The sequence below is a fragment of the Schistocerca cancellata genome, chromosome 4 (genome assembly GCF_023864275.1).
Source record: "Schistocerca cancellata isolate TAMUIC-IGC-003103 chromosome 4, iqSchCanc2.1, whole genome shotgun sequence".
NCBI classification, from domain to species: Eukaryota; Metazoa; Arthropoda; class Insecta; order Orthoptera; family Acrididae; genus Schistocerca; species Schistocerca cancellata.
Window position 1 is genome coordinate 147,239,760 of NC_064629.1, and position 144,179 is coordinate 147,383,938.

Consider the following 144,179-nt stretch of genomic DNA (forward strand, 5'->3'; position numbering starts at 1 on the left):
TGCATTTGCACCGGCAACATTCGCATTTTGAAAAGCAGAAAATGTGTCTTGACTTAACTGAGAAAAAGGTGAGGACGCAAAACCTGAATCTACGGTATTTGCAAGATCGTGTCCTGTCATTTCGGATTCCTGAGGTGAGCTGTTGCCGACCGATCGATCGACAATACTAGCTGTTTCACTGTCTACACGATTATTTATTGCCTGGTCCATTCCCCTATGCACAATTACCAAATTACTATGTTGAAAATTAGTTAATTCTTTACACGGGGTGGCGCTAACACAATACTGTCGTCTTCACTGTCATTTCTCAGTTTACTTTGGAGCCTAGTATTACGTTTTTCACACGGCATAATTGTAACAATATTTCACACGGTAACACAGAAAAGAACAATTTGACGAGTAAAATAAGAAAATACATTAAAATAGCACTGAAAGTAATATCTAATTAATTGCAAGCACAGCTGCGAAATACTTGGTGCAAATCTACATGCATGCCACAACTGTTTTACTGTACAACAATGAAAAACTACAACCACAAACGAAATTCTCTCTACAGTTACGCGCTAGCAATAAACAATAGCTACACTAATTACACAAACTACTAGAAAAAAATCAGAAGATTCCAGTGAGGTATCCTCGGCTAAAGGTCGACATATGTAACGTCCCCTTAGAAAAATTTATAAATGACTGTGCTGGTAAATCTCTACGTTATTTGATTTTCAAAAAGCTGAGCAAAACTGAACGTTGTCAGACATTTCTCTCTTTACGCATTCTGATCAACAGTAAACTGACACACAATAATTTTTTTAGCTCAACGCAATCTGACTTTCAATAATCCCCACAAAAGAATGGCCCTCACTAACAATAACCTATACCTTACATGAATCACTTACCTCACAAAAATCTTCGTTACTCGAACTACTGCAATACAGCGAGCTTCAATATTGCCAGCTAAATAAAAGATTCTAACTACTGAAGGCACTAACTACTGATACGCATAGTTAGCAAATGAAAGATTTTGATAGAGAACAAACAATGTATTTACCTTAATAGCGTTCAAAAGTCATAATATATATATCAGTTCATGACATCCAGTCTTACTAATTTCCTTTTTCTAATGGACACACGTCCAGATCGTCCGCTCTCAAAACTCTGCCATCTCCCTCCCCACATCCACCACCGCTGGCGGCTCACGTCCAACTGAGCAACGCTACGCGCTGTTCACATCCAGCTGCCCAACACAACACTAGCAAATATTCCAACAATGCAAACCAGCCACAGACTGCACACAGCACAGTGATTTTCATACAGAGCGCTACGTGGCGTTACCAACATAAAAACCTAAACAGCCTACTTGCAACCCAAATATCAGATTTGATGTGAAATGAGAGATCAAATAATTTCGCTTACTATGTGGGTTATTCCAGTGACCGGTGTAAAGACTATAGCACTGCTCACGAGCATTACTGTTTTTTAATTACGCTGTTTCCTTCTATTACTATGCCTATCAAGTACTGGACTCGCCGGTTCGACTTTGTTTGAAACACAGACCTTTCAGTAAGAGATCTTCTTTCCTGTGATCTGAAGTAGTCCAGTTACTGAATCGGACACCTGTTGCCCCGTCTCCATCAATAGGGCAGGAGTGTAGCGTTCGTCGTCACGACAGAACATGTGCGTCGTTGGCAGACACGTAAATGTTTTATTCCAAGTTTCACCGCACTTCTCCACAGTTTCCTGTATGGTTACATGTGAGCTACCATCTGCGTCTAAATATACGGCATACATCAAGATAGCTGTGTTCCGTTTCTCGACAGAACATTGCGGAAGAAACGAACTGCGCGCAATTTTAAACCTTTCTTTTCTCCCTTGAGCCTTTCGAGCGTTCGTTATTTTTATATCTCGGATCTTTGGGAACAACAATAAACGATTAAGTAACATTTATGAGTGTGGAATTCCATCGATAACGTCAGCTCCCGAATGAGCTTTAGAAGTTTTCATAGATTTCTTTAATTCTGTGGTTGGATCAAGTAATTACCCCACACGACGCGCGTCTCCTATTACTCTCTCTCTCTCTCTCTCTCTCTCTCTCTGTCTCTCTCTCTCTCTCTTTCTCTCTGTCACACACACACACACACCAGGTATCTCTCCTGAGAGTCGTCTCTTGTATTTGGGCAGATATTTGTAATCTCACGTCTTCAGGGTAACCTCAAGATGGAGAACCGAATCGAAATTTTTCGTTTGCACTGGACGTCGCTTGAAACATGTTATGCATGAAATTAGATGTATCTGTTTATGCTCATATACAGGGTGTCACAGAAAAACACCAAAAAGCCTTAGGGACAGGTTCCTTACACCAAAAAAACAAAGAAACGTCAGTAAAACATGGGTTCTAAAATGATAAATGAAAAGCACCAGTTTGCTTTTGTTCTACAATATTACTTTTATTGTTAACCGGTTTTCGGCTTACTAGGCCATCTTCAGACATTTACTAAATGTCTGAACATGGCCTAGTAAGCCGAAAACCGGTTAACAATAAAAGTAATATTGTAGAACAAAAGCAAACTGGTGCTTTTCATTTATTATAATGTTGTTCTACCAACAACCGACGGACGATTCTGTTAATATGCTTTTAAAATGCATATCTTAAGAGCTATGATCACTTGTTCACCTTCGATACTACGAAATATACCTTCTCCACTTTAATGTCTTTGCTTGCCACTCAATCGGAACGCCTACAAGAGAATTGAAATTTCTTATCTATTGAAAATGAAGCTTATGAAGGTTAGTCAACTCTGATTCAATTTTTGTTGGCAAAAAACCGCCTAAAACAAAGAATTTCATGACGTAACGGAATTTCATGACGTAACTGAATTTCAGTTATTGATCTTCACGAATCACTTGCAACAAGTGTGCTTTAAAATACCGAGTAAATAAAAGAGTTGTGTTCGTCAGATTGCCAAATTGACACCAGTCATTTTACATAACAATCACCGACGTGTCAAAAACAAAATTTTATGGTTTTCAACGCCACCTCTGTGCAATACCGAGACATATCTGCCTCGCCATCATGCAACCGCGCCCGAGATGGGGCTCGAACCCGCGACCTCTGCTTTGAGAATCATCGATACTGCTCCTAACGAGGCAGCCCCGGATGTTAGCGGCTTACTACCTCGGAGAAGTGTCGAGAACTGCCTGCCTCTGTGTTAGCCGAGAGCGAGATGGGCCACCGGTTACTTCACGGGTGGGCAGCCGTGCGAAAACAAAGGGAATCGACTTCCCAAAAACGAGACAGGCCGTCTCAGAAATCTGCTGCAAATTTACATGTGATACGTCAGAAAAACGAGGAGCCTCTATAAGTCTCTATAGCGACAGTCGTAATTAGGGAGGATCCTGGACATACGTCGTTAGGGCGGGGCAAGCTAATAATAGAACCGAGCTCCCACCCTCGCGTGTACCGGGGGCTGCAGCTAGTTTCAATCAATAACTGCGACCCCGGCAGCGCAGATCAATCTGATGAACGTTCTCGACTGCCATTCGTCGTGAGCACCTGAAACTCGCTCGCGATTGATTCGGCACCTGGCGCGCATCGCTGCTATTCGGCGGGACCGGATCGACGCGGAGGTGCGCGAGTGCGCATGCGCGGCGACCGCTGGCCCGGGGGCGGCGCGCCCGGGCCGCCCGGGGTAGCGGAGCGTGGGCGGTGGCTGCCGGCCTATATAAGTCCGACGCCGGCGCCGGGTCGGCCGCAGTCGCCAGACGCCCTCCACCGGCTCGCCACCGCAGCGCCCGCTGCCCTCTTCCCTGAGCAGCGCCAGCTGCCTCTTCCCTGAGCAGCGCCAGCTGCCCTCTTCCCTGCACAGGTAGGTCATACAACAGAGCACCTAACTTGTAAATCCGACAGCTTCCACCTTTCAGTTGCCACGTGCAACAGTCCACTACATTTGCATTCTTAGCTCGCACGCCACCTTTCAGATGGTGGACGGTTTCAATTACTACTGCTCTTATCAAAAACGGGTACAAAAGAGAGAGAACAGTCATTTTGCTTGCATTCACTGGTTATCCGTCCTTTTTCTGCAAAAATACTTTTCTGAAATAACAGAATTATTTGTAATTTGTTTGAAACAGTAGCTTTCAGAATTTAACGCCTCACATTTCTAGAGAAGAATATCAACTCTCGTTTCAAGTTTTAAGTAATGTGCTTCGAAATAGTAACTATTCCTGAACGTTATAGAATCATTGCATATTTTATCTTAATAACGAAGATTTTACCAGATACTTCTTGTGACGTGAATCTCTCTCTTCCTGCACCCGTAGTAGATAATCTAACTGGTGACAAATCAGGAAGCGCGTCTCGAATATTTTCTGTCATAGTAACTTGATATAGCTGTCAATAAGATATCACACTAGTGACATACGATCTGCTTCACAGATCTTATAAACTTTCGCATAATTCTTCTTACAGTGCATTTAAAAGAGCATACAACGATTAAAATCTGAATGCACAGAAAAAATTGTTATTTCCATCTGACAAAGTGTATGTTCTTTTGTTTAACTTCAAAGTCTTGCATTTCAGCACCAGATATATTTTTCCTCTAGTTTACGCTGGTTTCGAGGCGACACAAGGTAAGTTCTTAGAATAAGCCGCAGAGAAATCAGTATATTCACGAGGATGAACGCAACAATCAGAACAATGTCTTAGCAGATTCTAAAAATATGAAAAAAATTGAAATATGAATGAGGTAAATGTGGCTGGCTGGTAAACTGAAAAACATTGTATGAGCCAGCTACTGTACCAATTCAATATAATCTCAAACTCAAGTAAAAACTCAAAATTCTTGTTAAAATGTGAAAGTGATTACTAGTAATATTAGCTTAGTATCTCACAGGATACAAATGTGTTTTTAAGAAACCTTTCATAAATGGCTGTATTAACACTAACATGATCTCTTAACTTTCATCTCTCCGAAACTTGATTTTCAATGCAATAGTAAAGTTAAAGTAACTGAAATGAGAATCACCATATATTTTCCATAGCAGTCTTTATGTTGACTCATTAATTAATAACATGCCAGAAAAATAAAGTGCATATCAACCAACTGGAAGTTGTTTTTCAATGTTTCAATTGCAGCTTCTTCGGACATCGACGCAGAATGCAGAGGTCTACAATGATGGGTTTGATCAATGCTAGGTCTACAAGGCAACCTCGTTGTTCTAGCAATAAGCAGAAATGTTTTTTATAACACAGTAACAGAATTTTTTAAACACAATTCGAATCGCATAGGACTTATCGCAATTTCAGCTTACAGCAAGCGGCAATATAAACAGGTCTCATCTGTACTGTAAAACAGAGCTATCTGTTGTGTCTGCGCTAAATTCCATGAGAGCACAAGACGGGCATCTGTTAATAAAAAATAAAGACAGCCTAAACTAATTTTATGCTAGTTTAATCTTGTAACTCACACTGGAATGTACAGAATTCTTGAAGAGATTCGACTCGAAGAGAGAAGCAATGAAAACAAATTTCCACGTTTCTTTGCACATTTTAGCCAATTGGAGGCTCTGACAAGGAGTTTGATACCAATGTTTCATTTGCTTGTAAATTTCTTAGCTCTACGCAGATGCATTTCTTTCAAATTCGTTTAATTCCCCATCTCATGCGCCATTTCGTTTCCAAGTGTCCTGTCTCTACATTTCTTTTCTTTTCTACTCTCCCTTCGGTAAAAATCTTAGATACACTTAGATACATTGGTGAAAAAATTCACACATTTTTCTCTTTGAACCAACGTCTGAGCCTGAACGTCTACTTGAGACGTTATCTCTTTCTCTCTCTCTCTCTCTCTCTCTCTCTCTCTCTCTCTGTCTCTGAGCGTCCCTCCCTAGTTTTGCTTAAGGTATTCGCCGCTATATATCTCTTCAGAAGAGTAATGTTTCCAACGGTGAGAGAGGCGATGACACAATGAAACTTGTAGTTGGCAAGGAAGACTTTTTGTGATTGCTCAGATAGTTCAGCACATTTCATCAAACGTCAAAATACCAGTTTCAAACCTGGTTTCACTCACAGTCAAGGGCCCTTCTCCTCAATCAAAAAGAGATTTTTTGCGATTTTTGGAAAAAAAATATTGACGAAATTAACTTAAATCTGTTTGCAGATTATTTATTGATTTTTGGGCGCCATTTTCTGATTTTTGTTAAGAAATTCAGTCATCACTAAGCCAACCATCAGAGACGGTAAAGCTGCTCTGACAAAAACGAAGTGCTGCCAGTGCAGTCTCCGAATCAAATCTGAAATAAAAATAAATAAACAAATAAGAAACAGTTTTCTTAATCTATAGGATATTCTGCGTGGAGTAGTAGCACGGTTTATTGAAATTTCACAAAATAATAACATGACGGACGTTTCGACAGAGATGTTGCCTTGTCGCGTGTTTTTGGTCACGTATGTTGCAGTAATTGATTAATAAATTCAAATAAAAAATTAGTCTGTTATTCTTTGCGGTCACACCCGACGAATAATTAAGCCAAATTTCTGAAAGATATCTTATTAGTGTGCTCGCCATCCATTTCGTCAGCTTGAAATACGCTGTATCTCAGGCTGACGGAGTGGATTCCAAACACACAAATAAAGACATCTTTTTGAAATTTGGCTGAATTATTTCTCGGACATGACTTCAAGGAGTAATGGGCTATTTTTTATTTTAGTTTATTCATTAGTTATTACAAAAACCGTTACCAAAAATACATGACAATACTACATCTTTGCTTCGGACATCCGTCATTTTATTATTTCGTCAAATTTCAAAGAACTGTGTTATTACTACGTGCGAAATATCATATAGATTAAGAAAATTGTTTGATTATTGATTTCAGATATGAGTTGCAGACTGCAGGACGTTAGCTCGTGGACACGCCTCGTTTTTGACAGATCAAATTTAACTCTTCGGATGAGGTGCTTAATGAAGACTGAATTTCTTAAGAAAGGAAACAGAAAATGTTGTCCAAGAACCAGTATATAATGAGCAGAAAGATTATATTGATTGCTTCAGTAGTTTATCCAAAGAAATTGTAAAATTCGCTTATATTATAAACTGGCTGAGGAGAATGGGTCCTTTATCCACCAAAATCGATCCCTTCAGTTCACATTTCGAGGCAGAATGAGAGACTGGCTACAAAATTGTAAATATTCGACAGAATGAAAGGTCCCTTTTTTACGATCTGTGCATAAGAAATATATACATTGCGCAACACAATTACGGGATCAGTTTCTCGAAAAGCCGTAATTGCCTCCCATTCAGCGCATAAGTTTAAAATTTGCCTCAAATGTGCCTGTAACATTTCTCTTTAATGGCACAAAAGCGTAGCATCCTGCGACGACATCTTCGGGCTCTGCGACGTTTCCAACAGCAAGGCACCGACACAAGCGGGAAATAAACCGACAGCTCAAAAGTTCATGTGAGCAGTAAGGTGACTAATAATGTCACACTGACATCAAATTTCTTCACAATTGCGCTCAACGTGACCGCTGACGTGTCACACGATGAGAAGATCGTCACAGTCTCTCCTACTCACATTTCATCCCCTCTTTTGACGTCTCAGCGATGGAGATCAGAACCGCGACACCCAGCGTTGAAATGACGCGGTTGTCTTATGGGTGTCGGAGGGAAACATTTGAGAAACAGCGCCGGTCAGAATCTTCACGAAAAGCCTCAGGGTGTGGCACAAAGGGAGACAATGAAACCACTCCTTCCTCAGGGGTGTTGATTCCCACACATTTCACGGTTAAAAAGACCGTTCGCAGTGTGATGAGGATCAGCAATATGTTCTTGACAAACTTTGACACAACTGATACCCCCTTACGTTTTCACCTTTCTCCAAGGACATTGTGGGGCTGCATCCCCACTGTACGTTATCGCACCCCTTCGGAGTGCAGCACGACTGCAGTTATTGCTTTCTTGTGCAGTTTGGAACCAGTACGGACCGTTCGAAACCATTCGACGAAATCTGAACGTAATTCGAAGCAGTAAGGGTACTTACCTTTTACAACCATCCTGTTTTCCGCCCTTCTGTGGCGTGATCAGGCCAGATTGAAACATTAACATGCGCCTGAATAGATCGGCAAAGGTCTCTCTAAGAACCACCCAGTTCGGCACCCACACACCTGTGTTGACCATGTTACAAATATACATGCCGGAAAATTTGACATCAGTTCAGCGTGGTAGCTGCTCTAGCGCCTGAAAACGCGCAAATCCCACCCAAAGGGTAGAGATGGGATTGCGTAACCCTCAGGCACTAGAACAGCCGCCAGGCTGACTGTGTCGAAATTTCTGAAAGTATGTTTCTAACATGCTTAACTGAGGTGCGTGGATGACATCGAAAGTGTTACCGAACTGGAAGTCCTCAGAGAGACCCTCTGCGGATCTATTCACGCATGTGTTAATGTTACACAACAGCTTGGTCACAACACAGGAGGACGGAAAGCGGAAGTGTTGAAAAAGTGCAAGTAGCCTTTGTTGCTTCGGATCACGTTCAAATTCGTCGAATGGTTTTGAACTGTTCCTAACGGCTCCAACCTGTAAACGAAGGCAAAAATTGCGATCGCACTGCACACCAGAGGGGTAAGACAACGTTCAATGCGGATGCACGCCCACGATATCCTTATAGAATGGTTGAAACGTCCGAGGGTGTCAGTAGTGTCAAAGGTTGTCGAGAACATCTTCCTGTTACTCAGCGCACTGCGATCGGTCTTTTTTAAGCTTGTAATGTGTGGGGACCAACGCCCCAGAGAAAGAGGAGGTTCCATTGACGACCTTTACGCCACCTCCTGAGACCTTTTCGTCGATTCTGAATGCCAGCGTTTCTGAAATGTTTTCCTCTGGCACCCATAAGAAAACTATGTGATTTCAACCCTGAGTGTCGCGGTTCTGACCTCCATCGTAGTGACGTCAAAGGAAGGGGTGAAATGTAGGTAAGAGAGGCCGTGATGGCCTTCTCATAGTGTGACACCCCCACAGTGGTGTTGGGCAGAATTATGATGAAATTTGATGTCAATGTGGCATCATTAACCCACCTTACGACTCACATGAACTTCCGAGTTGTGGCCTTTTTTTTCGCATGTGTTGACGCCTTGTTGTCTGAAGCATCGCCGAGCTCGAGGGTGACGTCACAGGGGGCCACGCTTTTACGCCATTACAGAGGAATCTTTTAGGCACCTTTGAGATAAATTTCATACTTATGCATCGGAATGGAAGTCAGTTACGACGTTTGAAAAAAGTGACCCTCTAATTATTTTGCGCAGTGTATATGTTTCTCAAGCAACAATCTGAAAAGGTACTCAAAAGGAGATATTACATTTCTTCATAAATCCTTTATTCGTTCGATTGACTGTGTATTTACAGCCAGTTTCTCACTCTGCCGCAAAGTACCAACTGAAACGATCGTTTTCAACCAATTAAGGGCCCATTTTCCTCAGCCAGCCTATAATATAAGCGATTTTTGGGATTTTTTTGAAAAACTAATGAAGCAATCAACGTAAACCTTTTTCCACAATATTCATTCATTCTGGGAAAAGAATTTCTGATATTTTGAAGAAATTCAGTCATCATTGAGATCCCGTGCGAGGAGTTGAATTTTCTCTGTCCAAAATGAGAATGACAGAAGTCCTGCATTTGCAAATGTTACCTAAAACCAAACAATCTTCTAAATGCATACAATATTGCACAAGGAGTAACAGCAGAGTATTTTGTAATTTGACGAAACAATAAAATGGTGGACGTCTGAAACAAAGATTTAGTTTTGTCATGAGTTTTTGACCACGTTTTTTGTAATAACCAATGAACAAAGTAAAATAAAAAATTAGCCTATAACTCATTGCGGACATGTCCGAGGACTAAAGCAGCCAAATCTTAAAAAAATCTATGTTTATTAGTGAGCCCGCAATCGATTCCGTCTGCTTGAGGTACAGTGTACATCAAGCCGACGAACTGGATTACGGACATACTAATAAAGATATCTCTCTAAAATTTGGTTGAATTACTCCTCGTGTATGTCTTCAAAGAGCGATAGGCTAATTGTTATTTTAATTTATTCAGTAGTTATTGCAAAAAAGAGCCAAAAACACATGAAAAAACTACAACAGCGTTTGAAACGTCTACCATTCTACTACTTCGACAGATTTCAAAAAATCTGTGCTATTACTCCATGAGCAGTATTCTATGGGTATAAAAAAATTCCTTCTTTTTTATCTCAGATAAAATTTGCAGATTCCATGACTTCTGTCATGGACACATCTCATTTTGGGCACAGCAATATTAACTCCTCAGGTGGTGGGGAGGGGGGGGTGGCTTCCAGATGAGTGAATTTTTCCAAAAAATCTGATAATGTTGTCCAAGTATCAATAAACAGTATGAAAAAAGATTTACGTTGATTGCTTCATTAGTTTCTGGAAAAAAGGTTGTAAAATTTGCTTCTATTGTAGGCTAGCTGAGGAGAACGAATCCTTAACCCGTCGTCAACAATCGTTTCAGTTCACACTTCGGGGCGAAGCGAGAGGCTATAAAATTACAAACAATGGGCCGAATCAAAGACTTATGACGATATGTAAGGTCTCTTTTTTAAGAACTCTTCAGATTCTTGAAAAGAAGCATACACACTACGCTACATAATCAAAGGATCACTTTCTCCAAACGCCTTAATTACCTCCCATTCTAGCGCATATGTTTGAAATTTGGATCAAAGGTTCCTACTGTAATGGTACAAAGAGTAGGACCCATCGACGTTATCTTCGCGATCGGCAACGCTTCAGACAGCAAGGTGTCGACAAATTCGAGAAAAAAGCCCTATCACGGGAGTTCATGTAAGCTGTAAAGTGGGTTAAGTATGTCACATTGGCATCAAATTTCATCATAATTCTGCTCTACGCCACCGTGGGCGTATCACACGATAAGAAGGTCGTCACAGATCCTCTTACTCACATTTCCTCTCTTCTCTTGACGTCTCTGTGATGGACGTCAGAACTGTGACTCCCAGCGTTGAAGAAACGCTATTTTCTTATGAGTGGCCGAGGAAAACATTTCAGCCACACCGCCACTCAGAGTCGCCACAAAAAGGCCTCAGGACGTAGCATAAAGGGCGTCAAAGAAACCACACTTTTCTCTGGTGCGTTACTTCCCACACAATCCACGGTTAAAAAACGGTGTTCGCAGTGTGATGAGCAACAGAATGATGTTCTTGACAACCTTTGACACTCTTGACACCCTCGGACGTTTCAATCTGTCTGTAAGGGAAGTTTGGAGCTGCATCCACAATGACTGTGTTCGCACCCCTTTGGAGTGCAGCGAAGCGCAATTATTGCTCTCGTGTTCATACTGGAACCACTACGGACCGTTCAAAATGATTCGACGAAATCTGAACGGGAACTGAAGCAGTAAGGGTACTGACACTTTTCAGTCTTGATGTTTTCCACCCACTCATGGCGAAATCACGCGGGAGTGCAACATTAACATGTGCGTGAATAAAATGGCAAGGGTCCCTATAAGACCCCTCAGTTTGACACTATTTTCGGTGCCACCCACACAACATTTTTGAGCCTGTTACATGTGTACCTGCAATAACCTTTGACACCAATTCAGCCTGGTGGCTGCTCTAACGTCTGAAAGTATGCAAACCCCACCCAAAGGGTGTAGAAGGGTTTGCCTAGCCCTCAGGCACTAGAGCAGGCACAAGGCTGAATCGGCGTCGAAATTTCTAAAGGTACATTACTAAGATGCTCAAAAAAGGTGTGTGAGTGACACCGATGGTGTTGCTGAACAGTGGGATAATGGAAGGATCCTTCGCCGATCTATTCACGCACTTATTAATGTTGCACTCTCGTGTGAGCACGCGGCAGGAGGATGGAAAACAGCTGTGTGGAGGAAGTGTAAGTACCCTTTGCTGCTTCGGATCACGTTCCAATTTCGTCGAATGATTCTGAACGGTCCCTAGTCGTTCTACTTTGTACACGGGAGCAAAACTTGCAATCGCTCTTCACTCCAAAGGGGTCGGAACCACGTTCGATTTGGATGCAGCCTAACACTGCCCTTAGAGAAGAGTTGAAACGTCGGAGGATGTCAGCAGTGTAAAAGGTTGTCAAGAATGTCTTCCTGTTCCTCACCGCACTGCGATCGGTCTTTTTTAACCTTGTAATGTGATGGGACCAACCTCCCAGAGAAAAAGGTGGTTTGATTAACGCCCCTTATGCCACCTCCTGAGGTCTTCTCGTCGATTCTGAGCGGCAAAGTTTCTGAAATGTTTTCCTCGGACACCTATAAGAAAACCGCGTGATTATTAGCGATGGGTGTCGCGGTTTTGACAGCCATCGGAAAGACGTCAAAAGAAGGAGTGAAGTAAGAGGGGCTGTGACGACCTTTTCATCATGTGACACGTTCACGTTGCGCAGAATTTTGATGAAATTTGGTGCCAATATGAAATCATTAACCCAATTTACAGCTCACATGAACTTCGGAGCAGTGCCTATTTTTTTCGCATGTGTCGACAACTTAGTGTTTGAAACGTCGCCGGGCCTGATGATGAAGTCGCAGGGCGCCACACTTCTGCACCGTCGCAGAGGAATGTTGGAGGCAACTTTGAGCGAAGTTTCAAACTTATTCATCGCAATTTGAAACAGTTACGGGGCTTCGAAAAAGTGATCCTTAGTTTAGAATGAAATTTTCACTCTACAGCGGAGTGAGCGCTGATATGAAACTTCCTGGCAGATTAAAACTGTGTGACGGACCGAAACTCGAACTCAGGATCTTTGCCTTTCGCGGGCAAATGCTCTACCGACTGAGCTACCCAAGCACGACTCACGCCCCATCCTTACAGCTTTAATTCCGCCCGTACCTCGTCTCCTACCTTCCATACTTCACAGAAGCTCTCCTGCGAACCAGGAGAGCTTCTGTAAAGTTTGGAAGGTAGGAGACGAGGTACTGGCGGAGTTAAAGCTGTGAGGACGGGGCGTGAGTCGTGCTTGGGTAGCTCAGTCGGTAGAGCACTTGCCCGCAAAAGGCAAAGGTCCCTATTTCGAGTCTCGGTCCGGCACACAGCTTTAATCTGCCAGGAAATGACCCTTAATTGTTGCGCAGTGTACATGGAGCTCTGCCTCTAAATTTCCAGTGATTCAATACAATGCCGTCGAAGTCCATACGTTGCCAATCAGTATGTCATAATTTAGGTACTTAAATAATTTATGGTGTCTACCAAGATGTTTTTCAAACAGGTGACAGCGTTCAAATTTCAAGAGCCATTTAGCAACAACGGTAAGTATATCACATAAAATTATCAGGTAGATACATCTTGAGGCCACTACGCATCACAGAATTCAACCTTTTGCAGCGTTTGTCATCTCAGCAGGGAAGCATCATTGGCTTATGTGCGAATTCACAGGTTATTAATGGCATGATGATACCTATCTCATTTTCGATATGTTCAAAGAGCTCCACACCTTGCAGCATTAGTAATAAATAATTTCGGAAAAAACGTCGGAATCAACGAGAGTAGTGCAAGAAATTGATCATGGCCTTTCCGGGGGAACCAACTAGGAATTCAGCAGAAGTAGTTTTAGAAACCTACAGAAAACGTAAACCTGGATGGCCGGACGAGGATAACTGCAGAATCCATCGGAAGCTACCCCAAGTTTTTACAACAGCGTAATATCTGATCGCTGCAGAACGTTAAGTCATTTCACCATTCTGAGAATATACTTGAACTAACTTCAAGTGACCGATCCCGGCGCTACAGCAATGATCGGCACGTCCCGCCTTCCCACCACCCTTTGGATGGTGCAGTCGTTCCACCCGACAACATGGCCGCCACCCGAGCTCCGGCGACGGACGCCACAGAGACGAGTACCTCTCTAAACCACCCACTTCGCCGACTGAGATCTTCGAATAGGTCCACGCTTCCACTAGCCGTTGTCTGACAGTGAAGAACACGTGCTCAAACAAAGCTCGCCCTGTCGGCGCAAACGTCGTCGCTGCTGGCTCACGAATCCTCAAGACACTCTTATCCGAGTCATTATGGACGCCGTCCAACCAGCCGACGGTCCAACGCCGATCTCGCCGCACGGTACTAGCGATGACCAACACGTTTTGCCGGATGTGCAACCAGCTCAGGCCTCCAAGAACATAGTACCCACCTGTCTTCCTGCGGACACCTGATGATCTCTCTCACCAAGACGATGCTGACATGGGCATTGGACAGAACCTCAGTACAGGGGCGTCGCATGGGATGACGATATGGAAGATGAAATGCCTCCTTCACAGGACTGTCTACGCCTCCAACGAGGTTGCTCGTTAATATCGGAAACGACGCATGGCGGCCAGTGGGACGGGCCCTCCTTAGGGACCCTATTCTACATCACCCCAACACTGGTAGACGCGAGTCCACCACTGCTACCACAGACGTACCGATTCGCGACGTCGAGAATAAACGTGACTCACGCAGCAAGAAAGCTGCAGCTCTTCTGCAGTGTGCTTCGTGCTTCTGGCGTCGACGTCACCCTTCTTCAGGAAGTTGGTGTTGCCACGCTACCACCAGTTTACAGCTATGACTCATATAGGTCTGTAAGCGGGGTGCGGAGTGGCCTTTTAGATATGCGTATGCATCCTGGTCACAGATACGATAGTCCTCCTGTCCAGCTGAGGCATATCTGTAACCATTTTTTACATGCGTTTTATCAATATCTATGCCCTGTCTGGCTCCACGGGTCGTCGGCAGCGGTCCACGTTCGTAGCAGACGACGTGGCTCCCCTGTTTTCCAGACACTATGATCACTTCGTTGAGGACGGCAATTTCAGCTGCGTCTTCCACTCAAAGGACCCGACACCGGACGCTACATACCTTGGTCAAAGACTTTCATCTCACTGACGTTTGGGAGAAGATTCACAGTGACACCCCTGATTACACCCATTGTACAGCACATTCTGCGAGCAGAATCGACCGTTTTGTGTCTCCGTCCACGTTGGAAACGAAGTCTCCCAAGTAGAGAAATGGTCCCTTGCTGCGGTTTAGAACGATTGTACCACCTCATTCGGCCTGGTGCAGCAAATGGTCCTAAGAGCTTAACACTTCCCTGTTTGGAGACCAGCACTGCCGACAATGAATAGTCACTTCATGGGACTCATGCAAAAACCTTCTCCCATGATAGATATCAACATTACACTGGTGACTTAAGTGTGCAAAACCTGCAATCACAAAGGTCTCCGTGCAATGTGACAAGAAAGCAGCAGCATGGCACTGGGACATCACCAATCTTCACTACACCGACCTTCGCGAGCCCGATGTGGTCTTCCCATCAGGTGATGTCCATGGGGAACGCCAGCATGCTAAAGCCTGTATTCTCATTCTTCAGCGCGAGAAACTGCACAGTGTCGACGTGCGTTCGCGACAACAGATCCTTCTACACTTCCACAGTCAACGTTACATCTGACCATCGTCGTCGACGTCGACTCTTCGTCTCTACCCTCACCACCTCCGATAGTACTCACCACACAACGCAGGCGGCGGTGTTGTCTGCTTTTGGGGGTGACTACCACAACTTTTACGACGACGATCCGATGGTGGGGCCACTTCCTGACGACTTCCAGCCCGCTTCTGAATGGACCCTCGCCATTGCAGAGTAGACACCAATGATGTCTGCGGTAACAGCAGACGAGGGGGCAAAGGGGCGAAGACCAAGTCGCCAGGACCAGATTGTCTGCCGGTGGAGTTCTACCGAGCATTCACCACCTTAACGCTCCCTCGCTGGAGGGAGATGCTTCGGGAACTCTTTACTCCGTTCTTCTGGAAACCAGCCGAGTTTGTCATTGGCGTTCTTTTACCGGTGCCTGAGCCATCGCATACCGCCCTCTGAACTTATGAATGGAGATTATAAAGTCTAGACGTGTCTCTTAGTGGCGCGCATAAGCACTGTCTTACCTGTGGTCCCTTCATCAGAACAGACTACTCGTGATTGTGGGGCTACCCTTCAATCTGCCTTGGGGGAATGCCGTGACCTCATTGCGAAAGCCGCAGGTGTCACCATTTTAGAGAGGGCATGTAGTAGCGCTCAAAGATGCCTGTTGGAGTAATCGGCGATACGCTCGACATTTGAATTGGAGCGATGCCAGAATTAGACGATGTCGGCAGGAATGGCCGAACACAGCGTCAGGAAGGAAGCGGTCGATCTAGAGAGACGACAGAACGTGAAGACGGAGCAATTGTCAGATAGTCCGGAATTCATCATTATCATCGATCCAACTTACAACTGGCGTTCAGTGACCACAAGGACCGTTAATGGTTGGATCACAGAAAGGGTACTGAGCTGATGGCGCCCCTTGAGCCAACTACCACTGTACACCAACAAGTACGTTGTCCGTGGTGCGGATGAGATCTCATTGACTGGAGTGGAACTGTTTTCAGTGATGAGTCCCACTTCGAATTGAGCCCGGATGACCAGCGAAGACGTATCTGAAGACGCCTCAGTCTATTGAGGAATACCAACCTGACTGTCACCTTTGATTGTCATCCATGGCACCTTTATAGCACAGCGGTACGTCGGCGATATTCTATGTACCGTTTTGTTGTCCTTCATGACAAGCCATCCTGAGTTTACATTTCAGCAAGGTAATGCCCACCAGCATGCAGAAAGATTTTCTTATGCTTGTCTGTATGCTTTCCAGAGTCCAACTTGGATAGCAATGTTGCCGGATCTCTCCCCAATTGACAACGTTTCGATGGCAGGGCCCTCCAATCAGCTCGGGCTTTTTGGCGATGTAACGCGCCAATTGGACGGAATTTGGCAGGGCCTTCCAATCAGCTCGGCCTTTTTGGCGATGTAACTCGCCAATTGGACGGAATTTGGCACAATATTCTTCAGGAGGACATCCAGCAACTCCGTCACCCAATGCCAAGCTGAATAACTGCTTACATAAGGACCAGAAGTATACCAGGGCGCTATTGACTTGCTCAATTTGTGAAACTGTTTGTCTTGAATAAATCATTCAATTCTTTCTGAAATAGTAATAATTCTTCTATACATGTAAATCACATCTACTGATTTCCGTTCCACTCGCATAATTCCTTTGTGGTTCGTCGTTTATATGCCTAAGGGTTTATTATTATGGAAAGGACGAGGTCTTTACCATTGAAGAAAAAGTAAAATACTAACTTGAGTAATATTTAAGTACGTGAGTTCAGAGTTGCTGCGGCACAAGAGCGCTTTTTCAGCACATCGAATTTCTCATTTCGTCCTGCAGGCGTCTTACTCAGTGCTTTTATATGTAAATATCTAGATCAGTTCATTCGCCTACCAGCAATAATGAATTACAGAAGTACTACCTAAATTATAAGTAATGGATTTTTACAATCAAAGGGATGCGATGGGCAGATTCTGATCATACATGTGGTAATGGCCAGTACGTATCAGTTAATTCTCAAAAGTATGAGGACAAGCCTGGCACTGGACGAAGTGGCACAGTGTTCAAGAGCACAGTTCAAATCCGCATCCGATGATACAGGTTTGAGTTTCCCATGGGTTTCCCAAACGGCATCACATTCCATTCAAAAGGACATATCCAACTTCCTACTCTTCTTAGGTGTGTTCCGTGTCTAACGACCTCATCATGGATGATACGTTCAATTCTATCCTTATTTGATTTCTACCACGGCAGACAAATTTTTGTACTGCTTCTTATTCCAAAAACGTAAAGAAGGATATCGGGGTATTCATTGTGCCCAACATGGGTGTTTGCCTTTTCGTGTTACGACAATACCTCAATCCACTGAGCTGGGTCCCTAGCGAATGACTTTTACACGCTTAGGTCTATGAGCTTAGGCTGCATTTGTACTGATGTGCCAAATCATTCCGATCACCTGCTGAGTAGCTCACCTTTGGAACGAAGTAAAGCAGCAATTCTGCGTAACATGGATTCGGAAAGTAAATGATATCTTTCCGCAGATATGTGTGACCAGATGTCTACACACAGATCAAGCAATTCCCATAAATTTCCGATTGGCGGTTTCTGGGAACGGAGCTGGTGCCCTATAGTGTCAGCTCAGATCAGGTGATATTAGAGCCCAAAACATCTTCGTGAGTTCACTATCATGCTCCTAAAACCACTGTAGCACAATTCTGGCCTTGTAACACGAACTGTTTTCCTACTGGAAGATGCTATCCCCGTCGGAGAAGACATCAATCATGAAGGGGAGCAGCGGTTCGCAACAATTTTCACGTAGCCCACAGCTGCCATAGTGCCTTCGATTAGTACCACGAATCCCCTGAAAACCCAGGTAAATGTCACCCACAGCATAATACTACCCACACAGGCCTGGGTCCGTGGCGCAGTTCATGTTTCGAGCACCCATTCGCCAGGATGACAGGGTATTTGGGCAAGAGCATCCACCTGGTGTAACGAGAAATGTTACTCATTCGACCAGGTGACAAGTTTCCACTGATCCGCTTTCAAATCTCGATGTTCCCGTGCCCACTGTAGTCGCAAATGACGATGTCGTGGGTCAACATGGGTACAGTAGATGTCGATTATTGAGGAACCCCAGGTTCTACAATGCATGCTGCATGATGTGCTCAGAAACACTTGCGCTGGCACCAACACTGTACTCTGTCGTCATATCTACCATTGATCTCCCACATCCTACTTTGCAGAGTGGGCAAGCCCCCGTTTTCCCTCTTCCATGATGAGGCGTTGGGGTCCAACAACTTATCGCCTGCTTTTGGTTTTACTGTCCTCCAAAAACTTTCCGTAGATGCTGACGACAGTAGTGTGCAAACAGCCGACCGACTTCACTGTTTGCGAGATGCTCGTTCCAAGACTACAGGTTATAGCAATCTGCCCTTTGTCAAAACAGCTTATTTTGGTGGATTTCCCCATTTGCGGCCCGTATTCGCACTGCTCCATCCGAACTCCATCCGAACAGGCCTTGGAAGGCCCAACGGTACCGACCGGCCGCCGTGTCATCCTATCAGCGCAAGGGCGTCACTGGATGCTGATACGGAGAGGCACGTGGTCAGTACACCGCTCTCCCGGCCGTTGTCAGTTTTGATGATCGGAGCCGCTACTTCTCTACCAAGTAGCTCCTCAGTTTGCCTCACAAGGGCTGAGTGCACCCCGCTTGCCAACAGCGCTAGGCAGGCCGGACGGTCACCCATCCAAGTGCTAGCCCAGCCCGACAACGCTTATCTTCGGCGATCTGAAGGGAACCGGTGTTACCACTGCGGTAAGGCCGTTGGCGTATTCCCTCTAGAATGTCCCTAATTCGTGTCACGTGCTCCCAGCCCAACCAGGCGGTACTGAATCCCACGATTGGCGGTGGTCGTAATGTTATCAGTGAATTTCCATATTACAGTACATGAATGAAATGTACTGCACCCAGGGCATTTAAAGAAACGTGCAGTGGTCCTTTGGTCAAGACACACATTAACCCCAACCTCCGCCGTTCCGCCGATTTTGTGCCTATCAAGACATGAGATTTGCCAACATTGGATGGCGTCTGGTTTGTTAAGACCATAGGCTGGTCAGAGTCTGCCGCCGGCAGTGCTACAGTCAAGCGCCAGAGAACCAATAGTGGGACACACGAGCGTGTTGTGTTTATTTCGGCCGCTGCTAAGTGCCGTCTTCCTTATAGATCAACCTTGCTCACAGCTATCTCAAAACGACTTTACGTTCCACCTTTTGTTCAGACTTCGCCCGTCACATCTTCGCGACGACGTGAAAATACTACCACAGGATCCCATTGGCATTCTCCTGTTCACAGTAGTATACGATTAACAAACCAGCGTGCGACCGGGTGCCACAGGAGGCCTAACATGGACTACGTTTCTGTCATTACCGTAGATCACGCCGGTTTTGGTCTACCAACGATACAGATAATCGAAATGCCGTTCGAACTACCAAAGGACGCCATCATTACGGCGCTCCGACCCTACAGCAACGTCGTGGAACGTGTCGTCTAATACGGATACAATTCGCAACTTACACAGTACCGACCTGTGTGCAGGTTGGCATACGTGACTCCCTGCTGATGCTTCATAATCTCTCTCAACAACACGACATTCAGAAGGACACTGGACTCTCCCTCGTCACAGGAGCGTGGGGTGATGACGTGGAGGACGAAATGCCTCCTCCACAGGATTGTCTAATCCCCCCAACGAGATTGCTCATTAATTTCAGACTCGACGCATGGCGGCCATCGAGATGGGATCACCTTGCGGTCCCCATCCCACACCGTCCCCAGCGATGGTAGACGCCCGTCCACCACTGCTAAAACAGACATACTGGTTCGCCACATTGAGCATCAACATGACGAGCTCCGCAGCAAAACTGCAGCTCTTCTGCGGTATGCTATAGGCCTCTGGTGTCGTGTCGCAATTCTTCTAGAAGCTGGTGTTGCCACGTTACCCCCCAGTTTATGGCTATGACTCATATACGTCTGTAGGAACCTCTGTTTTCCAGACACTATGATCTCTTCGCTGTGGCTGGCGATTTCAACTGCATCTTCCACCCCAAGGACCAGAAGCCTGATTATACCCATTACACAGCACATTCTGCGAGCAGAGTCGAGCGCATTTATGTCTATATCTACCATAGAAACGAACTCTTCAAAGCAGAAATATGGTCCCTCACGTTTTATGACCATTGTGCCATCGTCAGTCGGTCTGGCTCATCAAAGGGTTCTGGAAGCTTAACACTTCCCTACTTGGAAACCCACACTGCGAACAACGTATCGCCAGTACATGAGCATCTGGTGAAAATCATCTCTCACAGTACACGCCCACGTTGCACTGGTGGCTCAAGTGTGAAAAACCTGCAGTCACAAAGGTATGTGGTCAGACAGCAGCGGTGTGGCATCGGGACACTATAAATTTTCACGACACCGTTCTTCGCGAGCTAGACGTGCTCTCCCCAACATCTGATGTCCACAGGAACTCGCAGCGCACTAAAGCCTGCCTCCTCACTCTCCAACTCGATAAACTGTACGTCGTCATGGTGAGTTCTCCATGACAGAACGTTTAATATGAGGAATCGCCGCCCACGGTCCACACTGCATTTGACTATCGTCGTCAACGTCGACTCTTTGTCTCCACACTCACCACCTCCGTTGGTACTCGCCAGACAACGCAGGCGACGGTGTCCTCTGCGTTCGTCGATCACTACCACCAATTTAACGACGACGATCCAATGGCAGCGCTCCGCTCCTGAACGAACGCTCACCATTGCAGAGTCGACTCTAGTGAACGAGGTGGTGGATATGATGGACAATATCTGACTGGTGTTCTTTTACCGGTGCTTAACGATCGGTAGTTAAAGGTCTCTGCATACCGCCCCCTTACATTAATGAACACAGAATATAAAATCTATGTGCGCCCCTTTGTGCCTTTGCGGTACACATACGCACGATCTTACCTATGGTCCTTTCACCAGAAGAGACTTCACGTAGTTGTGGAGCTACCCTTCAAATGGCTTTGGAGGAATGCCATGACCTCATCGCGATAGCCACGGTCAGTCGGCTATGTGTGGCGCTGGTCTTCATTGCTTTTACAAGAGGCTTTGACCGCTTTCGATACCCATTCCTCCTTATGATCGCGACTCGCATCTAGTTCCCGCCACTCTTTGTGGACGCCATTCGCCGGTTATGCTTCCTGCTGTCTCCAAGGTCCAGGTCAACTGGAGACTTGTTAGACCGATTTCTACACTCTGCTCTGTGCGTCAAGGATGCCCCATGTCCATGCAACTGTATGTCATCGCACTAGAGTCCCTCACTGCTGGTATTACAACTCGACTACTGGGTCTCCCTTCGCGTGGTACTACCTATCGCTGGACGGCCTATGCAGATTATTTCCTACTTCTCACCCACTCCACAATGAAACTCAGTGATACCATTCACTGCATCCAACAGTACGGACATATTTCTGGTAGTATCTTTAACGTGCGCAAGTCGATGAAGATGCATATCAGGAACATATCTCCCTGTTTTTATACCATATCGCAACTTAGTTCGTCGAACTCAGCTATATTCGGAACGATATACTGGTCACTCAACTTCTCCCTGCAATGGACTTTCATCTTTTGTTTATATCGTCCACCCCTTGCATCCCGATGCAGGTACAGCACACAGATGTTAACTAAATTGCCTAGACCAATCACGAACTGTTGTGATGTGGTAACATGGAGCACTGCTATTCATAAAAATTGCATAGTTGTTTGGGAACATGAAGTCCATGAATGGCTACAAATGATCTCCTGGTTTCCAAGTAGCTGACATAACCATTTCCAGTTAATGATACGTTCTCACCTCAGCATACCATTATGGAGCCGGCAACAACTTGCACAGTTGACAACTTGGCTCCATGGTTTCGTGGGATCTGCGTCACACACCAGCAATTGAAATCGAGACTCATCTGACCATACGACGGTTTTCCAGCCGTCTAGGGTCCAACCGATACGGTCACGAGCTTAGGAATGGGGGACTTTTGTACTTTCTCAGTTACTCCTCAGTGCTTTGTATTTTTGAGATCTTATTCAGCTTTATGCACAGTACGATATGGATAGCTACTGTGCTTGCTGTGACAGGCACAAGGACAATTGGTTGTTGACTGTAAACAGCTGGAAGCTGTGTTGGCCACAGGAGACAGGCTTCTGGCCACATCTCAAAGCTACAGCGATGTCAGGGCGCTGGTGATGAGACTTCCGACAACCTTGGTGTCGTTGGAATCTTCTGGTAATCAGGATGTCCCCGCATCTCCTGATAAGCAACAGCTGACTGGTTCGTGTTGACTCGAGAGTGAGAGTCAGACAGTGGTGGGTTCACGTGTCACCGGGCAGATTGCGGGGAGGAACGAGCCACACGGCTGACTCAATACGCCTTAGCATCAGGTACAATGTGCTACACAGTGTTAATAATACTTCTGAGCCGGCACGGGATGTCTATTATGTTGGACCAGCGGCCGATTTTCCTGCCGAGTTTGGATAAGTGTAGAGGACAGATATGCTAATCAAATGGTTCAAATGGCTCTGAGCACTATGGGACTTAACATCTATGGTCATCAGCCCCCTATAACTTAGAACTACTTAAACCTAACTAGCCTAAGGACATCACACAACACCCAGTCATCACGAGACAGAGAAAATCCCTGACCCCGCCGGGAATCGAACCCAGGAACCCGGGCGTGGGAAGCGAGAACGCTACCGCACGACCACGATATGCTAATCATTGGGAGGTACAACGTGGGGTGGGTAATGGAGTCCCTCAGGGAAATAGCATGCTGGGATGGAAAGACTGCCACTGTGCACTCGGTATGTTTGCCGGGACTCTCGTCCACGACATGAAAGAGGCTCTGCTAGCAGCTATCGAGCACACTGGATGCACCAGATGCAAATGGTGGCACATGTCGGCATGAATGACGCCTGCCTCTTGGGTTTCGAGGCCATTAATATCGCTTATTGAAGGTTCCTTTCAGAGGGTGACTGGTTTGATGAAGGCAACTAGCACTGCACGGTGCGACGGTATCGGATACGAAGTTTTGGACCTCCGCTATTGGGTGGAGAATTGTAGGGTTCCCCTTAATAGGTCAGTCGTGCACAACAAGCAGGAAGTGGTTACTGGAGAACGCGTGGCGTGCACATGGGGTATTTTTAGGTTAGACAAATCAAACGTTGGAATCAGGACGCATTGCCTGCTAAAATAAAAGTTACATAAACCACAATGATGAATATAGAAAATGTTAATATTATGTTAGTAAACTGCAAGAGCTTCGAAGGAAAGCTCCCAGAATTATAACACCCAGATAGTATTAGCAAACAGAAAGTTGGTTGGAACTGGAAGTGAACAACAACGAAATCCTAAGTTCAGATCAGAATGGTGGAGGCGAATTTATTGCAGTAAAGAACTCGATACTATCTAGCGAGGTTATCACGGATTCCGAATGTGAATTACTCTTGGTGAAGTTAAATAGCAAAGGTCGGTCAAAACGGTAATCAGATGCTTTTATAGAAAGCCTGGGTCTGGAGATGTAGTGGTAGAGACCCTCAGAGAGAACTTGACGAATATCATTAATAATTTGCGTGATCATGCCGTTGTAATAGGGTGTGACTTCAACTTACCAGCTATAGATTTCGAGAGTCTTGTCCGAAAATTACTTCGAGCAGCTAACTAGAGAAACAGCTCGTGAAGGTAACGTCTTAGGCCTCCTAGCGACAAGCAGTGCTTGACTAAACGAATCAGTTAACGTAGAAGAAGGCACCAGTGATCAAAAGCTGTGATAGCAATTATGACTACAGGCTTTACAAGGAATGTTAAGAAAGGCAGGAAAATATTTTTGCTTAGCAAGAGGTACAGAATACAAACTGCAGAGTATCTCAGTAATGGGCATCAAATATTCAGTGGTGAGGATGAAGATGAGGAAAACAAATGGATAAAACTCAAAAGCGTCGTTCAATATGCATTAGAAAAGTATGTTCTGAGCAAGGTCTTAAGGAATGGGAGAAACCCATCGTGGTTTAACAGCCGTGTTAGAAAACTGCTACTTAAACAAACAGAGCTTCATCACAGATTCAAGAGAAGTCAAAATCTATCTGACAAACAAAAGCTGAAAGAAGCGAAAATGAGCGTAAGGAGGGCAATGAGAGAAGCGTTCAATGACCTTGAAAGTGAAATCTTGTCAATTGGTCTGAGTAAGAACAGTAAGAGGTTTTAGTCTTGCGTAAAATGAGTAAGCAGTTTGAAATACTCTATTCATTGACTCGGTGACCGTACTGACACCAAAACGGAAGACAACAGAGATAAATCCGAAACACTGAAGTCGGTCTTCCGAAATTGTCTCACGGCGGAAGATCGTAGCATGGTTCCTCCTTTCAATCATAGTACGAAAATCGGAATGGCAGTTATTGAGATAACCGGTGGCGGTATAGAAAAGCAACTACAAGATCCTACAAAGATTATGCGAAACAACTTGCGCCCCTTTTAGCAGAAGTTTATAGTAGAAACCTCGAGAAACGAAAGGTACCTAGCAATTGGAAGAAAAAACACAGGTCATTTCCGTTTTGAAGAAGGGTCGTAGGACAGTTGCATATAGTTGTAGATCTATATCGTTGACGTCAATCTGTTGTAGTAATACGGGACATGTTTTATGTTCAAGAATTAAGTCGTGTTTTGTTCAAAAAAATGTTCAAATGTGTGTGAAATCTTATGGGACTTAACTGCTAAGGTCATCAGTCCCTAAGCTTACACACTACTTAACCTAAATTATCCTAAGGACAAACACACACACCCATGCCCGAGGGAGGACTCGAACCTCCGCCGGGACCACCTTCACAGTCCATGACTGCAGCGCCTGAGACCGCTCGGCTAATCCCAGGCGGCATGTCGTGTTTTGGAGAGCTAAAATCTCCTCTATAAATTCCACGCGGATTCCGCAAACAGAGATCTTGCGAAACTCAACTTGCTCTGTTCGTCCATAACGTCCATGCCCTGTAGATAACGGCGCTCAAGTTGATGCCATGTTCTTTGACTTCGCTCAGCCGTGTTATGTCCACTGCTGCTGCCAGATCTCTAGTGTTGCTGCCTGAAGTGGGAGATCTGTGTACTAGATTCCACACCTGTGTATACTGCCAAACGACCTACAATAAATGCGTATTCTTCCTACTATACTACACTCCTGGAAATTGAAATAAGAACACCGTGAATTCATTGTCCCAGGAAGGGGAAACTTTATTGACACATTCCTGGGGTCAGATACATCACATGATCACACTGACAGAACCACAGGCACATAGACACAGGCAACAGAGCACGCACAATGTCGGCACTAGTACAGTGTATATCCACCTTTCGCAGCAATGCAGGCTGCTATTCTCCCATGGAGACGATCGTAGAGATGCTGGATGTAGTCCTGTGGAACGGCTTGCCATGCCATTTCCACCTGGCGCCTCAGTTGGACCAGCGTTCGTGCTGGACGTGCAGACCGCGTGAGACGACGCTTCATCCAGTCCCAAACATGCTCAATGGGGGACAGATCCGGAAATCTTGCTGGCCAGGGTGGTTGACTTACACCTTCTAGAGCACGTTGGGTGGCACGGGATACATGCGGACGTGCATTGTCCTGTTGGAACAGCAAGTTCCCTTGCCGGTCTAGGAATGGTAGAACGATGGGTTCGATGACGGTTTGGATGTACCGTGCACTATTCAGTGTCCCCTCGACGATCACCAGTGGTGTACGGCCAGTGTAGGAGATCGCTCCCCACACCATGATGCCGGGTGTTGGCCCTGTGTGCCTCGGTCGTATGCAGTCCTGATTGTGGCGCTCACCTGCACGGCGCCAAACACGCATACGACCATCATTGGCACCAAGGCAGAAGCGACTCTCATCGCTGAAGACGACACGTCTCCATTCGTCCCTCCATTCACGCCTGTCGCGACACCACTGGAGGCGGGCTGCACGATGTTGGGGCGTGAGCGGAAGACGGCCTAACGGTGTGCGGGACCGTAGCCCAGCTTCATGGAGACGGTTGCGAATGGTCCTCGCCGATACCCCAGGAGCAACAGTGTCCCTAATTTGCTGGGAAGTGGCGGTGCGGTCCCCTACGGCACTGCGTAGGATCCTACGGTCTTGGTGTGCATCCGTGCGTCGCTGCGGTCCGGTCCCAGGTCGACGGGCACGTGCACCTTCCGCCGACCACTGGCGACAACATCGATGTACTGTGGAGACCTCACGCCCCACGTGTTGAGCAATTTGGCGGTACGTCCACCCGGCCTCCCGCATGCCCACTATACGCCCTCGCTCAAAGTCCGTCAACTGCACATACGGTTCACGTCCACGCTGTCGCGGCATGCTACCAGTGTTAAAGACTGCGATGGAGCTCCGTATGCCACGGCAAACTGGCTGACACTGACGGCGGCGGTGCACAAATGCTGCGCAGCTAGCGCCATTCGACGGCCAACACCGCGGTTCCTGGTGTGTCCGCTGTGCCGTGCGTGTGATCATTGCTTGTACAGCCCTCTCGCAGTGTCCGGAGCAAGTATGGTGGGTCTGACACACCGGTGTCAATGTGTTCTTTTTTCCATTTCCAGGAGTGTATATACTGGATGCACAACAAGCAAAATTTCGTTATTGTGACTTCGTCTGGTTTTGCAATTGCAATGGTCAGTCGTGTACTTGTGGAACACTTCCCGCATTGTCTACAGTCACTAGCACGCACAGTTTAGATGCCATCTAGTCCTATATCTGCAACTTTTACGATGTTCTTCATTCAATGTTATTCTTTGTGCATGCAGAAACATGTCGTTTAAATACACTTTCAGGGTTCTGTCCAGTTTGCAGTCGCTTCTAGAGACGAACGACTCGCCAGAGTACCATTGTTGACGGTCTGTTTACCACCGTGAAACCGAGAACTGGTTTTTTTCTTCCGCAGGGAAAGCGACTGTGACGTCAGCATGTGGCTGATTGGAAGGCTCGTGCAAGTGGTGGTGGTGCTCGCGCTACTGAATGGAGGGGCACTCGGCTGGGGCGGGCTCTTTAACCGCTTCAGCCCGGAGATGCTGAGCAACCTGGGCTACGGCGGGCACGGCTACGGCGCCTACCGCTCCTCGCAGCCTTTACTACAGGTAAAACACTCTATTCTCTCAAAATTCATTAATTTGGAAACTTCCTGGTAGATTAAAATTGTGAGGCACACTTGGGCCCAAACCAGGAACACAATGAGCTGTCAAGGCACGACTCACGACCCATCCTTACACCTCTACTTCCACCAATACTTCTCTTCCTAACCTTTGTTTCACTTTTCTTCCATTTTGCCATTCTAATCTGGACATCTGCCTTCTGCGAGTTTCTCTCTACCAGACGAGCAATCCGAAAATTATTAGAGCCATATGCGAAGCTTGAGTCCATCTATTCTATTCTTACAAACAGCCTCCGCACCCGAGGTCGCTAACGCACGTTAGAAAGAGTCAGTTCCTCTTCACCAAACCGTCCATCTGTATTCAAAGTTAACCTAAAACTTCCGCAGTGGCTGTCACACTGGACTGGCATTCTGGAGGACGACGATTCAATCCCGCGTCCGGCCATCCTGATTTAGGTTTTCCGTAATTTCCCTAAATCACTCTAGGCAAATGCCGGGATGGTTCCTTAGAAAGGGCATGGCCGACCTCCTTTCCTAATCCGATGAGACCGATGACCTCGCAGTTTCGTCTCTTCCCCAAAAACAACCCAACCCAACCCTAAAACTTCTCTGACATCTGGAAAAGTCGGTGTTTCTCGGTTCTTCGGATTTGAGCCTTAATTTCGGCAGTGACCTTGATACAGTTCGAGAAAATCGGGGTATTTGCAAGCCCTCTCTGTCACCTGGATCACCAGACAGAACAAACACGTGCCCTACAACCAGTCATTGGAGTGAACTGGATGATGTCGGTTGGCAGTTTAGGCACAGGTCGCACATTCAGAACAGTGCGAAGGGGCGCGCAGTGATTGCGGGCTCTGGCTCTGAGCACTATGGGACTTAATATCTTAGGTCATCAGTCCCTTAAAACTTAGAACTTTTTAAACCTAACCAACCTAAGGACATCATACACATCCATGCCCGAGGCAGGATTCGAACCTGCGACCGTAGCAGTCCCGCGGTTCCGGACTGCAGCGCCTAGAAACGCACGCAGTGATTGCGCTGGATGCGCATTTGGTAGTATAGCGGTTAAAATCCAGCCATCTACGTTTTGGTTGTCTTTGTGTACTGGTGTAGATGGGTGTGGGCGCGTGGCTTTTTGGTGTAGGTGGAGTGGATGGGTGGAAGATGCAGGCAGCCAGTGGCTGACCATACAAATTATTGACTTTCTAAATAGACGTGCATTGTAAATACACCCCCCACGAGTGCTGGGTGTCAGGCGGAGAACGATGAACCTCCGATCGAGACGCGCCACTGTCAGCGCTACTTGTCCACGCGGCTCGGCAATGAGTAACCATGCCTAGCTGCATATTCCAAGTTGTTTCGTAGTACCGTGTTACGCGACCGCGCGTTGGCTCACGGAACTGTGAGCGAAGTGATCCAACATTCAGCCCAGTGATAGTCCGTGGCGTTGTCTAGGGCCAAACCCCAGACCAGTAGCTGGAAAGCGGTGGCTAGCATTGGCGGACCCCAATGGCTCGGGGATGGGAGCCTCTTATTTCGACCCTCTGCCCGTCTAAACTGCGATTGGACCACCGGGCTCGCGGTCTCGTCGAGATATTGGAAGAACGTTGGCGGCCTCGCGGCGGAGGCCTGTACAAAGCGGACGCCGATTCGTAGCGCAGCTGCACCCGTGATCAGCCTGGTCGCGCTGCTAATTTTCATACACAACAGGGCACGCCATGTTGCTACAGAGGTCACGCAGCTCGCCAAGCGCCGCCAAAAGGTCTCGAACACTACTCATTGCCCCAGCTGGTTGCGGAAGTGCTACCATGGCGTAATGCTGAACCAGCGCATGGTACTACGGGCCTGGATTTCAGCACCAGGCTCTGGCATGGTCCAGCGTCATTACACGTGGTTTCCCCAAATCGCTTGTGCTCCCTCTCTAATGGAGTCGTCGTTGAGAGAATGTTAAACTCTAACCTTGCTTCCTTCCATCGAGTCGCAAGGAACGGGGTTCAAATTCTCGTCGGTGAACTAAGATTGAGCTTTGTATTAATCGATTAAGGTGAGTTTCGCGATGGTTGATTTGAAAAAGACGCAGTCGATTATCTTCTCTATCCTTACTCTAGCCGATATTGTGCCCCATTTCATTTGACTTCGTCGTCCACGGGACGTTAATATTCCTTCCTTAATCGGTGTCGCCTATATCAATTAGCTATCCTTAAAATACAAGGAAAAATAAAGGCGCCATCGTACATAAAGCCAGAAAACCCCCCTGGGTCTCCTAGATAACAGTTCAACAGTACATTTTTGTACTCTAACCTTGTGTTAACCTTGAAACACAAAGTTCCTTACCGAGAGAGGTGGCGCAGTGGACTCGCATTCGGGAGGACGACGGTTCAAACCAGCGTCCGGCCATCCAGATTAGATTTTCCGTTACGTCCCTAGATCACTTCAGGCAAAGGCCGGGATGGTTCCTTTGAAAGGGGACGACCGACTTCCTTCCCCATCTTCCCCTAATCCGATGGGACTGATGATACCGCTGTTTGGTCCCCTCCCCCGAATCAACCAAACAACAAAGTTGCGTGATAAGTCCAGGGGGTTTCCGTGAGCACAAACTCTCCCAAAGTAAAACACTTTCAGTTTGACAATACATCAGTCCCTCTCTTCGCCGGATGAAGCAGATTTGCTTTTAAGGATGGCTCGTCCTTTATAAATTCTTCGACTTAGTAACTTTCTTTATCGTTTATACATCAGTCTTTAGACTTTCCAAAAGGAAGAAGAGAATACCTCGATAATCCTGTGGGATTTCACGGAATGTCCAGAACGGATTAAGTGGCTGCTATGTCAGTTACCTTAGCAAGGATAGAATGACAACTGATGCTATCAATAGGAACTTTGCGTGACTGTACCTCTCCAGCCTTGTTGTTTGCTAATTACGGCCAAGAAAATTTTCTTACGAGACGATTTTTAAAGCGAATAATTTGCATCCTTATCGTTGCTGGCGTAGCTCTGCGAACGCTGCTGTTAATCTCACGCAACGTGACGTTGCACGCGAAGTGGGCGGCTAATTCTTGGCCTTGGAAGCCGTATCTGAGACAAAAATTTCGTGTCTCCCTTTTACTGCAACTCCTTCTCGAATCAGCCTCCGGATCTGCTACGCCCTTTCAGGAGAACTTTACGAGTTTCACGTATTCGCTTCGAGCAGTCACTTACCTTGCATGTACGCAGAGTAGCTCAAATCGAGAACAGCTTAGCTACCAAGTCACGAAACAGTAACGTGGTAACCGAGTTTGTGCTGGACGTATGGTCCCTGGATTCGAAGATTACGTTAATCCATTTCTTTCACTCTAACCGATAGAACGGGCAACCATTTATGAAAAAGCAAGAGCATATGTTACGTAAATAATGGCAGAAATAATATCCACCCTTAATACCACCTCCTGTTTCTGTATCCTTTTGTTCCAGTTTGTTTCCATTGTAAAGTGCCATTTACTTTAACGATATAGATTTTTCTAACAATATTTTCCCATCAGCCCCTGCGTTTCAAACTCGTATTGTACATGAAGTTCAAAAATCATCAAAATGGTGATCAAAAAGTTCTCTGACTGGTAGCAAGGTCTTTTCCAATCTTTAATGTGACTGAACTATAGGAAATCGTGGTGTAATACTGAGCACGTCTACCCATGGTTATATTTGCATGTTGAGTTGCAAGTCGGAGTAAGAAAGTGATAGCCCCTCCATTACAATTATGGACAGTGAACCTTTGATTTTATAAGATTTCGTTCATATCACTGACCAAATGTTGCAGTACAAGAGAAATGATTTTAATGTTAGTTTTAGCACAACAAATTAAATATTAGTCTATAAATTTCTACCTCAGGGAATCAGGTTTTCGCGAAATGTAATGCTGTGAGTATCAAGTTTTTTTCATTGGTATACACTACAGCATTACTGATTTATTCATAATGCATGAAAAGGTCCATAACCCATAAATATTGGACTCTATCATTTAGAGGAAGTTCGATTATGAATCGCATTAATATTAAGTACACAGAAGAACGTTTCCTCACTTGGAGGGATAAACTATTGAGCACTCCGACGCACTTGAATGATTCATGAACAACGTCGAAGAAGTGTTATGAAATGGTGTTATTGATTTTTTTTAGAACACCAATGCAATTTTCAAGATAACTTAAGTTCTGATCAAAGACTCTGAAACTGCAATTCAAAATAATATCAACGTAGATGACAGAGAAGATAAAGAACGACCAGTGCAAACTTCGAGTGCTACGATTGTGTCTTTGCTATCAGAACGATTAAAATTCCGGAGAAAAAGAATGTTACCTGAAATCACAGAGAAAAGAAAAGGTCACCAATAACTGATTAACTTCAGCAACTATACAGTAAGTAAATACTCATCGCTTTAGTTAGAAAGCTGGTTCATATTTTACTAACTGAAGGCGTTAGTTGCTGTGAAAATTACTTTGCTTCGGTATTATTTTGGACTACTAATTTTTTAGAATCATTATCATTATTCTGGCTAAAATCAACCAAACTTGCAGTAAAATGTCAAATAATTTGGGCCATAGAGTTCAGTGTTGACTGGACTGATGTGACACTAAAGGCCCAGTCAACGTACTCTCCAGTTTATTTGAATAACTTGGTATCACTGAAGGGTCAAATAAACTGGTGGCGAAGAGAACAACAGATCATACACTACTAGTCATGAAAAATTCTGCATAGTCTTTCAGCACGTGCGGATACAGGGACCAGTATTCGAATTGGAAATATTGGGAGAGTCATACTTCCTTATTCACTCTCTCTTTCTCTTTCCTTCCCTCCCTCCCCCCCCCCCCCTAAATATAACTTGCCGTCATCCAAACTTTTAATATGTCACAGACGTCTACGATTTCAATAATAGTACCAAAATGTATGCAGTGTTTTAATTTAATAATAATAAATTGCTTAGTCACAGTAAAGTATATAATAATAATAATAATAATTGCTTGCATCTGCACATAGTGTATTGCTTTAGCATAACCTCAAAGAACTTGCTATTCAGAGAACTGCACCATCTGAAAACAGTATGTTGAAAATTTGAGAATTGCATGTGTCATGCAATTTACTTAAGATCTCTGATAGCAACGAACAACATTGAAGACGTCATAATTTACACTTGCAATCACCATTACAAGCTGTTTATTAAGCACTAAGACTGTCAAAACATCTCTGCAGATAGGCAATGCGAGCGTGTAAAAGAGAGGAATGTGTTACCTTTCAGTCCTTTCCATAATGTTCGGGAAGTCAGTCCCCTGTTTTTTCACCCTTAGTGAAGGGTCTTTTCCTTTGTGTATTTCCTTACTCCACTTCCTGAGATTTGGCGGTTATTCCTGTAAAAACTCGAACTACAAACATCAAAAAAGTTGTGCATCATCCCGGTTCCCAGAACTCCTGAAGATAGACGTTGACTATCGATATTGTATCACAGTCACAGTCCCTTTGACTGTTCATAGATGTCACTAAAGCCTCCCAAAGATGGAAAAAACCAAGCATGAGCAGCGCCTATTATACGTAGAGGCTCCGACAGCCTATCAGTTCCAGTCAGTCCACCGGGAAGGAGGAACACGGCTCGTGTTGTCTGTAGTTCAACCATGCGTAGACGGTCAGTACCACGGTTCGATCGCGTCCACATTGTTAGCTTGTGCCAGCAAGGGCTCTCAACAAGGGAAGTGTCCAGGCGTCTCGGAGTAAACCAAAGCGATGTTGTTCGGACATGGAGGAGATACAGAGAGACAGGAACTGTCGATGACATGCCTCGCTCAGGCCGCCCAAGGGCTCCTACTGCAGTGGATGACCGCTACCTAGGGTTTATGGCTCTGAGGAACCCTGACAGCAACGCCACCATGTTGAGTAATACTTTTCGTGCAGCAACAGGACGTCGTGTTACGAATCAAACTGTGTGCAATAGGCTGCAAGATGCGCAACTTCACACCTAATGTCCATGGCGATGTCCATCTTTGCAATCACGACACCATGCAGCGCAGCACAGATGGGTTCAACAACATGCCGAATGGACCGCTCAGGATTGGCATCACGTTATCTTCACAGATGAGTGTGGCATATGCCTTCAACCAGACAACCGTCAGGCTGAACGCCTTAGACACTGCCCAGCGAGTGCAGCAAGAAGGAGATTCCCTGCTGTTTTGGGATGGCATGATGTGGGGCCGACGTACGCCACTGGTGGTCATGGAAGCCGCCGTAACGGCTGTACGATACGTGAATGCCATCCTCCGACCGATAGTGCAACCATATCGGCAGCATATTGGCTAGGCATTCGTCTTGATGGACAACAATTCGCGCCCCCATTGTGCACATCTTGTGGATGACTTCCTGCAGGATAACGACATCAAAAATGGTTCAAATGGCTCTGAGCGCTATGGGACTCAACTTTTGAGGTCATCAGTCCCCTAGAACTACTTAAACCTAACTAACCTAAGGACATCACACACATCCATGCCCGAGGCAGGATTCGAACCTCCGACCGTAGCGGTCCCGCGGTTCCAGACTGTAGCGCCTAGAACCGCACGGCCACTCCGGCCGGTGATAACGACATCGCTCGACTAGAGTGGATAGCATGTTCACCAGGCACGAACCCTATCGAACATGCCTAGGATAGATTGATAAGGGCTGTTTGTGGACGACGTGGCCCAACAACAACTCTGATGAATCTACGCCGAATCGCTTTTGCGGAGTGGGACAATCTGGGCCAACAGTGCCTTGATAAACTTGTGGATAGTATGCCACGACGCATACAGGCATTCATAAATGCAAGAAGACGTTCTACTGAGAATTAAAGGTACCGGTCTGTGCAGCAATCTGGATCACAACCCTTGAAGGTCTCGCTGTATGGTGTTACAACATGCAGTGTGTGGTTTTCATGAGCAATAAAAAGGGCGAAATGATGTTTATGTTGATCTCTATTCCAATTTTCTGTACAGGTTTCGGAACTCTCGGAACCGAGGTGATGCAAAACTTTTTTTGATGTGTGTATACCGGATTTCTTGTTGACAGCACGTACAGTCAGCCTACGGATATGTGTATTTACCTGACTGTCATGCTAGCGGTCAGCCCGCGACCACATCTGCGTGGCAAGCCCTCACGTAAGGCACTTTAGAGTACACCTGTTAAACGTTGCTAGTAGTTTGTAGTATCCGTTGCCGTTTTCGAGACACTTAGTTTTCATGCCACTCTACCGTCCGAAAACTAACTGTGAATTTGGAAATTCGTATACTTAATCGGCAAGCATGTGACAGCATGCGTACCTAAAATGCTCTAAAACGTCGTGCATAAAAACTGGATTTTCCTGTGCTCATACCTCGGGTTCTACTGGTAATAAAAAGGCAGGTTCAAGTGTTTTGGACATCCCTTGGGCTAGGGACAATTTGTATAATCAACAGAGGGATTATCTTAGTATCAATATCGTACAGTACAGACTCAAAGTATGAATATTTCACACTTCCTCCTGCTTAGGCAAATCGAGCAAATAGGTTGGTTCTTTTTGCATTTTATGTGGTCTAAGGTGACCTTGATGGGACTTACGGGACTGTTGGGTATGAGTGAGTTACAGTTACAAAAGCGTAGTTAGCGAAATTCAGCGTCCAGTCTCGGAAAAACAAAAGTATCCGTGTGGTAGTGGAGCAATTGGTTCGGCTCTGTTAGAAAGAGCAGCTTCAACTTTAAAAGCAGCAGTTGTGGTGTCACATGGGCGCCGTAGCGCCGCGATGGCCAACGCAGAGGATGCAGCAGCGTCCGTTTGGCGGGCCATAGTCCATTGTAATGCTAAAGAGTCGGCCGTTTGGCGGGCCAAGGTCCAATGTAATTATTCGTTGGTTTGCGAACACTGGACCTGTGCACTTCTTACTTCAAAGGCACCTCCAGTGTTGTGCAAGAAGCTGCTCCACTGTAGACTCGCTCACTCCAAGAGTGTCAACGCCCTCGACAGCCTGAAATCGAACACTGTCATATCAAGAAATGACAATGGCAACATACTCATAAAACAGCGTGAATCCGCTCCTCTCTCAGTAAGATTGTAAATTCTTGCTAGGTGCAACGTGAAGCCATCGGAGTTCTCTCGGTCAGTCCTAAAATAGCAGCAAAGTAATTGTCACCAGAAACATCACGATTACTGTCGTCTTCAGTACGAACGTCAAGAGCTGTGCCCGAAAACAAAATGGTTCAAATGGCTCTGAGCACTATGGGACTCAACTGCTGAGGTCATTGGTCCCCTAGAACTTAGAACTAGTTAAACCTAACTAACCTAAGGACATCACAAACATCTATGCCCGAGGCAGGATTCGAACCTGCGACCGTAGCGGCCTTGCGGTTCCAGACTGCAGCGCCTTTAACCGCACGGCCACTTCGGCCGGCACCCGAAAACAAAGAAGCGGTATCATCAATAAAACGAAAACTACTATCAAACAGATGAGAAGTGCGATATTTTGCGCATCGGGAAGACAGACAGTAATGAAATGCGGCTGCACATAGGCAACGCTTTTCTTGGGTGTACACTGATGGAAAAAAAATCGCAACACAAAATATAGTTAATGTAGAATAATGAAATTTCGGGAATACATTCCTGTAGGTGATTAACACCGCAAGATCACAGGTTAACGTAAGAGCGAGATAAGCCATTGCAGATGTGAAATGCTGGTACGTTAGTAACCGGTGTAACTGCCAGAATGTTGAACGCAAGCACGCAGAGGTTCGTGTATTGTGTTGTGAATGTGCCGGCTGTCAGTTTGTGGGACAGACGTCCATGACTGTTGCACTTGGTCGGCCAATACAAGGACAGTTAATGCTGTTTGTTGATGACGCTGGAGTTTTCATCCGATGATGTCCCATATGTGCTCGATTACACGCAGATCATGTGATCGAGCAGGCCGAGACAATATGTCGACACTCCAGGCGCAACCAGCTTTCATCAGAAAATACAAGGGACTTCCAACGTGCCCTGTAATGAGCTCTCGTTTTACACCACTGAAGTCGCAGATGCGATGGTTTAACTAACTCCTCCCGAACAGGCCACGAAGGCCCAACGGTACCGACCGGTCGCCGTGTCATCCGCAGCCCACAGGCGTCACTGGATGCTGATATGTCTACATTTACGTCTACATTTATACTCCGCAAGCCACCCAACGGTGTGTGGGGGAAGGCACTTTACGTGCCACTGTCATTACCTCCCTTTCCTGTTCCAGTCACCTATGGTTCGCGGGAAGAACGACTGTCTGAAAGCCTCCGTGCGCGCTCGAATCTCTCTAATTTTACATTCGTGATCTCCTCGGGAGGTAGAAGTAGGGGAGAGCAATAATTTCGATACCTCATCCAGAAACGCACCCTCTCGAAACCTGGGCAGCAAGCTACACCGCGATGCAGAGCGCCTCTCTTGCAGAGTCTGCCACTTGAGTTTGCTAAACATCTCTGTAACGCTATCACGCTTACAAAACAACCCTGTGACGAAACGCGCCGCTTTTCTTTGGATCTTCTCTATCTCCTCCGTCAACCCGATCGGGTACGGATCCCACACTGATGAGCAATATTCAAGTACAGGTCAACGAGTGTTTTGTAAGTCACCTCCTTTGTTGATGGACTACATTTTCTATGGACTCTTCCAATGAATCTCAACCTGGCACCCGCCTTACCAACAACTAATTTTATATGATCATTCCACTTCAAATCGTTCCGCACGCATGCTCCCAGATATTTTACAGAAGTAACAGCTACCACTGTTTGTTCCGCTATCATATAATCATACAATAAAGGATCCTTCTTTCTATGTATTCGCAATACATTACATTTGTCTATGTTAAGGGTCAGTTGCAACTCCCTGCACCAAGTGCCTATCCGCTGCAGATCTTCCTGCATTTCGCTACAACTTTCTAATGCTGCAACTTCTCTGTATACTACAGCATCATCCGCGAAAAGCCGCACGGAACTTCCGACAATATCTACTAGGTCATTTATATATATTGTAAAAAGCAATAGTCCCATAACACTCCCCTGTGGCACGCCAGAGATTACTTTAACGTCTGTAGACGTCTCTCCATTGAGAACAACATGCTGTGTTCTGTTTGCTAAAATATCTTCAATCCAGCCACACAGTTGGTCTGATATTCCGTAGGCTCTTACTTTGTTTATCAGGCGACAGTGCGGAACTGTATCGAACGCCTTCCGGAAGTCAAGGAAAATAGCATCTACCTGGGAGCCTGTATCTAATATTTTCTGGGACTCATGAACAAATAAAGCGAGTTGGGTCTCACACGATCGCTGTTTCCGGAATCCATGTTGATTCCTACCGAGTAGATTCTAGGTTTACAGAAACGACATGATACGCGAGCAAAAAACATGTTCTAAAATTCTACCATAGATCGACGTCAGAGATATAGGTCTATAGTTTTGCGGATCTGCTCGACGACCCTTCTTGAAGACTGGGACTACCTGTGCTCTTTTCCAATCATTTGGAATTTTCCGTTCCTCTAGAGACTTGCGGTACACGGCTGTTAGAAGGGGGCAAGTTCTTTCGCGTACTCTGTGTAGAATCGAATTCGTATGCAGTCAGGTCCAGTGGACTTTCCTCTGTTGAGTGATTTCAGTTGCTTTTCTATTCCTTGGACACCTATTTCGATGTCAGCCGTTTTTTCGTTTGTACGAGGATTTAGAGAAGGAAGTGCAGTGCGGTCTTCCTCTGTGAAACAGCTTTGGAAAAAGGTGCTTAGTATTTCAAGGAGGGGCATGTGGTCAGCATACCGCGCTGCCGGCCGTATGTCAGTTTCCGAGGCCGGAGCCACTACTTCTCAATCACGTAGCTCCTCAGTTTGCCTCACAAGGGCTGAGTGCACCCCCCTTGCCAACAGCGCTCGTCAGACCGGATGGTCACCCATGCAAGAGCTAGCCAAGCCTGGCAGCGCTTAACTTCGGTGATCTGACGGGAACCGGTGTTACCACTGCGGCTAGATCGTTGGCAGGGCGTCAAGTAATTGATTTGTAACAGTTCATTGCGTCACTGTAATGCCAACCGTAGCTCAAGTTGCTGCTGCAGATGTATTACGATGCGCCAGAGTCACACGCCGTACTCAGTGGTCACCCGTCTCGATAGCTCCTCGTGGCATTCCGGAGCCCCGTCTTCACGCGACCGTACATTCTCGTGACCAGTCATGTACAGTACCTACATCCACGTCTTTCTGCAATGTCTACAAAGGATTATCCAGCTTCTCGTAGCCCTATCACACCATCTCGTTCAAACGCAGTGAGTTTGCGCACGAGTATGACCGCAATTTCTCCCGACTACATCATCCTATACGTTAATTACTGCGCTATTTCTCTCTTTGCCACGGGATAGAAAATACAGGGTGTTACAAAAAGCTACGGCCAAACTTTCAGGAAACATTCCTCACACACAAAGAAAGAAAATATTTTATGTGGACATGTGTCCGGAAACGCTTACTTTCCATGTTAGAGCTCATTTTATTATTTCTCTTCAAATCACATTAATCATGGAATGGAAACACACAGCAACAGAACATACCAGCGTGACTTCAAACACTTTGTTACAGGAAATGTTCAAAATGTCCTCCTTTAGCGAGGATACATGCATCCACCCTCCGTCGCATGGAATCCCTGATGCGCTGAAGCAGCCCTGGAAAATGGCTTATTGTATCACAGCCGTCCACAATACGAGCACGAAGAGTCTCTACATTTGGTACCGGGGTTGCGTAGACAAGAGCTTTCAAATGCCCCCATAAATGAATGGCAAGAGGGTTGAGGTCAGGAGAGCGTGGAGGCCATGGAATTGGTCCGCCTCTACCAATCCATCGGTCACCGAATCTGTTGTTGAGAAGCGTACGAACACTTCGACTGAAATGTGCAGGAGCTCCATCGTGCATGAACCACATGTTGTGTCGTACTTGTAAAGGCACATGTTCTAGCAGCACAGGTAGAGTATTCCGTATGAAATCATGATAACGTGCTCCATTGAGCGTAGGTGGAAGAACATGGGGCCCAATCAAGACATCACCAACAACGCCTGCCGAAACGTTCACAGAAAATTTGTGTTGATGACGTGATTGCACAATTGCGTGCGGATTCTCGTCAGCCCACACATGTTGATTGTGAAAATTTACAATTTGATCACGTTGGAATGAAGCCTCATCCGTAAAGAGAACATTTGCACTGAAATGAGGATTGACACATTGTCGGATGAACCGTTCGCAGAAGTGTACCCGTGGAGGCCAATCAGCTACTGATAGTGCGTGCAGACGCTGTACATGGTACGGAAACAACTGGTTCTCCCGTAGCACTCTCCATACAGTGACGTGGTCAACGTTACCTTGTAAAGCAGCCACTTCTCTGACGCTGACATTAGGAGAATTGCCTCGTCCATTGCAGGTGTCCTTGTCGTTCTAGGTCTTCCTCAGTCGCGAGTCATAGGCTGTAATGTTCCGTGCTCCCTAAGACGCCGATCAATTGCTTCGAACGTCTTCCTGTCGGGACACCTTCGTTCTGGAAATCTGTCTCGATATAAACTCACCGCGCCACGGCTATTGCCACGTGCTAATCCATACATCAAATGGGCATCTGCCAACTCCACATTTGTAAACATTGCACTGACTGCAAAACCACGTTTGTGATGAACACTTACCTATTGATGCTACGTACTGATGTGCTTGATGCTAGTACTGTAGAGCAATGAGTCGCATGTCAACACAAGCACCGAAGTCAACATTACCTTCCTTCAATTGGGCCAACTGGCGGTGAATCGAGGAAGTACAGTACTTACTGACGAAACTAAAATGAGTTCTAACATGGAAATTAAGCGTTTCCAGACACATGTCCACATAACATCTTTTCTTTATTTGTGTGTGAGGAATGTTTCCTGAAAGTTTGGCCGTACCTTTTTGTAACATCCTGTATATGAGGAACACATCTGACACCTCTGTTGTCTGACGCCATTACGGAAAAAATATCTTATTGCGACACGTGGCGACGTCACGAAATACGAAACTTTCTTGAGATTTTTTTCTACTTTGGTCTGAAACATTGGTTTTTCTTTTGTACCTGTGTTAATTGTGTACCACTTTTTAAGTTCCGCTTTTTATTGGTCCCTGATCTGCTATTTTTGTCTGCTGCTGTCTGTCCCCTTAGCTGTGTGGTCAGCGCCTGTGACTCCCATGCAGAGGGCCCGGGTTCCATTCCCAGCCGGGTCGGAGATTTTCTCCGCTCGGGGACTGGGAGTTGTGTTGTACTCATCATCATTTCATCATCATCGATACGCAAGTCGATCAATGTAGCGTCAACTATAAAGACTTGCACCTCGGCGGCCTAACTTCCCCAGGTGAGGACCATACGATCACATGTCCTTAATTACTTAAGGCAGTATATGAGTACACTGCACAAAAAATTTGTCTACCAAAGTATCATCTGCGCATAGCGTTAAACGTCTCATTGGACTGCCTGTGCAGTCATCGCCTTGCAATATTTGTGTAGTGTTGGCAGAAGAGCCAACAACGTGTTACTATTGGAGGCCGAAATGCATGCGTTTAGCTCACGCAGGCTGGCGTGAGGAGTGAAGGACTATACTGACGTGAGGTCTGGAACATGACAAGGAATTAGAATTCAGAAAGCGGACGTAATTAGTGAGATACTTAACTTTAATCCATTAATGATGAACGTCGCTCTTGACGGTACATGAGTCACAATATTATCTGTTCAGAATACATTCTTGAAGAATATGGCGCCTTGCTAGGTCAAAGCAAATGACGTAGCTGAAGGCTATGCTAAACTGTCGTGTCGGCAAATGAGAGCGTATGTAGACAGTGAACCATCGCTAGCAAAGTCGGCTGTACAACTGGGCCGAGTGCTAGGGAGTCTCTCTCTAGACCTGCCGTGTGGCGGCGCTCGGTCTGCAATCACTGATAGTGGCGACACGCGGGTCCGACGTATACTAACGGACCGCGGCCGATTTAAATGTTACCACCTAGCAAGTGTGGTGTCTGGCGGTGACACCACAATTTGAAAAGAGGCAAAATCGCACGTCGTTGAAGTGCACTACGTGCCTCTAGTCGGCTACTGACCTATTTCTGTGTTGCTTGTCCCGTTGAAGGCATGCAGCTTTATGTGCCGCTGCACGATACCTGACTCATAACGTCCATTATAAGCATATCCCTCCGCAAAATTCGCTCGTAAACTGTTTGAAATGGACCTGCGTTCGCTGGCAGTAGTAATTCCTGTTGGGTTTGAAGCCGATCGTCACTGGCAAGGTGTGGTGCCCTGCTCATTTTGCTTGTTACACGACTTGGGGTGGTACACCATTCATTATAGACACGATGCAGAGTCCACGCTGATATTAGTAAATCGGGTAACTTCAGATACAGTATGGTCATGGGCACGTCCAAACACAAAAGCTCCGTTCTGTCACGCATCTACATAGATACGTGTCAGTGCGATGATTCCATTCAATCGTCTGGCACATACACACTACATAACTGCCATACATAGCTTACGTCAGCAGTACCAGATATGTAGTGATCCAAAGCCACCAATATGCTCATCTATGAGACAGGGAGGGGAGGTTATGATATTATGGCCAGTAAGCTCCCGTGGACGTAACTTGCCTAATTCTCCTTATTCCCGTTGGCAGGCCTAGCGCAATGGTTAAACCACTAGACCCGTAGCCTAGAGAAGACAGCTTCAAATCTTTGTCCGATCATAGCAATTTAGGTTCCTTATGGTTTCACTTTGGACCAATGCCGCAACAGCTTCTTCAGTAAGAAAGGGGATAACTTTTTACCACGTACGAGATCAACATTTTTACCATTACAAATAATCTGTAGCCTCTCCTTAAAGACCTCGATTCCGACGAGATTAAATTGTATCATTCCTTTTCTTTTATGACTAGTAAGGGCAAGACGCAGAGCCGGCCCTTCCCACAAATTCGTTCTCTGTTCAGTGTGATTTAGTAAACGTTGCTCACAGTGCTCAAACATCTCATTAAGGTTATGTAGGCCATACTTCCGCGAGTGTGTAAGAACAATCTATGATTTTCCGTTGTAACTGCAACATTGGTACTATGACGCGTTCTCCCTGCATATTCTTTGATACATCGTTTGTCGATGAGCAAAACTATATCCCTATCCCTGACGACAATTTTCTGTAAAATTAAAAAACATTATTTTTCGTCACGTACAATGACTTATTTAGGGATCGCTACGCTCCATTGCGCAAAACAACATAATTTTCATAAGTGCCTACAGTGCAAATCCAGCCCATTGTATTCGTTATATTCAGGACGCTATGTTCGTAAGCTCTGTTATTAATTCCGTGTTTTTTACTCGCTTAAAACGCTGAGTCAAACGTTTTCGGTTTAAGTTTGACATGTAACTGCTACAACGTTAAATCTGTGAATTGCGACGATTTTGAAATTTTGAAATTTGCTCCGAATCTCTCAGCGTCCATCCGGCTGTAGGCAACGTGGGACTCATTGCCTGAAAAGCAGTTTACCTGGAAAAGCATCGGGCGAGCGGTTTCGAAGTAAAAAAGGAGATGAGATCATAGAAAAGATCCAAAGAAGAGTAGTGGGTTTCATCACAAGTTCTTTTAATAGCTGTGAAAACATATCAGAATTTATGGAATTGTTGGAAAATCATAGTAGCTGATCTCGGATTAGATTTGACGCTTAAAACGCTGAGTCAAACGTTTTCGATTTAAGTTTGACATGTAACTGCTACAACGTTAAATCTGTGAATTGCGACGATATTGTTGTCGGTGGCTATGAATCCAGAACAGTAGGAATAACACCAAGTACCTTCTCTTAACTTTATTGGTGGGTAAAGCACAATTTTCTTCCGCGACTAGAAAATCTAGAAAGCTAAGTGGTCTCATACCCCTTTCTGTTGAAAACAAACATTATCAGATCACACGGAATAATTACATTTCAAAAACAGAATGGCCCAAGGGGGCCGATTGAGCCATTTTCATACCCTTCTACGGATACAAATGAAATTTCATTGAACAGTTTACCACGTGTTAAGTACACAATGGCGAATATATTTAAGTGATTAACATTGAAAGATCACAAGGTAATGTAAGCGCGAGATAAGCCATTAAACAAGTGTAACCACCAAAATGTTGAATGCAAGCACGCAAACGTGCATACTTTGTGTTGCATAGGTGCCGGATGTAAGTTCGTGGGATAAGTTCACTGCCTGTTGCACTTGTTCTGTGAGTACAGGCACAGTTAATACTGTTTGTGGATGACGCTAAAGATGTCGTCCGACTATGGCCCACATGTACTCGATTGTAGACAGACCAGGTGATTGGGCAGGCCGAGGTAACACGTCGACACTCTGTAGAGCGTGTTGAGTTACAACAGTGGTATGTGGGTGAGCGTTATCTTGTTGGAAAATACCCCTGAAATGCTGATCATGAATGGTACCACAATAGGTCGAATCACCTGATTGACGTACAAATGTGCAGTCATGGTGCGTGGGATGACCACGAAAGTGCTCCTGCTGTTATACGAAATCGCACCCCAGACCAGGTATATAGGTCGATTGGGTACAGCACGCAGACAGGTTTGTTGCAGATCGTCAACTGGTCTCCCTCTAACGAACACACGGCCGTTGCTGGCACCGAGTCAGAACCAGCTTTCATTAGAAAACACAACAGACCTCATCCACCCTGCATCCTGCCCTCCAGTGAGCTCTCGCTTGACACCACTGAAGTCCCAAATGAAGGTGGTTTAGGGTCAGTGGAATGCCCGCTACAGGGCATCTGGCTCGGAGCTGTCCTTGAAGCAACTTATTTATAATAATTCGTTGTGTCACCACTGTGGTGCCAACTGCTGCTCAAACAGCTGGTGCAGATGCAGTACAATGCACCAGAGCCGAACCCCGAACACGATGGTCTTCCCTCTCGGCTCCCAAATGGCTCTGAGCACTATGCGACTTAACTTCTGAGGTCATCAGTCACCTAGAACTTAGAACTAATTAAACCTAACTAACCTAAGGACACCACACGCAGCCATGCCCGAGGCAGGATTCGAACCTGCGACCGTAGCGGTCGCTCGGCTCCAGACTGTAGCGCCTAGAACCGCACGGCCACTCAGGGCCGGCTTCCCTCTCGGTAGAGCCATGCGGTCGTCCGGAGCCCGGTCTTCTTCCGACAGTACATCCCCATGACCACAACTGCCAGCAATCACGTACAGTGCCCACATTCCTTCCAAGTCTTTTTGCAGTATCGCAGAAGGAACATCCAGCTTCCCGTTCCACTGTAACACGACCCCATTCAAATTCAAGGAGGTGTTGATAATGGTGTTTTTGTTACCTTAAAGACATTCTTGAATAACATCAACTCACCACGTCCAATCTCAAAGGTGACTAACTCTCACGACCCTTACAGCATGTATTTAAAGTACTTTTTATTTGCATTCTCATAGTGGTGCTACCAGCACCACTCTTATGCGACTGGGGCGAAATTTAAATAAACATCATCTTTCAGTCGTAGAAACATGCTTACTAACTTTCGTTCATGTAGCATAACTCCTTCTTCATATTGTAATTTTTTCCCTTCCGTATATTTGTCCCTATAAAAGGAACTAAACATTCGTCTCTGGCGATTAGTTCATTATCTCAAATTGCTCAGTTTAGGATTCTCTACATTTACAGGAAAGAGGCTGCAGTTATGAGAGTCGAACGATATAAGAAAGCTGTAGTTCTACATCTACATTTATATCCATATACATTCTCCGCAAGGCACCGTATGGTGCATGGCGGAGGGTACCTTGTACTACTACTAGTCGTTCCTTTTCCTGTTCTGCTTGTAAACAGAGCTTAGGAAAAACGACCTTTTATATGGTTCCGTACGAGACCTAATTTCTTGTATCTTCGCGGTCCTTGCGCTAAACGTACGTTGGTGGCAGTGAATCGCTCTGCAGTCAATTTCAAATGCCAGTCCTCTAAACTTTCTGAATACCGTTTCGCAGAAAGAAGAGAAAGAAGTAAGACAGTGTTGTAACCTCTCCCCAGTTTTCTGTAATCAGTACACTGAGCAAGCATTAAAGGAAACAGAGGAGATATTTGGAAGGGAATTAGAGTTCAGAGGCAAGAAATAAGAAACTTTGAGGTTTCCCGATGACACTGTAACACTGTCAGGAACGGCAAGATCTTGGAAGATTTGTTGAATGAAATGGATAACGTCTTGAAGAGAGGTGATGAACGCCATCAAGAGTAAAGAGCAAGTAATGGAATGTAGACGAGCTAAATCAGATGTTGATAGATTTGGATTACGAAATGAGACACCAAAAGTAGTAAAATAGTCTTGTTATATGGGTAACAAGATAACTGACGATGGCCGATGTTGTGAGGATACAAAATGCAGATTGGCTTTTGCAATAAAAGCGTTTCTGAGGAAGAGACTTTTGTTATTATCGGATGAAAATTTAAATGTTAGGCAGTCTTTTCTGGGCGAATTTGTGTGGAATTTAGTTTTGTATGAAAGCGAAGCGTGATCGATAAACAGCGCAAACAAGAAGAGGATAGAAGCAATTGGAACGTGGTGCTATACGAGAAGGCTGAAGATTAAACGAAAAGATAAAATAAGTAAGGAGTTACTGAATGCAAATGAGGAAAGTAGAAATTTGTGGCACAGCTTGACTCAAAGAAAGGATCGGCTGACTGAACACATTTTGCGGCATGAAGGACTCGTCTGCTTTATAATGGAAAGATGTTGATAAAATTTGTAGCGAGACACCATGGCACGAGCACAGTAAGCAAGTTCAGATGAATGTATGTTGCAGTAGTCATGCCGAGATGAAGAGGGTGAAACAAAATAGACTAGCGTGGACAGCTACATCAAACCGGAATTACGACTGAAGACCACAGCGACAAGACGCTAGGAAGGTAGCAGCGGAGCAGTATCATTACTCCATCTTTTACTCCACGCGCAGATGGAGGGCAAGAAGAACAGTTGCCTGTCCCGCTGTGCACGAGATCGAACTTCACTCATTATACCAATTCTGGCATTCCTCCTTATGTGTGATGGAGTCTAGTCATACACTGTGGCGACAAAAGACATGGGATACCGATTTACACATATACCGATGGCGGCAGTATCGCGTACACAAGGTACAAAACGGCAGTGCATTCGCGGAACTGTCACTTGTACTCAGGTAGTTCATGTGAAAACGTTTGCGACGCCATTATCACCCCATGACTGGAGTTAACACACTCTTAAAGCGGAATGGTAGTTGTAGCTAGACGCATGGGACATTCCATTTCGGAAACCGTTAGGGAATTAAATATTCCGAGAACCACAGTATGAAGACTGTGCCGAGAATTCCAAATATCAAGCATTACCTCTCACCGCGGGCAACGCAGTGACTGACGGCCTACACTTTAACGGCCGGGATTAGTGGCGTTTGGGTAGAGTCATAGCGCTAACACACAAACATCACTGCGTGAAACAACCGCAGAAATCAATGTGAGACGTACGGCGAAAGCAATCGTCAGGACAGTGCGGCGAAATTTGGCGCTAATGCGTTATGGTAGCAGACGACCGACGCGAGTACCTTTGTTAACAGCGCGAAATAGTCTGCAGATCTTCTCCTGGGCTCGTGATCTTAGTTGTTGGACGCTAGACGACTGGAAAACCGTGGTTTAGTAAGGTGAGTCCCGATTTCGGTAGGTAAGAGCTGATGGTAGGGTTCAGGTGTGGCGCAGACCCTACGAAGCCGTGGACTCAGGTTGTCAACATGGCACTGTGCAACCTGGTGGTGGCTCCATAACGATGTGGGCTGTATATACGTGGAATCGACTGCGTCCTCTGGTCCAACTGCACCCATCATTGACTGGAAATGGTTATGTTCGGAGTCGTGGACTTCATGTACGAAGGCTGTCCAGAAAGTAAGTTACGATCGGTCGCGAAATGGAAACGACTATGAAAATCCGATAAAGCTTTGCAAAGATGTGTTGGGTAGTGTCTCTAGTATGACTCTAGGTTGAATTATGTCGCTCTTTTCATTCCTGAGCTCTTAGTGAGCGCGTAAAGATGTTATAGAAAATAGTGTCTCCCGCCAAGTACAAGGGCCTGGTGAGAATTTTCCCCTGAAGCTATGCAACCAACATTACATAACTGTCGTGCGGTTTCTTCTTCAAGACAGTGGTGGTGGTGCTTAGTGTTTAACGTCCCGTCGACAACGAGGTCATTAGAGACGGAGCGCAAGCTCGGGTTAGGGAAGTAGTGGGAAGGAAATCGGCCGTGCCCTTTCAAAGGAACCATCCCGGCATTTGCCTGAAACGATTTAGGAAAATCACGGAAAACCTAAATCACGATGGTCGGAGACGGGATTGAACCGTCGTCCTCCCGAATGCTTTTTCAAGACAATTCTCAGCCTCATTCTGCAGGGGCAATGAAGATGTTCCTGCATCGTTTCAATTGGAAATGTTTGGTTACCCACAATACAGCGCGTAATTGTCTCCCACTGAGTTTCATCTCTGCTCAAACGAACCGCTGGTTAGGAAGACAACATTTTGGCACAGACAACGACCTTTAGGCCAGCGTAGAGAATTGGCGGAAAGCACTAGCGGCTGCCTTCTATGATGAGGGTATTGGAAAGTTGGTACAACGCTACGACGAATGTCTGAGTCAGAACGGCGACTAAGTAGAGAAGTAGCTGAAAGGTGTAGCTAACTGTTACAAATGAAACATTTCTGATTTTCACTGTGATTTTCATTTCGCGATCAATCGTAATTTACTTTCTGGACAGCCATCGTATATAAACAACAATGGAACGTTTGTGTATTACAATGCACCATGTCACCCATCCACAATAGTTGGTAACTGGTTTGAAGAATATTCTGGTAAATTCGGGCGAATGATTTGGCCGCCCATATCACCCGTTATGAATCCCATCGAACATCCGTGGGACATAAATGAGATGCCAATTTCGAACAAAATCCTGCGCCGGCAACACTATCGCAATTATGGACGGCTATAGAGGCAGCATGGCTCAATATTTCTGCACGGGACTTGCAACGGCTTGTTGAGTCCATGCCAGGCCGAGCTGCTACAATAAGCCGGCTAAATGAGGTCCGACACGGTGTTACGAGGTATGCTATGTCTTTTTTCACCTCAGTGTATGTTCCTCGACTCCTCTTGGAAGGTTTTGCGCTTGAATTTTAAGAGCGGTCTCTTTTTTGCGATACGTGAGTCTTTGCTTCACCTCGTCTCACTGAGTTTGTCGTGTTTAAGATACTGAATTGCTGCAGCATTTTTTCATCCTCATAGACACCATACGAGTCAGTTGCCTCATATGTAATCCTTGGGAAACTAGGAACATGCTCTGCGTTACAGCTGGTGGGTGCATTGAACTGGAAATTCCAAAGCACCGTTTCTTAATAGCACATACTCTACTTTCTTCACGGATACATTTGCTCGCATAATTCCCTTATTACAATTTCTTACAATCATAAAACACATTTGTAATGCTCTTACGTGTTCATGAAATACAGTATGCAATGAATAACAACGTGAATAATACTCTTTTCTGTTTCAGAGGTTTCACAATCCGGTGGAGGTCTTCCAGGAGCTACAGGAAGATGAGGAGCCCTGCTACGGGAAAAAATGCACTTCCAACGAGCATTGCTGCCCGGGAACAGTCTGCGTGGACGTAGATGGAAGTGAGTATCTTACTCACTGCTGCTGGTCTCATCACTTTCGTAGCTTCCGTAGACACCCTCTAGGCTGCCACAATGATTCTCGTCTGTATATGCACTGAAACGACATGACGTCACACTGACTTAAGTACATTCGAGACTAGTCCAGTGTAACTAAAACCGTATCTGTAAAGAAAGTCTTACTGATGTGTGGCAGTGTCACTTTCTTTTGTAGTCACTTCAATTCTACATGGTAACCAATGCTGGTAGTTGATGGTACTTCTCAAACAACCGCCATTGTTCATGGCTGACAATGTGTGTACAGCACTCGCTACCACACATAAACTTCTCATAGTAACACTGAGACAACTTTTCATCAGTCCTCGGTGTAGGAAGCCGCAGAAGGAATTGTATGTCGGATGGCACTGAAAGAAATGCATACTCTAGAACAGTTATCGCAGCGAGAACTCCATTGTAAGTCCATACTCTATCCCATACCACAACGAAATTAATATTCCTGTCAGCTTCTATCGAGACAAGTTTAGGTTATCTTCTATTGCAATCCTCTTACCAGTTTTCAAATTTTCCTTTTAAATATTCTTCATGGAAGCTTTTTCATTGACACTCTGCGGTACTTTATCACACCGATCTTCGTCCGAAAAGATATCATAGCGTTAATGTAACGTTTAAAAAGGTACTCCTATACCCTACATTTTGTATTCCAGCTCAAGTTAACATTTTACTACAGCTGTGTTTCTGTGCTTCTACATATACCTCTACAACAGACGAAACCCATAGGCAGAATAGTGGAGGGTAGATTGTGTACCAATATCATTTTCCCTTTTCCTCCCCACTGGCGGGTACTGACGCGAGAAGAACAACTGTAAGCATGCCTCCAAGATCTGATCGACTTTTTTTTCAGATTCCATCACTATCATCATTACGCAAAGTCTGTGGGAGTAAGGAATATCGTTCTGATACGTCTTGGTTAGTGTATCCTTGATCTTCCGAACACCCATACTGCTTAAACAAATTCTTGCGGAATGGCATAACTTATCTTTAAACATCTAACACCTCATCGGTTAATAAAGGATCTCAGAGTAAAAAAATCATACACAAACGACCAACAAACGAATTGTGTATACGATTTTCATTTTGGATGGACAGTGATTTCAAATAATGCTATTGCAATCAGTATCCAGTTATTTCGCCAATTTACGAGAAAATCCTGCAGTTACGTACGCGGAGCTCACTTGGCAGACTTTGCACCAAGCAGTGTTCAACAGTTCTTCGGGAGGCATTTAAAAACAATCTTCAAGTGAACTATATAACTGCGTCGAGGGAGCAGCCCCATTTGCCGCTATGCTATAGGAGACATGGTCCCATAACTCCCTCATGATATCATTTCGCATATGTTTTATAGCCAATAGTCTCATTAGGAAGAACCAATATCCACAATTAGTGAGAGTCGATATCAGTGCCTAATGCTTTCACAAGAGACACTTCTAATTTAGACGGCCTCTGTAATCATAATATGAAGTACCTCTGTCTTCTATACTGTTGTGGAGCAAAGTGTGGGTGTTCAGCTGGAGAAACCATCATGAACTAATTTTCTCACATTGTTTTTCTCAACAACATGCCGAATGTGCTCACAACCTGATAAAACAACAACGCGAAGTGGCACACTGGTAAGACAGTGGACTTCCTTGCCATGTCTCCCTATGCCGAATATCTACTCTATCTGCAAAAATATCATCGTTGTCAATATGTTAAACAACAATCACCAATCTCCTTCTCCTGAAAACCTTCCATAATCCCAAATGAGGTTTCCCTCTGATATTTATTTCATTTCAATTTATTACTTTAGATCGGTTATACAACTTGAGCCACATACTGAAAAACAGCTCAGTGACAATATGTAACTACAGTGTCTATGAGGAACATTATCTGGAACATTATCTTACAGGTTATGTATCTTCAAATATTTTGCAATCTTTTGTGAGTCCGATTTTCTTCGCCTTGCAGTTTCTTTTAATTTCATTTATAGCTACATCTTTTTATTTTGATTTCTACAGATATGTGATAATGACAATGTCTGAAACTTATTATACTGGAGTAGTAAATACACCTTCCACACACTGAACGACTTTACCCAAAGCTACCTACTTCAGATTTAGCAGACTTCACGTATGTTGCAACACGGTTCCATAACAGCTGCATGACTTCATGTCGCAACTAAGTTACAGCCAACTGTTTCATTAGGAAAAACTAATATCCACACTTAATGAGAGTAGCTCTAAGTGCCTAAAGATTTCTCAGGGTTCACTTATACTTTAGATGGTCTCTGTAGTCATAATATGAGGTATGTCTGTCTTCTGTAGTGTTGTGGGGCAACATCATTCGCAATCTTTAATGCCACCACTAAATTATTTCAAGTGCGTATGTTCAGGGGGAGGAATAATGTTGAACTAATTTTCTAGCCCTGTTATACATAATGAAATGTCGAACGTGCCTATACCCAGATGAATATACCGAGTGAGGTAGTGCAGTGGTAAGACACTAGACTCGCATTCGGGAGGACAGAAGTTCAAATCCCTGTCTGGCCATCCACATTTATATTTCTGTGCTGAGCCTAAATCGCTTAGGACAAATACATGCATGGTTCCTTTGAAATGAATATATCTGACTTCCCTGCAATGATTCTCTAATCTCAGCATGTGCTCCATCTCTAACGACCTCTTTGTTGTAAGGGTGTTAAACCCTCATCTTCATTCTCCTTCATAATCCATACCCAGGTTGTCGAGTTGTGAGAGATATCATTATCCCTTTGGTATGTGATATTCTCTATTGGTGTGACTGTGCATCAGTCTGGTGGGAAGTGTGAAGTGTGTGAGTGGCTTGCCTCACACAGAATATAGGTGCCAAACAGATGCGAACTTATTGATGTGGACACCCCTAGATGACCACATCCGAGACGAGGTACAGCTGACGAAGGATCTGTGGGTGAGGTGGTACGTATATGCTTACAATTTACATGACATGAAAGTGATAGTTTATCACATATTATGACATGCCCATTTTTTGAATTATGATTGTGCTGTGTATACCATGTCGGTCATTCTATGCCTGACAATTTTCACTTTCTTTCATATCAAATACTTATGAATATATTGTGTCTGTGTGATTTTTTGCGAAATGATAAATTCTTGTTGTTGCCTTCAATCTTTATTCACCGACATTGTTGTTTATGCCAAGTGTATTTTCTTGTCATTGAGTGATTTTATTGTGTTCACTTTTTTTATGTCCCCATATTTTTTTTAGTGCTACGCCTAAGGCTGGTGCATGCAAGTCATTAGGACTTAACCGGCCAGTGGCACTGTCCCTCCTTTAGGTTAAGCGCTCAAAGGCTGAAAAGACTGGTGCATGCGGGTCAATGACCTAACCGGTCTCGGGAGAAAGCATGTAAACAGTTAAACTTCGTTAACCCGAATCCGAAAGGACCGCAAAATCCGAAGTTCGTGTTAAAAAAAAGCGTGTTAAGTGAAACACACAGATTTTAATAAGTATACATGTACAGCAGTACACTAATGTGTAATACACTACACTATCAATCACTTTATTGTAGACTTATAACACTATAAAGTGATTGTAATGTCCAAGTACTCACAAATCATGTACGTTACTTCTTGGAAAATATTCGGTCATTGTTCGCTGATGTTCACAACCGATTGTAATGATAGCTTCCGTAAACCCAGCACTGACGTCAGATGTTGAAGCGAACCGTTCTAATCAGTCCAAGACTGTAAACGTCTCCCGATGGGTACGTGCAATGGTATCTGTATTCTCTCCCTCTTCACGTTCTTCTGATGGCCCTTCTTGCACCTCGTTTACAGCTTTTGGCACATCCAATTCCACACAAGCACATACGGCAACATCATCGTCTACGCTAATGAATTCTTCATAACTAATCCAAGGGTTCGCAACGTCCTGCAGAACTGTCCATTCATCAGGTGAAGTGGAATCTTCTAACTCGTGGACACCATCAGTGTTGCTATGTCTCCAAGCTCTGTTAAAGCACTTCCCTATTTGTTGTGTGGATACTGAGTTCCAGGCTGCTGCGATGGCTTTTATTGTGTCAAGCACATTCCAATTTGCGGTTGCACTACTGTTTTCAGCTGCACGAATTGCAGCTCTTACAAGTCACTTACGATATGCACTCTTTATAAGAGAGATTATGCCTTGGTCTAAAGGCTGAAGGCGGCTTGTGGCGTTGGGTGGAAGAAACCGAAACTTTATTTTTTATAGGTTCAGTTCATGAACGTTATGGGCAGTACATCTGACCAATGTAAGAATAACTTGTCTATTTTGAGCAATCATTCGACTGTTTAAACAAAGAAGCCACTTGCGAAATGATGTGCGACCGATCCAACCTCTCTTATCGTAAGAGTAGATGCAAGGTAAAGTGTCCATATTTATCCAGAATGAAATTATCACTCTGCAGCGGAGTGTGCGCTGATATGAAACTTCCTGGCAGATTAAAACTGTGTGCCCGACCGAGACTCGATCTCGGGACCTTTGCCTTTCGCGGGCAAGTGCTCTACCAACTGAGCTACCGAAGCACGACTCACGTCCGGTGCTCACAGCTTTACTTCTGCCAGTATCTCGTCTCCTACCTTCCAAACTTTACAGAAGCTCTCCTGCGAACCTTGCAGAACAAGCACTCCTGAAAGAAAGGATATTGCGGAGACATGGCTTAGCCACAGCCTGGGGGATGTTTCCAGAATGAAATTTTCACTCTGCAGCGGAGTGTGCGCTGATATGAAACTTCCTGGCAGATTAAAACTGTGTGCCCGACCGAGACTCGAACTCGGGACCTTTGCCTTTTGCGGGCAAGTGCTCTACCATTTTAAAACAACGTGGTATCTCGGATTTATCGATAACCCACGGACAAAATTTCTCACTGCCGTCCGCATTACAGTACAACAGTCACACGTTGTTTGCTTCTTGCTCCACCGTGACGCTTATCATCTTTTATCCCCAGGGTGTGATTTGGAAAAAGATTGTAGAAAAATCCAGTTTCATCCATGTTAAACACATCACACGAGGCATACCTTTACCTCACTCGGTTGAATTCATGCAACCCGCTGTTCGCAATTTCTTCATCAACTTTATTTGCTTCACCACAAATTTGTACAGATGAAATTGAGTGTCTCTTTTGGAACCGATACAACCGAGCTGCAGAACAACGGAAGTCTTCGATGCCCATCTTTAGCAATATCATTTGCTTTTGATTGAATAACAGGGCCAGTTAAAGGTATGTTAGATGCACGCATATGATTGTAGCAGTAACGTCTCGATGTCTTCATACTTAGCGGTACGAAGTCGTTTAGATTTGTTTCCAGAACCTGATGCCACAGCAGTGATAATTATTTCATGATTCTTAATAATCGGAAATAAAGTAGATTTAGGTATTCCAAATTGCTCTGAAATAGCTGTTTTCCTTGGTACCGCGGTTCACATCATCTAGAATCTTAAGCTTTAACTGTCCATTTAGAACTGTCTGTTTCCTCTTTGCCATTTTCGCGTGGTACGGTACCGGTTGTAACTGTACTTCGTATTCAGTATTCCAACTTGATACAGCTACAACTAACAGAGCACCTGTCAAATCTGGCACTGAGTGCATTCGAAAATGCTGCTGCACACATTATTGAATGTTTACAATGTACAGCATACGCTGATTGTTGAGGTGATAACCGCGGCTACAGACATACAATACGTTAAAAAAGATTCAACAATAACTATAATTAGCTTTGTAGCTACATTTCCTACATTCAATTCGCCAAAAACATTACGCTTTAGAATACTTTAAGATCGGAAGTTTGTGTTACAGTGAAATTTAATTACGCTAGGAACTGAAACAGAGTTCATAATTCGCCTTAACCGAAATTCGTGTTAACCGATAAAACATACCACTTATTCGAGTTCTCGTTAACGAGGTTATACTGTACGTTAGTTTTAAGGCCGATATTTAACTTTTCCATGTGCATTTATATTATGTGTGTTTATTATTTCACAATATTTCCTTCTGTGTCATGTTTTGTTGTCTTTCCATTGTTTTTTGCGAATATTCATACTTTCCCTTGTTCAATACATGTAAGTGTGTTCTTATATCCGTGTCGTATTGTTTGGTGTGTTATTTCCTTGTTATTGTTTGGAATGTCGTTTCTTATTTTCTATAGCTACATGGAAAGGGAAGGTATTAATAGTTTGTACAGCGTTGTGTGTTCACCGTTTTTATGCTGTGGGACTGATGTAGCAGCAGTCTACTGTCGACAGGAAAAGACTTTTTGTAGAAATATTTTAAGACCCTTGAGTCAACGTTTTCCATCTTGTATGTCAGCTATTACATGCAGACTATCAATATGTGCTGCCCACAACGAGCTGATTAGGTCTCTGAGGAAAAGTCATTTTCTGGTACCAAGCTGACTTTCATATTTTAGCAACATATTTTGCACGTTGCCATTATGAGATATATGTACATTAAATGTAGCTATATATGAGATGAGAACTAGCTACAAAACCTAGGTAATCATACAAATAAAAGTATTAAATATAAGTAGAAGACACACACAAATCCTTGAGAATGATAATTCGTGAAATTGTTCCCTATATGCTGGCTTCAATGAAGGTGTTATATTTTGATATTTTGAGATCTGCCAAATAGGAGAACTATCATCATTGGAAGTTTCTCTCTGATATTTATTTTAATTCAATATACTATTTCAGCTCGGTTATACAATTTGAGCCACATACCGAAAAGCAGCGTAGTGCACCTGACAAATTTCATTTGTCTATCAACGATAATCTGGTAATTTATGGCCAATGTGAGAGCGTTGACGTAGACAATAGTAGCAGGTGTAATGTAGGTCTCTGACTGTTGGATGGAAGCCCCCAAATTATAAAAACATTGTTGATGTGTGTGTTCAACAAGTTGGTTCGACACGTGTGATTAGTCTCACACAGATTATCAGTAGCCAGAACATGTATCTTAGTACAACAAATAAGCACACTTTTATCATTGTGCTTATGATTCTTATTACTACAACATCTAACTACAGTATCTATGAGGAACGTGATATTACAGGTTATGTCTCTTCAAATGATTTGCAAACTTTGGTTAGTCAGATTTTCATCGCCTTGCAGTCCATTTTATTTTCATTTATAGCTGCATCTTTTTATTTTGGTTTCTACAGATATGTGATAATAACTATGTCTGAAACTTATTACACTGGGGTAGTAAATACACCTTCCATTCACTGAACGACTTTACCCATAGCTACCTACACCAGATTTTGCAAACGTCACGTATGTTTCATCACGGTTCCATAACAGCAGCATGACTTCATGTCACAACTAAGATATAGCCAACTGTTTCATTAGGAAAAACCAATATCCACATTTAAAGAGTGTAGCTCTAAGTGCCTGAAGATTTCTCAAGGTTCACTTCTACTTTAGATGGTCTCTGCAGTCATAATATGAGGTACGTCCTTCTTCTGTAGGGTTGTTGAACAACATCACTCAACCTCTTTAATGCCACCACTAAATTATTTCAAGTGCGTGTGTGCAGGTGGAGAAACAACCTGTCTAGTTTTCTAGGCCTCAACGAAATGACGAATATGTCTATACCCTGACGAATATGCCGAGTCAAGTCGTTCAGTGGTAAGACACTGGACTCGCATTTGGGAGGACAGCAGTTCATATCCCTGTCTGGCCATACACATTTACATTTCTGTGCTGAGCCTAAATCGCTTAGGACAAATACATGTGTGGTTTCTTTGAAATGACTATATCTCTCACTTCCCTGCAATGCTTCTCTAATCTCAGCATATGCTCCATCTCTAACGACCTCAATGTTGTCAGGGTGTTAAACCCTAATCTTCATTCTCCTTCTCCTGACAAATTTTCATAATCCATACCCAGGTAGTCGGGTTGTGAGAGTTATCATGATCCCTTTGGTATGTGATATTCTCTATTGGTGTGGCTGTGCATCAGTCTGGTGGGAAGTGTGTGAGTGGCTTGCCTCACACAGAATATAGGTGCCGAACAGATGCAAACTTATTGATGTGGACACCCCTAGATGACCACATCCGAGACGAGGTACAGCTGACGAAGGATCTGTGGGTGAGGTGGTACGTATATGCTTGAAATTTACATGACATGGAAGTGATAGTTTAACACTTATTATGACATTATTTGAATTATGATTGTGCTGTGTATACCATGTCTGTCTTTCTACGCCTGAACATTTTCACTTTGTTTCATATCAAATACTTATGAATATATTGTGTCTATGTGATTTTTTGCGATATGATACATTCTTGTTGGTGCCTTCAAACTTTATTCACCGACATTGTTGTTTGTGCCAAGTGTATTTTCTTGTCTTTGTGTCATTTTATTGTGTTCACTTTTTTTATGTCCCCATATTTTTTTTAGTGCTACGCCTAAGGCTGGTGCATGCAAGTCATTAGGACTTAACCAGCCAGTGGCACTGTCCCTCCTTTACGTTAAGCGCTCAAAGGCTGAAAAGACTGGTGCATGCGGGTCAATGACCTAACCGGTCTCGGGAGAAAGCATGTAAACAGTTAAACTTCGTTAACCCGAATCCGAAGGGACCGCAAAATCCGGAGTTCGTGTTAAAAAAATTCGTGTGAAGTGAAACACAGAGTTTTTAATAAGTATACATGTAAAGCAGTACACTAATGTGTAATACACTACACTATCAATCACTTTATTGTAGACTTATAACACTATAAAGTGATTGTAAAATCGAAGTACTCACAAATCATGTACGTTACTTCTTGGAAAATATTCGGTCATTGTTCACTGACGTTCATGGATAGTATTTTGTAATTTCTCAACCGATTTTAATGATAGCTTCCGTAAACACAGCACTGACGTCAGATGTTGAAGTGAACCATTCTTATCTGTCTAACACTGTAAACATCTCCTGACGGGAAGGTGCAATGGTATCTCTTTTTTCTTCATCTAGACTTTCTTCCGATGGCCTTTCTTGCACCTCATTATCAGCTTTTGGCACATACAGTATTCCTGGCGGGAATAATATTTTTTTGCGCGAAAAACAGAGAGTTCGACTTATTCGAGTTCTCGTTAACGAGGTTATACTGTACGTTAGTTTTAAGGTTGATATTTAACTTTTCCATGTGCATTTATATTATGTGTGTTTAGTATTTCACAATATTTCCTGCTGTGTCATGTTATTATCGTCTTTCCATTGTTTATTGCGAATATTCATACTTTCCCTTGTTCAATACCTGTAAGTGTGTTATTATATCCGTGTCATATTGTTTGGTGTGTTATCTCCTTTTTATTGTTTGGAATGTCGTTTCTTATTTTCTATAGCTACATCCAAAGGGAAGGTACTAAGGGGTTGTACAGCATTGTGTGTTCACCTTTTATTTGCTATTGGACAGTTGTAGCTGCAGTCTCCTGTCAACAGGAAAAGACTTTTAGTAGAAATATCTTAACACCCTTGAGTCAACGTTTTCACTCTTGTATGCCAGGTATTACATCCAGACTATCAATAGGTGCTGCCCACAATGGGGTGAAAAGGTCTCTGAGGAAAAGTCATTTTCTGGTACCAAGCTGACTTTCATGTTCTAGCAACATATTTTGGACGTTGCCATCATCAGATATCTGTACAAAAAATGTAGCTATAAATGAAATATAAACTAGTTACAAAATCTAGGTAATCGTACAAATAAAAGTATTAAAATAAGTAGAAGACACATACAATTAGTAGCGAATAATTCGCGAAATTGTTGCCAATATGCTGGCTCCAATGAAGGTGCCATTATTTTGAGTTTTTGAAATTTGTCAAATAGGAGAACTATCATCATTGGAAGTTTCTCTCCGATATTTATTCAATTCAATTTACTATTTCAGTCCGGTTATACAATCTGAGCCACATACTGAAAACCAGCGCAGTGCCCCTGGCAAATTTCATTTGTCTACAACGATAATGTGGGTACTTATGGCCAATGTGCAGGCGTTGACGTAGACAATAGTAGCAAGTGGAATGTAGGCCTCTGACTGGTGGATGGAAGCCCCAAATTATAAAGGGCTAAAAACTTAGAATGAAGACAGTCGCTGGGTCTGGATCTATTGTTAGTACAAGCACTCAGGGGAAAAGACGCACGCCACATCCGCCTGTTTATACTATATCAGGCATATATGGAAGAAAACTTGGGGCAGTAAATGTTATATCCTTCGAGTGATAATAACAGGAATTGTGGCTTATTTGCCAGTTCTGGCGAAAGCGAAATTGTGAATGAAAGGTGGGAGTGTGAGGGGTGGATGGAGGGCCCCACATAACTAAAAACTAATTATCATTCCAAAAGTCAGTCGCAGGGTGTACGCTGTTATTAGTGCAAGTAGTGGAGAGGAAAGAGCCACCCCACATAGAGACACATTCGGCAATAGTGACTACTTGAGCCATACTATACCTCAACTTCTTATTGCAAAGGCCACCAATCGTTTAATTTTTGTCAAGCTAATGCTTCCAGTCGTCAGTATCTCTATACTTGTTATCCTCAAACCCATTCATTATGCCTACTGAGGTTGTCTGGGTGTGACTCATCATTATACAATTTGGTACATGGGATCCGACAATTTTGGTGTGTGTGTTAAACAAGTTGGTTCGACATGTGTGATTAGTCTCACACAGAATATCAGTAGCCAGAACATGTATCTTAGTACAACAAATAAGCACACTTTTATCATTGTGCTTATGATTCTTATTACTACAACATTTAACTACAGTATCTATGAGGAACGTGATATTACAGGTTATGTCTCTTCAATTGATTTGCAAACTTTGGTGAGTCCGATTTTCATCGCCTTGCAGTCCATTTTATTTTCATTTATAGCTACATCTTTTTATTTTTGTTTCTACAGATAAGTGATAATAACTGTGTCTGAAACTTATTATACTGGAGTAGTAAATACACCTTCCATTCACTGAACGACTTTACCCATAGCTACCTTCACCAGATTTTGCAAACGACAAGTATGTTTCAACACGGTACCATAATAGCTGCATGACTTCATGTCACAACTAAGATATAGCCAACTGTTTCATTAGGAAAAACCAATATCCACATTTAATGAGTGTAGCTCTAAGTGTCTGAAGATTTCTCATGGTTCACTTCTACTTTAGATGGTCTCTGCAGTCATAATATGAGGTACGTCCTTCTTCTGTGGGGTTGTTGAACAACATCACTCAACCTCTTTAATGCCACCACTAAATTATTTCAAGTGCGTGTGTGCAGGTGGAGAAACAACCTCAGTCTAGTTTTCTAGGCCTCAACGAAATAACGAATGTGTCTATACCCTGACGAATATGCCGAGTCAAGTCGTTCAGTGGTAAGACACTGGACTCGCATTTGGGAGGACAGCAGTTCATATCCCTGTCTGGCCATACACATTTACATTTCTGTGCTGAGCCTAAATCGCTTAGGACAAATACATGTGTGGTTCCTTTGAAATGACTATATCTCTCACTTCCCTGCAATGCTTCTCTAATCTCAGCATATGCTCCATCTCTAACGACCTCAATGTTGTCAGGGTGTTAAACCCTAATCTTCATTCTCCTTCTCCTGACAAATTTTCATAATCCATACCCAGGTAGTCGGGTTGTGAGAGTTATCATTATCCCTTTGGTATGTGATATTCTCTATTGGTGTGGCTGTGCATCAGTCTGGTGGGAAGTGTGTGAGTGGCTTGCCTCACACAGAATATAGGTGCCGAACAGATGCAAACTTATTGATGTGGACACCCCTAGATGACCACATCCGAGACGAGGTACAGCTGACGAAGGATCTGTGGGTGAGGTGGTACGTATATGCTTGAAATTTACATGACATGGAAGTGATAGTTTAACACTTATTATGACATTATTTGAGTTATGATTGTGCTGTGTATACCATGTCTGTCTTTCTATGCCTGAACATTTTCACTTTGTTTCATATCAAATACTTATGAATATATTGTGTCTATGTGATTTTTTGCGATATGATACATTCTTGTTGGTGCCTTCAAACTTTATTCATCGACATTGTTGTTTGTGCCAAGTGTATTTTCTTGTCTTTGTGTCATTTTATTGTGTTCACTTTTTTTATGTCCCCATATTTTTTTTAGTGCTACGCCTAAGGCTGGTGCATGCAAGTCATTAGGACTTAACCGGCCAGTGGCACTGTCCCTCCTTTACGTTAAGCGCTCAAAGGCTGAAAAGACTGGTGCATGCGGGTCAATGACCTAACCGGTCTCGGGAGAAAGCATGTAAACAGTTAAACTTCGTTAACCCGAATCCGAAGGGACCGCAAAATCCGGAGCTCGTGTTAAAAAAATTCGTGTTAAAAAAATTCGTGTTAAGTGAATCACACAGATTTTAATAAGTGTACATGTAAAGCAGTACACTAATGTGTAATACACTACAGTATCAATCACGTTATTGTAGACTTATAACACTATAAAGTGATTGTAAAATCCAAGTACTCACAAATCATGTACGTTACTTCTTGGAAAATATTCGGTCATTGTTCGCTGACGTTCATGGGACCGATAGTATTTTGTATTTTCACAACCGATTGTAATGATAGCTTCAGTAAACCCAGCACTGACGTCAGATGTTGAAGCGAAGCATTCTAATCAGTCTAACGCTGTAAACATCTCCTGACGGGAAGGTGCAATGGTATCTGTTTTTTCTTCCTCTAGACTTTCGTCCGATGGCCTTTCTTGCACCTCATTATCAGCTTTTGGCACATACAGTATACCTGGCGGGAATAATATTTTTTGCGCGAAAAACAGAGAGTTCGACTTATTCGAGTTCTCGTTAACGAGGTTATACTGTACGTTAGTTTTAAGGTTGATATTTAACTTTTCCATGTGCATTTATATTATGTGTGTTTAGTATTTCACAATATTTCCTGCTGTGTCATGTTATTATCGTCTTTCCATTGTTTATTGCGAATATTCATACTTTCCGTTGTTCAATACCTGTAAGTATGTTCTTATATCCGTGTCATATTGTTTGGTGTGTTATCTCCTTTTTATTGTTTGGAATGTCGTTTCTTATTTTCTATAGCTACATCCAAAGGGAAGGTACTAAGGGGTTGTACAGCATTGTGTGTTCACCTTTTATTTGCTATGGGACAGTTGTAGCTAAAGTCTCCTGTCAACAGGAAAAGACTTTTAGTAGAAATATCTTAACACCCTTGCGACAACGTTCTCACTCTTGTATGCCAGGTATTACATCCAGACTATCAATAGGTGCTGCCCACAATGGGGAGATTAGATCTCTGAGGAAAAGTCATTTTCTGGTACCAAGCTGACTTTCATATTTTAGCAACATATTTTGGACGTTGCCATCATCAGATATCTGTACAAAAAATGTAGCTATAAATGAAATATAAACTAGCTACAAAATCTAGCTAATCGTACAAATAAAAGTGTTACAAATCGGTAGAAGACACATATAATTAGTAGCGAATAATTCGCGAAATTGTTGCCAATATGCTGGCTCCAATGAAGGTGTCATTATTTTGAGTTTTTGAAATTTGTCAAATAGGAGAACTATCATCATTGGAAGTTTCTCTCCGATATTTATTCAATTCAATTTACTATTTCAGTTCGGTTATACAATCTGAGCCACATACTGAAAACCAGCATAGTGCCCCTGACAAATTTCACTTGTCTACCAAGGATAATGTGGGTACTTATGGCGAGTGTGTGAGCGTTGACGTAGACAATAGTAGCAAGTGGAATGTAGGTCTCTGACTGGTGGATGGAAGCCCCCAAATTATAAAGTGCGAAAAAATTAGAGTGAAGGCAGTCGCTGGTTCTGGATCTATTGATAGTACAAGCACTCAGGGCAGAAGAAGCACGCCACATCCGCCTGTTTATAGTATATCAGGCATATATGGAAGAAAACATAAGGCAGTTATTGTTATATCCTTCGAGTGATAATCCAAGGAATTATGGCTTATTTGCCAGTGCTGAGGAAAGCGATATTGCTGACTGAAAGGCGGGAGTGTGAGTGGTAGATGGAGGGTCCCACAATATTAAACAAATAATCATTCAAAAAGTCAGTCGCAGGGGGTACGCTGTTACTAGTGCAAGTAGTGGAGAGGAAAGAGCCACCCCACATGGAGACACATTCGGCAATAGTGGCTGCTTGAGCCAAACTATACCTCAACTTCTTATTACAAAGGCCAGCGGCCGTTTAATTTTTGACAAGCTAATGCATCCAATCGTCAGTACCTCTATACTTGTTATCCTCAAACCCATTCATTATGCCTTCTGATGTTGTCTAGGAGTGACTCGTCGTTATACAATTTGCACATGGGATCCAACATTGTTGGTGTGTGTGCTCAACAAGTTGGTTCGACATGTGTGATTAGTCTCACACACACTGAGTATCAGTAGCCAGCACATGTATCTTAGTATAACAAATAAGCACACTTTTATCAGTGTGCTTGTGAGTGTTATTACTACAACATGTAACTGCAGTATCTATTACGAACGTGATCTTACAGGGTATGTGTCTTCAAATGGTTTGCAATATTTTATGAATCCGCTTTTCTTAGAATGGGGTTCATTCTAATTTCATGTATAGTTACTTCATTTTATTTTGTTTTCTACAGAAATGTGACAATCACAGTTTCTGAAACTTATTACACTGGAGTAATAAATACACCTTCCATTCACTGGACGACTTTACCCAAAGCTACCTACACCAGATTTTGCAAACTTCACGTATATTTCAACACTGTTCCATAACAGCTGCATGACTTCATGTCACAACTAAGATACAGCCAACTGTTTCATTAGGAAAAACCAATATCCACACTTAATGAGTGTAGCTCTAAGTGCCTGAGAATTTCTCAAGGTTCACTTCTACTTTAGATTGTCTCTGTAGTCATAATAAGAGGTATGTCTTTCTTCTGTAGAGTTGTTGGGACATCACTCAACCTCTTTAATGCCACCGCTAAATTATTTCACGTGCGTATGTTCAGGTGGTAGAACACTCTTGAACTAGTTTTCTAGGCCTGTTATACTCAAAGAAATGACGAATGTACCTATACCCTAACGAATATACCGAGTGAGGTCGTGCAGTGGTAAGACACTGGACTCGCATTCGGGAGGAGAGCAGTCCAAATCCCTGTCTGGCCATACACATTTAGATGTCTGTGCTGAGCCTAAATCGCTTAGGACAAATAATGGGATGGGTCCTCTGAAATGAATATATCTGACTTCCCTGAAATGGTTCTCTAATCTCACCATGTTCTCCATCTCCAACGACCTCTTTGTCGTAAGGGTGCTAAACCCTCATCTTCATTCTCCTTCATAATCCATACCCTGGTTGTCGAATTCTGAGAGTTATCATTATCCCTTTGGTATGTGATATTCTCTATTGGTGTGACTGTGCAACAGTCTGGTGGGAAGTGTGTGAGTGGCTTGCCTCACACAGAATATAGGTGCCAAACAGATGCGAACTTATTGATGTGGGCATCCCTAGATGACAACATCCGAGACGAGGTACAGCTGACGAAGGATCTGTGGGTGAGGTGGTACGTATATGCTTACAATTTACATGACATGAAAGTGATAGTTTATCACATATTATGACATGCCCATTTTTTGAATTATGATTGTGCTGTGTATACCATGTCGGTCATTCTATGCCGGAAAATCTTCACTTTGTTTCATATCAAATACTTATGAATATATTGTGTCTGTGTGATTTTTTGCGAAATGATACATTCTTGTTGGTGCCTTCAATCTTTATTCACCGACATTGTTGTTTATGCCAAGTGTATTTTCTTGTCATTGAGTGATTTTATTGTGTTCACTTTTTTTATGTCCCCATATTTTTTTTTAGTGCTACGCCTAAGGCTGGTGCATGCAAGTCATTAGGACTTAACCAGCCAGTGGCACTGTCCCTCCTTTACATTAAGCGCTCAAAGGCTGAAAAGACTGGTGCATGCGGGTCAATGACCTAACCGGTCTCGGGAGAAAGCATGTAAACAGTTAAACTTCGTTAACCCGAATCCGAAGGGACCGCAAAATCCGGAGTTCGTGTTAAAAAAATTCGTGTTAAGTGAAACACACAGATTTTGATAAGTACATGCACAGCAGTACACTAATGTGTAATACACTACAATATCAATCACTTTATTGTAGACTTATAACACTATAAAGTGATTGTAATATCCAAGTACTCACAAATCATGTACGTTACTTCTTGGAAAATATTCGGTCATTGTTCGCTGATGTTCATGGGGACGATAATATTTCGTAATTTCACAACTGATTGTAATGATAGCTTCCGTAAACCCAGCACTGACGTCAGATGTTGAAGCGAACCATTCTAATCAGTCTAACGCTGTAAACATCTCCTGACGGGAAGGTGCAATGGTATCTGTATTCTCTTACTCTTCACTTTCTTCCGATGGCCTTTCTTGCACCTCATTATCAGCTTTTGGCACTTGCAGTATTCCGTGCGGGAATTACGCGTTAACTGAGAGTTCGACTTATTCGAGTTCCCGTTAACGAGGTTATACTGTACGTTAGTTTTAAGGTTGATATTTAACTTTTCCATGTGCATTTATATTATGTTTGTTTATTATTTCTCAATATTTCCTGCTGTGTCATGTTATTGTCGTCTTTCCTTTCTTTTTACGAATATTCATATTTTCCCTTGTTCAATACCTAAAAGTGTGTTTTTATATCTGTGTCTTATTGTTTGGTGTGTTATGTCCTTGTTATTGTTTAGAATGTCTTTTCTTATTTTCAATAGCTACATCCAAAGGGAAGGTACTAAAAGTTTGTACAGCGTTGTGTCTCCACCGTTTTTTTGCTATGTGACTGTTGTAGCAGCATTCTCCTGTCGACGGGAAAAGACTTTTTGTAGAAATATCGTAACACCCTTGAGCCAACGTTTTTACTCTTCTATGCCACGTATTACATGCAGACTATCAATAGGTGCTGCCCCCAATGGGGTGATGATGTCTCTGAGGGAAAATCATTTTCTGGTACCTGCTGACTTTCATATTTTATCAACATATTTTATACGTTGCCATCATCAGATGTCTGTACCAAAAATGTAGCTATATATGAAATAAAAACTAGCTACAAAATCTATGTAATCGTACAAATAAAAGTATTAAAAATCAGTAGAAAACACATACAATTCATAGCGAATGATAATTAGTGAAATTGTTGCTTATATGCTGGCTCCAATGAAGCTGTCATTATTTTGACTTTTTGAGACGTGTCAAATAGGAGAACTATCATCATTGGAAGTTTCTCTCTGATACGTATTCAATTCAATTTACTATTTCAGTTCGGTTATACAATCTGAGCCACATACTGAAAAGCAGCGTAGTGCCCCTGACAAATGTCATTTGTCTACCAAGGATAATCTGGGAATTTATGGCCAATGTGCGAGCGTTGACGTAGTCTACAGTAGCAGGTGTAATGTAGGTCTCTGACTTGTGGATGGAGGCCCCCAAATTATAAAGGGCGGAACAATTAGAATGAAAGCAGTCGCTAAGTCTGGCGCTATTGAGGAATTATGGCTTATTTGCCATTGCTTTCGAAATCAAAATTGGCGATTGAGGCGGAAGTGTGATGGGTGGAGGGAGGATACCACATAAATAAAAATTAATAATCGTTAAGAAAGTCAGTCGCGGGGGGTGACGCTGTTGCTAGTGCAAGTATTGGAGAGAAAAGAGCCACGCTACATGGCACCACATTCATCAATAGTGACTTCTAGGGCCACACCATACCTCAACCTCTTATTACAAATGTCAGCAATCGTTTAATTTTTGACAAGCTAATGCTTGCAGTCGTCAGTATTGAAGCTAAAGGCGGCTGCCGCTCACATAACTGTGTAGAGTGTGGCAACACACTTTCTTCCCTAATCTGAACTTGTGTTCTGTCTCAAATAACTCCGTCGTTTTAAGAATGTTGAACTCGAATCTCTATACTTGTTTTCCTCAAACCCATTCATTAAGCGCGCTGTGGTTGTCTAGGTGTGACTCGTCTTTATCCATTTGGTACATGGGATCCAACATTGTTATTGTGTGTGTTCAGCACTCTGGTTGAACATGTGTGATTATTCTCACTCACGCAGAGTATCAGTAGCCAGCACATGTATCTTAGTCTAACAAATAAGCACACTTTTATCAGTATGCTTGTGATTGTTATTACTACCACATGTAACTACAGTAACTATGAGGATCGCGATCTTACAGGTTATGTATGTTCAAATGATTTGCAATCTTTCTTTAATTCCGATTTTCTTCGTCTTACAGTTCATTTTAATTTGATTTATACTTACATCACTTTATTTGGTTTCCTAAAGATTGTGATAATAACTATGTCTGAAACTTATTATACTGGAGTAGTAAATACACGTTCCATTCACTGAACGACTTCACAGAAGTTACCCACACCCGATATTGCAAAATTCACGTATGTTTCAACACAGTTCTATAACAGCTGCATGACTTCATGTCACAACTAAGATACGGCCAACTGTTTCTTTAGGAAAAACCAATATCCACATTTAATGAGTGTAGCTCTAAGTGCCTGAAGATTTCTCAAGGTTCACTTCTACTTTAGATGGTCTCTATTGTCATCATATGAGGTATGTCTTTCTTCTTCTTTCTCCTCTGCGGTTGTTGGACAACATCATTCAACCTCTATAATGCCATCACTAAATTATTTCAAGCGCGTGTGTGCAGGTGGAGAAACAATCTTAATCTAGTTTTCTAGGCCTCTTATACTCAACGAAATGACGAATGTACCTATAGCCTGATGAATGTACCGAGTGAGGTTGTGCAGTGGTAAGACACGGGACTCGCGTCCGGAGGACAGCAGTCCGAATCCCTGTCTGGCCATACACATTTAGAAGTCTGTGCTGAGCCTAAATCGCTTTGGTCAAACAAATCGATGGGTCCTTTGAAATGAATATAACTGACTTCCCTGAAATGGTTCTCTAATCTCAGCATGTTCTCCAACTCTAACGACCTCTTTGTTGTAAGGGTGCTAAACCCTAATCTTCATTCTCCTTCATAATTCATGCCCAGGTTGTCGAGTTGTGAGAGTTATCATTATCCCTTTGGTATGTGATATTCTCTATTGGTGTGGCTGTGCATCAGTCTGGTGGGAAGTGTGTGAGTGGCTTGCCTCACACAGAATATAGGTGCCGAACAGATGCAAACATGTTGATGTGGACATCCCTAGATGACCACATCCGAGACGAGGTACAGCTGATGAAGGATCTGTGGGTGAGGTGGTACGTATATGCTTACAATTTACATGACATGAAAGTGATAGTTTATCACATATTATGACATGCCCATTTTTTGAATTATGATTGTGCTGTGTATACCATGTCGGTCATTAATTGCCTGAAAAATTTCACTTTCTTTCATATCAAACACTTATGAATATATTGTGTCTGTGTGATTTTTTGCGATAAGATACATTCTTGTTGGTGCCTTCAAACTTTATTCACCGACATTGTTGTTTGTGCCAAGTGTATTTTCTTGTCTTTGTGTCATTTTATTGTGTTCACTTTTTTTATGTCCCCATATTTTTTTTAGTGCTACGCCTAAGGCTGGTGCATGCAAGTCATTAGGACTTAACCAGCCAGTGGCACTGTCCCTCCTTTACATTAAGCGCTCAAAGGCTGAAAAGACTGGTGCATGCGGGTCAATGACCTAACCGGTCTCGGGAGAAAGCATGTAAACAGTTAAACTTCGTTAACCCGAATCCGAAGGGACCGCAAAATCCGGAGTTCGTGTTAAAAAAATTCGTGTTAAGTGAAACACACAGATTTTAATAACTATACATATACAAGTACACTAATGTGTAATATACTACACTATCAATCACGTTATTGTAGACTTATAACACAATAAAGTGATTGTAAAATCCAAGTACTCACAAATCATGTACGTTACTGGGTGTAAAATATTCGGTCATTGTTCGCTGACGTTCATGGGACCGATAGTATTTTGTATTTTCTCAACCGATTGTAATGATAGCTTCAGTAAACCCAGCACTGATGTCAGATGTTGAAGCGAAGCATTCTAATCAGTCTAACGCTGTAAACATCTCCTGACGGGAAGGTGCAATGGTATCTGTATTCTCTTACTCTTCACTTTCTTCCAATGGTCTTTCTTTCACCTTATTCAGTGCTTTTGGCACATACAATATTCCTGGTGGAATAATATTTTTTGCGCGCTAACCGAGTACGACTTATTCGTGTTCCCGTTAACGAGGTTATACTGTACTTTAGTTTTAAGTTTGATATTTAACTTTTCCATGTGCATTTATATTGTGTGTGTTAATTATTTCACATTATTTCCTGCTGTGTCACGTTATTATCGTCTTTCCATTCTTTTTGCAAACATTCATACTTTCCCTTGTTCTTTACCCATAAGTGTGTTTTCATATCTGTGTCATATTGTTTGGCGTGTTATGTCCTTGTTATTGTTTGAAATATCTGTTCTTACTTTCTATAGCTACATCCAAAGGGAAGGTACTAAAATTTTGTACAGCGTTGTGTGTTCACCGGTTTATTACTATGAGACATTTGTAGCAGAAGTCTCCTATCGACAGGATAAGATTTTTTGAAGAAATATCTTAACACCCTTGAATCAACGTTTCCACTCTTGTATGCCAGGTATTACATCCAGACAATCAATAGGTGCTGCCCACAATGGGGTGATTAGGTCTCTGAGGAAAAGTCATTTTCTGGTGCCAAGCCGACCTCCATATTCTAGGAACATATTTTGGATTTTGTATCATCTGATGTCTGTACAAAAAATGTAGCTATATATGAAATAAAAACTAGCAACAAAGTCTAGGTAATCGTACAAATAAAAGTATTAAAAATCAGTGGAAGACACATACAATTCCTAGCGAATGATAATTCGTGAAATTGTTGCCTGGCTCCAATGAAAGTGTTATTATTTTGACTTTTTGAAATCTGTCAAATAGGAGAACTATCATCATTGGAAGCTTCTCTCTGATATCTATTCAATTCAATTTAATATTTCAGTTCAGTTATACAATTTGATCCACATACTGAAAAGCAGCGTAGTGCCCCTGACAAGTGTCATTTGTCTACCAAGGATAATCTGGGTATTTATGGCCAATGTGCGAGCGTTGACATAGACAATAGTATAAGGTGTAATGTTGGTCTCTGACTGGTGGATGGAAACTCTTAAATTATAAAAAGCGGAACAATTGGAATGCATGGAGTCGCAAAGTCTGGCGCTATTGAGGAATTATGTATTATTTGGCAGTGCTTTCGAAGGCAAAATTGGTGATTGAGGCGAAAAGGTGATGGGTGGAGGGAGGATCCCACATAAATAAAAAGGAATAATCGTTAAAAAAGTCAGTCGCAGGGGGTGACACTGTTACTAGTGCAATTTTTGGAGAGAAAAGAGCCACTCCACATGGAGCCACATCCGGCAATAGTGACTGCTTGAGCCAAACTATACCTTCACCTCTAATTACAAAGGACAGCAATCGTTTAATGTTTGACAAGCTAATGCTTGCAGTCGTCAGTATTGAAGTTAAACACGGCTGCCGCTCATAGAACTGTGTAGAGTATGGCAACACAATTTCTTCCCTAATCTGATCTTGTGTTCTGTCTCAAATAACTTCGTCATTTTAAGATTGTTGAACTCGAATCTCTATACTTGTTTTCCTCAAACCTATTCATTATGCGTGCTGTGGTTGTCTAGGTGTGACTCGTCTTTATCCATTTGGTACATGGGATCCCACATTGTTGGCGTGTGTGTTCAACAGTCTGTTTGGACATGTGTGATTAGTTTCACTCACGCAGAGTATCACTAGCAAGCATGTGTATCTTACTATAACAAAGAAGCACAGTTTTATCAGTGTGCTTCTGATTGTTATTACTACAACATGTAACTACAGTATCTATGAGGAACGTGATCTTACAGGTTATGTATCTTGAAATGATTTGCAATCTTTTTTTAATTCCCATTTTCTTCGTCTCGCAGTTCATTTTAATTTCATTTATACCTACATCACTTTATTTGGTTTCCTAAAGATATGTGATAATAACTATGTCTGAAAGTTATTATACTGGAGTAGTAAAAACGCCTTCCATTCTCTGAACGACTTTACCCAAAGCCACCTTCTCCAGATTCTGCAACTTCACCTATGTTGCAACACGGTTTCACAACAGCTGCATGACTTCATGTCACAACTAAGATACAGCCAACTGTCTCGTTAGGAAAAACCAATATCCACACTTAATGAGTGTAGCTACAAGTGCCTGACGAATTCTCAAGGTTCACTTCAACTTTAGATGGTCTCTGTAGTCATAATATGAGGTATGTCTTTCTTCATCTTTCTTCTGTGGGGTTGTTGGACAACATCACTCAACCTCTCTAATGCCCTCACTAAATTATTTCAAGTGCGTGTCTGCAGGTGGAGAAACAATCTTAATTTAATTTTCTAAGCCTTTTATACTCAACGAAATGACGAACGTACCTAGGTCCCGAGTTCGAGTCTCGATCGGGCACACAGTTTTAATCTGCCAGGAAGTTTCATATCAGCGCACACTCCCCTGCAGACTGAAAATCTCATTCTGGAATGTACCTATAGCCTGATGAATATACCGAGTGAGGTTGTGCAGTGGTAAGACACTGGACTCGCATTCAGGAGGACAGCAGTCCGAATCCATGTCTGGCCATCCACATTTAGATTTCTGTACTGAGCCTAAATCGCTTAGAACAAACACATGGATGCTTCCTTTGAAATGAATATATCTGACTTGCCTGCAATGCTTCTCTAATCTCAGCATGTGCTCCGTCTCTAACGACCGCTTTGTTGTAAGGTTGTTAAACCCTCATCTTCATTCTCCTTCTTAATCGATACACAGGTTGTCGAGTTGTCAGAGTTATCATTATCCCTTTGGTATGTGATATTCTCTATTGGTGTGACTGTGCAACAGTCTGGTGGGAAGTGTGTGAGAGGCTTGCCTCACACAGAATATAGGTGCCAAACTGATGCGAACTTATTGATGTGGACGTCCCTGGATGACCACATCCAAGACGAGGTACAGCTGACGAAGGATCTGTGGGTGAGGTGGTACGTATATGCTAACAATTTACATGACATGAAAGTGATAGTTTATCACATATTATGACATGCCCATTTTTTGAATTATGATTGTGCTGTGTATACCATGTCTGTCATTCATTGCCAGAAAATTTTCACTTTCTTTCATATCAAATACTTATGAATATATTGTGTCTGTGCGATTTTTTGCGAAATGATACATTCTTGTTGGTGCCTTCAATCTTTATTCACCGACATTGTTGTTTATGCCAAGTGTATTTTCTTGTCATTGAGTGATTTTATTGTGTTCACTTTTTTTATGCCCCCATATTTTTTTTAGTGCTACGCCTAAGGCTGGTGCATGCAAGTCATTAGGACTTAACCGGCCAGTGGCACTGTCCCTCCTTTACATTAAGCGCTCAAAGGCTGAAAAGACTGGTGCATGCGGGTCAATGACCTAACCGGTCTCGGGAGAAAGCATGTAAACAGTTAAACTTCGTTAACCCGAATCCGAAGGGACCGCAAAATCCGGAGTTCGTCTTAAAAAATTCCTGTTAAATGAAACATACAGATTTCAATAAGTATACATGTACAGCAGTACACTAATGTGTAATACACTACACTATCAATCACTTTATTGTAGACTTATAACACTATAAAGTGATTGTAATATCCAAGTACTCACAAATCATGTACGTTATTTCTTTGAAAATATTCGGTCATTGTTCGCTGATGTTCATGGGGACGATAATATTTCGTAATTTCACAACCGATTGTAATGATAGCTTCTGTAAACCCAGCACTGACGTCAGATGTTGAAGCGAACCATTCTAATCAGTCTAACGCTGTAAACATCTCCTGACGGGAAGGTGCAGTGGTATCTGTATTCTCTTACTCTTCACTTTCTTCCGATGGCCTTTCTTGCACCTCATTATCAGCTTTTGGCACTTGCAGTATTCCGTGCGGGAATTACGCGTTAACCGAGAGTTCGACTTATTCGAGTTCCCGTTAACGAGGTTATACTGTACGTTAGTTTTAAGGTTGATATTTAACTTTTCCATGTGCATTTATATTATGTTTGTTTATTGTTTCTCAATATTTCCTGCTGTGTCATGTTATTGTCGTCTTTCCTTTCTTTTTACGAATATTCATATTTTCCCTTGTTCAATACCTAAAAGTGTGTTTTTATATCTATGTCTTATTATTTGGTGTGTTATGTCCTTGTTATTGTTTAGAATGTCTTTTCTTATTTTCAATAGCTACATCCAAAGGGAAGGTAAAAAAAGTTTGTACAGCGTTGTGTCTCCACCGCTTTTTTGCTATATGACTGTTGTAGCAGCATTCTCCTGTCGACAGGAAAAGACTTTTTGTAGAAATATCGTAACACCCTTGAGCCAACGTTTTTACTCTTCTATGCCACGTATTACATGCAGACTATCAATAGGTGCTGCCCACAATGGGGTGATGATGTCTCTGAGGGAAAGTCATTTTCTGGTACCAAGCTGACTTTCATATCCTAGCAACATATTTTGTACTTTGCCATCATCAGATATCTGTACAAAAAATGTAGCTATATATGAAATAAAAACTAGCTACAAAATCTAGTTAAGGGTAAATAAAAGTATTAAAAATCATAGAAGACACATACAATTCCTAGCGAATGATAATTCATGAAATTATTGCCTATTTGCTGGCTCCTATGAAGGTGTCATTATTTTGACTTTTTAAGAGCTGTTAAATAGGAGAACTGTCATCATTGGAAATTTGTCTCTGAAATTTATTTCAATTCAATTTACTGTTCACTTCTACTTTAGATGGGCTCTGTAGTCATAATATGAGGTATGTCCTTCTTCATCTTTCTTCTCTGGGGTTGTTGGACAACATCAGTCAACCTCTTTAATGCCGCCACTAAATTATTTCAAGTGCGTGTGTGCAGGTGGAGAAACAAACTTAATTTAATTTTCTAGCCCTTTTATACTCAACGAAATGACGAATGTACCTATACCCTGATGAATATACCGAGTGAGGTCGTGCAGTGGTAAGACACTGGACTCGCATTCGGGAGGACATCAGTCCAAATCCCTGTCTGGCCATCCACATTTAGATGTCTGTGCTGAGCCTAAATCGCTTAGGACAAATAAATGGATGGGTCCTCTGAAATGAATATATCTGACTTCCCTGAAGTGGTTCTCTAATCTCAGCATGTTCTCCATCTCTAACGACCTCTTTGTTGTAAGGATGCTAAACCCTCATCTTCATTCTCCTTCATAATCCATACCCAGGTTATCGAGTTGTGAGAGTTATCATTATCCCTTTGGTATGTGATATTCTCTATTGGTGTGACTGTGCAACAGTCTGGTGGGAAGTGAGTGAGTAGCTTGCCTCACACAGAATTTAGGTGCCAAACAGATGCGAACTTACTGATGTGGACATCCCTAGATGACAACATCCGAGACGAGGTACAGCTGACGAGGGATCTGTGGGTGAGGTGGTACGTATATGCTTACAATTTACATGACATGAAAGTGATAGTTTATCACATATTATGACATGCCCATTTTTTGAATTATGATTGTGCTGTGTATACCATGTCGGTCATTCATTGCCTGAAAATTTTCACTTTCTTTCATATCAAATACTTATGAATATATATTGTGTCTGTGTGATTTTTTGCGAAATGATAAATTCTTGTTGATGCCTTCAATCTTTATTCACCGACATTGTTGTTTATGCCAAGTGTATTTTCTTGTCATTGAGTGATTTTATTGTGTTCATTTTTTTATGTCCCCATATTTTTTTTAGTGCTACGCCTAAGGCTGGTGCATGCAAGTCATTAGGACTTAACCGGCCAGTGGCACTGTCCCTCCTTTACGTTAAGCGCTCAAAGGCTGAAAAGACTGGTGCATGCGGGTCAATGACCTAACCGGTCTCGGGAGAAAGCATGTAAACAGTTAAACTTCGTTAACCCGAATCCGAAGGGACCGCAAAATCCGGAGTTCGTGTTAAAAAAATTCGTGCTAAGTGAAACACACAGATTTTAATAAGTATACATGTACAGCAGTACACTAATGTGTAATACACTACACTATCTTTCACGTCATTGTAGACTTATAAAATTATAAAGTGATTGTAAAATCCAAGTATTCGCAAGCAATGTACGTTACTTCTTATAAATATTCGGTCATTGTTCGCTGACGTTCATGGAATCGATAATATTTTGTAATTTCACAACCGATTTTAATGATAGCTTCCGTAAACTCAGCACTGACGTCAGATGTTGAAGCGAACCATTCTAATCAGTCTAACGCTGTAAACATCTCCAGATGGGAAGGTGCAATGGTATCAGTATTCTCTTCCTCTTTACTTTCTTATGGTGGCCTTTCTTGCACCTTATTCACAGCTTTTGGCACATACGGTATTCCTGGCGGGAATAATATTTTTTATGCGTTAACAGACAGTTCGTCTTATTCGAGTTCCCGTTAACGAGGTTATACTGTACGTTACTTTTAAGGTTGACATTTAACTTTTCCATGTGCATTTATATTATGTGTGTTTAGTATTTCACAATGTTTCCTGCTGTGTCATGTTATTATCGTCTTTCCATTGTTTATTGCGAATATTCATACTTTCCGTTGTTCAATACCTGTAAGTGTGTTCTTATATCCGTGTCGTATTGTTTGGTGTGTTATCTCCTTTTTATTGTTTGGAATGTCGTTTCTTATTTTCTATAGCTACATCCAACGGGAAGGTACTAAGGGGTTGTACAGCATTGTGTGTTCACCTTTTATTTGCTATGGGACAGTTGTAGCTGCAGTCTCCTGTCAACAGGGAAAGTCTTTTAGTAGAAATATCTTAACACCTTTGAGTCAACGTTTTCACTCTTGTATGCCAGGTATTACATCCAGACTATCAATAGGTGCTGCCCACAATGGGGTGATTAGGTCTCTGAGGAAAACTCATTTTCTGGTACCAAGCTGACTTTCATATTCTAGCAACATATTTTGTACTTTGCCATCATCAGATATCTGTACAAAAAATGTAGCTATATATGAAATAAAAACTAGCTACAAAATCTAGTTAAGGGTAAATAAAAGTATTAAAAATCAGTAGAAGACACATACAATTCCTAGCGAATGATAATTCATGAAATTATTGCCTATTTGCTGGCTCCAATGAAGGTGTCATTATTTTGACTTTTTAATAGCTGTTAAATAGGAGAACTGTCATCATTGGAAATTTGTCTCTGATATTTATTTCAATTCAATTTACTGTTCACTTCTACTTTAGATGGTCTCTGTAGTCATAATATGAGGTATGTCCTTCTTCATCTTTCTTCTCTGGGGTTGTTGGACAACATCAGTCAACCTCTTTTATGCCGCCACTAAATTATTTCAAGTGCGTGTGTGCAGGTGGAGAAACAAACTTAATTTAATTTTCTAGCCCTTTTATACTCAACGAAATGACGAATGTACCTATACCCTGATGAATATACCGAGTGAGGTCGTGCAGTGGTAAGACACTGGACTCGCATTCGGGAGGACATCAGTCCAAATCCCTGTCTGGCCATCCACATTTAGATGTCTGTGCTGAGCCTAAATCGCTTAGGACAAATAAATGGATGGGTCCTCTGAAATGAATATATCTGACTTCCCTGAAGTGGTTCTCTAATCTCAGCATGTTCTCCATCTCTAACGACCTCTTTGTTGTAAGGATGCTAAACCCTCATCTTCATTCTCCTTCATAATCCATACCCAGGTTATCGAGTTGTGAGAGTTATCATTATCCCTTTGGTATGTGATATTCTCTATTGGTGTGACTGTGCAACAGTCTGGTGGGAAGTGAGTGAGTAGCTTGCCTCACACAGAATATAGGTGCCAAACAGATGCGAACTTACTGATGTGGACATCCCTAGATGACAACATCCGAGACGAGGTACAGCTGACGAAGGATCTGTGGGTGAGGTGGTACGTATATGCTTACAATTTACATGACATGAAAGTGATAGTTTATCACATATTATGACATGCCCATTTTTTGAATTATGATTGTGCTGTGTATACCATGTCGGTCATTCTATGCCTGAAAATTTTCACTTTCTTTCATATCAAATACTTATGAATATATTGTGTCTGTGCGATTTTTTGCGAAATGATAAATTCTTGTTGGTGCCTTCAATCTTTATTCACCGACATTGTTGTTTATGCCAAGTGTTTTTCTTGTCATTGAGTGATTTTATTGTGTTCACTTTTTTTATGTCCCCATATTTTTTTTAGTGCTACGCCTAAGGCTGGTGCATGCAAGTCATTAGGACTTAACCAGCCAGTGGCACTGTCCCTCCTTTACGTTAAGCGCTCAAAGGCTGAAAAGACTGGTGCATGCGGGTCAATGACCTAACCGGTCTCGGGAGAAAGCATGTAAACAGTTAAACTTCGTTAACCCGAATCCGAGGGGCCGCAAAATCCGGAGTTCGTGTTAAAAAAATTCGTGTTAAGTGAAACACACAGATTTTAATAAGTACATGTACAGCAGTACACTAATGTGTAATACACTACACTAGCAATCACTTTATTGTAGACTTATAACACTATAAAGTGATTGTAATATCCAAGTACTCACAAATCATGTACGTTACTTCTTGGAAAATATTCGGTCATTGTTCGCTGATGTTCAAGGGGACGATAATATTTCGTAATTTCACAACTGATTGTAATGATAGCTTCCGTAAACCCAGCACTGACGTCAGATGTTGAAGCGAACCATTCTAATCAGTCTAACGCTGTAAACATCTCCTGACGGGAAGGTGCAATGGTATCTGTATTCTCTTACTCTTCACTTTCTTCCGATGGCCTTTCTTGCACCTCATTATCAGCTTTTGGCACTTGCAGTATTCCGTGCGGGAATTACGCGTTAACTGAGAGTTCGACTTATTCGAGTTCCCGTTAACGAGGTTATACTGTACGTTAGTTTTAAGGTTGATATTTAACTTTTCCATGTGCATTTATATTATGTTTGTTTATTATTTCTCAATATTTCCTGCTGTGTCATGTTATTGTCGTCTTTCCTTTCTTTTTACGAATATTCATATTTTCCCTTGTTCAATACCTAAAAGTGTGTTTTTATATCTGTGTCTTATTGTTTGGTGTGTTATGTCCTTGTTATTGTTTAGAATGTCTTTTCTTATTTTCAATAGCTACATCCAAAGGGAAGGTACTAAAAGTTTGTACAGCGTTGTGTCTCCACCGTTTTTTTGCTATGTGACTGTTGTAGCAGCATTCTCCTGTCGACAGGAAAAGACTTTTTGTAGAAATATCGTAACACCCTTGAGCCAACGTTTTTACTCTTCTATGCCACGTATTACATGCAGACTATCAATAGGTGCTGCCCACAATGGGGTGATGATGTCTCTGAGGGAAAATCATTTTCTGGTACCTGCTGACTTTCATATTCTATCAACATATTTTATACGTTGCCATCATCAGATGTCTGTACCAAAAATGTAGCTATATATGAAATAAAAACTAGCTACAAAATCTATGTAATCGTACAAATAAAAGTATTAAAAATCAGTAGAAAACACATACAATTCATAGCGAATGATAATTAGTGAAATTGTTGCTTATATGCTGGCTCCAATGAAGCTGTCATTATTTTGACTTTTTGAGACGTGTCAAATAGGAGAACTATCATCATTGGAAGTTTCTCTCTGATACGTATTCAATTCAATTTATTATTTCAGTTCGGTTATACAATCTGAGCCACATACTGAAAAGCAGCGTAGTGCCCCTGACAAATGTCATTTGTTTACCAAGGATAATCTGAGAATTTATGGCCAATGTGCGAGCATTGACGTAGTCAATAGTAGCAGGTGTAATGTAGGTCTCTAACTGGTGGATGAAGCACCCAAAATATAAAGGGCGGAACAATTAGATTGAAGTCAGTCGCTAAGTCTGGCGGTATTGATGAATTATGGCTTATTTGCCAGCGCTTTCGAAATCAAATTTGGTGATTGAGGCGGAAGTGTAATGGGCGGAGGGAGGATCCCACATAAATAAAAAGGAATAATCGTTAAAAAGGTCAGACGCAGGGGGTGACGCTGTTACTAGTGCAAGTACTGGAGAGAAAAGAGCCACGCCACATGGAGCCACATTCGGCAATAGTGACTGCTTGAGGCCCACTATACATCAACCTCTTATTACAAAGGTCAGCAATCGTTTAATTTTTGACAAGCTAATGTTTGCAGTCGTCAGTATTGAAGTTAAAGACGGCTGCCACTCACAGAACTGTGTAGACTGTGGCAACACAATTTATTCTCTAATCTGAACTTGTGTTCTCTCTCAAATAACTTCGTCATTTTAAGAATGTTGAACTCTGATCTCTATACTTGTTATCCTCAAACCCATTCATTATGAGTACTGGGGTTGTCTAGGTGTGACTCGTCTTTATCCATTTGGTACGTGAGATCCCACATTGTTGGTGTGTGTGTTCAACAGTCTGGTTGGACATGTGTGATTAGCCTTACTCACGCAAGGTATCACTAGCAAGCATGTGTATCTTACTGTAACAAAGAAGCACAGTTTTATCAGTGTGCTTCTGATTGTTATTACTACAACATGTAACTTCAGTATCTATGAGGAACGTGATCTTACAGGCTATGTATCTTCAAATGTTTTGCAATATTTTTTGAGTCCGATTTTCTTCGTCTTGGAGTTCATTTTAATTTCATTTATAGCTACTTAATTTTTTTTCTATAGATATGTGATAATAACTTTGTCTGAAATTTATTTTAGTCGTGTAGTAATTACACCTTCCATTCACTGAACGACTTTAACCAAAGCTACCTACACCAGATTTTGCAAACTTCACGTATATTTCAACACTGTTCCATAACAGCTGCAAGACTTCATGTCACAACTAAGATACAGCCAACTGTTTCTTTAGGAAAAACCAATATCCACACTTACTGAGTTTAGCTCTAAGTGCCTGAAGATTTCTCAAGGTTCGCTTCACTTTTAGATGGTCTCTGTAGTCATAATATGAGGTATGTCTTTCTTCTGTAGGGTTGTTGGACAACATCACTCAACCACTTTAATGCCACCACTAAATTATTTCAAGTGCGTGTGTACAGGTGGAGAAACAATCTTAATCTACTTTTCTAGGCCTCTTTAACTCAATGAAATGACGAATGTACCTATAGCCTGATGAATATACCGAGTGAGATCGTGCAGTGGTAAGACACTGGACTCGCATTCGGGAGGACAGCAGTCCAAATCCCTGTCTGGACATGCACATTTAGATTTCTGTGCTGAGCCTAAATCGCTTAGGACAAATACATGCATGGTTCCTTTGAAATGAATATATCTGACATCCTAGCAATGATTCTCTAATCTCAGCATGTGCTCCATCTCTAACGACCTCTTTGTTCTAAGGGTGTTAAACCCTCATCTTCATTCTCCTTTACAATACATAACCAGGTTGTCGAGTTGTGAGAGTTATCATTATCCCTTTGGTATGTGATATTCTCTATTGGTGTGGCTGTGCATTAGTCTTGTGGGAAGTGGGAAGTGTGTGAGTGGCTTGGCTCACACAGAATATAGGTGCCAAACAGATGCAAACATATTGATGTGGACATCCCTAGATGACAACATCCGAGAGGAGGTACAGCTGACAAAGGATCTGTGGGTGAGGTGGTACGTATATGCTTACAATTTACATGACATGAAAGTGATAGTTTATCACATATTATGACATGCCCATTTTTGAATTATGATTGTGCTGTGTATACCATGTCTGTCATTCTATGCCGGAAAATCTTCACTTTGTTTCATATCAAATACTTATGAATATATTGTGTCTATGTGATTTTTTGCGATATGATACATTCTTGTTGGTGCCTTCAAACTTTATTCACCGACATTGTTGTTTGTGCCAAGTGTATTTTCTTGTCTTTGTGTCATTTTATTGTGTTCACTTTTTTTATGTCCCCATATTTTTTTTAGTGCTACGCCTAAGGCTGGTGCATGCAAGTCATTAGGACTTAACCAGCCAGTGGCACTGTCCCTCCTTTACGTTAAGCGCTCAAAGGCTGAAAAGACTGGTGCATGCGGGTCAATGACCTAACCGGTCTCGGGAGAAAGCATGTAAACAGTTAAACTTCGTTAACTCGAATCCGAAGGGACCGCAAAATCCAGAGTTCGTGTAAAAAAAATTCGTGTGAAGTGAAACATACAGATTTTAATAAGTATACATGTACAGCAGTACACTAATGTGTAGTACACTACACTATCAATCACGTTATTGTAGACTTATAACACTATAAAGTGATTGTAAAATCCAAGTACTCACAAATCATGTACGTTACTGGGTGTAAAATATTCGGTCATTGTTCGCTGACGTTCATGGGAACGATAGTATTTTGTATTTGCACAACCGATTGTAATGATGGCTTCCGTAAACCCAGCACTGATGTCAGATGTTGAAGCGAACCATTCTAATCAGTCTAACGCTGTAAACATCTCCTGACGGGAAGGTGCAATGGTATCTGTATTCTCTTACTCTTCACTTTCTTCCGATTGCCTTTCTTGCACCTTATTCAGTGCTTTTGGCACATACAGTATTCGTGGTAGGAATAATATTTTTTACGCGCTAACCGAGTACGACTTATTCGAGTTCCCGTTAACGAGGTTATACTGTACTTTAGTTTTAAGTTTGATATTTAACTTTTCCATGTGCATTTATATTATGTGTGTTTATTATTTCACATTATTTCCTGCTGTGTCACGTTATTATCGTCTTTCCATTCTTTTTACGAACATTCATACTTTCCCTTGTTCTTTACCCGTAAGTGTGTTTTTATATCTGTGTCATATTGTTTGGTGTGTTATGTCCTTGTTATTGTTTGAAATATCTTTTCTTATTTTCTATAGCTACATCCAAAGGGAAGGTACTAAAATTTTGTACAGCGTTGTGTGTTCACCGTTTTATTACTATGGGACATGTGTAGCAGCAGTCTCCTATTGACAGGAAAAGATTTTTTGAAGAAATATCTTAACACCCTTGAGTCAACGTTTTCACTCTTGTATGCCAGGTATTACATCCAGACTATCAATAGGTGCTGCTCACAATGGTGTGATTAGGACTCTGAGGAAAACTCATTTTCAGGTACCTAGCTGACTTTCATATACTAGTAACACATTTTGGACGTTGCCATCATCAGATATCTGTACAAAAAATGTAGCTATATATGAAATAAAAACTAGCTACAAAATCTAGGTAATCGTACAAATAAAACTATTAAAAATCAGTAGAAGACACATACAATTTGTAGCGAATAATTCGTGAAATTGTTGCCTATGTGCTGGCTCCAATGAAGGTGTCATTATTTTGACTTTTTGAAATCTGTCAAATAGGAGAACTATCATCATTGAAGTTTCTCTCGCGTTATTTATTCAATTCAATTTACTAATTCAGTTCGGTTATACAATCTGAGCCACATACTGAAAACCAGTGCAGTACCCCTGACAAATTTCATTTGTCTACCAGGGATAATGTGGGAATTTATGGCCAATGTGCGACCGTTGACGTAGACAATGGTAGCAAGTTAAATGTAGGTCTCTGACTTGTGGATTGAATCCCCCAAATTATAAACGGCGGAACAATGAGAATGAAGGCAGTCGCTGTTTCTGGCGCTATTGTTAGTACAAGCACTCAAAGTAGAAGACGCACGCCACATCAGCCTGTTAATATTATATCAGACATATATGGTAGTAAACATGAGGCAGTGAATGTTATATCCTACGAGTGATAATCCGAGGAATTATGGCTTATTTGCCAGCGCTGACGAAAGCGAAACGATGAGTGAATGGCGGGAGTGTGAGGGGTGGATGGAGGATCCCATATAAATAAAAAGGAATAATCATTTTAAAAAAAAGTCAGTCACAGGGGGTGACGCTGTTAATAGTGCAAGGAGAGGTAAGAGCCACCCCACATGGAGCCACAATCGGCAATAGTGACTGCTTAAGCCACACTATACCTCAACTTCTTATTACAAAGGTCAGCAATCGTTTTATTTTTGACAAGCTAAAGCTTGCAGACGTCAGTATTGTAGAAGACGGCTGCCACTCACAGAACTGTGTAGAGTTTGGCGACGCATTTATCGCTAATTTCTTTCGTAATCTGAACTTGTGTTCTGTCTCAAATAACCTCGTCATATTCAGGCCATTGTAACTAATGAGGTTCGTTAGGTGCAACTTGTCGTTAACCCTATGGCACATGGGTGCCTACGTTGGTGTGTCTCTTCACCGTTTTTGTGCTGCTGAACTGTGGTAGCAATAGTTTTCTGTCGACAGGAAACGACGTTTTGGTTATACATATTAAGCTCTGTGAGTCACTGTTTCCGATAAAAAGGCACCAGGTGTGTCTTGTAGGCAACTGACACTCTGATTATCGGTCTTTTTTGAATATCATTATTTGTGACTGTTAGCGGAAATGTTTTATTTCACTGATGCTTTCGCTGTATCATTACTTCATCAGCTGTACATCATTATGCGTTTTCTTACTCATATGTTCACATGCTAATACGAACCTCGCTCATTAGTTATTATTATAATTCATGTTAATAAATTTTCCATTTGTTTCCACCCATAACTTTGCTCATCAGTGTTTTCTCATTTGACTGTAACTATCTTTGTGGGTTCTAGTTATGTTTTAGTTTTCAAAATGACCGGCCCAATTGTTCGTTGGTATCTAATATACGTTAATGTGTGGCCAATGAACGTCTTTAACGTTGTGCAAGGCCAGTCACACTTTCATTTCCCTGCTATGTAGCTAATATTTAAAGTGGATACTTTCTGGATGACAGTGTCTCACACTTGGTTGTTGCTCCTATCTCAGGTACACAATCGCCTTTCCACGTCGAATGGCAGTGAGCCCGGCAAAACGCTATTTATGTTTTCTTTCATTGTCACATTGTAAATAAGAAAATTATCACTTTTCCACAACAGCTACCTCTTCTAAGATTATTTCTGTGTTAGTGTCTGCATAAGAGAATTACAGTTCGAGTATTGCAAGCTTGTGTAATCTGTTCGTCAGATAACGCATGCCCTTTATTTGGTGTCATACCACTGTCTCAGTGTTCTTCAACTTGACACAAAATTGTCAATATGAGGACTTACCTCGTCCTTTACCTGTGAGATTCTGCCCTACGGACGCTGTGACGTGATGAGCCCGCAGCAGCGGTGATATATTTTCAGTTGTAGGGTCCTGCCTATTCGCGTACGGGCTGAAACAGGGGGAGCTGTGCCGGCGAGACAGCGACTGCGAGACGGGTTTGTTGTGTGCAGACTCCGCAGATGGGCGCACTTGCCAGCCACCTCTCACCAACAGGAAGCAGTACAGTAAGTATTTTCTGATTATATTCCCCATTGTAGAACCCATTGCCTCACCTGTCTCCAACTCCTAAGCTCTACAGACCAGGGAGCGAAGGGCAACACTAGTAAGCCAGAGGACTCGCATTCAGGAAGACAGCAGTTCAAGTTCCCTAGAATCAATTAAGGAAATTGCCAGGATGGTTCCTTTAAAAATGACTCATTTGATTTCATTTCTCATCCTTCCTTAGTCTGAGCGTAAGCTCTGTCTGCTCTGTCTATAATGACCTTTTCATCGGTGGGATATTAAACCATTTTCTGCTCAACCCTTCCCCATTCCGAGTTGGAGCTTTGTCCCTAGTGAGTCGTCGACGGGACGCTAAACCACTTCTTTCCCCATCCATCCCCAGTTCGAGTTTGGCCGCCATCTCTAATGATCTCGACGTCGACGGAACTTTAAACCACTTCCTTCCCCATCCTTCGTCAGTCCAATCTTGAGCTCAATCTCTAATGACCTCATCACCATCTGGATTTAAAACCTTAATCTTCCCTCCTTCCACATATGAAAGACATTCTAAAATTTCTAAACCTATCACAAAGATGACACGAGGATGGCAAAATTACTGTGGGAAATGTTCGTTTAGTTACTTGTTTGTGGATCTGTGATAAATATCAAACCAGATATACCGATGAGCCAAAATGTTATAACCACCTGCTTAATAAAGTGTTGGTCTACCTTGGGAACGCAATACAGCAGTGATTCTGCGTGATATGGATTCAGCAAGTACTTGGTAGTTTTTCGGAGGTATACAGCACCAGATATTTATGCTCAGTTCACACAGTTCTCGCAATTTATGGGCTGGTGGTTTATGAAAGGAGATCTGCAGCCAATAACATATGAAATACCTCCATCGGTTTCAGATCAGGCGAATTCAGTGGCCAAGACAACGTAAGTTCACTATCATGGTCCTCAAACCACTGCAGCACGATTTTGTCTTCGTGATACGGAGTTAACCTGCTGAACATGCCATTGCCACTGGGAAAGAGATCAAATTTGAAGATATACAGGGTGAGTCACCTAACATTACCGCTGGATATATTTCGTAAACCACATCAGATACTGACGAATCGATTCCACAGTCCGAACGTGAGGAGAGGGGCTAGTGTAATTGGTTACTACAAACCATAAAAAAATGCACGGAAGTATGTTTTTTAACACAAACCTACGTTTTTTTTAAATGGAACCCCGTTAGTTTTGTTAGCACATCTGAACATATAAACAAATACGTAATCAGTGCCGTTTGTTGCATTGTAAAATGTTAATTACATCCGGAGATATTGTAACCTAAAGTTGACGCTTGAGTACCACTCCTCCGCTGTTCGATCGTGTGTATCGGAGAGCACCGAATTACGTAGGGATCCAAAGGGAACGGTGACGGTCCTTAGGTACAGAAGAGACTGGAACAGCACATTACGTCCACATGCTAACACCTTTTTATTGGTCTTTTTCACTGACGCACATGTACATTACCATGAGGGGTGTGGTACACGTACACACGTGGTTTCCGTTTTCAATTACGGAGTGGAATAGAGTGTGTCCCGACATGTCAGGCCAATAGATGTTCAGTGTGGTGGCCATCATTTGCTGCACACAATTGCAATCTCTGCCGTAATGAATGTCGTACACGCCGTAGTACATCTGGTGTAATGTCGCCGCAGGCTGCCACAATACGTTGTTTCATATCCTCTGGTGTTGTGGGCACATCACGGTACACATTCTCCTTTAACGTACCCCACAGAAAGAAGTCCAGAGGTGTAAGATCAGGAGAACAGGCTGGCCAAGTTATGCATCCTCCACGTCCTATGAAACGCCCGTCGAACATCCTGTCAAGGGTTAGCCTAGTGTTAATTGCGGAATGTGCAGGTGCACCATCATGCTGATACCACATACGTCGACACGTTCCACTGGGACATTTTCGAGCAACGTTGGCAGATCATTCTGTAGAAACGCGATGTATGTTGCAGCTGTTTGGGCCCCTGCATTGAAGTGAGGACAATGTTTCAAGCGTAAACTTTAGGCTACAATATCTCCGGATTTAATTAACATTTTACAATGCAACAAACGGCGCTGATTACGTATTTGTTTATATGTTCAGATGTGCTAACAAAACTAACGTGGTTCCATTTAAAAAAACGTAGGTTTGTGTTAAATACATACTTCCGTGCATTTTTGTATGGTTTGTATTAAACAATTACACTAGCCCCTCTCCTCACGTTCGGTCTGTGGAATCGGTTCGTCAGTATTTGATGTGGTTTACGAAATATATCCAGCGGTAACGTTAGGTGACTCACCCTGTATAGGTGATACGCAGTAATGTTCGCGTAGTCCACAGCTGTGATTGTGGCTTCGACTACTGCCACAGGTTCAGTAGAATTCCAGGTGATTTTTCCCCTTTTACATAATACTGCCCCCATTGTCTCTGTCCGTAGCACAGTGCCTGTTGCGAGCAGCCATTTACCTGGATAATAGTGTAACGAAAAACGTGATTCATCCGACCAGCCGACACTTTCCATTGATTCACGTCCAAAATGGATACACCCATGCCCGCTGCAACCATAATTGACGATCAGACCACATCGTTGGATCGACAGCGGAACACTTAGGGGTCGTCTATTGCGAAGCCACATCTTCAATGTAATGATCTGTGACGGAGTGATCTTGAACACTTGTACCTGCACTACCTCTGTATTCTATCGTCAGATCTGCGACACATAGCCGTCTATCCCGATTTACAGGGCGGAGAGGACTCCTTTCTGTGAGGAGGCGTGGAGGTCCAGCACTGCGTTACCTGCCTGTACAGACACAGCCCGTAACGATAGTACCAGGCGCATGCGGGCAGGCTATGCTGCTACTCGTTTGCCGCGACATTGCTTCTCTTGCGCATGATCGTCGGCCATCTGGAATCTTAGACTATCGAAGGGCTTGCTGGTGTGGAAGCTCCTAGGCTCCGTCACGGATTCTGTCTGTACATTTTTAAAATTCTCAATAAAGGTGGGCAGGTGTCACCGAGGGTTTTGCCGAACAAAGCGGTCTTAGAGAGACCGTTTGCCGTTTTCTTCACGCGTGTATTAATGTCGCATCCCTCCCCCTGATCACGCCACAAGGGGACACAAAGTAGGAGCGCTGAAAAAGCGTAAGCACCCTAATCTGCTTCAAATCACGTTCAGATTTCGTCGAATGGTGTTGAATGGTCCCTAGTGGTTCCAATCTGTTCAAAAAATCAAATCGCTCTGAGCACTATGGGAATTAACTTCTGAGGTCATCAGTCCCCTAGAACGTAGAACTACTTAAACTTAACTAACCTAAAGACATCACACACATCCACGCCCGAGGCAGGATGTTCCAATCTGTACACGAGAGCAAAAATTGTTCCACTCCATATAACGGGTGCGAAAATGTTGATGGGGATGCAGTCCCACATTGTCCTTAGAGAAGGGTTAAAACGACCGAGGGTGTCAGCACTCGCAACAGTTGTGACCGCGAACTGTCTATTTTGATGGCGAAATGTGCGAGAGTCGATATCCCACGGAAGGGGGTGATTGCACTGATGCCCTTTACGCCACCACGTGTGGCATTTTCTGAGCGGCGGTGAGTCTGGAATGTTTTCCTCAGCCACTAATAAGAAGAATGCGTGAATTCAAAGCCGGCAGAAATGGGATGAAATGTTGATAAGACGGGGTGTGACGACCTTTCGTCGATCCCGAGGGTGACGTCGCAGAGCGCCACACTTTTGCGCCATTACACAAGAAGGTTATACGCAACTTTCAAACTTAAGCGTTGCACTGGGTAGCAATTACGGGCTTTCGAAAAACTGATCCTTTAATTCTGTTGTTCATTGTAGGCGTTGCATTGTAACTGTCGGCGACAAGGATCAAACTGCGGTACGACTGCTTCTTTGACTTCTTAAACCGCTCGAAATGGCAGTGGGGATACTTTCTACATCTACGCTATAATAGCGATCATGATCCAGTCATACTAAAGCTATGTTGATCGTATCAAAAACAACAACTAAATATCTCTACACTTCAAATAACACGCAGACACAAATATGAATATTAAAAAGATTTTGTATATTGCAATTTTTACATCTTGGTGAAACTTTTTTTAGGGCATAATGCTTCACAAACCTCGTTTGGAGAAAATAACGCACCGAATTAACAATCAGAAATCTGGTAGCCATGGTTGTTAAAACGTTTGTTCTTTTTTTTCTTTTACTGGGTTTTCCTCGGTTACTGGAGTGGTTTTCCATTTCCGTCAGTAAAATGTAATACATCAGTATTACGAGATAAAATGGAGCAAAGATTACGTTAAAATCAACTGATATTACAAGCTCCAAACCCCGCTCGATTGTACGCTTAGGACGGGTGAGATGGTAACAGGGGAATGCAGAGATGACAGATCATTCTCGTAGAGTGCATTACTATTCTATAGGAATGAGCAAAGCACATTGCTGCATTTTGGCAGCTGACACAACACGTGTCTTCCGAAATTAGTTTCTTCTGCCACAAGAAATTTAAAACGTCATTTCATACTTTATCTTAAAGACTCCGTGATTGCTTCAGATTATTAAGACACTATGCCCACTCTTTGTCCCTCTAAAGATATCGAATTTTATACGCTTGACGTTATACAAAAATTAAGTTTTACTTGTTTCTTTGTGCGATGGGACTTGATGTTGTGGTCTAATCTCGTCCTGTGTTTGTGAGGTTGAGTGTGAGGCGCCGGCCGAAGTGACCGAGTGGTTCTAGGCGCTTCAGTCTGGAACCGCGTGACTGCTACGGTCGCAGGTTCGAATCCTGCCTCGGGCATGGATGTGTGTGATGTCCTTAGGTTAGTTAGGTTTAAGTAGTTCTAAGTTCTAGGGGACTGATGACCTCAGATGTTGAGTCCCATAGCTCACAGAGCCATTTGAACCATTTTTTGAGTGTGAGGCGATGGAAATTTGTCAGCAACAATACATGTTGATCCCTTTTTAAAGTGTTTACTCTTTGCGGTGGACTTGCAGCAGCGAATTCTCAGTGTGGTGACCGCTCTAAAGGCTTTGATATCATTAACAGCTTAAACCCTTCATATATTTATGTCAGTCTGAAATTGACAATTGTATTTGTTTACAGGTGAAGACTGTACTATGAGCAGTGAATGTGACATCAGTAAAGGTCTGTGCTGCCAATTGCAGAGACGTCACCGCCAGGCCCCTCGCAAGGTTAGTGCAAGTTACAGTTACATGCTACCCATTAATAGAATCCGGAATTTCAAAAGGAAGTAATTTCGGAATTCAAGTGTTTGATGTGGCTTATAATGAATTTTGTCTGTTGCTCTTATAGGTTTGTTCGTACTTCAAAGATCCCCTCATCTGCATTGGTCCTGTTGCTGCCGACCAAGTGAAGGAAGACATAGAGCACACTGCAGGGGAGAAACGTATTACTGGGAAAGTGGCTTCATTTAATCATATTCGTCGCAAATAATTGGAAGACACATGATTACTTAAGGCCTATATAAATCATCTTGTGATTATGGCGTACACAAAGAAAGAAAATATTCAAAAATTCTCTGGATTTTGAAAAGCATTACATAGAATGAATGAGTGTCCTTGCAGTAGTTAATCTCTGAAACTCCCCATGTTCATCGTAAACGTTCACAGGCTTAGAGTTTCATTTTGCATTGTTATTATGAGAGGATTTTGATAAAATTGTTGTAGTAAATAACAAGTTAAACAAATTTCGCGGTAGTCTGTTTTCCTTATCTCTGTATCCTTAAGTGCAGTGGATTTATTCAATAAAGAAGTCACTGAAATGTTTTGATAAGGAGAACAGTATTATACTGCTGCATTGTCATAGTACCTTTTAAAACTTTTTAGGAATGAAGTTCTATGAACGAAAAGCATATTATATTTCTACGAAATTACAAAGCGAGAATTCATACTGAACAGAAAAAACTTGTTTTTAAATATTTGATGAGATATTAAGCATAGCATGATTGTGAATCCCATTTCATTCACAACATGGTGCAAGTGTATGAGACATTTCTCTGATGAAATTCACATTCAGCGTTAAAGTAAAAGATGGGCATTCGAAGCAACCTATGAAGCATTATAATATGTGACTAAAAATTCCTGGAAAGTTACTTCGACAAATCCTCTCATAACTTATAAAATTATGAGCTTCATTTAACACAAAAATGCTCTAATGACTGCTGCATATATGTTACCAAGTCTGTCCTATACTCCCAGCAACCCCTGAAAATTTATGTATCTATGTTGATGTTCCTGTATGAATAAAATATATAATAAATCGATGTTTATATTTAATGTTGAGAATAATATAGACAACTGCTGACATAATGACAAAAAAGTGAAGTTACAGATGTGTAAGAGATTACAAATGCCACTGACAAAAACTACAGCATAATATCACAAAGTTATCTCTTAAAAGTATAGAACATCCTCATCGATAGTGTTCACTGTTCCTCTCGTCTATGGCCTCATTATAAGCTCTTGTGATATTTGAGAAATATGACTTTATTGCAACATGTTTCCACACAGTTGTCTTCCTTAATTTCATTTACAGTAAACTAATTGCATCAGTGAAGATATTATATGACTACATATTTTAATTCAATTATACTTTAAAATATTACAAGAAATTTACATGACTTAATATCTCTAAAACACTAACAAAAACATCCATTGCGATACATATCAAATAAAGAAAAGTATTTTTAAATATAATTTAATACTGAAATTTACATTTCATAAGATCTATTAAAGTTTAGTGTGAATTATATTTATATGAGGTGATGCAAAATGCTACATACTTTCCACAAACACATATCAAGGCAAATGCACGAATCAATATATTTTAACATATGTCATTATATACTGTTTATACATTTGAGTGAATTAAAGTATAAACATATGTACCATCCAAAAGACACTTTTTTAACGTAAATCATAATTAATTTTAAAAGACAGCTTCATGGCATGAGATTAACAGATGTATAATTGTTATTTTTTCTCAGAGTATAGTCTTGACAAGAATGAAATTTAAGGAAAATTCCTTTGAAACCTGTCATATGTATTTTTTGTCATCAGTCTAATGTATGAAAAGTCTGTATTTTATTTTTCATATTCTGTGAAAATCTTTTCTATATTACAACATAGATTGTAACTTATTTTGACTAAGAGGGAAGATCATCATTCAGATTTAATGTATGTTAAACTGTACCATTAAATATATAACTTGAAGTAAATGTCCTGTTTTGCTTAACTCTATCCACAAAACATTAATCAGACAAAAATGAACATTCCTGCTTTCTTCTTTCATATATCTATGCCTCTCTATTGTCTTCCACAGTAACAATGTTGTGCGTGCACGATTATTAACAGAAGTATCAACTCTGTTTCACATTATAAAATTACTATTTTTTCGAAATCATTTGCTGATGATACACCAAGAACAGGAGGCGAGCATTTCAGTAAGAAAGTGCAGGTATCATATATTTGGACACGCATTTGCATTGTGGTATAAACTTTGTGGATCCCCTTCCTTGCTCCTTAATCCAAACAGGAAACAATCGAATAGTACTGTACTGTTTTCAGTTCGCCAGCTGATATATGTAATATGAAAATTATTCGCTATAGTCAGATACTCAGTGGTGTATATTCTGCAGTTACACTGAACTGAAGTTTTCTGCTTAGTATATAATCATAATGAACAATCACATATTCAAAGGCAATACAGACTTATTATCTGAAATAAATTTAAAATGCTCTAAACCATTGTACAGTTATGGGGATACAAGGAGGCTGTTGCATTCTGCGTGTGATGACAAGGTACAGGTGGTCGAGCGGTCAGGACTTGTGACTGGGCAACCAGGGCTGACATTCAATGATAGAACAGGAGATTTGGTCAAAGAAAGAGAATACATTTCATAGAACAGGAGATTTGGTCAAAGAAAGAGAAAATATTTCAGTGTATGGGATACAAGGGGCGTGCTTAGAGTAGGAAAAAAATCAATAATTTGGGTGACAAATATAATAATCAGCACACTGCAAAACATTGACACCTGACTTGAATTAGAACTGGATTAAGTACAATTGAAAACAGTAATAACATTCTCCATGTATTAGTTATGGGTAATAGTTGCACACAGTTCTACAGACTACAACATACCAAGACAGTTTCAATAAAAATGCAGAATTCCATTACCAAGTGCAAGAAATTGTGTACCATAAAACAAATGGAAACCTAATCTGCTTTAACCAGTGTTAAAATACAGAAGTACAAAATATTTTCTTTTATTACACAGCATATTCTCAGTCTAGGAGGTCGAACAAACTAAATAAAGTGGGCAACGAGAGGGGACGCGATCCATGCTAAGTTTTGTTGGTGACCGGTCATGGAGTGCAGTGCCAGAGGCTCTTCCTCCCAAGAAAAGACGCCAGCTCTACTCGAGGTCTACATCTACATCTACATCTACATTTATACTCCGCAATCCACCCAACGGTGTGTGGTGGAGGGCACTTTACGTGCCACTGTCATTACCTCCCTTTCCTGTTCCAGTCGCGTATGGTTCGCGGGAAGAACGACTGTCTGAAAGCCTCCGTGCGCGCTCTAATCTCTCTAATTTTACATTCGTGATCTCCTAGGGAGGTATAAGTAGGGGGAAGCAATATATTCGATACCTCATCCAGAAACGCACCCTCTCGAAACCTGGCGAGCAAGCTACACCGCGATTCAGAGTGCCTCTCTTGCAGAGTCTGCCACTTGAGTTTGTTAAACATCTCCGTAACGCTATCACGGTTACCAAATAACCCTGTGACGAACCCTGGTTCGTAAGAGAGAGAAGCAGCTGTGTTCTGCTCTGCAGAGCCCTCCAGCATCCACACACGTCACCTTCCTTCCACACACACTACTGCTGAAACCAAAGGCGTGAATTCGCTATCAATTTCAACAGAGGGCTAAAGGCATCCCATGTCGTCATCTTTAACCGGACAGAACTGCCTTGATTCAGAAAGGTAGGCAATTTGTGTCCTGTGGGCACAGCCGAAGTTTCATTTGGATAAAACTTGTAAACATTTGGTTGGGGTCTTTAAAATAAATTTTTTTCAATCAGTTCACTAAAATATTCCTTAACTGGCAGCCACGTTGTACATGCTTCCCCTTTCCAGAGGAGTGATGACTCACATTGTTAACAGAAGGATGTCAGCCAGTCCCTAGAAAGACGGTTTTCTCAAGCTGGGAACTTAAAAATTATTTTGCTTTCACTTCCATATAGCCACATTCATCAAAATCTTGAGGTAAGTAAACAGTGCAATATTAAATAGTTAAATTTTGTGCAAGGCTGTAGTGTTCTTAGTAAATCAGATAGTCAGAACTGTAAAAGAATGATTACAATACAGTAATGGAATGAATTTTGATGAATCAAAAAGTTTATCTTAATGGTTTATGGTTTACACTGCTAAACACTGTGTAATAAATGGCTAGATATTGGTGAACTCAATCAGCACAGATATTTTAAAGTTTTACAGGTGCCCCTAGAAATTGGTAGTTGTTTGTGTTGTCCAGCTGCATAATGACACCAAGACAACAAATGTAAAATGCATCATCAACCTAACAGAACACTTAACTCCCTAAAAATCAATAATTTGGGTGACAAATATAATAATCAGCACACTGCAAAACATTGGAACTGGATTAAGGACAATTGAAAAACAGTAATAACATCCTCCATGTATTAGTTATGGGTAATAGTTGCACACAGTTCTACAGACTACAACATATCACGACAGTTTCAATAAAAATGCAAAATTCCATTACCAAGTGCAAGAAATTGTGTACCATAAAACAAAGGAAATCCTAATCTACATTAACCAGTGTTAAAATACAGAAGTACAAAATCTTTTCTTTTATTACACAGCATATTCTCACTCAGAAAACAGAAAAATTTCTAATTTCTGGGTGCAAGCAGGTGGTTGATTTCCTTAGAATGCCACGAATTTATACTCTACCATAATGATGGTGAGGCACGGTAGTAAAAACTAACAACTCATGAAATATATGTAGACTGTTCCATTTGAAGAAGTAGTTACAAGTTTAACATTAACGAGAGATGCTAAATTGATCCCGAGGTAAATACAATTCAATATTTAAGTTTAGCTGCTTAAAACAGCTGGATAAAAGTAAAATACAATTCATAAAAGCAATCATTGATATATTAAGCCTCGACGTTGATTCCATTAGCTTGGACCACTTAAAAAGACAATGTACCGACAAAACACTGGAGTTACGGTTAAAATTAAGGGATAGCAAAGGCTACACAACGAAACCCATGAACTTCTAATATTAAAATCCTACCTACTCACTTTAAAATACTTTATACTGCCTCACAGAGTAACAGTCCTTGAAAACATAGCACACTGTAGCATACTTGGGAGCACACAGCAAGAGAGACGCAGCGAATTATTAGACCTATATCAAAATTAACCTGTAGTTTCAACTAGAGAAATGGTAGCATAAACTAACCAGAGCATGTGATAAACTATCAATGCCTTAACTTGGATACATCACCAGAAATGGCCAATACAGCCAAATAATAGTGAAAATCTCAGAAAAACTAAAGAAAAAATATACCTGTTCACTTAAAAACCATTTTAAGCTACTTCATGGGATTATAATGCTTATGCACATCAAATACATGTGCATTATCTAACATAAGAACAATACTCCCTACCTCATCAATGAACATTAAGGAAAACCATGGTCCACTAATTCAACACCACTGTAAGTCTCTTATGCCGAAAAACACATAAAAATTAATAATTCCCATTAATCTAAGAAGGTAAAATGTGAAAATACGCCAGGTAAGTACAAAATACGTTGACAGAAACAAAATGCAACACCAAAAAATAATTAATGTAGAATAACGAAATTTCGGGAATACATTTGTCTGGGCAAAATATTTCAGTGATTAATATTGCAAGGTAACAAATAAGTATAAGTGCGAGATAAGCCACTGCAAATGTGAAATTCTGATACATTAATAACCGATGTAACCTCCAAAATGTTGAATGAAGGTATGCAAACGTACATGCACTTGTTGTACATATGCCGGATATCACTTTGTGGGATGGACTTCCATGCCTGTTGCGTTTGGTCGATCAATACAAGGACGATAATGCTGTTTGTGGATGACAGTGGAGTTGTCGTCCGATTATGTCCCATATGTGCTCGATTGGAGTACATAATGATCTGGTGATCAAGCAGGCTTAGGCAACATGTCGACAAGCTGTAGAGCATGTTGAGTTACAATAGCGGTATGTGGGCGAGCGTCGTAAAACATCTGCTGGAATGCTGTCCATTAATCGCAGCACAACGGGTCGAATCATCAGACTGATGTACAAATTTGCAGTCAGGGTGCATGGGTTAACCATGAGAGTGCTACAGTTCTTATATGAAATCACATCCAGGTATAGATCCAGTTGGTCTAATACGCAGTCAGGTTGGTTGCAGATCCTCGACTGGCCTCCTCCTAATCGACACAAGGCCGTCATTGCCAGGCAGAAGCAGTTTTCACAACAAAATACAACAGACCCCCACCCTTCCCTCCATGACCACTCGCTTGACATCATTGAAGTCGAAAACAGTGGTGGTCAGGTGTCAGTGGAATCAGATCGTCTGGCTCAGAGCTTTCTTTGAACTAATCGATCTGTAACAATTCGTTGCGTCGCTGTGGTTCCAGCAAGTGCTCAAATTGCTGCTGCAGATGCACCGATGCGCCAGGGCCATACACTGGAAACGATGGTCTTCCCTCTCGGTAGTGCACATGGCGTCTGGAGCCTGGTCTTCTTGCGACCTTTCCTATCCGTGACCACCGCTGCCAGAAGACATGTATAGTGGCTACATTCCTGGCAAGGTTTTCTGCATTATAACGGAACTAACATCTAGCATCTCGTAGGTCTATTATATGACCTCGTTTAAACTCAATGAGGTGTTGATAAAGGCATCTTTGCCGCCTTAAAGGCATTCTTGAGTAGCATAAACTCACCATGTCCAACCTCAATGGTAAGTAATGCTCACCACCGTGACATCGTGTATTTAAAGTACACCAGATTTCCATCCTCACAGTGGCACCACTAGCGCCACTCTTACGCGACTGCCGCGAAATTTGAATAGATATAATCTTTCAGATGTACAGACATGCCTACCAACTTTCGTTTATGTTGGACAACTCCTTGGTGTTGAGATTTTTTTCCGTCGGTGTATAAGGTTACTGGCGTGGTAAAACACAAGGCAAAAATCTAGACAGAGTAAATTAAATGTGTGTCAATACAAAAAAATAACTACACTCATCAAAAAAAGTTTTGCATCACCCCAGTTCCCAGAACCTCAGAAGATAGACATTGACTGTGGATATTGTATCACAGACACAGTCCCTTTGACTGTACAGAGATGTCACTAAACCCGCCCAAAGATGGAAACAACCATGCATGAGCAGCGCCTATTGTACGGAAAGGGTCCGACAGCCGATCAGTTCCAGTCATTCCACCAGGAAGGAGGAGGTACACGACTCGTGTTGTCTGTAGTTCAACCATGCCTAGACGGTCAGTACCGCGGTTGGATCGCGTCCGCATTGTTACTTTGTGCCAGGAAGGGCCCTCAACAAGGGGAGTGTCCAGGAGTCTCAGAGTGAACCAAAGCGATGTTGTTCGGACATGGAGGAGACACAGAGAGACAAGAACTGTCGATGACATGACTCGCTCAGGCCGCCCAAGGACTACTATTGCAGTGGATGACCGCTACCTACGGATTATGGCTAGGAGGAACCGTGACAGCAACGCCACCATGTCGAATAATGCTATTCGTGCAACCACAGGACGTCGTGTTACGGCTCAAACAGTGTGCAATAGGCTACATGATGCGCAACATCACTCCCGACGTCCATGGCTAGGTCCGTCTTTGCTACCACCACACCATGCAGCGCGGTACAGATGGGCCCAACAACATGCCGAATGGACCGCTCAGGATTAGCACCACGTTCTCTTCGCATATGCCTTCAACCAGACAATCATCGGAGACGTGTTTGGAGGCAACCCGGTCAGGCTGAACGCCTTAGACACACTGTACAGCGAATGCAGCAATGTGGAGGTTTCCTAATGTTTTGGGGTGGCATTACGTGCGGCCAACGTAGTCGGTGGTCATGGAAGGCGCCGTAACGGCTGTACGATACGTGAATGCCATCCTCCGACTGATAGTGCAACCATATCGGCAGCATTTGGCGAGGCATTCGTCTTCGTTGATGACAATTCTCGCTCCCATCGTGCACATCTTGTGAATGACTTCCTTCAGGATAACGACATCGCTCGACAAGAGTGGCCAGAACGTTCTCCAGGCATGAACCCTATCGAACATGCCTGGGATAGACTGAAAAGGGCTGTTTATGGACGACGTGACCCACCAACCACAATGAGGGATCTACGCCGAATCGCCGTTGAGGTGTGGGACAATCTGGACTAACAGTGCCTTGATGAACTTGCGGATAGTATGCCACGACAAATACATGCATCATTGCAAGAGGACGTGGTACTGGCTATTAGAGGTACCGGTGTGTACAGCAGTCTGGACCACCACGTCTAAAGGTCTCGCTCTATGGTGGTACAACATGCAATGTGTGGTGTTCATGAGCAATTAAAAGGGCAAAAATGATGTTTATGTCGATCTCTATTCCAATTTTCTGTACAGGCTCCGGAATTCTAGGAACCGAGATGATGCAAAACCTTTTTTGATGTATGTAATAATATTCTCGTCCTACTAGTAAAACTTCATATTAGGGAATGGAAAGACTCGACTGCGTCTCTTCAACCCATTAAATAAAAAATGGTTCATGGCCAGAATGTGATATGGGGCGACAGAAGCGCACGTTTGTAACCAGATTTCAGATTATACGAATGTGTGGTGTCTGTTCATTCGGACATGTCCGAAAAAACAGAGAACACACGGAATATGCAACTGTGATGCATATTATGTAAATTGAAGATGGAGGGGGAAGAAAGGAAAGGGAAGAAGCTGATATCAGAAACATTGGGACTTTATGCGGAAGCAGCGGCGACCAGAACGGAGGTCTCCTGCTGTGATATTCCTGGATGTGGCCGCCAGTAATTTACACTCCTGGAAATGGAAAAAAGAACACATTGACACCGGTGTGTCAGGCCCACCATACTTGCTCCGGACACTGCGAGAGGGCTGTACAAGCAATGATCACACGCGGACACACGCGGACACACCAGGAACCGCGGTGTTGGCCGTCGAATGGCGCTAGCTGCGCAGCATTTGTGCACCGCCGCCGTCAGTGTCAGCCAGTTTGCCGTGGCATACGAACCTCCATCGCAGTCTTTAAAACTGGTAGCATGCCACGACAGCGTGGACGTGAACCGTATGTGCAGTTGACGGACTTTGAGCGAGGGCGTATAGTGGGCATGCGGGAGGCCGGGTGGACGTACCGCCGAATTACTCAACACGTGGGGCGTGAGGTCTCCACAGTACATCGATGTTGTCGCCAGTGGTCGGCGGAAGGTGCACGTGCCCGTCGACCTGGGACCGGACCGCAGCGACGCACGGATGCACGCCAAGACCGTAGGATCCTACGCAGTGCCGTAGGGGACCGTACCCCCACTTCCCAGCAAATTAGGGGCACTGTTGATCCTGGGGTATCGGCGAGGACCATTCGCAACCGTCTCCATGAAGCTGGGCTACGGTCCCGCACACCGTTAGGCCGTCTTCCGCTCACGCCCCAACATCGTGCAGCCCGCCTCCAGTGGTGTCGCGACAGGCGTGAATGGAGGGACGAATGGAGACGTGTCGTCTTCAGCGATGAGAGTCGCTTCTGCCTTGGTGCCAATGATGGTCGTATGCGTGTTTGGCGCCGTGCAGGTGAGCGCCACAATCAGAACTGCATACGACCGAGGCACACAGGGCCAACACCCGGCATCATGGTGTGGAGAGCGATCTCCTACACTGGCCGTACACCACTGGTGATCGTCGAGGGGACACTGAATAGTGCACGGTACATCCAAACCGTCATCGAACCCATCGTTCTACCATTCCTAGACCGGCGAGGGAACTTGCTGTTCCAACAGGACAATGCACGTCCGCATGTATCCCGTGCCACCCAACGTGCTCTAGAAGGTGTAAGTCAACTACCCTGGCCAGCAAGATCTCCGGATCTGTCCCCCATTGAGCATGTTTGGGACTGGATGAAGCGTCGTCTCACGCGGTCTGCACGTCCAGCACGAACGCTGGTCCAACTGAGGCGCCAGGTGGAAATGGCATGGCAAACCGTTCCACAGGACTACATCCAGCATCTCTACGATCGTCTCCATGGGAGAATAGCAGCCTGCATTGCTGCGAAAGGTGGATATACACTGTACTAGTGCCGACATTGTGCATGCTCTGTTGCCTGTGTCTATGTGCCTGTGGTTCTGTCAGTGTGATCATGTGATGTATCTGACCCCAGGAATGTGTCAATAAAGTTTCCCCTTCCTGGGACAATGAATTCACGGTGTTCTTATTTCAATTTCCAGGAGTGTATTTTGCTAGAAGCTCGCCTTAATACAGCTTGATACACGCGAAGGATCATGTGGTACAAAAGTCGAGTGAGGAACAAGCGACCAGTCCCGTCGCAGAGTCCGCCAATTGTCGTGAACTTGCTTCTGATTGGTCGGCACATTCGGGTGCTAGGCGCCAAAACGGCTAACTTCTCTTATTAATTATTTATATACCTTTCATTGTATTTAACCCAGTTTTTATTGTGAGAATCTCTCATGGTTACCCTACGAGTCTATAGTTATTGTTAATTAAATTTCACTAGTTTTCAGAAACATAGGAGTAACGATATTGCAACCGAAGTGTTTTGGACACCTTCTGGTCGCTTTGGCGCGCCAGGGACACGACGTTCTTCGGCTGCGCTAGTCACTCTGTTTCTGGCGTTCTGGAAGGCCGGACATGTTGTAGTATATATCAGGATTTGGATGGAAAAGCTTTGTCGAGTGTTCTAAAAGACAGTGTAAAATGAGTGAATATTTAAATAATAACCAAACAGGACACATTAATGAGAAGTGTCGCCTACCATCATTGTCAGTACTACAAATCTTGCTCTCTGTAGATACAGAGACTAACCTGGGAAAGAGTCATCCCACAGAAAGCATACGCACAGGTTCGAGACGACAGCACAGCAGCCTCCGCTGAAGAAGATATCACGACCGACGAGCTGTCTTATGCGCTGGGAACACAACTTTAAGAGACGACTGGTTGGTAGAAAGAACGGTTAGAGACTCTTATTCAGTCTCTCCAGATCTCTCCAGCTTCCAGATGTGACTTCCAAAGGACACATAATTTAAACATGGTTACTGTCCGTCAGCGAGAACTGTGAACTGGGTGAGACGTGAAAATCATAGTGACAACAGTGGACTGTAATGATTATCATAAAACGACCGAATCAGTAGCATATGAACAGTGAAAAAGATAAAAAGCTACACTGTGAACTGTGAAATTGTATATTGTTTGAACTTTTGTAAGTTTCTTTGAACTGTTCGGCAACAAAATTTATAAATGCCGCTAATTAATCCGCGTCGCGTAGTTGAAAGTGAAAACGCGAAAACGCAAGTCGAAGTGTAAAGTTATAAATATGTGCATGGTCCAAAGGGATTACGTTTTAATTCACTGCCACGAGAAACAACGCTTCAGGGGTCAAAAAAATGGTTCAAATAGCTCTGAGCACTATGGGACTTAACTTCTGAGGTCATCAGTCCCCTAGAACTTAGAACTACTTAATCCTAACTAACCGAAGGACATCACACACATCCATGCCCAAGGCAGGTTTCGAACCTGCGACCGTAGCGGTCGCGCGGTTCCAGGCTGTAGCGCCTAGAACCGCTCGGCCACCTCGGCCGGCTGTAGGGATCAGTTAGCAGAGCAGCGTACAGCAGGCGAGGCGGATGACTTGGAAGCAACACCTGTCGCCTGCAGTCCAACGTCAGCGAGCTGCGAACGGCAGAGATAGGCGTCTGCGGTTGACTATGGCAGCATAAGACACTCAACACGACAAAGACACTGCGGTGAGCATTAGCATCGCGCCGGAGAAGAAGGTAGCGTGTATGCTTATCACTTTACAGCTAGCGGGAGGAAGCTAGCATTGACAACCAGAGGGATTTTTAAGAATATTGTTAAAGTGTTTCGCAGTAATTTCTTTAATAACAAAATGTCTGGAGAAAGCAAAACGTAGTACAATCTTAGAACTAGACAGGCCGTGCAGCCTCAGGGTAATGAAACTGAAGAGGCAAGCCAATTGTAGGGCATGCCAGATGAAATTAGTAATGTAACTGATAAGTTAAATAAGGTGAATGGTGATGTCAGAGGTGGTGACTGACACCACCATTACTATTGAATCAGTAAGTAGAACAAGTAGATTAAGCCATGGAACAGCATCAGCTAATACATTGCCTATAGAAGATAATAATAAAAGTATGGTTGAAATATTAATTGAGTTAGCATCCAGGCAAAAGAATTGAAAATAAGGCTAGAAGAAAAGACAGAACATGGGCAAAAGAATTAAAAATAAAGCTAGAACAGATAGAACAGGTGCAAAAAGAATTAAAGGAAGGGCAAACATTACTTGCTTATAAAATAGAAGTAACAGATAAAGACATAACAAAAATTAATTAGTTTAAAAATTTATAGAACAGGTTTGATTCTCATGAAACTAGAATAGGGTCTTGTGAGAAAAGAACTGAACATGAGAATAAGGAATGGGATCAAAAATTAGATAAATGTAAGCAAGAGGTTAATCTTAAGACGGATGATGAAGTAGCGAAAATAAATGATCTCATGCAAGTTGAAGATACTTTTGTATTGTCCGTTAAGGATGAAGCCATTAAATTAAGTAATGGTCAGAGTAATATAAACAAAACTTGCCAAGACACCCATGAAAGGCAAAACAAACAAGTCGTAGACTTAAAGGACGAAAATGCAGGCATTAGCCATAAAGTATCACGAATGGAACGAGTCAGGGTCGTTTGAGAGAAATAGAGCAGAAGATAGAAAACATATCTCAACTAAGTGAGGTGAGTAAAAATATAGATAATATGGAAGTTCTGTTAAAACAAACTAGAAACTTGGGTTGAACAGGAAAAACGTAAGGGAGTTGTTGATATTAATGAAGTAGTCAGTAATGCCAGTGCTTAACTATTTTCATAACTTTTCTAGCAAAGGTAGCATACATCTCGTTACTTTCATTCATCAGTTTTAGGGCATCATATCTGACAACATGACAGAACAGCAGAAAATCAAATCTGCAACCAATCGTTTTGAAGGGGGCGCAATATCACAGGGAACAGGAGCCAGTAACACATGTAAAACATACCAAGAATTTGTTAGACCGTTCTTAAATCAATATTGGTCCACAATATACAAAATAGTATAAAAACAGAAAGATTTGAAGCTAGGAACTTTGAAAACGGTGGCTGCGATAGTTATAAGGAGTTCTTTCAGCACTACTCGGAAAAGAACCAGCATTTAACTGTTCCTTTTCGTGGATACCCTCAGGGGGCAATAGCACTCTTTGCATTTCTAGGTAGCTGAGCCTACCAGACACACAAATTAACTAAGAGTTTACTTCCATTCTTTTCATGCTGTTGGTTCTTCCCTCTTCATTATTCTGAACTAAAATCTGTCATCTATCCTTCTTCTCTATTCAAGATAAAAATATACAAAAAGAGACAAAAAAGGGATCAATTGAAACAAAATACTTACTAATTGAATAGTTAAGCAACCAAACATAGACTATACTTATGTATAAAAAAAGATAACATGCAGCATGAAGTTTTCAAAACAAGTACAGAATCTAGGCTATAAGACCTAAAATCACTATCCATACAGGCAGGAGAACACCCTATAAACTATGTACAGAAACTTTTTATGTATGTTATGATACACAAAGAAATTACATAAACATATATACAGAGAAAACAATCTTCTACATTTCTTTATTTAACTAGCTTGGAGCTGGCACAGAGGAAGAGGACGACGCCAAACCAAGTAAAGTGGACATAATTACAACAAACAATACACAATGGTCCTGAGACGATTAGATTGAACTTTATTAGCAACAATTGGTAGATTGTCTTCAAGTTATTACAAGCAGTGATGAGGTTTCCACTGCAATACATATAATAGGCGATGTGAGAGTCGGCCACACATTTTGGACTCAGTAGGCGAGGTATTTCTACCAAAGGATTATAATTAATTGTATCACAATGCAGAAATATTACCCACACAGCTAATGAACACAAGACATGAATCTCACATAGGACACAGACAAGAATAAGTAACTGAGGTACAAATACATAAAGCAAATGAGAAATGTTTGTTATATTCATAGTGTTTACATGTTTGAGCAGCAAAGTCCATAATAAGCTACGAGCGAATTAAAGCAACAGGATTTGTTTCGCTATCTTTCTCTGTTATCACGATATAGGGTACCTTCAGTTCTCTCAAAACACCTAGGAATCTTATTTGAATGCCTAGTTAAGTTATCGAATGAAATGAAAATAAAACCTGAAGTATAAAATGAGAGCTATTCTCATACACTTCCATTCTCAATACGTAGACGTAAGATAGCGGTGCGTCGGGCGCCGCTGGGATGATCCACGCCTGATGTGTAAAGGCAAAACATTAACAGGTGGTGATAGTGCACTGAGTGGTGAGTCTAGATTATAAAAATCAAAACAAAACATGATGAGACAATTCAAATGAAAGCCCTGTAGTCACCACAGCAATGACAAAGGCATTTTAAATATTATTGTATTATATTCAATGCAACATTGTGTATATTGTAAAACTATGTAACGTCTATGTATGAATTTTATGTAAGGACACTTATATGCTGATATAATTTAAAGTATTTTTGAGGTATGTGATAGTAAACAACATATATGGACGGCCTAGCGCTAGCATAAGTAAAAAATGTGAGTGTTATTAGGTAAAAGTGGATGGCACTGCACCGATGTTAGATAAAAAAAAAGTGTTATTATGTAAAAGTTGATGGCGCTGCGCTGATATTAGAGGAAAAATGTGTTCTGTGTAAAGATGGACAGCATTGTGCCGATAACATATATTGTTTAGTTCCTATCAGATATAAACATCAATAAGTGTAGTGAGTGTTTATGAGGACATTTAATGGCCAAGTTGCCGATGTTTATTGTTCAATAATAAGACTACAGAAAATTTAAAGGACAGCTATGTGCTGAAAATCATAAATGATATTTTGTAGCAAGAAGAAGTTCATGATGTAATGAGTGCATAGTAAAGGCTTTTTCATAGAATTAAGATGAGAAAGTATATGTTTAGTATTAGTAAGTCAATGGTTTTGGTTATTTTGGGTGATATTTTAGGAACAACAATTTCCTAGCTTATTTTTAAGAATTTCAATGAATAAGAGAGTAGGGGAGCTACTGAGAGACTGCAAACTATTTTTTTTTTCAAATTTGGGACAAAATTTTCTCATTTCCAAATTTGTTAGTTATCTTCGAGAACAGGCAAGTTTTAGAAATCAGAGAAGGAGGAGGATGTGTGACATTCCTGGCTGTGGCCGCCAGTATTTTATTTTACTAGGAGCTCGCCTTAATGCAGCTCGATACACGCGAAGTAGCGTATGGTACAAAACTGGAGTGAGGTACAAGCGACAGATGGTACAATATGTACCAGTCCAGTGGGAGAGTCAGCGAACTGTTTCTGATTGGTCTGCACATTCAGGAGCTAGGCGCCAAGAAGCCTAACTCCTCTTATTAATTATTTACATACTTTTCATTGCATTTAACCCAGTTTTTAGTCTGACAATCTCTCATGGTTACCCTGCGAGTCTATAGTTTTTGTTTATTAAATTTCACTAGTTTTGAGAAACATAAGAGTAACTATATTTCAACCGAAGTGCTTCAGACACAGTCGGGTCGCTTTGGCAAGCCTGGGAGACGAAGTACTTCGGCTGCGCTAGTCAATCTGTTTCGGGCGTTCGGACACGTAACTCTGTTTTGGGTGTTCTGGGGGGACGGACACGTGTCGTACTCTATATCGGAAGTTGAATCGAAAATTTACTGTACAATTAAGAAAGCTATGTTGAGTGTTGCAAAAGGCAATGTAAAATGAGTGAATATTTAAATAATAATCAAAAATGAGTGAATATTTAAATAATAATCAAACAGGATACATTAATAAGAAGTGTCGCCTACCATCATTGTCACTACTATAGATCTTGCCCCCTGTAGATACAAAGACTAACCTGGGCAACTGGCATCCCATAAAAAGCATGATCACAGAAGAAGATCCCACGACCTATGAACTGTCTTCTGCGCTGGAGACATAACTTAAGAGGATGACAGGTTGGTGGATAGAACGGCAGTTGTGTTAACTACTGCGCCACCCAGCCGCTGTGTTTACCGCAAATGTACGGACTATCTAGGTACTTACCTCGGCCGACTCACATTCTCACCCAGCACCACCTATGTGCAGTCCCATCCGTGTCCTCCAAGATAACTTATTTTAGATTATATGAATGCGTGAGCTGACCTAGTCGACCTTGAAGAAGACATACGTAATTTTTAACACAGAGCTGATGGCACATACCGGCTCCGTCTCGTCTACAACGTCAGCAACAGTATGTAGAACAGAGTAAGAAAATACTGTCTGACGGCAGGTTAAATGTCAATAACAATTGATAGAGAGCGACAACAATTTTTTTCATGAAAGGCTCTTAACTTTTGTATGACAAAAAAAATAGTGTTTAAGGAGGCTTAGTTCAGGTCATTAAAATAGTACTCGTTTTAATCATCTTGATGCTGAAGCTCTTTTGTCTGTGTTTGCTTTAACAATAACATATATTTTGAGTGGGGTTCGCCTTTAGCAAAACACAATTTTGTTTTTTGTCCCAGGCATGTTTCACTGCAGTTGCTGCATCATCAGTGTTTTTTTTTATTATTATGGCTGTTAAACATAAGGAATGTTCTTTACTGTTTAAATACATATAACTATTAGTTTCTAAATCGTAATTACAGGTTTTTGAAGAGCACATAAAATTTTGTATTCGTACCTTCTTACCACATGGTGTGGTTTTCCTGCTGTATTACGTTTTTACAGTGACTGTTTTTCTTTACCGTTTGTCACTTGTAACTACATACAACTCAATGACTGAGATTAACAGTTCATGTGAAATGTGTGTGTCTGTGTGTGTGTTATTGTGTATCTACAGGTATTTACATTATGTTTAACTTACGGTTTCTTTTTTCGTCATCTTCTTCATTGTCAAGTTCTATGTATTCAGTTGTCACTGTCACTGTCACTGTTTACCAGCTGTAATAGCAAGATGACGGACAGTGCAACAGTAGAAGATGTGAAAACAAGATGGCAGACAGTGAAACAGTTGAAGATGTCATTGACGGTTGTTTTGAATTTCTCAGAGAGGTGTGTGTGTGGGGGGGGGGGGAGTTCCATAGGTTGGTTTTATCTAATAATTCCTTGAGGGCAGAGAACAGAGTTCCATTCCAGAGAGCTGTGTATTCATTTATTACTCGCTTTCCTTCAACTATGTTTTTTTCTATTTGATAATTTTCTTAAATTATTAGTTTTGTGGGGGGGAGGGGTGCTGTTGCAGCATTTGAGAGGTTTCAAATCTGTTTTGACGTATGTTGGGCTATGTTTATTGTCCATAAGGAGTTCAGCAAATGTGGAATGACAGCTGTTACTTTTTAATGCTCTTCTGTGTTCTGTGTATCTGGTAATAAAATTTCTGCTTGACTGTCCTATGTAAACTGATTTGCAGTCCTGACGCGTTAGTTAGTAAATACCAGATGTGTTGTGTTTGTCTGTGCTTGTGTTGATTATCCTTAGTTTCCTCTGTGTTGAGTTGTCTGTCCTGTAGGCTATTTTTAGCCCTTGTTTTTTGAGTATGTTGCCTATTCTGCGTGCTGCTTTGTTGTTGTAGGTGACAGTGAATCCACTTGTTTGTTGGTGTGGGTGTTTCTTGTTCATGTGTGTTCGTTTGTGTGTTCTGTGTGTTTGTAAGTTGGTGAGAAGGTTTTTGTGTGTTGAGTGTCTTTTTTAATTTTGTGGTTCAGTTTATCTATTGTGTTTGTGTAATATCCATTCTCTACAGCCATTTGTCTGATTGTCTGTAATTCATTGTTATAGTTGCTTTCAGTGAGTGGAATTTTGTTCAGTATGTGTAGCATATATTGGAATCCAGCTAGTTGGTGTGTAGTCGGATGATTAAATTTAACATTTTGTTGTTTTCTGTTTCTAAGGTGAATTTTATTTTTGGGTGGACTTTGTTCATATCACTATGGAGTTGTTGAATGCGACTGGATATTTCATATAGAAGACATATGACGTCATCTACATAACGACACCAACATATTATCTGATATTTTTTGGCTCCTACAATTGTTTCAAATATTTTGTTTTCAATGTGATTAAGTAAAATTTTGGCTAGAAGTCCACTGATTGGTGACCCCATTGGAAGTCCGTCTTCATGTGAGTAGAACTGATTGTCAAATGAGAAATAGTTTTGCTCTGTGATTAGTTTTAGAATGCTAGCTATTTCTTTTATGTGGGGTTTGGGAATTTCTCCCTGTTATTCTAATTGTTGTTTGATGATGTTGATGGTTTCTGTGCTGGGGATATCAGTGTACATGGATGTGATGTCAAATGAGTGAGTGTGGCTGTTGTGGGTACGTAGATGTCTTTAATCTTTTGTTTCAGCTCTTCGGTGTGTGTATGCTTCTGTTTTTGTGTATGTGTAATGTTTCTGTAAGTATGTGTGCATTTCTCTGGCTGTGATATGTGGTTGCACTTCTGAAATTGACAATGGGGCGTATCGGAATGCCCTCCTTGTGAAGCTATAGTAGAATTTTCAGTGTGGGTGCTTGGGGGTTCTTTTGTTTCAGCCATTTCGCCTTCTGCTTTGTGAATATGTTGAGATATTTTTAGAAAAGTTTGTGTGTTTTTCTGGTATCTTTCTGTTGGATCACTGGTTAGCTTTGTTATGTTGTTGTCTTCCAGAAATTTTAAAGTTTTATCTTTGTATTCATCTTGTTTTATTATTATCATGGCGCTGCCCTTGTCTGATCTCGTAATGAGTGCCTCGTTGTTTTTAGTTTGTGTTTTATTTTTCTGCATGTTTTTTCTTCTTCAGTTTTTGTTCCTGTCAAAATGTTGTTCTTGTTTTTCTTTACCATGTATCTTATTTCTTCTGCCACTAACTCCCTTGTCAGACCTGCATTGAAGTTTGGGTTACTGTTCCTTTCTTGTTGTTTTATGATGTATTCACTTTCTGTGATAAGACTGTCCACTGTCTTGTGTGCAATGTGTGGTTTGTTTGCTTTCTATTTTTATGTGTAATGATTTCATTTTGTTTCAAGAGGGCGTTTAGTTTTCATTGATGTTTATTCGATTTTGTTTTTATTTGTGTTCCTGTGTTTTGTTTGTATTCATGATACCATTAAATATTTCCGAGATTTTAATGGGGTTTCCTAGTTCAAGGTGGATTATGAACATTTCAGCATTGAGTTCCTGCATCTTTGTATGTAGGTATCTAATTTCTTGCTTTAGCTACTCAATTTCAGCTTTGTGTTTGGCACGTTGGGCTGCAGGTGACATACTGTATACATTTACATGTATATAGTTAGCTATTACATTATGTGAAGGACAGATTCTGTTGAATTTTATATGTAAAATAGTTTGATGTACTTGTTTGAATTTTTAAACACAAACAGAATGACATACAGCATCTCTGTGTCGATTTTCAGTAAATGCAAGGTTCCAAAAACGATGTCCATCTGTTTTAGGAATCTGTTTTCTGCATAGAAACCAAAACACACTCACCTCAAAACGACGAAAATTTCGATACGCAAGGACTGAGCTACGATAAGGAGCAATGCTGTTACAGTTTCGGATGAAAATTACGCTGGTTACGTCCGATGAACAAGAAAAGAGTTGTTACTATTTTCACGGATCACAGGGCAAGAGAATATCGTAAAGAAATGAGGGGTTTAAGCAGTTCAAAAGAAAAACCGAACAGACATCCAATAGTGAGGCTGCACATTCTGTATCTGACAACAAAACGAAACACTCAACAGAGCAGAACTGCAAGACAAAGTTTTGTAGAAAAACTTTAGTAAGCTTAATGCATTCTTTGGAAAGACAAGACAAAATCTTTGTAAACAAAAGAGATCTGCAAGGGAAATAAATACAAAAAAGTTCTACAACAAAACTGAATAATGCAAATAGTTTAATATCATCAAATGACAAAGACTTAGACAGCAGATGAGATAGGGTACCTTCAAATACCTCAAATCCTTCAGAAATATTATACTCTCCACCTAACAGAAACAGGCGTACACCTAGGACATCCTTCTCACAAAAAATATGAACATTTACATCCACTTGAAACTTACGTACGATATGATAGTCAACTGAGCAAGTCCATTGTCACAAATGAATTCTTAGAGAAGAACTACAACTTAAAACACAGCCAGCAGACTCACAGTCTTTCAAGATGGCGTAATAGTCTCCCACAAAGTTCACTATAGTTTATGCTCACTCCAAACCTACACCACAAAAAAAAATTAGACTTAATTACGACAGGCAAAACGAAGAAAGGGAAGCGAAGTGGTAACGTGTTCACGTGGCAACAGCTGTGCTGGTTCACGTGTTTGCACCATGCGTTCGCAGGTGAGAGTGAAACTTAAATCAGTCCAAAACACATTGTTGTCTTAACTGGAAATTCGGTGCCTGGTAAAACGAATCATGGTTAACGGTTCCACTCTGATCTCTGAGGACAACAGTATAAAACAGACCAAGTAACATCACTCAATTGTCTCCACAATATCGTAAAAGGTATCTTCCTCGGCTTCCAACACAAAACATTATCTGTACAATAGAACAACATCACTTGAAACAATTGACACAGGTCCTCTTTCCTGCACATAATTACCTCCAACCGTATTACCCACAGGACCTCTTGCCTGATCACAAATAACCTCAATAAAAACAACCTCACACATATCTTCATGTCAACAAAACTTCGCAGTCCTTTGAGAAATAAGAGACGAAAGTCATCTTATCCTCACAAAACAACTTATAAGGACACAACAGACCAATTTTCCTTCATCATTCATTATAAATCTTAGCACGGTACATCACTTATTACATCGTAGCTTCTTACCCTGAGTTAACCAGTTAGGCAGCCACCATTTGTGAAAAACAGAATGTATGGGTAGAGAAAGGCTTCAAAATGGGAAGAGAAAATGTAGAGAGACGCAAAAGAAGAGAAAGAGAAGACGGGCAAAGTTCATTCCTTTCATTCCGCAATTCAGCACGTCACACTATATCCAAGTGGTTTCGGCAACACAAGTGTAATTACGACTAAGTACGTGCTTGGGGCCTCAAGTCACCTAGTCCCAATAGTAATCTGAGATACAATGACAGGATGGTCATAATCTCATAGTTTATCGCTTTTCTTACAAGGCCTAGGCGCAGATTTTGCGTCCGTGCCTGGTCTACTAATAACAACACCCTCCCATCAAAGTTCAAAAAACTTAGAGCGCCGATTTCAGCAACCTCGCAAACGCGGTACTCGAACAGAAGGGACTTGTGTGCTGCCTAATGCTCTCACATCAGTGGAAAAAAGCGTAAGAGCCTACTCTCATCTGGGCACAGGAATCGTACTTAAAGAAAAGACGAAAGAAAACAGGATGAAAGCGAAACAGAAGAAACTGTCATGAACAGCTGGGAGTCTCTGCGCTTGCTACGAAAATTTTGCTAGCTGCAAATTCCTGGAGATTAATCGACATATACCTATAGAAACTTCTCATCATAAAAACTAAGCATGATATACTTCAACAACAACAAAGATAAAAACAAGGATAAGAAATCCACTTCAGTAGACAGATTCAACGGAAGTATGTGTCTAAATTACACAGGCATTAACTATACAAACAACATATATCTGGAGTGTTTATCTAGGAACAATTCAACATTCAACATACCTCACAGTAACTACACTCAGAAAAATTTATAGTTCAAATTGTCCTTCTAAGCAAAGACTCCTTCAAACAACGCAGGTTAATAACTGCATAAGATGCAAATTTTAACTCTTTACAATGCACTACTAAGTACTGAGATGAAGAAACCCATGCAAGCAGCAACACTAATGGGGAATAAAACCACAGCCTAGTATCACAATGTGCAGGAGAGTTTTGTCTCTAAACGTATCTGAGTCTGTCCTAAGATGTGCTGTCACCTTCTAGGTTCAAAAAAAAATGGCTCTGAGCACTATGGGACTTAACATCAGAGGTCAACAATCCCCTAGAACTTAGAACTACTTAAACCTAACTGACCTAAGGACATCACACACATCCATGCCCGAGGCAGGATTCGGACCTGCGATCGTAGCAGTCGGACGGTTCCGGACTGAAGCGCCTAGAACCGCTCGGCCGCACTGGCCGGCCCACCTTCTAGGAAAATAAGATTGAGTCACGACGTTTTTACACTGCAGTGCAATAGTAGTCAAAATAACAGCTTGTGTTACAAAAAATGAGCTCTAAGACTCACAATACTTTTTCATTTAAAACGATAATTTACTGACCTGAGAAGTCCTATTTGTTCACTTACGTTCTCTTCTGAACAAATCGCCGTAGTGCATAGCAACACTTACAATACACTCGTTGCGTCGCGACGCGTGGAATGCGGCGGCGGCGGCGGCGACGACGACGACGACGACGACGCGGCGGCTGCGGGTCGTACGCAGGCGATGACCGCTTGGCTGCGGCATGGGCGTCAAAAGTACTGGCTATTGTTTACAAGGAGCTTGCGTTCTTACGAACCAGAATGTCTGGTTCGTAAGAACAGAAGCTCCTTGTAAACATAAGCCGGTAGTTATCTGAAGATGGCCTAATGAGCCGAAAACTAGTTCATACAAATAAAAATCAGTAGAACAAAAAACGGCCTAAGTGTTATTCAACCCTCAAATATCGTAAGTGTTTCACTGTACAATATTTATGCAAAACGTAGGTTTATCTTCGGTTCCGTAACTGTAATCTTAAATAAATATAAATCCGAAATGGCACCGAGCAAATTCCAGTTCTTTCTTCAGTATACACAGCCCTACTTAATTTCTATGGAAGCCAAGAAAATTGCTACGACCCCAAAACAGCCATCCTCACCGCTGATTGAATCAATAATTTCGTTTATGCTATTAGGAGACTGAAATATTAAGCTCGTTATGCAGCTACAAACGGATAGAAACTTTTGAAGAAATCCGACAGGTAAACGTGCTGAAACTTCTGAGGTCTTTCCTTGAGTTCTGCAAATCTTTCCCATAATTCTTAGAAATTTTGCACCATCATCCACTCAATCGAGTAATTAAACAATTTGTTATCGTCACGATTAGAAATATTTTACACTGGCTGCTTTCTATACTGCTCGGAGCAAAGCTGTTAATGAGCTAAGACAAAAGCACCGTTCGACCATAACAGCTATTATGGGAAAATAAGTTTCAGTAGTGATGATTTACTCACGTTCAGTTTTCCTAGGTTCATCTGATGAGGAAGAGGCTTCCATTCAATGATATTCCGTTCACAGCAAATGTCTATCACGTGACCTCAGAGTAAACTTCATGAACAAGCTGGTTGGTTGGTTTGTGGGGATTGAAGGTATCAGACTACAAAGGCCATCGGTCCCTCATGAACAAGCAAGCAAGAGTAATAGAAGGCAGATTTCAGACTACCTAACAGATCAAAACGAAAATTTCTGTTCAGACACTGACAATGTTGAGTGTCTATGGAAAAAGTTCAAGGCAATCGTAAAATGCGTTTTAGACAGGTACGTGCCGAGCAAAACTGTGAGGGACGGGAAAAACCCACCGTGGTACAACAACAAAGTTAGGAAACTACTGCGAAAGCAAAGAGAGCTTCACTCCAAGTTTAAACGCAGCCAAAACCTCTCAGACAAACAGAAGCTAAACGATGTCAAAGTTAGCGTAAGGAGGGCTATGCGTGAAGCGTTCAGTGAATTCGAAAGTAAAATACTAGGTGCCGACTTGACAGAATATCCTAGGAAGTTCTGGTCTTACGTTAAATCAGTAAGTGGCTCGAAACATCATGTCCAGACACTCCGGGATGATGATGGCATTGAAACAAAGGATGACAAGCGTAAAGCTGAAATACTAAACACCTTTTTCCAAAGCTGTTTCACAGAGGAAGACCGCACTGCAGTTCCTTCTCTAAATCCTCGCACCAACGAAAAAATGGCTGACATTGAAATAAGTGTCCAAGGAATAGAAAAGCAACTGGAATCACTCAACAGAGGAAAGTCCACTGGACCTGACGGGATACCAATTCGATTCTACACAGAGTACGCGAAAGAACTTGCCCCCCTTCTAACAGCCGTGTACCGCAAGTCTCTAGAGGAACGGAAGGTTCCAAATGATTGGAGAAGAGCACAGGTAGTCCCAGTCTTCAAGAAGGGTCGTCGAGCACATGCGCAAAACTATAGACCTATCTCTTTGACGTCGATCTGTTGTAGAATTTTAGAACATGTCTTTTGCTCGAGTATCATGTCGTTTTTGGAAACTCAGAATCTACTATGTAGGAATCAACATGGATTCCGGAAACAGCGATCGTGTGAAACCCAACTCGCTTTATTTGTTCATGAGACCCAGAAAATATTAGATACAGGCTCCCAGGTAGATGCCATTTTCCTTGACTTCCGGAAGGCGTTCGATACAGTTCCGCACTGTCGCCTGATAAACAAAGTAAGAGCCTACGGAATATCAGACCAGCTGTGTGGCTGGATTGAAGAGTTTTTAGCAAACAGAACACAGCATGTTGTTCTCAATGGAGAGACATCTACAGACGTTAAAGTAACCTCTGGCGTGCCACAGGGGAGTGTTATGGGACCATTGCTTTTCACAATATATATAAATGACCTAGTAGATAGTGTCGGAAGTTCCATGCGGCTTTTCGCGGATGATGCTGTAGTATACAGAGAAGTTGCAGCATTAGAAAATTGTAGCGAAATGCAGGAAGATCTGCAGCGGATAGGCACTTGGTGCAGGGAGTGGCAACTGACCCTTAACATAGACAAATGTAATGTATTGCGAATACATAGAAAGAAGGATCCTTTATTGTATGATTATATGATAGCGGAACAAACACTGGTAGCAGTTACTTCTGTAAAATATCTGGGAGTATGCGTGCGGAACGATTTGAAGTGGAATGATCATATAAAATTAATTGTTGGTAAGGCGGGTACCAGGTTGAGATTCATTGGGAGAGTCCTTAGAAAATGTAGTCCATCAACAAAGGAGGTGGCTTACAAAACACTCGTTCGACCTATACTTGAGTATTGCTCATCAGTGTGGGATCCGTACCAGATCGGGTTGACGGAGGAGATAGAGAAGATCCAAAGAAGAGCGGCGCGTTTCGTCACAGGGTTATTTGGTAACCGTGATAGCGTTACGGAGATGTTTAACAAACTCAAGTGGCAGACTCTGCATGAGAGGCGCTCTGCATCGCGGTGTAGCTTGCTCGCCAGGTTTCGAGAGGGTGCGTTTCTGGATGAGGTATCGAATATATTGCTTCCCCCTACTTATACCTCCCGAGGAGATCACGAATGTAAAATTAGAGAGATTAGAGCGCGCACAGAGGCTTTCAGACAGTCGTTCTTCCCGCGAACCATACGCGACTGGAACAGGAAAGGGAGATAATGACAGTGGCACGTAAAGTGCCCTCCGCCACACACCGTTGGGTGGCTTGCGGAGTATAAATGTAGATGTAGATGTAGATTCTGTTTATAACGTCGTACATTAAACAATACATTATTACTGAAGAAATGAAAGTGGCAGTTTTCAAAATGGCATGCGAGTAAAATTTTGGGAAGCTTTCTCATGAAAGTTCGCACACACTGTCACCTGATACTATACATTTCAAGAATTCTACAAATATTTCGTCATTTTACTAATCAAAAAAATGTTCAAATGTGTGTGAAATCTTATGGGACTTAACTGCTAAGGTCATCAGTCCCTAAGCTTACACACTACTTAACATAAATTATCCTAAGGACAAACACACACTCCCATGCCCGAGGGAGGATTCGAACCTCCGCCGGGACCAGCCGCATAGTCCATGACTGCAGCGCCCCAGACCGCTCGGCTAATCCCGCGCAGCTTTTAACTAATCAAAAACTGCTTTTATTGACATTTTTCCGAAATTACAGGCTGTTTCAATGTCAGACAAGTGTAACAGACACATTGCTTATTACAACGGCTATTTCTTCATCATATCCGTATGATTTCTTTCCCACGATGGTCTAAATACGTGAATATACATTAATATTGAAACTCGTATTATCAGAGAATAAGAGTGAAATGAAAGCTACACACCAAAAACTGACGCTGCGATCAGTGAAAAACCGCGAACCTGTGTACACCACTCCCAAACTGCTACAGATAACTCGCTTAAGCAGAGTAAGTCCGCATACAAGCTTACCTAATGTTTGACCGAAGAACGATGAGTTGTTAAGCTGAAAAAAATGCATTTGCTTAGTAACTACTCATCGGATATTTTGAGCTCCTGCTATCAAAATACGGAATCAACGTATGTAACATTGTTTGACGAACTTTTAACCCAATAAACATTTTACAGGAGTAGGTGAAAAATATTGCAGTTGAGAATAACGCTCCTTGTCAGAGTGAAGTAGGAATCGTGGGTACCATTAACAACCTATTCAATATATGGACAACTCCTTTGACTTGTTCGCAAGTGTATTACGGTATTCAATAACTTTTAGATGACTATGTAGCGACAGGTCCGTCCTCTCACAGAAAAATGTCCTCAGGAGATGGGTCGAAACCTGAGCGCCCAGTACGTTCTATTATTAGCTCTCTCATTACTGAAGTTAGCAGCTTTAGTTAATACTTCTCGTACAGGGATGCAATCCAGGACGAACTAATGAAAGCATTCAGTCGTTTACAGTGTCAATTCTATAGCCGTGTACTTTTGTTCAAAATCAGTACATATACAAATACCGAGTGGTCAAGAAGCCAGTATAAATTTGAAAACTGAATAAATCACGGAATAATATAGATATAGAGGTACAAATTGACACACATGCTTGGAATGACATGGGGTTTTATTAGAACCAAAAAATACAAAAGTTCAAAAAGTGTCCGACACATGGCGCTTCATTTGATCAGAAAAGCAATAATTAGCAAAACAAAGTAAGACAAAGCAAAGATGATGTTCTTTACAGGAAATGCTCAATATGTCCACCATCATCCCTCAACAATAGCTGTAGTCGAGGAATAATGTTGTGAACAGCACTGTAAAGCATGTCCGGGGTTATGGTGAGGCATTGGCGTCGGATGTTGTCTTTCAGCATCCCTAGAGATGTCAGTCGATCACGATAGACTTCCGACTTCAGGTAACGACAAAGCCAATAATCGCACGGACTGAGATCTGGGGATCTGGGAGGCCAAGCATGACGAAAGTGGTGGCTGAGCACACAATCATCACCAAACGACTCGCGCAAGAGATCTTTCACGCGTCTAGAAATATGGGGTGTAGCGCCATCTTGCATAAACATCGTACGTACCAGCAGGTGTTTAACAGCCAGGCTGGGGATGATGCTATTCTGTAACACATCGGCGTACCTCTCACCTGTCACGGTAGCAGTTACAAAACCAGAATCACGCATTTCCTCGAAGAAAAAAGGCACGATAACTTTTTTTTTTCCTTATAAAACCCCATGTCACTCCAAGCATTATTCCATGGTTTATTAAGTTCTCAAATTTATACTGACTTTTTAATCACCCGGTATATTTGCTATAGAAGTTCTAGTGCCAATATTCACTCTGTACAAAGTGGTCACCTCAAATTAAATATACATTTACCGTGATTGGACAAAAATATGAAAACACAAAAAACAGCACATTGGCGAGCCTAATGCGGTGTAGGAAACGCTTCTCATTCAAAACAATTTCCATTCCTCTTAGAATGGATAAATACAGGCTCTGTCTGGTTTTCAAGGGAATCTTATACCATTCTTCCTGCAAAATAGTAGCAAGTTCAGGTAACGAATATGGAGGTGTATAGCGATCTTGCTGCCTTCTTTTCAAATTACACCACAAGGGCTCAATGATATTGAGATCGGGTGACTGTGGTGGCCATTGAAGATGTGGCAATTTGTCCTCGTTCTCACAAAACCAGTTGGCTGGTTGGTTGATTTGGGGGGGGGGGGGGGGGAGAGGACCAGAGAGCGAGGTCGTCCGTTCCATCGGATTAGGAAAGGATGGGGAAGGAAATCGGCCGTGCCCTCTTAAAGGAACCATCCCGGTATTCGCCTGAAGCGATTTAGTGAAATCACGGAAAACCTAAATCAGGATGGCCGAACGCGGGTTTGAACCGTCGTCCTCCCAAATGCGAGTTCAGTGTGCTAACCACTTTTCTTTTTTCCATTGTATGTTCGTTAGTGTTCATTGTGTTTGGTCGTTGCGGACGTCACATGACATCCGTTGAAGTTCGCTGTTGATCCCTTCACTCAGCTTCTTTATTACAGAGAGCGGCAAGCGCTCTGATCGAACACGCTGAGCTACCGTACCGGCTACCTATGGGCTACCCCGCTCGACAAAACCAGTCCTGTACGATATGAGCTGTGGGAGCAGGGGCCCTGTCGTCTTGGAACAGAGCTTCGCCACTGGGGAACAAACTTGGTACTATGTTATGGACCTAATCAGCCAAAATGGTCATATAATACTTGGTAGCAATGCGACATTGCACAGTACGCGTTTCCTTGTTTCGCCACTGTCTCTCCTTTACGGCACGGCGGACTGCCACAGTCTTCCGCGCAGGACTGGCGGGCGTCTCTTCCGACATAATGTTCTTCTTTCAGACTGACGATACTCTACTCGGAACCTTCACGCAAATATAAAACTTAATAGTGTGTTACAAATCTGAAGTACATTCTGAGTGTTTTTGTTGTTGTGGTCTTCAGTCCTGAGACTGGTTTGATGCAGCTCTCCATGTTACCCTATCCTGTGCAAGTTTCTTTATCTGCCAGTACTTACTGCAACCTACATCCTTCTGAATCTGCTTAGTGTATTCATCTCTTGGTCTCCCTCTACGATTTTTACCCTCCACGCTGCCCTCCAATGCTAAATTTGTGATCCCTTGATGCCTCAGAACATGACCCACCAATCGGTCCCTTCTTCTTGTCAAGTTGTGCCACAAACTCCTCTTCTCCCCAATTCTATTCAATACCTCCTCATTAGTTATGTGATCTACCCATCTAATCTTCAGCATTCTTTTGTAGCACCACATTTCGAAAACTTCTGTTCTCTTTTTGTCCAAACTAATTATCGTCCATGTTTCACTTCCATACATGGCTACACTTCATACAAATACTTTCAGAAACGACTCGATGTTAACAAATTTCTCTTCTTCAGAAACGCTTTCCTTGCCATTGCCAGTCTACATTTTATATCCTCTCTACTTCGACCATCATCAGTTATTTTGCTCCCCAAATAGCAAAAATCCTTTACTACTTTAAGTGTCTCATTTCCTAATCTAATTCCCTCAGCACTTAATTCCACTACATTCCATTATCCTCGTTTTGCTTTTGTTGATGTTCATCTTATATCCTCCTTCCAAGACACTGTCCATTCCGTTCAACTGCTCTTCCAAGTCCTTTGCTGTCTCTAACAGAAATACAATGTCATCGGCGAACCTCAACGTTTTTATTTCTTCTCCATGGATTTTAATACCTACCCCGAATTTTTCTTTTGTTTCCTTTACTGCTTGCTCAATATACAGGTTAAATAACATCGGGGAGAGGCTACAACCCTGTCTCACTCCCTTCCCAACCACTGCTTCCCTTTCATGCCCCTCGACTCTTATAACTGCCATCTGGTTTCTGTACAAATTGTAAATAGCCTTTCGCTCCCTGTATTTTATCCCTGTCACCTTTAGAATTTGAAAGAGAGTATTCCAGTCAACATTGTCAAAAGCTTTCTCTAAGTCTACAAATGCTAGAAACGTAGGTTTGCCTTTCCTTAATCTTTCTTCGAAGATAAGTCGTAGAGGCAGTATTGCCTCACGTGTTCCAGTATTTCTACGGAATCCAAACTGGTCTTCCCCGAGGTCGGCTTCTACCAGTTTTTCCATTCGTCTGTAAAGAATTCGTGTTACTATTTTGCAGCTGTCACTTATTAAACTGATAGTTCGGTAATTTTCACATCTGTCAACACCTGCTTTCTTTGGGATTGGAATTATATTCTCCTTGAAGTCTGAGGGTATTTCGCCTGTTTGATACATCTTGCTCACCAGATAGTAGAGTTTTGTAAGGACTGGCTCTCCCAAGGCCGTCAGTAGCTCTAATGGAATGTTGTCTACTCCCGGGGCCTTGTTTCGACTCAGGTCTTTCAGTGCTTTATCAAACTCTTCACGCAGTATCGTATCTCCCATTTTATGTTCATCTACATTCTCTTCCATTTCCATAATATTGTCCTCAAGTTCATCGCCCTTGTATAGACCCCCTATATACTGCTTCCACCTTTCTGAGTATAGTACAGAAAAAAGACAACATTAAGTACTGAATAGTGGGGGAAAAAATAAGCACGGATGGAACACAGTACTGTTCCAGTCTCTCAGAGAATATTCATAAAAGTGATCATTTGTTAAGTGGAGACATGCATACGTACACTTCTCTAAGCAGAATCCATACAAATGTTTAGTCTGGAAGAGAAACCCTGGCTTTGAAAATCTAAAATCTGAGAGAGCTCAATGGGTTCAAGAAAACGGTATACACCGTTCTTCCAAAAAGTTCAGAAATTGGTTTTATTTTTGTCGTAGGCTATAAGCGACATCAGCGCAGAAACTACAGTGACAGAGTGAACTAACAACAGATGTGCATTCGACCAGTGAGCTGAAAGCAGGCAGTGTGAAGCAGTTGAAGTGCGGCCGAAGAACGCCAAAGTTGTGTCGCAGATCGCAGTGGAGACGCATCTCCAAATCAAGTGTTTCCGACATTCTCCAGAATGTTTTGAAGAAAACAGTGTGTGCCAAGTTTGTCGCGCACATCTCGACTCCGAACAGAAACGGCACATGGTCACCAGCTGCGACTTCATTGGAATGCGAATCGCGAAAAAATCTTTTCTGGAAAAAATCATCATGGGAGACGAATCATCCACAAAACGGCAAAGTGCAAAAATCCACATGAAGTGTGAGCGCTTTGATGACATAACAGGCATTCGAGCGAAAGTGACGAGGGAGTTGAACAACATTTCAAAGAAGGACTTTTTCTGACAGTTTCACATGGTTGTATGAACATTCTGTGCGTTGCCACATAACTGGGAGCTATATGAATCCTTGAGGACTATCCACGATCTGTTGCCTACACTCCGAAAATTTGTATCTATAGCCCTACTTCAGCTGAGTGTATATGATCTCCCTCGCTTTATTAAAGAAATCGAATACGACAGTAGGCCCACAATTTCCAGTGGAATAGGCAAACAAAGGACAGCCGACATTTAGAAATTAACCTCATGGAAACTATAGTCTTTCAAAAATTATTATCGAACACGTAGGATATCTATTTGCCAAGTGAAGGACTCTTCCTATTTGATTGCACTGTTGCCAGACTAACGATACAGGCAGCGCAATAGTCTTTTTACGCCTATTAGAGAAAAAAATGCAGATTTTACGTTTTAGAAAGACAAATTATTTCCAACACAAGATTCTAGATTTGTTCGCTTCTTTCTATGATTAACCTATTTTCCCTGTTTACCCATGCGACGTTGGAATCTCTGTAATGCTCTCACACACAGTATGCTGTTTCAGATTCACGTCCTCAGTAGACGCTCTTTGAAGCTCTTTTGGTGTCTTCCCACAGCCGTCATCTGTAAATAAAAGCGCTGGGAAAGGCGCACTAAGGTGAGGTCGCGTGAATGAGGTGCCATTTAAATGACTGTAGCCGTCACATCACTTTTTGATTTCAAACATCATCGATCAACAATTCAGAATTGACGGTATGCATCACGATTCCTGGGGTTGCGTCCTCAAGCAAATATATTCATAATGATGTTATCGTTCACAATGTACTGATCAGACTGAAAAAACCAGTTGATATTGCCACCCTATCATTTATACCTGGCTGATAGAGCTCTTATTCTTTAAAAAACGTGTCGTCATTAAAAACAATTATGTCGGTTTACATGATCTGATAGTTGAAACATGGGTTCATCCGACCACAGAGTGTTACGAACAAACTGGGATCAGTCGTAGTGTGACCTATCATTAGGTCGTCAAACTGTAATATTCGGGCTGGACAATTTTCCGATAACATGTTTAACAAAGGCGAAATGCACAACTTCAGGAATGGAACACAAAGGCATGATAGTGAAATGTTTGGATATTCTGCATATAATCCTTTTCTGACCATTTTACTGTGTCACAGTGAGGCAAATCTGCAGTTCACATACCTAGGTACGCGCTGCCCTTGGTCAGCCATTTTATCGACAACACTTCCTGTTGCTATAAAAACTTCTCTATAAAATCACAAACAGTGCTACTGCCCTATTCATGTCGAGCATAGTGTACACCACTTTCGTAACTTATTTTTAACGTAAAATGTCTCTTTCTTTGGTCATAAATGGAAAATAAATTGACTGTTAGGTGACACTCAGTTTTAATTCAGTTGTACTTTGTAGTTACTTCCTGCCTCATCATCGCCAACAGTAAAACATTTTTCCTAATAAGCTGCTTTCAATATGTAAATTGATTTGACAGTAATTATGTGGATAAACTTCGTTGCCCAATGTCACAAGCATGAAGTGAAGTTTGTGCCACCATGAATCGTTAATGGGAGTACTTCAGACAAAGTTGTTTCGGCCTACAAGTGTAATACCCTGCAAAATACAAAATTAATTAGATATTATAGCTCTAGGTTTATGGCCATGTGCACTTAATTTGGGACAAATATGGTATATTACGACAAGCTCATGTGCACTTAATTTGGGACAAATATGGTATATTACGACAAGCTTAAAAGTTCTTGAGATGGTACCGAAAGACTGTCGTTATTGGTGAAAAATTCATTTATTTTTCGACGTAGCCGGAACCGTTCATTAAAATTAAAGCATATTTATCAATAGATATCTTGAGATGTGTGATTATGTGGTATGCAAAGGGTACAAAACTTGCTAAACAGGATGGTTGTCAAGCAATTCATACGTCAAATCCTTCAACTGCTGTTTGGGCAGATATATTGTCCCAAATAATAATCTGTTTTTGCAACACAGATCAGGTCTCGCAGATATTTTCATTAGGAATGTTCGTAGGACTTTCGTAGTATTCATTAGTAGTAATTTAACCAATTACAAGGTAATATGAAAAAGGACTCTATTTGCGTCAAAGAAAACGCTTCTCATAACCTTTATGGAAGATTACATAGCTTTCTGGTGTTTCAGCGCAAGGCCACCGGCTTCCATCAACAGATTGTACTAATTTTTCACTTCTGGAGTGCGGTTGTGAGTCTATGTCTCACTTACAGTCAAGAAAATAATAATAATAATAATAATAATAATAAGTTGAGTCTATTGTATTTTCATCCGTGAATCTAGTTTCTTGTAACGCTAAGATCTTAATTTTTTGTTGGTCTAGTTCTGTTACTAAGTTGTGTAATTTTCCAGGTTGAATTAGGGTCTGAATGTTAAAGGTACCAATGTACATGGGAACCTTGGGACGAAGTTTGCTTGAGAACTCTGATCGTGATGGCCCGGGTTCCCCAGAATCCGAAAACCCAGTTGTCGTCTGTCGACGAGTGGATTGGTTACCACCTGGGGTAATTCTGTCATTACTCTCACGAATCATGATAGCTTGTAAGTTTTGGTCCAGTGTTTCCACTGGGTGTTTAGAACCAGGGATTGTCAGTTCCTGGAGCATATAATACAGCCGCACCTACTAGATGGACAGACGCTGACCTCGCTGCCGCTCGACTCGCGTACAGACGCATTGAGGATTTGGAATGTGAGATTTTTTTCAAGGTTTTCTCCTATAGATCCGCCGTGTTCTGCGTTAACAGGGTCACCTCGTGTAGGATGTGGCTCTTCACCACGCACGGACGGTAATCAAGCCCGAAGCACTATATGCCAGCGAAACACTCACACTCCATAGAAAAGGCGACCTGGAAGGTATCCTGAAAGAGGAACGCAAAATTATCAGAAAGATTCTTGGCCCAAAAAGAACTGAAGATGGATACAGGTTACAGTCTCGGAAAACTACAGAAAAATTATCTAACCTCGCCGCAGACATCCGGAAAAGAAGACTAAAATTTTACGGTCATATCCACAGACTCCCAACACCCAGACTCTCCCACAAAATTTTAATATACATTGAAAAATTGAAAACCATACCCTGGATAAAAGAAACCAAAACAGATCTAGCAAATGCACAAATAAATTCTTCAGAAGCTATAAACAGAAATGTATACAGGCAAAACATCAATAGTTGGAAAGTACAACCCGAGAATGAAGTTTGCAAGAGACAGGGGACAAAATGGACAGAGGAAAGAAAGAGAATTCATGGGGAAAGAATGAGAGAAGTTTGGAGAATTAAAAAATTGAATCGGAAAAGCTTTGCGTGATCCGTATGGGTCCAATCGCGCATAATAATAATAATAATAATAATAAGTTGAGTTCTTTTCAAAATCATCCAAACATTGCATCTGCATTTGGTAAGTAAGTTAGAGGTCATCAAGATAGAATAAAATCCCGGATTAGTGACGGTTGGGCAATTAAATCCACAGTGTCCTTCCCACACGATTTATCCCGGCATTTCCCTCAACGATCTAGCGAAACCAAGGAAAACCTAAATTAGCCGAACGAGGATTTGAAGGGACGATTTCTCGATTGTGAATCAAATGTACCACTGTGGTGCATTTAATCAGTATTCACCAAGTTAAGGTTATAATAAATCCCATTAGAGAGAAAGCGACAGAAGAGATTGTTAATGATGTTTTACAAAGAATGATTAAGTTGTTCTCTGAAAGTGGACTATACCTAAATTTTGAGAAAACGCGTTACATTCAGTTCTGCTCAACAATCACACGAACAACTGATGTAGCGCATGATCAGCAGTTAGTAAATAGTATAGAATGCTTGAAGTTTTGGGTGTACATATTAATGAAAGCTTGAATTACAAGAAGCATATTACTGATCTTCTAAAACAATTAATTTAAGATACTTTTTCTCTTCGTATTACTGCTGACCTTGGAAACAAGGGAATCAACCTCCTGACATTTTTACGCTCAATAATGTCTTATGGAATAATTTTCTGGGGAACTCATTACTTAAAAAGAAAGTATCGATTGCACACACACAGGTAGTAAGTATAATATATGGTGGTCACCTGTGGTCGTCATGTGGGTACCTTTTCACGGAGCTGGACATTTAAAATGCACCATTACAATGAAATTCATCATAAATAATCCATCACAATTTGAGAAGAATAGTAATATCCATACCTACAACATTAGTGGAAAAAATTACCTTGATTAGACATTATTAAAGCTGTCAGTTGCCAGTTGCCCAAAAAGAAGTTCAGTACGCAGCAACAAAAATTTTTGATAATTTTCCCAGTACCATAAAATGTCTTACAGGTAGCGAAACAAGTTTTAAATCCAACCTAAAACCAGCTCTGTTGGACAACACATTCTATTACATGGACGAATTTCTGTTTAAAAATTACTAGCCTATAAAGAAAATAAAAATGAAAAAAATAAAAAGCAACTAATTTTTAAGTGTAGTGGCATGAGTAGGACTAAAAATAATGTATTCATTAATGATAACAATAATCATTTGTACCTGCAAATTGACTCGTTGCACATCATTTCGATAAACGAATCGTTCAAATGCTGGGCACATCTTGTATACAGTTCATTCGCATTGTGCACTTTCTTAGTGCTTCAATGTATCTCTATCAACGGCACATTCGTTCTTCAAAATCAATACCTAATGTGGATAACTTGGCATACAAGTATTATCTAAACATTTTCATTCCATGCAAGACACAAAACGAGCCAACCGCTGTAGATGCCAAGGTATTTATGCCTAACGTCAATGAAAGATACACTATGTGATCAAAAGTATCCGGACACACCCAAAAAACATACTTTTCTCATATTAGGTGCATTGTGCTGCCACTTACTGCCACGTAATCCATATCAGCGACCTCAGTAGTCATTAGACATAGTGAGAGAGCAGAATGGGGCGCTCCGCGGGACTCACGGACTTCGAACGTGGTCAGGTGATTGAGTGTCACTTGTGTCATACGTCTGTATGCGAGATTTCCACACTCCTAAAAATTCATAGGTCCACTGTTTACAATGTGATAGTGAAGTGGAAACGTGAAGGGACACATACAGCACAAAAGCGTACCGGCCGACCTCGTCTGTTGACTGACAGAGACCGCCGATAGTTGAAGAGGATCGTAATGTGTAATAGGCAGTCCATCACACAGGAATTCCAAACTGCATCAGGATTTACTGCTATGTGACAGGTAAGTGGGAGGTGAGAAAACTAGGATTTCCTGGTCTTCTCCTGACCTCAGCTCTTTCCAGAAGCTTACTAGCGTCCCTGCTGACGTTTTTACAACCTCTGGGGAATCTCTTATTGCCCTGGACGCCTTCCGACCTTCATTCGGCTACGCAGTCTCTCCCTAAGGAAGCTTATCCCTTATCACATACTGTGCTGCTCTAGTTTCTTCCGATCCGTTATTTTTGAAACCGTGAAACGTCTCTGTGAAGTCGTTTCATAAGACGCTTGTCGAATTCGGTATAACATATTCATTTTACTACCTGATTTTACCTCAATTCATGAACCCTTAGAGAAAGGCTGAGCACTCAAATAAGGCCTATTGATTATTATATGTGTGTTTTAATGTGGGTTTCGGTTTTGTTTTGTGGGAATCGCTGAACTGGTCATCGTCTGCTGGGAGCAGACGATGTTGCTTCTCGTTCAAAGGAGAGCACAGGATGACCAACTTAGGTTTCCAATATCTCAACAGAGAGGTTAACCCATCTTAGTCGGGGGCTGTGTCGAAGGCTGTTTTTGTGTGTGAGGTTGGTGACGGAGGGCTATCCCTCAGGTAGCTTCCGCTGCACGAGGAGCTAGGTAATCTCGTGAAAGAAAGGGGACTCTTCGCTGAACGCTTGGTGAGTACGCATCGTAGCTCTTAAGAGGGGGGGTTTCAGGTGATAGGAATCAGGTTGAGTTAGGACTTCGTTATGTTTAACTGGTGAAATACTTAAGAACTTCAGCTTAACTGAAGCTTGTGAAACGAGTTACTTTTTTTAATGATTTTTAGTCTTATATTTTGTGGAAATTGCTTTTGTCTTTGTGTGTCGATTTTATGCCACGTGTTTGGTAAACAATAACCCTTCTGGTCCACCACGGCACCGCAATAGGCTTTATTTTAACAGTTTGCTTGTTTAATGAGCTACCACTTCTGCAAGAATATCTGTTCTTTCGTGCGCGTTCTACAAAGCAGCACAACAGTTTGAGTCAGAATGCACCACGTGCTCTAGTTCGGCCGTTTGCAAGCAGCAGACGCAGTTAGTATGTTAAATAATTATCGCACAGTCTTGTGTATTGGTTAAAGCTCTGTCCAGAATAGTGCATGCGTAGAATCGTAATCCATATCTCACCGAGATATTTTTATGGTGTTAATGCAAAGGAGATGATAGTATAATTATCTCCCACCTCCGTCTTCTGTGTTTCTTCTTGCTGTAGTTAAATTGTGCTCTGTTTCATTCTCAAGTAATTCTTACTTAAATATTTCGAGTCAGGCACCAGTTATGTGTAGTTAGGATGTGCAACCAAATATTTAGTTACAATAAATAATTTACGTGAAAGATAAATTCTTTGGTGTCGATCTTACCCCCTTACTCCGATTTCCAATCCGGAATTAATCAACTTGCTTCATGCACGACATGGAGTGCTATTTATCTGAATACTTAAAGAAATTTTCATACTTGTAATTAAATTATTAAAGTAATTAAACTAATAATTTTCCAGCTCAGTTTTCCTCTAAATGTTTAGGAAGGGCGTGGGCTGGTGGTGGCCCTGAATTTTTATCATTATTTGTGTGAGAGATGCAGCTAGAAATGCGAGATAACGTATATGGCTCGATGAGAAACGTCGTAAACATAGTAATACGTTACAACCGCCCTGCGTGTGGAGGCTTCCAGGCCTCCGAAGGACATGAAACTAGCCAGCGACAACTTCCACCGATATATTACAGTACCTCAGCTCTCTGTTGCACAACGACAGCTTAATTCGTACCCTAATGCGATTTATTCGCGACACATCTCCCCCTGTTCCCTCTCTTTGTCTATCGCCTCCTTCTTTCTCCTTTCTTCGCCTTGCCCTCCCGACGTACACCTCGTCTAAACTTATTTTCCCTGTCTCGTCTAAGCCGTCAGTTCGTCTAAACTTCAGGCAGTGTTTTCTCAGAAATTCTATATTCTGCACCTATTCCTCAGGCCTGTGTGCTTGTAATTATTTATGGCAAGCCTATGCCAAATGATGCCAAGCGTGAATAACTGATGCCCACCCCTATTTATATATGTTGCATCTGCGAAATTCCTGCAGGAATGGTGGAGTCTGATGTTAAGCATCCATAAGTGGAGTGGGCTCTTCCGACTCGTTCTCTGGAGTTAGAGTTGCAAGTTGAGATGGTTTCAGACGAGCGAAATCAGTATGCAGAAAATATATGTCTCTAAAAACGCATTATAACGGATAGGTTGTACTGCAAGTTTACGAGGTACTAAGTATGAGACTGAGAGAACTGAGAGAGGAGTCACTACTCTGTACAACTAGGTGCCTTGAGAATCGAAGTCCCGCTCCAAGGGCAGAGTAACGCAGAGACGGCGTCGAAGGCGGAGTGTAAGACGGAATCCCCCAGGCCGGTTAAGCTGTCGCTTATATAGGGTCACATGCTCTGGTTTCTTCCGACCCGTTATTTTTGTAGCCGCCCTGTGTGTGGAGGCTTTCCGGCCCTCCGAAGGTCATGACTCCAGCCAGCGGCAACTTCCACCTCTGGGTTACAGTATCGCAGCTCTCTGTTGTACAACGATAGCTTAATCTGTACCCTACTGCGATTTATTCGCGACCTTCCTCCTTCCGGGGAAAATTTTGCGGTCTCCATCTTCGAGAATGCAAAATTTCCGTGTGTTATACGTGTCCCTTAAGCTTGTTCTTTATTGATGAATTCCTTTATACAACAACATGCTTACATTTCTCTTTTATACCAACATCCAGGTTGCCTGTGCTTCTTTGATTTTCTCACAAAACAATTATACATGATTGAAACACAACCTATGCCGTTCTTGTAAGACAAGTATCCAATTTTTCTGTCAGTTCCTTTGTTCAGAGTTTACAAGTTTTTGACACAATATATACGATTATACACATTTATCACAATTCACAATACATTGGCACGAAATATACAACATGACATACAGAAAGTATTTGTTTGTCACATTCATTGAATACAGAAAATATTACACATACAGTTTTTCTTGAGGTAAGTACACATATATTTCAGTTTTTTCTTAATGACACAACACTACTTTAAAAAAAAATTGTTGCACAGTTCATACATTGATACCTTTTATTAAAACCATTGCAGAATATATTTTCTTTGTATACCCTTTAATACACATAATTTGGATTAGTCAGTCGCAACAATATACACTGTATTACATTAACGCTTGTTTGTTTTTGAAAAGAACATTAATGGCATTCTTTGCTCAAAATCAAAATCTTTGTTGGGAGCGCAAGGGCATTCCCATAACATTGTTTCACTTGGTCTGGTCTCATATCGACCTGGCACAGACTCAAAGATAACCCTTTCATTCTGACTGGTTTGGCATCGCACCATCTCTCTAACAGAGTACAGATTCACAGTTTTATTTTTCACATAGATTATGATACCACAGTCGTCTCCCATACTTCTACAGAAGAATGTGAAACATCACGACAGCATTTACAATGCCCACAAATACATAACATTATGATTAGTAGGATCAGACTTGATCGTACGTAACCCCAAGTGCAACATGTTGGTTTAGCTTTAGCATCCCTTCTGTAATGATTTTCTCGTTTCTTGCAACTGAACACAGTACAATTAAAACTGTGTAAAGTGGCCCTGACGATCGTTAACTGTTCTTTCGATCATCATCATCATCATTTAAGACTGATTATGCCTTTCAGCGTTCAGTCTGGAGCATAGCCCCCCTTATACAGTTCTTCCATGATCCCCTATTCAGTGCTAACATTGGTGCCTCTTCTGATGTTAAACCTATTACTTCAAAATCATTCTTAACCGAATCCAGATACCTTCTCCTCGGTCTGCCCCGACTCCTCCTACCCTCTACTGCTGAATCCATGAGTCTCTTGGGTAACCTTGCTTCTCCCATGCGCGTAACATGACCCCACCATCTAAGCCTGTTCGCCCTGACAGCTACATCTATAGAGTTCATTCCCAGTTTTTCTTTGATTTCCTCATTGTGGACACCCTCCTGCCATTGTTCCCATCTACTAGTACCTGCAATCATCCTAGCTACTTTCATATCTGTAACCTCAACCTTGTTGATAAGGTAACCTGAATCCACCCAGCTTTCGCTCCCATACAACAAAGTTGGTCGAAAGATTGAACGGTGCACAGATAACTTAGTCTTGGTATTGACTTCCTTCTTGCAGAAGAGAGTAGATCGTAGCTGAGCGCTCACTGCATTAGCTTTGCTACACCTCGCTTCCAGTTCTTTCACTATGTTGCCATCCTGTGAGAATATGCATCCTAAGTACTTGAAACCGTCCACCTGTTCTAACTTTGTTCCTCCTATTTGGCACTCAATCCGTTTATATTTCTTTCCCACTGACACTACTTTCGTTTTGGAGATGCTAATCTTCATACCATAGTCCTTACATTTCTGATCTAGCTCTGAAATATTACTTTTGCAAACTTTCAATCGAATCTGCCATCACAACTAAGTCATCCGCATATGCAAGACTGCTTATTTTGTGTTCACATATCTTAATCTCACCCAGCCAGTCCATTGTTTTCAACATATGATCCATAAATAATATGAACAACAGTGGAGACAGGTTGCAGCCTTGTCTCACCCCTGAAACTACTCTTAACCATGAACTCAATTTACCGTCAACTCTAACTGCTGCCTGACTATCCATGTAAAGACCTTTAATTGCTTGCAAAAGTTTGCCTCCTATTCCATAATCTTGTAGAACAGACAATAACTTCCTCCTAGGAACCCGGTCATATGCCTTTTCTAGATCTATAAAGCATAGATACAATTCCCTGTTCCACTCATAACACTTCTCCATTATTTGCCGTAAGCTAAAGATCTGGTCCTAACAACCTCTAAGAGGCCTAAACCTACACTGATTTTCATCCAATTGGTCCTCAACTAATACTCGCACTTTCCTTTCAACAATACCTGAGAAGACTTTACCCACAACGCTGATTAAAGAGATACCTCTGTAGTTGTTACAATCTTTTCTGTTTCCATGTTTAAAGATTGGTGTGATTACTGCTTTTGTCCAGTCTGATGGAACCTGTCCCGACTCCCAGGCCATTTCAGTTATCCTGTGTAGCCATTTAAGACCTGACATTCCACTGTATTTTATGAGTTCCGACTTAATTTCATCCACCCCAGCCGCTTTATTGCACTGCAATCTATTGACCATTTTTTCCACTTCCTCAAATGTGATCCTATTTCCATCATCATACCTATCCCATTCTACCTCGAAATCTGAAACATTACTGATCGCATTTTCACCTACATTGAGCAACTCTTCAAAATATTCCCTCCATTTGCCCAAGGCATCCACAGGATTCACCAGCAGTTTGTAAAGTGTAAAGTGGCCCTGACGATCGTTAACTGTTCTTTCGATTATCGTAATAATTCTTTTTGTTCCCCTTCCAGAATATTGATCTTATTCTTAAAATAGGCAGTGTCATCTTCCTCCAAAGTCCCAAATAGTACCATTCTTACGTTCGTATCTCTCCAACAAAATTTAGAATTCCGCGCTTTCGAATTTTGTGCTTGTGTCTAGCTAACTGCCCAATTAGGTTTTGTGAATTTTCTATCTTATGTACATGCCAATGCAAAGCCTATTTTGCACTAGTACGTTCGATGGTGCTCATATTAAGTTGTAACAATTTCTGATGGCAAAAATCGACAGCTCTTGACACCAAATTTTCGGTTGATTCGGATTTCTGCTTTAATTCGAATAGATTAAAATAGCCTACAATTCTCCAGGTGACACCGTACAGACTGACCGGACTTTTATTATCATAATATAAACTTGGGAACGACTGGAATTTTGTCGCTTGCAGGTCTTGCTTTTGCACTACTGATGTAATGCAAAAAACGAGGATGGTCAATCCTACTCTTGCGTGCGTTGCCATGACCCTGTGAGTTAAAAGAACTCGTTTGATCTGTCAGCATGCACTTTTCGTCTTAACTGAATGACTACATGAGGTCCTTTAATTTCAACAACAGTAAATGGACCGCGCCCTGATTCTCTGACTTTTTAGAACGACCACGTCGCACGCTTTCATCAAACAGAAGAACCTCATCACCTTGTCGGAACATTTTTGGATTCTGTGTCTTCTCATAACATTCTTTGGTTTTGATTTTCGTTTTTGAAATTACGTTTCATGCATTTTGATGCATCATTCTTAGTCGTTCCTTCAGCTCTATCACATAACCATCGTAATTGTAGTTGACCTCTGCCGGCTTTTTCTGCAATACTCCGGAACGTTACATACTCTTCCAAAGAATAATTTGTGTGGACTATAACCTGTTGTACTGTGAGGTATGATATTAAATACATACACTGCAAGTGTCCCAGTTTGGCTCATCTCTGCTGATGCAATGTCAGAGTATCTCTGTTAGTGTTCGATGGGTTCGTTCTAATGCTCCATTTGCTTGTGGATGGTAACTCGTGGTATGAATTTTGTCTGTGTGTAGTAATCTGCATACTCGATGCATGGTTTCACTCATAGAATTACTGTCCATGACTGAGTGATATCGACGGTATACCGTACTTTAATATTATTTTCTCTATCAGTAATCTAGCGACTGTTCCTGCATGTTGCTGTTCGATCGGCTCTGCTACTAAAAATAGGGGTAATGCAGGAGTGGGTTTAATAATGAATAGGAAAATAGGAACGCGGGTAAGCTACTACAAACAGCATAGTGAACGCATTATTGTGGCCAAGATAGATACGAAGCCCACACCTACTACAGTAGTACAAGTTTATATGCCAACTAGCTCTGCAGATGATGAAGAAATTGAAGAAATGTATGATTAAATAAAAGAAATTGTTCAGATAGTGAAGGGAGACGAAAATTTGATAGTCATGGGTGACTGGAATTCGAGTGTAGGAAAAGGGAGAGAAGGAAACGTAGTAGGTGAATATGGATTGGGGCTAAGAAATGAAAGAGGAAGCCGCCTGGTAGAATTTTGCACAGAGCGCAACTTAATCATAGCTAACACTTGGTTTAAGAATCATGATAGAAGGTTGTATACATGGAAGAACCCTGGAGATACTAAAAGGTATCAGATAGATTATATAATGGTAAGACAGAGATTTAGGAACCAGGTTTTAAATTGTAAGACATTTCCAGGGGCAGATGTGGACTCTGACCACAATCTATTGGTTATGACCTGTAGATTAAAACTGAAGAAACTGCAAAAAGGTGGGAATTTAAGGAGATGGGACCTGGATAAACTGAAAGAACCAGAGGTTGTACAGAGTTTCAGGGAGAGCATAAGGGAACAATTGACAGGAATGGGGGAAAGAAATACAGTAGAAGAAGAATGGGTAGCTTTGAGGGATGAAGTAGTGAAGGCAGCAGAGGATCAAGTAGGTAAAAAGACGAGGGCTAGTAGAAATCCTTGGGTAACAGAAGAAATACTGAATTTAATTGATGAAAGGAGAAAATATAAAAATGCAGTAAATGAAGCACGCAAAAAGGAATACAAACGTCTCAAAAATGAGATCGACAGGAAGTGCAAAATGGCTAAACAGGGATGGCTAGAGGACAAATGTAAGGATGTAGAGGCTTATCTCACTAGGGGTAAGATAGATACTGCCTACAGGAAAATTAAAGAGACCTTTGGAGATAAGAGAACCACTTGTATGAACATCAAGAGCTCAGATGGAAACCCAGTTCTAAGCAAAGAAGGGAAAGCAGAAAGGTGGAAGGAGTATATAGAGGGTCTATACAAGGGCGATGTACTTGAGGACAATATTATGGAAATCGAAGAGGATGTAGATGAAAATGAAATGGGAGATACGATACTGCGTGAAGAGTTTGACAGAGTACTGAAAGACCTGAGTCGAAACAAGGCCCCTGGAGTAGACAAAATTCCATTGGAACTACTGACGGCCTTGGGAGAGCCAGTCCTGACAAAACTCTACGATCTGGTGAGCAAGATGTATGAGACAGGCGAAATACCCTCAGACTTCAAGAAGAATATAATAATTCCAATCCCAAAGAAGGCAGGTGTTGACAGATGTGAGAATTAGCGAACAATCAGTTTAATAAGCCACAGCTGCAAAATACTAACACGAATTCTTTACAGACGAATGGAAAAACTAGTAGAAGCCGACCTCGGGGAAGATCAGTTTGGATTCCGTAGAAATACTGGAACACGTGAGGCAATACTCACCTTACGACTTATCTTTGAAGAAAGATTAAGGAAAGGCAAACCTACGTTTCTAGCATTTGTAGACTTAGAGAAAGCTTTTGACAATGTTGACTGGAATACTCTCTTTCAAATTCTAAAGGTGGCAGGGGTAAAATACAGGGAGCGAAAGGCTATTTACAATTTGTACAGAAACCAGATGGCAGTTATAAGAGTCGAGGGACATGAAAGGGAAGCAGTGGTTGGGAAGGGAGTAAGACAGGGTTGTAGCCTCTCCCCGATGTTATTCAATCTGTATATTGAGCAAGCAGTAAAAGAAACAAAAGAAAAATTCGGAGTAGGTATTAAAATCCATGGAGAAGAAATAAAAACTTTGAGGTTCGCCGATGACATTGTAATTCTGTCAGAGACAGCAAAGGACTTGGAAGAGCAGTTGAACGTAATGGATGGTGTCTTGAAGGGAGGATATAAGATGAACATCAACAAAAGCAAAACGAGGATAATGGAATGTAGTCGAATTAAGTCGGGTGATGTTGAGGGTATTAGATTAGGAAATGAGACACTTAAAGTAGTAAAGGAGTTTTGCTATTTGGGGAGCAAAATAACTGATGATGGTCGAAGTAGAGAGGATATAAAATGTAGACTGGCAATGGCAAGGAAAGCGTTTCTGAAGAAGAGAAATTTGTTAACATCGAGTATAGATTTAAGTGTTAGGAAGTCATTTCTGAAAGTATTTGTATGGAGTGTAGCCATGTATGGAAGTGAAACATGGACGATAAATAGTTTGGACAAGAAGAGAATAGAAGCTTTCGAAATGTGGTGCTACAGAAGAATGCTGAAGATTAGATGGGTAGATCACATAACTAATGAGGAGGTACTGAATAGGATTGGGGAGAAGATGAGTTTGTGGCACAACTTGACCAGAAGAAGGGATCGTTTGGTAGGACATGTTCTGAGGCATCAAGGGATCACCAATTTAGTATTTGAGGGCAGCTTGGAGGGTAAAAATCGTAGGGGGAGACCAAGAGATGAATACACTAAGCAGATTCAGAAGGATGTAGGTTGCAGTAGGTACTGGGAGATGAAGAAGCTTGCACAGGATAGAGTAGCATGGAGAGCTGCATCAAACCAGTCTCAGGACTGAAGACCACAACAACAACAACAACAACTAAAAATTTGGTTAATGGATCGTGAAAAGTAAGTATATGTTTATTGCCCTGATCTGTCTGAGTGAGTCGGCCTACAATGTCCACGTCACAACGTTCGAACGCGGGTTCTGGGGATGTGGTTATTTCCATAGGCATCTTTATTCGATTTTGCGTTGTCTTATTCCTTTGACAACTTTCACATTTGCTGATATACTGCTCGATGTCAGCTCTCATACCATCCCATGTACAATACTTTTTAATCCTTTCATAGGTACTGCCTGTGACATGGTGTCCATCAGTTGGTGAGTTATGATGCTGTTTCAGAATTTTCAATTTGTCTTCCTGACTTAAATTACCCTTATACTGAATTCCTGTCACGTCATCCTTATCTGAGGCTTCGGGAACATCTATCACCGTCTGTTGGTCAATCATGGGCATATCTGACTCGGTGTTATTATTTGATTCTGGCCCATTAACATTCCTTACCGGTTCTTTCGCATCATTTTCCTCGGTCGCCCTAACGTTCCGTATTCTTGAGAAAGCATCTGCGATCAAATTTCTTTTACCGCTTTTATAGATAATTTGGTAATCATAATCCTCCAATTTGAGCCGGAATTTCTACAATCGGGATGACGGATCTGAGATGCTGCTGATCTATATTAGTGGCTTATGATCCGTACACCCCTGTGACCGAGCGGTTCTAGGCGCTTAAGTCCAGAACCGCACTGCTGCTACGGTCGCAGGTTCGAATCCTGCCTCGGGCATGGATGTGTGAGATGTCCTTAGGTTAGTTAGGTTTAAGTAGTTCTAAGTCTAGGGGACTGATGACCTCAGATGTTAAGTCCCATAGTGCTTAGAGCCATTTGAACCATTTTTTGATCCGTACAAATTGTAAACTTGCGCCCGAACAAATAACGTCGGAAATGTTTGACAGCCCAACAAATGGCCAACATTTCTCTCTGTATGGTCCTATAATTTCTCCCTGCTTCAATAGGTAAATCACTGCCAAGTTTGTCCTGACTTAAAACGGTTCCTATACAGCTCAGGCTTGCATCGGTTGTGACAATGAAGTCTTGACTAAAATCAGGGTATTGCAGTATTGCAGAGTTCTACAACTTTTCCATCAGTTGTTGAAACGCCTCTTATTGTTCTGTTCCCCATGTATAGACAGCTCCCTTTCTCGACAGGTCATATAATGACTTTGCCATTTTAGTGTAATTACTTAAAAATCGACGATAACATCAGCTTAGACCCAGGAACGCCTTCAATTGTGTTGTAGTCAGCAGTAAGGACATGTCCTCGAAAGGTAACTTCCTTACGCAGGCATTCACATTTGTCGATTGGTAACTTTAAACTGTACTTTCTGAATCTCTCAAAGACTGCGATTATGTTCTTCTATAGAGGCTCCAAAATAATTATGTCATCCAAATAGATAAATACCTTCTCATCCTGAAGTCCCATCAGGACATAGTTTATTAAAATTTTTGAAAACGTTGTCAGCGATCTTATATTAATATGATAATTAAAAAACAGTCTTTATCGTAAATTTCTTTTAATCGGAGTCACCGGTTTCAATCCTTCATCTTCAGACTCCAGAGCGGCAGGTGGACTTCCATGGAGCAGGCTGCGCCGATCCACGACGCTTAACTGACACACAAGGGTCGCTCATAGTGTAATGCTTTCTCGTAGAAATGCTGTCAGCGATTTAGAATCAAGTCTCTCCATTCAGTCACATACATGCGTTGGATCCTATGCAGATGTCTTTTGATGATTACAACCACTGGCGAATAATATTCGTGCCACTTGCATACCTCGAAACGGGTCTCCTTTTCCGAAACTATCTGCTACAGCAAAACTCCAACGTGGTTGTAGCCAATTCCCCTGCATCTTGTGACTGTTCCTCGGTCTCTGCCCCCACCTCCCCGTAGCTTCGTCCATGTGTTCGTCCCAATTTAAGTCTGAACTAAACGGAAGTCGGAGAGCGCTATACCCACCAACTTCTACAACCCGTGTAGAAACAGGTTGAGCTGAGTTAATACAACAAGGCCGTCTTTTGGCCACTCGGTGGAAATGGGAACATATTGTCGTAGCTCCGCCACCGAAGCTGGCCACGGAAGAATTCTGCTGCTGGCAACATAATTTGTGCGTAAGGACCGTGCTAGTAAAACCACGATTACAACGACTATGTTACCGTCACCATGCATAAAAAGCGGTCTTGATTCTACAGGCACACACAAGAGTCGATGATAGTGTTATGCTTTCTGGTAGAAACACTGTATGCGATTTAGAATCAAGTCTTTCCATTCAGCCTCATACCTGCGTTGGATCCTATAGAGATGTCTTTTAATGATTACAGCCACTAGTAGATCATATTTGTGGCACTCTCATCTCTCGAAACGTGTCACCATTTCCGAACTTATCTGCTACAGTAAAATTCCATCATAGTTTTAGACAGTTGGTTACCTTAAGAGAGAGTGCGGAAGTATCTACATCTACATCCATACTCCGCAAGCCACCTGACGGTGTGTGGCGGAGGGTACCTTGCGTACCTCTATCGGTTCTCCCTTCTATTCCAGTCTCGTATTGTTCGCGGAAAGAAAGATTGTCGGTATGCCTCTGTGTGGGCTTTAATCTCTCTGGTTTTATCCTCATGGTCTCTTCGTGAGATATACGTAGGAGGGAGCAATATACTGCTTGACTCTTCGGTGAGGGTATGTTCTCGAAACTTCAACAAAAGCCCGTACCGAGCTACTGAGCGTCTCTCTTGCCGAGTCTTCCACAGGAGTTTATCTATCATCTCCGTAACGCTTTCGCGATTACTAAATGATCCTGTAACGAAGCGCGCTGCTATTCGTTGTATCTTCTCTACCTCTTCTATCAACCCTATCTGGTACGGTTCCCACACCGGTGAGCAGTATTCAAGCAGTGGGCGAACAAGTGCCCTGTAACCTACTTCCTTTGTTTTCGGACTGCATTTCCTTAGGAGTCTTCCATTGAATCTGTCTGGCATCTGCATTACCGACGATTAATTTTATATGGTCATTCCACTTTAAATCACTCCTAATGCCTACTCCCAGATAATTTATGGAATTAACTGCTTCCAGTTTCTGACCTGCTATATTGTAGCTAAATGATAAAGGATCTTTCTTTCTACATTACACTTGTCTACATTGAGATTCAGTTGCCATTACCTGCACCATGCGTCAATTCTTTGCAGATCTTCCTGCATTTCAGTAAAATTTTCCATTGTTACAACCTCTCGATATACTACAGCATCACCCGCAAAAAGCCTCAGTGAACTTCCGATGTTATCCACAAGGTCATTTATATACATTGTGAACAGCAAAGGTCCTACGACACTTCCCTGCGGCACACCTGAAATCACTCTTACTTCGGAAGACTTCTCTCCATTGAGAATGACATGCTGCGTTCTGTTATCGAGGAACTCTTCAATCCAATTACACAATTGTTCGGATAGTCCATATGCTCTTACTTGGTTCATTAAACGACTGTGGGGAACTGAATCAAACGCCTTGCGGAAGTCAAGAAAGTAAGGGGGCGTCCTGTGACAGTGGTAGATCTTAGCACTTCATCATGAGCCAAAAATGAGTTTGCAAAGGACATATTGATAACATCCGAATTCCTACTCCTCCAATCGTCCCCAGACGCTCTCGATGGTCGGCAGGGGTGCACTCTGGCATACGCACGCATATACGACTTCGACTGCCGCCGCGGTGGAAATATTCTCTGACCTCCTTATGTCGGCGCCGGCGGTGTAAATGTGGACGGGATGGGAAGGGGGTGCGGGGGGGGGGGGGGGTACCGGAGGGGGGGGGGCACCTCAGAACAGGAGCGCAGGAATGTGTGAGTGTTCCCAGCTGTCTCCATCCTCCATCTACCACAGACAGCTTATTACTTGGGACTTTGTCGTGGCTTCAGTGTGTCGTGTTTAGTGTTTCTCAGTACATCGCAGTGGACTCTGTCCTGCAGTGGTATTTGCTGTTGTCTATGTACTATCACGCAGTAGACCCATCCTCCCTCCTTCCGAATGTAGCAGAGAGAATCAATTTAGAAAGTCTATAGTACTTTTAAAAATCCAGTCGCGACATCAAATTCCTGACTGATCAGTTTATTGTTTCCGATAGTTGTATTGTGTGCACACTTGCAGGCGCAGCTCTGGTATCTCCCGATCCGTTATTTTTGAAACCGTCCTCTGTGTGGAGGCTTCCAAGCCTTCGAAGGACATGAAAGTAGCCAGCGAAAACTTCCACTGCTATGTTACAGTACCTCAGCTCTCTGTTGCACAACGACAGCTTAATCCATACCCTACTGCGATTTATTAGCGACACATCTCCTCCTGTTCCCTCTTTGTCTATCAGCACCACCCCCTCTCCCTGTCCACCTCCTCCGTCTCCCCCCCTCTCTGTCCATCACCTGCTTCCCCCACTCTCTGTTCATATCCTCCCCTTTTCTTTCTGTATCCATCTCCTCCTCTCCCCTTCCTCTGTTCCTCTCCTCCTCTTTCCTTCCTCTGTCCATTTCCTCCTACCCCTCTGTCTGTTCATCTCCACCTTCCCCATTCTCTGCCTATCTCTTCCTTCCCCTGTCACTGTCCATCTCCTCCTGTCCCCTTCCCCCCTCCCCCTCCACCACCTTCTCTATCCATTTCACTCTCACCTATTCCTGTTAATCTCCTCCTCCTCCTCCTCCTCCTCCTTCTCCTATCTGTGCCTATCTCCTCCTTCCCCTACGCTCTCTGTTCATCTCCTCATCCTCCCTCCTCTCTCCAAGTTATCACAAAAAGTGGTTCAAATGGCTCCGATCACTATGGTACTTAACATCTGAGGTCATCAGTCCCCTAGACTGAGAACTACTTAAACCTGACTAACCTAAAGACATCACACACATCCATGCCCGAGGCAGGATTCTAACCTGCGACCGTAGCAGCAGCGCGGGTCCGGACTGAAGCGCCTAGAACCGCTCGGCCACAGCGGCTGGCCAAGTTATCAAACTCACCCCAGTAGGAGGCTGATAGTTCTTACCCCTATAGTATTTATTTCCTGATAGTAAGTAATATGTGTACCACATGTGACTGACATACTTCCAAGGGTTTACGAAGAGCATTTTATCCCTGGATTCGCCCATACGCATGTGTCAAATATATTTCACATATATTTAACACGTATTTATACACATACTTCACCTGTATGTCTAGCAAAATTTCGCACTGCAGTTTCATTTTCACGCAGATTAATATTTATGACGTCGTATTTCCTGAACTATGTGCTGTACAATGACATAATTTTGCAGTTGCATCCAGTGGCATATGTGCCTACTGACTGCGAAGTGTGTTGCGAGGAGAGTTAGCACTAAATAAGTAATAAAGTAAAACGTCATGTATGATGCAGCCGTTTCTCATGCATCTCAATGTTTATAATGTCATATCTCCTGAACTATACATCGTACAGTGATATATTTTTCGAGGTACATTCAGCGACATATATTTGTACTGTCTGCAAAATGCGTTGCGAACAGAATTAGTAGTAAAGAAGTAATAAATTAAAACGTCGTGCTTCATGTGGTAATTTCACTGCATGGAGAGAGAAAACGTGGTAAAGGATACATTCTATTTCATTTCATCATTTTGTCAGGGCCGTCTGCATGAAAAAGTTTCGTAAAGGTTTGAAGTTATGTTTAATTTGTAGCAAGTCTCTAACAGCTCTCATTTTAAATACTGGATGACTATAGTATGGGTACTCTCGCGTCGTGGGTTACACCGCTTTTTCACCCACAGCCCCACCGCTGGAATAGGTGGGGGTGCTTTCCAGACAGTAAATGATGTGAGTACCAAGTTTGGTTGAAATCGCTCCACTGGTTTAGGATGAGATGTGAAACATACATATGTACGTACATATATACGTCCATTGTTATAACTTGTATGGATTCTCTATCTCCTTTATTAATTCCTTGTGATTGTGGGTACCATTCTGAGAGGTAATCATCTAGACTAGCTCAAACTATATAGTCTACTACTTTCACTTTAGATCGCTCCAGGCGCGTATGCTACGTTGTGTCTGTTTGATCGTTAATTGTGTAATCAAACAACAAAAGTTTTTCCGCCTGTCTGTGTATAGCCGGCCGCGGTGGCCGAGCGGTCCTTCAGTCCGAAACCGTGCGATTGCTATGGTGGCAGGTTCGAATCCTGCCTTGGGCATGGATGTGTGTGATGTCCTTAGGTTAGTTAGGTTTAAGTAGTTCTAAGTTCTAGGGGACTGATGACCTCAGATGTCCCATAGTGCTCAGAGCCATTTTGTCTGTGTATAATATGTTCCTTTTCTTTATGTTGAAAGCAACTGCCAGTCCCAGCACCAACAACGATCATAGGTCTTCCTGTATTTTACTACCATTTTGTGACGTTGTGTCTTCCCTACACTGAGCTTCCTACTATATTCATTGAGTCGTTGATACACTTCGCGTACAGTGATGGTCCTATAATACCCTCTTTAAGTATACACTTAGTTACGAGATCCTGTTTGTGTGGCATTCCAGGCCACCTGAATTCATACCTACTGAATACATCTGGGACGCCATCGATAACGACGTGCGTGTTTGGACACAACTGCTCTCGGTCATGGATTAGAATACCTCCCCATGGCTTTCGGTGTCTCGTGTAGTCGATACAACGACACGTTGCCATCGTTATCGGGCCGAAAGGATTTATCACATGCTACAAGGTAAGTGACTTTAATACAGTTTCTCATTAGTATATATCAACAACCGGAGATTGACCTTTATTAATCTAAACGTGTAGAGTGTGAAATTAGTGTATCATCAACAAGTGGTTAACATTTCAGTGAAAATATGTAATCGTACAGAAATTAACGTCCTGTCTTGTGTGAGTGAAAGTTCAGTGGTATGCCAAACTCAGTCAGTGAAGGGCCTTGGAAGTGGAAACAGGAAACCAACTTCCAGTTGCGTCTTCGACGCTAAGGGGGAAACATCAGCATGTGCATGATTTCGAATGGGTAAAAGAAACAGTCTCTGGCACACTGGTGTTCATGCCGTGAAATTTATGTTCGTACAGTACATCTACATCTACATGTACATCCATACTCCGCAAGCCACCTGACAGTGTGTGGCGGAGGGTACCTTGAGTACCTCTATCGGCTCTCCCTTCTATTCCAGTCTCGTATTGTTCGTGGAAAGCAGGATTGTCGGTATGCCTCTGTGTGGGCTCTAATCTCTCTGGTTTTATCCTCATGGTCTCTTCGCGACATATACGTAGGAGGGAGCAATATACTGCTTGACTCTTCGGTGAAGGTATGTTCTCGAAACTTCAACAAAAGCCCGTAGCGAGCTACTGAGCGTCTCTCCTGCAGAGTCTTCCACTGGAGCTTATCTATCATCTCCGTAACGCTTTCGCGATTACTAAATGATCCTGTAACGGAGCGCGTTGCTCTCTGTAGGATCTTCTCTATCTCTTCTATCAACCCTATCTGGTACGGATCCCATACTGCTGAGCAGTATTCAAGCAGTGGGCGAACAAGCGTACTGTAACCTACTTCCTTTGTTTCCGGATTGCATTTCCTTAGGATTCTTCAAATGAATCTCAGTCTGGCGTCTGCTTTACCGACGGTCAACTTTATATTATCATTCCATTTTAAATCACTCCTAATGCGTACTCCCAGATAATTTATGGAATTAACTGCTTCCAGTTTCTGACCTGCTATATTGTAGCTAAATGATAAGGGATCTTTATTTCTATGTATTCGCAGCACATTACACTTGTCTACATTGAGATTCAATTGCCATTCCCTGCACCATGCGTCAATTCGCTGCCGATCCTCCTGCATTTCAGTACAATTTTCCATTGTTCAAAAATGGTTCAAATGGCTCTGAGCACTATGGGACTCAACTTCTGAGGTCATCAGTCCCCTAGAACTTAGAACTACTTAAATCTAACTAACCTAAGGACATCACACACATCCATGCCCGAGGCAGGATTCGAACCTGCGACCGTAGCAGTCGCGCGGTTCGAGACTGTAGCGCCCAGAACCGCTCGGCCACTCCGGCCGGTCTTTCCATTGTTACAACCTCTCGATATACCACAGCATCATCCGCAAAAAGCCTCAGTGAACTTCCGATGTCATCCACAAGGTCATTTATTTATATTGTGAATAGCAACGGTCCTACGACACTCCCTGCTACAACAGTTATTTATGCGTGGAACCAACGGATGGAAGATGATCCGTTGT

General features: G+C 42.2%; 1 protein-coding gene and 1 pseudogene across 1 annotated transcript; one reads left to right on the plus strand and one right to left on the minus strand.

The window, feature by feature from the left end:
- The first annotated feature begins 3,734 nt into the window (after positions 1 to 3,734).
- On the plus strand, positions 3,735 to 91,250 carry LOC126183399 (ITG-like peptide). The gene is made up of 6 exons (XM_049925345.1): positions 3,735 to 3,860; positions 27,435 to 27,627; positions 49,228 to 49,351; positions 84,769 to 84,912; positions 90,058 to 90,146; positions 90,268 to 91,250. Exons 2-6 carry the CDS (start codon positions 27,457 to 27,459, stop codon positions 90,406 to 90,408), a joined length of 669 nt encoding a protein of 222 aa, XP_049781302.1. The 5' UTR covers positions 3,735 to 3,860; positions 27,435 to 27,456; the 3' UTR covers positions 90,409 to 91,250.
- On the minus strand, positions 19,142 to 19,259 carry LOC126185611 (5S ribosomal RNA; annotated as a pseudogene).
- Positions 91,251 to 144,179: the final 52,929 nt, after the last annotated feature.

Coding starts and splice junctions, on each gene's coding strand:
- LOC126183399 (XM_049925345.1), top strand. CDS start 27,457: ATGTGGCTGATTGGAAGGCTCGTGCAAGTGGTGGTGGTGCTCGCGCTA. Junction 49,352..84,768: donor CTGCGTGGACGTAGATGGAA/GTGAGTATCTTA, acceptor ATATATTTTCAG/TTGTAGGGTCCTGCCTATTC. Junction 90,147..90,267: donor ACCGCCAGGCCCCTCGCAAG/GTTAGTGCAAGT, acceptor TTGCTCTTATAG/GTTTGTTCGTACTTCAAAGA.